Raw genomic sequence first — 144,179 nt, forward strand, 5'->3', positions numbered from 1 at the left:
CCCAGTACACGGACATGTGTGAGCCCATAAAGATCTATGTGGATGGATCTTCCACAGTCTTGGATGGGAAGCGCATAACAGGTTGCGGTATCTATGTTGAGGATGGGCAGGGATGCGCCCTTGAAGAAATATCGTTGAAACTCCCAGGACACTTAGGCGCGCAGGCAGCAGAATTTGCGGCCATCGCATACATAGTGGAACACCCAGATTCCTTCCCCAGCCCAGCAGACATATACTCGGACAGCCTCTATGTCTGCAACAGCCTTACGGAATTCCTACCCCTCTGGAAAGCAAGAGGATTTGTTTCCGCAGACGGAAAACCCCTCCCCTCAGCCCCATTGCTCCGTCACATTTTAGAGAGAGCCCAGAACAGGACTTTTGGGATAATCAAAGTCCGCAGTCACCATCGTTCCTCCCCCCCTGGAAATGTGAAAGCCGACGCACTGGCTAAAGCAGGTTCCAGGCATGGATACCTTTGGACACCCCCCGGAAGCGCACCAGTGAGTGCAGTTCAGGTCTCACAGACAAAGATCGAGGATCTAGTGGAGGCCCAGAAGCAGGACAGCAATCTCAGGGAGATTGTAAAAGGAAAATATCCAGCTCCTTATGAGAGGTTCAAAAATGCACTGACCACACATGACGGTGTGGTGTTAAAAGACACCCTTTATGTGGTTCCTGAACAGGACAGGAATCAACTGATTTGTTTGTTCCATGACGGTCATGGACATCAGGAAATCGATCCCACTACATCCCACCTCATGCAGCTTTGTTGGTGGCCAAATTTAAAGGAAGTTGTAAACCATTACATCGAGAATTGTCTTATCTGTGCCCAGAATAATCCGGACAGATATGCCAAAAAGGCTCAACTCAGCCACACCCGACCCGATAATGGCCCCTGGACTAACCTCCAGATCGATTTTATTGGACCATTGCCCCCTTGCAGGAATGGCTATAAATATGTACTTGTGGTAATTGACACATTTACAAAATGGGTGGAAGCATTCCCAGCCCGCACAAACACTGCAAAAACCACAGCCAAGATTTTGACCCACCACATCTTTACAAGATGGGGACCCCCCTCCCATTTTACGGGACGTGTCATGCAGAACGTCCTCACGATATTTGGCATTACCCAAAGATTCCACATTGCAACCACCCCCAGTCGAGTGGCATCGTGGAGCGCATCAATCGGACCCTAAAATCCACCTTCAGAGAAATGGTCCAGCAGAACAACACCACTTGGGACTCAGTTCTCCCTTTTACGCTGATGTTTTTGCGCAATACAGTTTCAACTTCCACAGGTTACACCCCACACACCCTCATGACCGGATGCCCCATGAAAGGCACAGAATTTTTATTAGGTTTAGACTTGACCAACCCCGAAGTGACGGCCCTCACACACGAGAAAGCAGTGCAGCAATTAGTGGAAAATGTTAAAACAGCTCAGCTAGCAGCTGCAGTAGAATTGGGCACCAGAAAGAAACAGAGCAAGGCTTGTTTCGACAAGACAGTGCATGCGACTGAGTACAGTATAGGACAGCAAGCTATGCTCTCTGTATATAACCCCAGCACATTCCTGTCACCAAAATACTCGGGTCCGTACTCCATTGCGGATAAAGTAAGCCCTTCCGTGTATAAAATAAAGTACCCCAATGGTAAGACTGCGTGGTTCCATATCAACCAGCTGAAGGCATACGGAACACAGTCGAAACAAGCACACCACATCATGCTCGACGCAGCACACCACGCCCCGCCCACAGCCAACGTAACCCTACCATCCCCCAACACGTCCAGCCCAGCCACGGACTCGACCTCGACTCCACCCCCGAAATATACACTCCGCCCCGGAACGCCCACCGACAGCAGCAGAGACAGCGACTGTGACTCGGATGATAGCCACAGCACTCCTCCCTACTATCCCCATGCAACAGGCCCCACACCCAGCGATCCCAACTACGATCCAAGTGATCCCTTCATGATCACTTTCCTAAATAAACCCCACCACCGACCACCGAACTACCCTGACGACCCCGATTCTGTCCCCACACAGCTAGACAACAACTATTGGCACCGAGATAACTCATTCCGACTTGTCCGCAACAACGAGAGCAACCCCACCTCACACCATGCAGCCCTTTCAGTCCTGATACATTCAAGAGTTTGGCACCCAGGAGAAGATGACGACCTTGGGTCTGACTCCCAAACCGAGAACCCCCCCCTTTGCGACCCTGTTCGCAACCGAGAACTGAGGTGTCCAGATGATGTTTTAAAAGGAACCGCTTGGGAGAAGTGGTGTCCTTTCTGATGGAACCTGCAGAATGTTTTATGTTGTTTGTAAGTTTGTTAAATGTTGTATGTCCGACAGGAGAATTTTTTTTCTCACTGCCCCACACCTATTCTGCCGAAACCTCTGAGAACTTGTCTGCAGAGACTGGTTAAGGAACCAGACGCCCGTTCATAACTGCCCTTCTGGTTCGAGGAAAAGAACCACTACGGCAGCCCCACCAAGATGACTACATTTCTTGCCCGTTCTTGTCGGTTGCTCAGGCAGTGGAGAAATGGCTTGGGACCCGCCCGGCCTGGGAACCCTCCCCTCTGGTCAACTGCGCTTGTGTAGGGGAGACACGGCATTGGTAGCTGTCCTACCCGGGGATTCCATCCAACTCTTACCCGTCGCGGCCCATACGCACCTCATTTTGGAAATTTTAGTTCAAAAAGTTTTGTTTTGTTTCAGGTAACCCTTAGGTTGCCAACCACATGCTATTTATATCCTGAAACATTTGGATGGTAAATTGCACAGTCTGCGAGATGGCTCGCACTGGTTCATTATTGGGAAGGGTGTCTTGTCATAAAATTCGGTTTTTGAAAAAAAAAATGAGGGAGTCACACATAGTGACCAATTATAAAGGGAGTAATTGGCACTACAGGACAGACATACTATCATACGAGATATTAAACAAAGATAGTTACAGACACTATGCTTGTTTCCACAGAACTCCAGAAGCTCCAGGACCGGAGAAGAGAAGAAAGAAAAGGAAAGAGAAGAGCCACGAGGACTTCCTTCATATGGATCAGCATCATATTTATGGACATTTGGTTGCGCGCGAACGCGAACCCCATGACTTTGAGCCCCCCAGCCGTTAATGTTTCACTTCCCCGCAGTACCCAGAGCCCAGTCACCAGCGACACCGCACCATCTTGGTGTGCCAGGTTTATAACCTGGTACTCTCTGTCCTATGTAATAGAAACATTACTGGTTTTCGCGATACTCTGCTGCATAGTGCAGACTATGCGTCCACGGAAATGGAGAAGGAGAGCCTACCGCGCTCGAACCCCGGTATATAGGATCAGATCCCCTATTTTCGGATACGACCAGACCACTGACCCCTGCAATCTATAATAAAGTGCATTCACTTGCATTTATTGTAAATAAAGAAATGTACAGAACTGTTCATGACTGCCAAGCCAGGAAGACTGATGTATAAAATGCAATGATTTTGTTTGTAAGGTTAAGGAAGGTAGAATGATGAAATATTTAAGTGAGTGTAGTGTACTAAGAATAGTTAGAGGGTCCCAGTTTATTGTTTTGTAATGCATGTCACTGTTTGGCATAGCGCCCTTAGAATTGTCAGTTAAAAAAATATTTTTGCATAGCTATGGTCAGTGCAGAGGCCATGAGGGAAGTGCCCCCTCCCCCAGGTCAGGGAATGGAAAGCAACATAGTTATGCGATCCTTCACGCTTCGCGTTAGGATCACAAGGAGGGTATGTAGCCAGTTAAAATGGCTAACTCCCGATTTAAAATGGCTAACTCTCGATTTAAAATGGCGAACGGCAAAGGCTGATGGGAAAGTCAGCCAACAGGACACAAACGAGCAGCTGCAGGTTGAGTGTGTATTTACCTCTGGAAAGGCCAGACAAGATCGATAACAGCAACCATCAGCATAACAAAACACCAGCCATCTGCATACTAATGAGCAATCCCCAGGAACAATGAGCAACATTTAGACACATAAAGCAAAACCAGACTCTTCGGCGCCAGCAGAAGCCTACACAAAGGGAGGTGAACGACCACCTCAGGACCGCCCATTGATCAGGGAACCGCTCCAGCATTGGAGAAAATTGAACCAAGTGATTGGGACAAAGTCCAATCACTTGGAACCAGGTACAGGGTCCGCCCCAAAAGGTGGGAAGCCCCTGGGGACTATAAGAATTAAGCCCCAAGTTCAAATCGTTCTTCTTGACCAGGTCACTCAGCAACGCAAACCAACTCTTGACAGTGACCGGTTCAGCCGCCGCCGATATCCAGTAAGTCTTACTTCAACGCTCGCTATGAGATAGGCGCTCCGAGCTACCAATCTGTACCAACTTCGAATCCCGCAGGCTCAGAACCCGAACGAAAGGCCAGTCGTTTCCCTGACCTGGTGGGCCAGTTCCAAGTTAAGTATTGGCCTGTTAGCTGTAGAAGTAGCTTAGACGTAGAATTTATGCATGAGTAGTGATTACTGTGTATAATAAATGTGCTTTGATTTAAATCTTACTAATCGGTGTATTGGATTATTGATCATTACTCGGACTTGAACCACGTGGCGGTATCATAAAGATATCTGGCGACTCAAGAGCAAAGGTGATAAAACAGAGCAATTGTACTAAGGCAAAGTTAGCAACAATAGGGTGAAGGCGTGGGTTTAGGTAGGGTGCTCTTACCAAGGGCCGGTGCAGACTTGATGGGCTGAATGGCCTCCTTCTGCACTGTAGATTCTCTGGTTCTCTGATTCTATTAAATAAATAACCTTCCCTTCGGCCGCCCCTGCAGGCAGCTCAATTTGTTACCTAACTGGTTCTTTAGTTGTTGACTCTTCATAGAAAAATTTCATAGAATTTACAGTGCAGAAGGAGGCCATTCGGCCCATCGAGTCTGCACCAGCTCTTGGAAAGAGCACCCTATCCAAAGTCAACACCTCCACCCTATCCCCATAACCCAGTAACCCCACCCAACACTAAGGGCAAATTTGGACACTAAGGGCAATTTATCACAGCCAATCCACCTAACCTGCACATATTTGGACTGTGGGAGGAAACCGGAGCACCCGGAGGAAACCCACGCACACATGGGGAGGATGTGTCGACTCCACACAGACAGCGACCCAAGCCGGAATCGAACCTGGGACCCTGGAGCTGTGAAGCAATTGTGCTAACCACCATGCTACCATGCTGCCCTAACTTATTCCCACTTTTATACTTGCCTGGTTATAATTTGTGTTCATCAAGGTGAAGAATATTCTTCCTGAGAAATAGAGCACCTCCCATTCTGGGCATTCACTGCCACATTTTGCAATGATTTCAGGTCTATCAAAACATTTCAGCCCAATTTTGGGAAGTTACATTAGTTTATCATAACCTATAGTTGCCTTTTCAGGCAGTAGCCCTACTCCACATTTTCCTATACTCAATTTGTTTTTTTTGGCAATGCTGTAAAGTAACTGGGGAGAATGAACTATTTGGGTTTATTTCGGTGTACTTTTGATAGTCTGCTATGTACATTGTGATGTTTAGTTCTGACACTATTTGATGATATGATGGACTGCTGGGAGGAGGGGGCAGTCTTTGCAACTGATTCCAAATCCATTTTCCCAAAGAACAAGACGGACTATTTGTTTGTCATGGTGCTGGATGTTACAAGGAAGAGCTACATAAAATCTCTTCCAGGGCAAGAGGTATGTATGCATTCCAGACACACAATGTTCTTGCTCCCAAGCCAATCACATACCAGTCATTGGAAGTGAGAGTTGACTTTGCAGTACATGAAAGCAAATTATTCTCGAGAGATCGCCTCTTGCGAACAAAGGGAAGGCTCCTTAAATTCTAATAATGATAATAATAATAATCTTTATTGTCACAAGTAGGCTTATATTAACACTATAATGAAGTTACTGTGAAAAGTCCCTAGTCGCCACATTCTGGCGCCTGTTCGGGTACACAGAAGGAGAATTCAGTATGTCCAAATTACGTAAAAGCACGTCTTTTGGGAGGAAACCGGAGCACCCGGAGAAAACCCACACAAACACGGGGAGAACATGCAGATTCCGCAAGACAGTGACCCAAGCCAGAATTGAACCTGGGACCCTGCCACTGTGAAGCCATAGTGCTAACCACTATGCTACCATGCTGCCCAAGGGTTTGTGCAAACTACAGCCCCGTCTTCTTCCATACCGCTCTCTCCCTCTCTGGTTTTGTTTATTTTGCCATCCGGCCTGATTTCTTTGCAAAGCCTTCACTTCCATTCCCTCTCTCGGTTGTGCCCTCAACAGCTACTGTTACCTAGTCTTTGTCCAGCAGACAGTATGTTTAGTGCACTTTGTAATCAAGATTCAGATGCGCAGCAGTTGGCTTTCCTTAAAGGTCAATGTGTGGGAGTGTGGGTGGATGGGTTCAAGCTGTGCAAATCTATTTTCTGATGTGGCAAGCATTTTAGTATATCAGAATAAGTGTCTGACTGCTGAGACTGAATGCTGCAAGGACAATGACTTCTTTTCAGTTCATGGTTTAGTGGTTTGTGCCCATTACTATTGGTGGTCTTGCATGGGGACATAGCTGTATGGATTCCCAATGGCGGGTATTGGTCTTCCTTGGTCGATACATAGGCAGTCCAGCAATAACAAACCCCAAACCCTCGTCTCCCAAACAGCTCTCTCCTTTTCTTGTTCTGTCTCTTCTCCAACTGGCCTGATTATTTTGGTGAAGCTTTCACTTTAATTTCCTCCCTCATAGGATCATAGAGGTTTACAGCACGGAAACAGGCCCTTCGGCCCAACCTGCCCATGCCGCCCAGTTTTTACCACTAAGCTGGTCCCAATTACCCGCATTTGGCCCAAAACTCTCTAGATCCATCTTACCTGTATAACTGTCTAAGTGCTTTTTAAAAGACAATATTGCACCCACCTCTACTACTGCCTCTGGCAGCTCGTTCCAGACACTCACCACTCTCTGGGTGAAAAAAGTGCCCCGTCTCAACATGTATTGAATCTCTGGCACCACGATGGGCACAAAGCACGTTAAAGTTCATGGCTCAGCACCAGAGAGTGGAAGACACTGCAGATCTGGATATGATCTGCATCCTGGAGTGTTCCCGAACATAGGCTGTATCCCAACAGAAGCTTCAATCAACGGCACTTCAGTGAAATCGCCGACGTTCCTTCTTTATTACCAAACTGCATGATTGAGATGCTGTTTTTTTATGTCCATTTGTATTTAACAGTCATGGGGACAGCGCATGCCTTCTCCAATGCTGGTGCTAAATCTTAACTAAACAATTTGTATTGATATAGCTCCTTTAATGTCATAAAAACATGCTGAGAGGTTGTTTCCCCTTGTGGGAGAGTCTTGGGCCAGAAGGCATAATCTCAGAGTAAGCGGTTGCCCTTTAAAGACAGAGATGAGGAGGAATTTCTTCTTTCAGAGGGTAGTGAATCTGTAGTGATTCTTTACTGCAAGGAGCTGTAGAGGTTGGGTCGTTAAGTCTGTTCAGGATTGAGATAGGCAGGTTTTTAATCAGCAAGGAAATCAAATGTATGGGGATAAGGTGGGAAAGTGGAGTTGAGGATTATCATATCAGGTCAGTCTTAAGATCCCGGACCAGACCCCAGCATTTTTTAGGATATCGGACAAGAACCCCAAACACTATTTTTAAATTTGTAAAACTATGAGGAAAGGATACTTCACCCAGAAGTGATTCCACTGACAAATAGGGATATGTTAGATTAAAACAAACTTTATTATGAACACAGGATTAAACTACATTAACATCATCACCCCCGCTACGCCACCCAAGAGACCACCTCGGGGGAAAGCTCCAAGTAGAACACCATTGAGGCATCACAACTCACCTTCCACATATGCAGAAACACATACGATGATGTGCGACTTTGGTGGACAGGCTTCTGGGGCTCAATCTGGTGAGCACCACACAGTTGCTGATGCACATGAGGTGAAGGCAGGAATGTCCAAAGGAGTCAGAGGTCTGCTGGATTCCAGGCCCTCAGCTGGGTCCCAGTCAGATACCGAGCCTCTGGACAACAAGCAACTGCATGGCCGATTGGAGGAGTCCCAAAGGCTTTGGCCGCAGGAGATGGTGCTGACAATGCGTGGCATTGAGGCCAACATCTCCAGGTTGGCGACTGCAGTGGAAAGCCTACAGCATGAGGCCAGCGTCCTCAGTGGTGGTGTTCAATGTACGCCTCAGTCTGTGACGACCATGGCTGAGGGCCGCAACATCATGTCCCAGTCAACTGAGGGACATGTCCCAATCACAGGTGGACATTGCCGAGGCACTCCAGACCATGGCTCAGTCAGTGAGGACCATCACTGAGGGCGTCAACACCATGGTTAGAAGAGTTGGGGAATTTGACATTGAAATAATGTAAAAGCTTTGTATCTAAATGCAAGCAGCATTCTTAACAAAATTAATGAGCTAACGGCACAAATAGAAACAAATGGTTATGACTTGGTGGGGATTACTGAAACGTGGCTACAGGGAGACCATGGGCAGGATTCTCCACCCCGTCGCGCCAAATCTCCGTTTCACCCCACCGGCGGGATGCTCCGTTACGCCAGCTGGTCACTGGGGTTTCCCATTGTGGGGCAGCCCCACGACGTCGGGAAACCCCAGGCTGCCGACAAAGTGGAGCATCCCGCCGGCGGAGAATCCAGCCCCAGGTTTGGGAATTGAATATCCAAGGGTACGCAGTATTTCGGAAAGATCGGGTGAAAGGAAAAGGAGGTGGCGCAGCCCTGCTGGTGAGGAAAGGATCAGCGCTGTAATGAGAAATGGCATAAGCACTGGAGATCAAGATGTGGAATCAGTCTGGGTAGAAATAAGAAATAACAAAGGCAAGAAGTCCTTGGTAGGAGTAATCTATGGGTCCCCAAACAGTAGTTCAACAGTGGGGCACAGTATTAACCAGGAATTACTGGGAGCTTGCAAGAAAGGTACAGCAATAACAATGGGTGATTTTAGACTGAGGGAATCAAATTGGCAAGGGTATCCTGGAGGCAGAGTTCACTGAATGCATTAGACATTGTTTCCTGGAACAGTATGTTGGGGAACCATCTAGGGAGAAGGCTACTCTCGATTGGGTATTCTGTAATGAGGAGGAATTAATTAATGACCTCATAGTTAAGGATCCTCTGGGGAATAGTGTCTAGAGAATGGTAGAATTCAAGATTCAGTTTGGGGGTGAGAAAGTAGAGTGCCACACTCGTGTTCTGGAATTGAACAAAAGGAACGGGATTCTCCGTCCCCAGATTTCTGGTGCGGCGTGCCCTCGGGATTTTCCGTCTCGCCAGCCGGCCAATGGGTTTTCCCATTGTGTGCAGCCCCACGGCCTTGGGAAATCCCCGCGCTGCCACCACAACGGAGAATCCTCACAGCAGAGAATCCAGCCCCGGAAATTTCATGGGCCTGAGGACAAATTTGGCCTGTACAGACTGGGCAGGAAGGCTGAAAGGAAGGACAGTTGATGAGCAGTGGCAGTTGTTTAAGGAGATACTCAATTCCTCACAACTAACCATATCCCAGTGAGGAAGAAAGATAATAAGAACGGTAAAGAACATCCGTGGTTAAACAAGGAGGTCAAAGACATTATAAAGACAAAAACTAAGTTATATCATATTGCAAAAGCCAGTGGCTGGAAGATTGGGAAACTTTCAAACATAACCAAAGGGATGCTAAATAAGTAATAAAAAGAGCCAAGGTAAATTATGAAAAAAAACTAGCGCAGAATATCATAAAGGATAGCAAAAGTTTCTACAGGTAAATTAAATGGAAGAGAGTTGTGGGATGCACACCGGGGCTGTGCTAGCCCCAAGGAGAATGGAGAATCACCTCGGACTTTCTCGGAAAAAGTCCGGAATGGTTCTAGCCCGTCTTCTGGCGGGCGTGGGGACTTAGTGTCCAAAAGGGAGAATCCCACCCAGTATGTCTGGACTTCCAGAACGTGCCGCATAGAAGGTTAGTTCACAAGGTGAGTTCACATGGGATTAGGGGTAACTTAATAACTTGTATAGAAGACTGGCTGACGGACAGGGGACAGAGAGTCAGGATAAATGTTTTTTTTTCTGAATGGCAAGATGTGACTAGCAGGGTACCACAGGGTTCGGTCCTTGGACCCCAGCTATTTACAATCTATATCAACGACTTGGATACAGGGACAGTAGGTTCTATAGCCAAATTCGCAGATAACACAAAAATAGGTGGGACAGTAAGTTGTAATGAGGAAATAAGAACCTTACAAATGGACAAAGATAGGTTAGGAGAGTGGGCCAAAATGTGGCAGATGGAGTTTAAAGTGGATAAGTGTGAGGCCATGCATTTTGGTTGAAAAAATGGAAAGGCAACTTCATATCTAAATGGGGAGAGACTTTTGGTGCTCCGATGCAGAGGGATCTGGGTGTCCTCGTGCCTGAGTTCAGAAAACGAGCATGCAGCAGATAATAAGGAAAGCAAATGGAATGTTGGCATTTATAGCAAAAGGAATTGAGGATAAAGGTAAGGAAGTGTTGTTGGAACAATACAAGGCATTGGTAAGACTGCACCTGGAGTATTGTGCACAGTTTTGGTTCCCTTATTTGAGGAAACGTAGTGGCATTTGAGACAGTTCAGAGGAGGTTCACTGGATTGATTCCAGAGATGGTGTTTATCGTATAAGGAGAGATTGAACAGTTTAGGCCAATGGGAGGCACGGTAGCACGGTGATTAGCACTGTTGCTTCACAGCGTCAGGGACCTGGATTCAATTCCTGGCTTGGGACTTTGTCTGTACGTTCTCCCCGTGTTTGCGTGGGTTTCCTCTGGGTGCTCCGGTTTCCTCCCACAAGACGTACTGTTAGGTAATTTGGACATTTCGAATTCTCTCTCAGTGTACCCGAAACAGGCGGCGGAGTGTGGCGACTAGGTGATCTTCGCAATAACTTCATTGCAGTGTTAATGTAAGCCTACTTGTGACAGTAATAATGGTTATTATTATTATACTCTCTAGAGTTTAGAAAAATGAGGCGAGATCAAATCGAGGTACGCAAGACGCTTAAAGGTATGGATGAAGTAGACGTGGAGCAGATGCTTCTTCTTGTGGGGCATTCTAAAATGAGAGGTCATAATCTTAGAATAAGAGGTAGCAAATTTAAAACAGAGAAACTACTTCTCCCAAAGGATTGTGAATCTGTGGGATTCAGTACCCCAGAGTGCAGTGGTCATGTGTTCCAGGGAGGGGATGCACTGGCTGATTTTGCGACCCAGCTCTTTCTCTGTAGCATTGTAGGCAACAGATGAGGAACATAGCAACCATGGTGGAGCAGCCTCGTTAGGCCGAATGGCCTAATTCTGCTCCTATATCTTATGATCTTATGGTGCAGACAATGGGGAGCTGCCAGGACTGTCAGAGCCAGATGACTCAGAGACCTCTGGAGCTCAGTCCAGCTGTCCCTCTGTCCCAGGAGTCTCCGAGGGCACTACTGCACAGGGAGGCAGAAGTGCCGAAGGCCAGCCCAAGGCCTGCCACCAAGGAGGCGACAGTGGTCTCCAGTTCTTCCGAATCCCCCCCCCCACCACCTGACACTGACACATCTCAAGGGCAGCGGGCTGTACAGGATGGCAAGTGATGCCTGTGAAACCAGTAAGTTGGTTGCGGCCCTCTGGCTCCAGGCCCCTCCAGAGGACATCCACCAAGGGCATAAAAGCCACACAGTGTGGAAAACAGTAGGCTGCCTCCACCTCTGATGTGCACCACCTCTGACATCTATATCTTCATAGTTGGCTTGCCTGCACCCTAACCCCCTGTTACGCTCTGCTCCACCCCCCCCCCCCCCCCCCCGTCCCCGTTCCCCCCCGCCCTCCGGGCACACTGGTCGAAGATCAAAAGCCCCCGATGCAGACTCCGTCATGAGGATGTGTGTGAGCGCGCTGTCAGCAGCAAGACAGGAGTCAGACTTTTGCAGAAACTGAGGAGCACCAGAGCTTTCCTCACAGCGAGTCATCATCACTCTCCTGCCTTGTATATTGACCCACTGGCAGTGCCGACACAGGCCCATGACCCTGGAGTGATGTTGCACAGACACTGGGAGGAGGAACAGGATGGTTGGGCAGAGGGGCATGATGGCGGGGGGGATTGGGGGGGCGGGGGGGGGAGTGGGGTGGAGGGAAATGGGAGGGGGGAATGGAGGGAAATGGGAGGGGGGAAATGTGGGGGAGGGTAAAGGAGGGAATTGGGGGAGAGGATGAGATAGGGTGGGAAGGATGGAAATGTAGAGTGGGGTGTTGAGCTGCTGGACACAATCTCGACCTATGAGAATCTGTAGGCAATGAGGGCATTCTTGTTCCTCCAGGCATGCCGGAGACTTGCCACTGCCTGCCCTCCATCCTTTGGCTCCTTCTTGGGCTCGTCTTCCAGCCTCTCCTGGTCCGCCTCTTCCTCAGACAAAGCCGCATGCCCCTCCTCCTCCTCCTACTCCGCTGTTGCCCCGCTGCGCCGCCAAGTTGTGGAAGGCACAGCAGACCACCACAAAGTGGGAGACCCTCCGGGGGATGTACTTCGCAGCACCACCAGAACAGCCCAGGCATTGGAAATGCATTTTCAGCAGTCCAATGCACCGCTGAATGACAGCATGGGTGTTATAAATGGGTGTATTGCTCTGAGGCCTCTGCACCAGCATCATTATCTATGACCTCAGCAGGTAATTCTTGCCCCCCAAGAGCCAACCTGTCATCATGGGGCTGTCCTAAAAGACCCCAAAGGGATCCCAGGGATGGTAGCAAATCCTGCAGCCTGGGCACCTTGGTGGACCTGGCCCAGCTCAAAGGTGGTAAAGTCTGATGCCCAGCTGCACTTGTGTGCTATAGTTTGTGAAAGGCGACAGGGGTCCCCACTCAAGCTCCAGGGATGAATCGGTGGCATAAACATTGAGGGCCGCAGTGACCTGCACAGCCACCGGGAGCAGGTGGCCTCCTCCTCCTCCACAGGGTGCCAGGTCTGTGAGGACGTTGCACAGATGCTGCCTGTCTCACTCCTGAGATGGTGTCTTCATGGCACATGCTGTCTGTCAGCTCACTGAATGACCAACGACTCCTGTACACCTTGGGTTGTCGCTGGCCTCCACTTTGTGGTCCCTCCTCAGCCTGATGGTGGCTGCATCTACAGGGTGTGTGACGGCCCTCTAAGCATGTGGTGCAGCCTCCAGCCTGCGTCATCTCTACTGCCATCGCTGGCGTCTGACCGCCTGGGCTTCCACCAAACATGAGTGCAACCACTGTGGGATCAACACCAGGAACCATTTTGGTAAGGAATTGGAGAAGGAGACAGACAATCAGTTAGGGCTTCCATCCCGAGACCCTCAAAACCCCCAAGCCTCCCCCATCTTCTCTCAGAGTATTATCCAGCAGGCCAGTTGTGCTGGAAAGGCTTGCTCTGCACACTCACCCCCGGCCATATCAGGAGCCCCTATACTCCAGACCTCTGGCGGGAACATTAGAGAGGCTATGTTCAGAAGCCTGATGCACTATCAATGACCACTAAAGCAAGGTTGTAGTCCAACTGAAGGCTTTAATAAGCTAGATGTTTCCCCCAGCAGCTCAGGTAGAGAAAGAAGGCTGCTGATGTGGCACGGGCCCTTATACCACGCCTTGCAGGGCGGAGCTACCATACAGCTTGACCAATAGGAAACAAACAATATCTACCAACGGTGTTCCAGCATTACCTGGTACCGTAATACCTCTACACTGACTACCACATTCAACCCCTGTTAAAAAAGAGTCTGGCGGGGGCGGTGGCTTGATATTACAACATGGTAATGAGGTAGAAATTATAGTTATGGAGGTACCGTAATACCTCCGTACAGCGTTTTGTAACTATTTACAGATTCACAGTTAACTATATACACTTTAAAATGAAGCAATCAGTCGACCGGGGGTCCTGGTCGTCCTCTGTGATCGTCAAAGCTTTGGTGGTGACGCCGGTGGAGGTTCACTGAATGACCAACGACTCCTGTACACCTTGGGCTGTCGCTGGCCTCCCCTTTGGGGTCCCTCCTCAGCCTGATGATGGCTGCGTCTGTGACTCCGGGAGCGTGGCCTCGATCTCTGTGGCAGCTTCAAAACCCCTAGATGGCGCTGGTGGGGAAAACGGTTGTCCTGGGAAGGGAGCGTCTGCGGGGTGCGTCGGTGGGTGGGGGGGGCCTAGACGAGGCTGGCGGAAGGACCGATCCTCCTGTAAGGTACACCGGTGGGAGGGAGGGTGGAACTGGTGGCTGGGGTGTCATGGGGATCCGGCGGGCGCCAGGTCTCGTAGGGAGACCATATCTTGTCGGCCGTCGGGGTATGCCACGTAGGCGTACTGGGGGTTAACGTGGAGAAGATGGACCCCCTCGACCAACGGGTCCGACTTGTGCGCCCTCACATGTTTTCGGAGCTAGGATGGGTCCGGGAGCTGCCAGCCAGGTCGGGAGCGAGGTCCCAGAGGAGGACTTCCTGGGGAAGCCAAGGAGACGTTTGTGAGGTGTTTGGTAGGTCGTGGTACAAAGCAGTGACCGGATGGAGTGGAGAGCATCCAGGAGGACTTCCTGCCAGCGGGAGACTGGGAGATTCCAGGACCTTAGGGCCAGTAGGACGGTCTTCTAGACCGTTCCGTTCTCCCTCTCTACCTGTCCATTACCCCGGGGGTTGTAACTGGTCGTCCTGCTCAAGGCGGTGCCCTTGCTGAGCAGGAATTGATGCAGTTCGTCGCTCATAAAGGAGGACCCCCTATCACTAAGTATGTAAGCGGGGAACCCGAACAGTGCAAAGATGCTATGGAGGTCCTTGATGAAGGTGGCTGCGGTCATGTCGGGGCAGGGGATGGTGAATGGGAACCGGGAGTACTCGTCAATCACGTTCAGGAAGTATGTGTTGCGGTCGGTGGAGGGGAGGGGGCCTTTGAAGTCCATGCTGAGGCATTCAAAGAGACGGGAAGCCTTTATCAGGTGCACTTTCTCTGGCCTGTAGAAGTGCGGTTTGCATCCCGCACAGATTTGGCAGTCCCTGGTGGCTGTCCTGACCTCCTCAATGGAGTAGGGCAGGTTGCGGGCCTTGATAAAGTGGAAAAAGCGAGTGACCCCGGGGTGGCAGAGATCCTCGTGGAGGGCTCGGAGGCGGCCCACTTGTGCGTTGGCACATGTGCCGTGGGACAGGGCATCAGGAGGCTCGTTTAGCTTCCCGGGACGATACAAGATCTCGTAATTGTAGGTGGAGAGTTTGATTCTCACCGCAAGATCTTATCGTTTTTTATCTTGCCCCTCTGTGCATTATCGAACATGAAAGCAACCGACCGCTGGCCAGTGAGGAGAGTGAATCTCCTGCCGGCCAGGTAATGCCTCCAATGTTGCACAGCTTCTACTATGGCCTGGGCCTCCTTTTCGACTGAGGAGTGGCGGATTTCGAAGCATGGAGGGTACGTGAGAAGAAAGCCACGGGTCTGCCCGCTTGGTTGAGGGTGGCCGCCAGAGCTACGTCAGATGCGTCGCTCTCGACCTGGAAGGGGAGGGACTCGTCGATGGCATGCATCGTGGCCTTTGCAATGTCTGCTTTGATGCGGCTGAAGGCCTGGAGTGCCTCTATCGACAGGGGGAAAACTGTGGATTGGATCAGGGGACGGGCCTTGTCCGCTTAGTTGGGGACCCACTGGGCATAGTAAGAGAAAAACCCTAGGCAGTGCTTCAGGGCCTTGGAGCAGTGAGGGAGGGGGAACTCCATAATGGGGTGCATGCGTTCAGGTCGGGGCCTATAACTCCATTACGCACTACGTTGCCGAGGATGGCTAGGCGGTCGGTGCTAAACACGCATTTATCCTTGTTGTATGTAAGGTTAAGGATATTTGCGGACTGGAGGAATTTTCGGAGGTTGGTGCCATGGTCCTGCTGGTCGTGGCCGCAGGTGGCGACATTATCGAGATACGGGAATGTTGCCTGTAAACCGTACCGGTCAACCATTCGGTCCATCTCGTGCATGGAAGGTTGAGGCCCCGTTAGTGACACAGAAGTGGTAGAGCCGTCCATCTGCCTCGAAGGCAGTGTATTTACGGTCACTAATGCGGATGGGGAGCTGATGGTAGGCGGACTTAAGACCCACCGTGGAGAAGACCTTGTAATGCGCGATCCTGTTTACCAGGTCGGATATGCGGGGGAGAGGGTACGCGTCCAGCTGTGTAAACTGTTGATGGTCTGACTGTAGTCGATGACCATCCCATGCTTCTCCCCGGTCTTTACCACCACTACTTGAGCTCTCCAGGGACTGTTGCTCTGACCCCTTCCCTCATAAACCTTTGGACCTCTGACCTAACAAAGATCCAATCCTGGGCACTGTACCGTCTGCTCCTGGTGTCGACGGGTTTGCAATCTGGGGTGAGGTTCGCAAACAGGGAAGGCGGATCAACCTTGAGGGTCCCGAGGCCGCAGACAGTGAGGGGGGTATAGGGCCGCCAAATTTGAAAGTTAGACTTTGGAGATTACACTGGAAGTCTAAACCTAGGAGTGTGGCCGCGCAGAGGTGCGGATGGACGTAGAGCCGGTAATTTATAAACTCGCTTCCCTGGACCGTGAGGTTTGCTACACAAAACCCCTTTATCTCTGCTGAGTGGGAACCGGAGGCCAGGGAGATTTTTTGATTAACGGGGTGGACGAGGAAAGAACAGCGTCTTACCGTGTCGGGGTGTATGAAGGTCTCCGTGCTCCCAGAGTCGATTAAGCAGGACGTCTCGTGCCCATTGATTAGTACTGTTGTTGTAGCAGTTGAGAGTGTTCGAGGCCAGGCCTGGTCCAGGTTCACTGAGGATAATCGCAGCATTTGAGTGTTCTCTTCGGGCGGTGTGCGGTCAGCCGAGCTGGGGTCCTGGGAGTCTATCCAAGATGGCGGCTCCCATTGGTCGCACATGGCTGGGGGTGCACAAAATGGCGGCGCCAATCGGTCCGCGGGCCAGGATGGCGCGCCCGGGGGCTGCACGTGGCCCTGGAGGAGAAAACTGGTGGCGCCCGCTGGCCGCTCGGGGACCATGGAGAGGTTTGTGTGTTGGTGGTCCGCATTTACCACCGGAGACCACGGCGACCGCACGGGCCTGGCATACCACCACGAAGTGGCCCTTTTTACCGCATCCCTTGCAGGTGGATGCGCGGGCCGGGCAGCGCTGCCGGGGGTGCTTGGCATGCCCGCAAAAGTAGCAGCAGGGCCCCCCAGGGTTGCCAGGCCGCCTTACAGCACACGTTTGTGGGGGGATGGGAGATGTCTCGGATCGGCTGCAGAGGGGTTCCACGCCGCCCAGTGGGCTGCCGCGCAGTCGAGAACGTAAGCGTGGGCGTTTCGGGAGGCCACATCCAGGGAGCCTGCAAGGGCCCTTGCCTCCTTGAGGCCCAGGGTGTTTTTTTCCAGCAATCGCTGGCGGATTTGGGAGGACAGCATACTTGCCACGAAAGCGTCCCGGATCAAGAGTTCTGTGTGGTCACTCGCCGAAACTTGCGGGCAGCTGCAGTTTCTCCCCCAACACCAGGAGCGCACGGTTGAATTCTTCCAGCGATTCCCCAGGGATTTGTCGCCTCGTTGCTAGCAGATGTCGGGCATAGACCTGGTTTACCGGGCGAATATAATGTCCTTTCAACAGCTCCATTGCTGCATCGAAGTCGTCCGCGTCCTCGATGAGGGTGTAAATTTCCGGGCTCACCCTTGAGTGCAGGACTTGCAATTTCTGTTCTCCCGTGGCTGTGTTTTCGGCCGTTCCGAGATATCCTTTAAAACATGCCAGCCAGTGCTTGAAGGTTGCCGCTGGCTTCGCCGCATGGGGGCTGAGTTGCAGACACTCCGGCTTGATTCGGAGCTGCATTCTTTTAAATCTACCTTATTAAATTGATGCACGATCAATGACCACTTAAGTGAGGTTGTAGTCCAACTGAAGGCTTTAATAAGCTAGATGTTACCCCCAGCAGCTCAGGTACTGAAAGAAGGCTGCTGGGGCGGCACGGGCTCTTATACCCCGCCTTGCAGGGCCGAGCTACCATACAGCTTGACCAATAGGAAACATATAATATCTACCAATGGTGTTCCAGCATTACCAGGTACTGTAATATCTCTACACAGACGACCACAAAGCCTTTACCTGATCCACTCACATATCCTTTGGTCGAGAGAAGATCCACAATGCTGAAGCCCAGCTGTTTAGTGTTTGATTGTTGGCAGCTGTCTCTATGGTGCTGATGCCCCTAGAGTTCAGGCATGAATGTTTATTTGACATGCTCTTCATTAATGATACTCTGAGGCATGGCATGTGAGAGTTGAGAATATTTTGCTTATTAAACGGTCAGCAGTAAAAAAGATTTGAAAATCAAGTACGTAATATTCCACATATCACACTAACCATTAAACAACAAGAAAACATCACCGTTCCATATTGGTACCAATACAAGCTATGTAAGCCCATTTTCAAAAACAAAATAAACACACGGTATGTGTTATCATGTCTCGAATTTGTGGTAGAAATAATCTGTCCAGCAATGTGTGACGTGTTCCATGTATTTGTGCCATTCTCTCTCCAGGAGCCAGAGCTGTGCAGGCCCTCCCACATGGCCCAATCTCACTGGAACCATGTCCTGGCACACACATATTCCATTGGCACTCAAGGTGCAGTTGAACATACTTGACTTCGAGCATGTTTAACCCACAATGATGTGCCAGTTATATGCAGTACTCACCACATCATAATAGCATTAGAAATCTGCGAAAGCACTTCTTCAACGCTGTCATCAGGTGGCCCATATGGACCAACGTTGCACACTAGGTCCCACAGCATCTTCTTGCTTCAAACCGGATTGCCATCTGGACTCATACATCCCCTGAGCCCAGTGTTCCAGGAACCTGAGAAAAATATTGTTCTACTTTCCGGCTACAGAAAAGGAAGGAAACAGCAACAACAGCCTCCAGGCATTTGCAGCCACCAGCAGAAGCAAGCATCAAAAACAACCTGCAACTGTGAACAACTAACAAGGCTCACTAATCTCACGAATGAGATTGAAGTGAATGCAAATGAGGGTTAATGATATTCTTGCCATTTTTGGGTGAGATACAGAACTTGCCATTGGGAGTGGGCAAGGTGAATTGCAAACTGGTTCACAACCAGCGTGATTCTGGCCTTTTTCGCTATTTACCCAGCACGCACAGATCTGCTCTGTAAAGTAAAAGTGGGAAAATATGTCATTTGAAACATGGAAGTCTGGCAATACTTGACCTAAGAGTACATGAGAGAATGTAGGGGAAAAATCCCACGAAGGGTTAACAGCAGCTCCAAAAGAAGGTTTTGAAATGCAGATAGCCTTTATCAAACAGGCGTTAAGAAAACAGCTTGTAACAGCTCAAGCTGTAAAACTGATGCATGTCTTTCAGGTTAAAGCAGATTGAACTTTTAGTTACATGGTGAGAAACAATATTTTGCACCTTCTTTGTAGTTAATTATTTTAGTAAGCAGTTATTAAAGAAGTGCCAGGATCTTCAGTTGAATTGGTGACAAATGTTTAGGTGTGAAATCTTGCTGACACCAGTTGAATATGGGAAGCCGGAGACGACGTGTCCACGAGAGCACAAGTTAACCCCAAATCGGAGTCAGAGTTCTGACAAGCTAAGGGCACTCTTTGGTAATAAAGCAACTTTGGAAGTGACAGGAACCAGAACCCCTCTAGGATCAAAGCACTTTTGAACATTACAAAGGGAAAAATGTAATCAGATTTCGATGAACTAAAGTCATGCTCAACATGAACACATAGTCGCGTTAGAAGTAATTAAGATGAAAGGTACATTGAACAATCAAGAGCAAAACAAAGTTACTTTACGATAATGTTATATAAACTTAATAACTGCTAGAAGGGAAATATAAACCCAAAATAGGTAACAGCCAGCAGAGTCAGCTCTTATAGCTGCCCTCGATCATGGGAAGGATAGAATACAGAAACCGAGCAGAACAGCAAATCCATCAGGAGAAAACCAAAAGATAAAGAAGAGAGATTGTCAAGGTAGACCTGAAGGTCTTTTCAACCAACCAGGAGAATCCAGAAGCAAGATCTTTTTACTTTTCTGTAAGGGCAGTGATTTTATCTTTTAAAAGAAAAAAATAAATAAATAAAATAAATTAAAGTTTTAACCTGAAACAGTGGTTATTGCAAAGTCTACTTTACTTACTTAGCAACGTGGGACCCAGGCTACTAAGTGGTAAGTAGATGAAATCGTCTATGAAGATATGGGTTATACCGGAGGATAACTTGAAAATATAGATTGACCCGAGTAGCACTCACCTCAGTCTGCACAGGTGTCAGGGAGTGAGAATCCCTGTTCACCATTTAGAATGTCTTATTGACCCTTTTTGGTATAGGGGGAATTCTAAGAATAGTGGTGAGTTTTTTACTTCAGCTCCGAGTGCAACGCTGTGAGCATATCGTGCCCAATATCTCAAATTATCTACTCTCCAGGGAATCTCAAACAATCACCATTAGACCATATATATAGAAATATATATATATAAACAGCCATATGGTGGAACTGAATGATGGTCTCACTTTTACAACATCTTAATTGCACCTTTTGCAGACACAGAGTCTGCCTGTATGTCAAACCAGGATTTAAAAAAATATTACTGCAAGAGAAAAATATATATCTTAACCCAGACGTTTAATAACATGATTGCAACAGATATGTATAGTACAATCTGTATAAAAATGTTCAACAGTCATCACATCAGTCATGATCTTATTTAATGGTGGAGAAAACTCAAAACTCAATGGGCTGAATGGCGTACTTCTGTGCCTACATCTTATGTTCTTATGGTCACAGCTGTGTCACAGGCACATTATAAAATAGAGTTTGACACTGAGTTAGTCAAGGAGTCATAAAGGCAAACAACCAAACGTTTGTTAAAATAGGTTGTTTTTAATAAGCATACTGAAAAGGGGAAGAATTATGTCATGGAGGGAATTGAAAACAAAGATGAGAATTTTGAAATCAGTGTTGCTTGACCTGGATTCTTTTAACTAAACTTCAACCCATATGCCCGTTTCCAGTGACTGACATACAGAGCCGGCGGTTAGATTGGGGAAAGAACCACATGGCAACACGGAAATTGCCCTCGAAACACCCACACACCAAAAGGGCTGACCCTAACTACCAGCTCAGCAACCTACTCATCCAAGCAACCATAACACTGCACTAAAATGCTTTACATGACCATGAATAACAGACTTAATACTCATAGCAATTTTTCCATTTGTAAACACATTTCTTTTTTTATCAGCCACTGGTGTATAATAAGACCAAACTTGCCAGAAACAAAAGTGAAGGGGCGGAAAATGGTATATTTTCTTTTGAGACCAGGGAGAGTGCTGAGCAACAGATGTGAAAGGTCAAGGCCCAGATGTGGAGGACACCAATAAACAAGCAGCGAAAAACCTGATAGGTAGACATCACCAATCTTGTGTCGCCAATGCAGGTCAGGTCAGTGAGAAGGAAATAGGTGAACAGGACTTAGAGCGAGTTGAAACACGGGCAGCAGAATTTTTGATGACCTCAAGTTCATGAAGAGTAGAATATGGGAGACCAGCAAGAAGCTCATCGGAATAGCTAAACTTAGAGGTTAAAAAAGGCACGAATGAGGGTAATATTATGGAAATGCAAATAGGCAATTTAAGTGATGGCATGGATTTCTGATTGGAAATTCGCCTCCGGGTCAAATATTCCACCTTGGCTACTCAGGCGGTTGCCAGGGTGAACATAGAACATAGAACATAGAAAATACAGCACAGAACAGGCCCTTCGGCCCACGATGTTGTGCCGAACCTTTGTCCTAGATTAATCATAGATTATCATTGAATTTACAGTGCAGAAGGAGGCCATCCGGTCCCCTGAGTCTGCACCAGCTCCCTGAAAGAGCACCCTACCCAAACCCAACACCTCCACCCAACACCAAGGGCAATTTGGACATTAAGGGCAATTTATCATTGGCCAATTCACCTAACCCGCACATCTTTGGACTGTGGGAGGAAACCGGAGCACCCGGAGGAAACCCACGCAGACACGGGGAGGACGTGCAGACTCCGCACAGACAATGACCCAAGCCGGAATCGAACCTGGGACCATGGATCTGTGAAGCAATTGTGCTATCCACAATGCTACCGTGCTGCCCTTAAGAACAAATAAATCTACACTATATCATTTTCCCGTAATCCATGTACCTATCCAACAGCTGCTTGAAGGTCCCTAATGTTTCCGACTCAACTACTTCCACAGGCAGTGCATTCCATGCCCCCACTACTCTCTGGGTAAAGAACCTACCTCTGATATCCCTCCTATATCTTCCACCTTTCACCTTAAATTTATGTCCCCTTGTAATGGTGTGTTCCACCTGGGGAAAAAGTCTCTGACTGTCTACTCTATCTATTCCCCGATCATCTTATAAACCTCTATCAAGTCGCCCCTCATCCTTCTCCGCTCTAATGAGAAAAGGCCTAGCACCCTCAACCTTTCCTCGTAAGACCTACTCTCCATTCCAGGCAACATCCTGGTAAATCTTCTTTGCACCTTTTCCAGAGCTTCCACATCCTTCCTAAAATGAGGCGACCAGAACTGTACACAGTACTCCAAATGTGGCCTTACCAAAGTTTTGTACAGCTGCATCATCACCTCACGGCTCTTAAATTCAATCCCTCTGTTAATGAACGCGAGCACACCATAGGCCTTCTTCACAGCTCTATCCACTTGAGTGGCAACTTTCAAAGATGTATGAACATAGACCCCAAGGTCTCTCTGCTCCTCCACAATGCCAAGAACTCTACCGTTAACCCTGTATTCCGCATTCATATTTGTCCTTCCAAAATGGACAACCTCACACTTTTCAGGGTTAAACTCCATCTGCCACTTCTCAGCCCAGCTCTGCATCCTATCTATGTCTCTTTGCAGCCGACAACAGCCCTCCTTACTATCCACAACTCCACCAATCTTCGTATCGTCTGCAAATTTACTGACCCACCCTTCAACTCCCTCATCCAAGTCATTAATGAAAATCACAAATAGCAGAGGACCCAGAACTGATCCCTGCGGTACACCACTGGTAACTGGGATCCAGGGTGAATATTTGCCATCCACCACCACTCTCTGACTTCTATCGGTTAGCCAGTTCGTTATCCAACTGGCCAAATTTCCCACTATCCCATGCCTGAAGAATAGAGTCAGTAGCTAGGGAATGGTGTTCAGAGTGGGAAACTGAAGACAATGGCTTCCGTGTTTCAAATTTTAATCAGCGAAGATTTCGGCTCATCCAGCACTGGATGTCAGATAAACAGTATGACAATTTAGCAACAGTGAGTTGAGAGGCATGGCGGTGAAATAGAGCTGGATGTTGTCAATATACATGTGATGAATAACAGTGCTTTTAGATGATGTTGCCAAGTGGCAGCACGAAGATGAGACATAGGAAGGGCAAAGGATAGATCCTTGGAGGATTCCAGAGGTAACGGTATTGGAGTGGGAAGAGAAGCTATTGCAAGTGATACTCTTAAAGACAGATAAGAACAGAACGAGGTGAGAGCAGTCCCACCCAGGTGGACGACAGCGGAGAGGCGATGGAGGAGGATAGTGTGATCAACCAACCGCATCAAAATTTTCAGTCAGGCCGAGGATAACAGAGAGAAAGTTTACCTTTGACACTATCACATAAGATGTCATAGAATCAAAGAATTTACAGTACGGAAGGAGGCCATTCGGCCCATCAAGTCTGCACCGGCCCTTGGAAAGAGCACCCTACCCAAGCCCACACCTCCACTGTATCCCCATAACCCAGTAACCCCACCCAACACTAAGGGCAATTTAGCATGGCCAATCCACCTATCCTGCACATCTTTGGACTGTGGGATTAAACCGTAGCACCCGGAGGAAACCCACGCCGACACGGGGAGAATTCCGCACAGGCAGTGACCCAAGCCGGGAATCGAATTTGGGACCCTGGAGCTGTGAAGCAATTGTGCTAACCACTATGCTACCGTGCTGCCATTTTGTGTCTCTGATTTACTTTTCAGCACTGTGGCAAGGATATTGGAATTATCCAACATTGAGTTCGAGAAAAGATGGAAATGGATTTGGCAGGAGATAACACAATCAAGGACTTTGAAGAGGACAAGGAGGTTGGACATGGGGGAATGCTTTGCAGGGACACTGGGCGTCAAGGGTTGTTGTTTCTTTTAGATGATGACGGCAGATTTAAAAGAGTGGGATGGTGACTGAAGATAGAGAGAACTGTTGCAAATTGGCTGACGTGAAAGCCCGGAGGGGAGGTTGGGTGATCAACATTTTCAAGGGAATAGGATTGAGGGAACCAAAACTGGGTCTCATAGACAAAAGCTGAGCACAAGGAAGGAATGAGGGAAATGGGAGAAAAGCTAGAGAAAGATGTGAGCTCGGTACTTGGCAGAGGGAAACTTTATGAGGAAGTATCTCCTGGTGGGCTGGTGGAAGGGAAAGGAGCAGCTAAACGGATGGGCCCGGCCTTCGTGACAAAGGTGTCAATGAAGTCCCCCATGTTGTTGGGAGTGAGGATGGAGGAGATAGGGATAGGGATTTAAGAACTTGGTTTTCAGTAAAGAAGCCAGGGTTACCTTTGCATCTCAGGATGATAGTGAAGAGTTTAACAGACCAGAAACCAATGTGCTTTATGTGATCCAGTCAGATTTAGCAGTGATTTATTTTTCATTCTTTTCTGGGAGCATGGGTGTCGCTGTCAAGGCCAGCATTTATGGCCCATCCGTGATGCCCTTGAACTAAATGACTTACTAGGTCATTTCCAAAGGTAGTTAAGAGTCAACCACATTGCTGTGATTCTGAAGTCATATGTGTACAAGACAACATGAGGATGGCAGATTTCTTTCCCTAAAGGGAAAAGAATCAGATTTTTTTTATTTACAACCATTGATGATAGATTTGCTGAAAAAAAACTATGGCGACATCTCTACCAATCAGAGTCCACTTACCAACCAATCAGTACTCTCCTCACATACAGTATAAATAAATATGTTGATTTCTCTTATATTGTATTCTTGTGAATACCCTGAATATCAAGGTGAAAAATTCAAATTGCAAAAAATATTACGATTTGCTATTGATAATTTCGTGGTCACCATTACTTTAAAAAAAAAACATTTTTATTGGTATTTTCAATGTATACACAGTAATACTTTATGTTTAATATTTACAGCTCATGTGGTCTTTATATACATATTGTCAGTCTTGGTGTGTCCTCCTCCCCCCCCCTTTCTCTTCTACCTGCCCCTCCCCCCTGGCCCCTCTTCAGTATCCACCTTTTTTGTTCAGGGTGTCCTGTCCCGTGGCTCCTATTCTCCACTTTCCCTCCATCCCTTTATGTTTTCTGTTGCCTGCCTTGTGAGTTTGAGGGGGGGGAGCCTTCTCCTTGTGCTTCTCCCTGTAGTTCCGTTGTCTTTTCCTCCACTCCTCCCCCCAGAGTTGTGTGTTCCTGTCAGTCTTCTCCCTTCTCTCACTCATTCGCTTCATCGCTGTCGGCTTTGAACAAGCCTGGCAACAGGCCGATGAATTGTCCCCATCCTTTGAGGAAGCCTTCTTCCGACCCTCGGATGGTGTATTTGATCCTCTCCAAATGGAGAAATTCCGCCAGGTCTTCCAGCCAGTCTGCAGCTGTGGGTGTTGCTGCTGATCGGCAGCCGAGCAGGACAGCCGAGCGTGTGGTTAGGGAAGCGAAAGATATGGCGTCGGCCCTCTTCCCCATGTGTAACTATGGCTGTTCGGATACCCCGAAGAATGCCACTCTCAGGCGCGGCTCCACCCTCAAGCCCGCAACCTAGGACATTCCTTCGCCCAAAACATGTGGGTATGGTTGGCCGGGCCTCTCTGGCTGAGACTAGCTTTCACTTCCAGATTTTGTAAGTATTTAGTTTCACCAGTTACATATGTCCACAGAGCAATTAACTTGAACCACTAGATAGTCCAGTGATGTCACCATCCACCCATGGAGGACTAGTCTCACCTGGAGGTTAATAATGCACCAATTTAACATTTGGGAGCAAGCTCTTCAGGGATGACATGCCCCCAATTCATGTTGTAAATTAAATATTGTACATCATAACATGTATTTCTGTTATGTAGCAAGAAGCTGGGTTTGTTCTCCTTGGAGCAAACTAGTTTAAGAGGGGATTTAATGTAGTGTTTAGTGTTCTGAGGGGTTTGACGGACGAGACTTGCCAAGACTTGCAACGGCCATGAGTGCCTATGCCCCAATCCTTGATGCCAATGATGAGTCCAAAGAAGGCCTCTACTCCACCCTGGACACCATACTCTCTAATATTCCTAACGAAGACCATACTCCTTGGGGACACCAACACAGGGTTGGAAAGGGCTCATAACTCTGGAAAGGAACCATCGGAAAGGAAGAAGTTGAGAATTGCAACTCCAATGGGGTTCTCCTGCTCACCAAATACGCGGAACACCAGCTTCTCATCACGAACACACTGTTCTGCCAAAAAGACAAGTTCAAGACTTCCTGGAGAAATCCACGATCAAAGCAGTGGCACATGATCAACTTCATCATCACCGATCCTGAGACCAAAAGGGGGCCCTCATCAACAAAGAGATAACCAGTGCAGATGACTGCTGGACAGACCACCAGCTCATCCACTCCTTTATGTCCATCAAACTCGACCAGAAGCAGCGGAAGATGAAAAAGCAGCTCAGAAAAATTATCAATATTGAACAGCTTCAAGAGCCAAGCATGCTATGTTTTCTCCAAAGTGTTCATTCTAATAGAGTGGAGGAAAGCTGAAAGAGGTGAAGGCAGCCATCATTTCAATCTGTGAAGAAACTATCAGCTACAAGACCAGGAAACACCAAGACTGGTTCGACAAGAATGACCACACCATCCAAGACCTCATCAACAAGAACAGGAAAGCTCTCTGTGCCTAGCAAAATTACATAACCAGCAAGGCAAAGAGGAGAACTCATCAATCAGCAAAGGAGGAGGTACAAATAAGAACTAGGGAGATCAAGAACATATGGTGGACTAAGAAAGCTAAGAAGCTGAAACTCCTCACCAACAAACTTGACACCCTGAACTTCTTCAATGCCACCAAGGCAATATTTGGACCCAACACCCTAGATCTCAAACCGGTGCAGAGTAAGGACAGACCCTCTTGAGACACAGAGAAAACATCAGCCTTCAATGGAGAGAACATTCCAAGAACTCCTGAACCATGATACAGTCATAGATGAGGACGTGTTTGAGAAGATCCCCCAACTAACCTCAAAGATAATCTTGGACTCCCACCCAGCAAGGACGAAGTTGAAGCTGCCATTAAATACAAGAATGGAAAAGCTGCAGGAGTGAATGGGATTCCAGTGGAGATTTTCAAACTTGAAGAAGTGATCACCCATCATCTCCATCAGCTGTTGCTGAAAATCTGTGAGAGAGAAGAAATTCCTTCCGACCTCAGGGATGCCGCCATTGCCAAAATCTTCGAGAAAGGAGACAAAGCAGACATCTCCCTACTCTCTATCACCAGGAATACCATTACCCGAATCCTGACTAGCTGCCTTCTCCTAGTCTCTGAAGAAATCCTTCCTGAAAGCCATTGTGGCTTTCAATCAAACCGTGGAACAGCGGACATGATTTTCACTGCTCAACAACTTCAAGTGAAATGCCAGGAGCAACATCAACCACTCTACATGGCCTTCATCGATCAGACCAAGGCTTTTGACTCAATCAGGAAGTGCTATGGAAGACCCTGTCAAAGGACGGCTGTCCAGAGAAATTCATCAACATTCCCCAATTCCTCCACGCCAAGATGTCGACGACAGTCCTCGATGACAGAAATAAGACAGAAACATTTGAAGTCAAGACTGGAGTCAAGCAGGGAATTGTCAACCCTCCCCACACCCTGTTCTCCACCATCACCACCATCCTTCACCTTGTCAAGAACAAACTTCCCAGTTGGGCACTGTCTACTGGATGGACAGAAAACTCTGCAACATCAACCGGTTGAAATCCAAGAAGAAAACGTCAAGGACATCGCTCATGGAACCTCAGTATGCGGATGACAATACTATCTCCACTCTATCAGAAGAGAATCTCCAAATCATACTTGATACCTTCGCGGAAGCATACCGAATAATTTGTCACCGCCTCAATCTCACGTAGACTCTAGTCTTTCACCAACCCACCCCAGGATAAGATCTGACCTCCATCAAAATCAACAGAGAAACCCAACCAAACGTGGATCATTTCCCCTACCTGGGGTGCCATCCCTCATCTAAGACTGATATCGATGCGGAGGTCCAACATTGTATCCAATACGTGAGTGTGTCCTTTGGCCGTCTAAGGACGAGAGTCTTTGTTGACCGTGATATTCATACTGACACCAAGATCTTTGTGCAAAGACAGTCATCCTCCTAATTCTTCTATACGGCTCAGAAACTTGGACTACCATACAGACCCCACCTCAAGGCCCTGGAGAGGTGCAATCATTGCTGTCTGAGATGGATCCTCGGTATCTGCTGGGAAACAGGCGAACCAACATCAGCATCCTTGAGGAAGCAAAGAAGACCAGCATTGAGGCCATGATCATCCAAAATCATATCTGCTGGGCCAGCCATTTGCTTAGGATGGCAGAGTCCCAACTGCCAAAGCAAATCTTCTTCATGCATGTCAAAGAAGGTTCGGGGTTGTTTAGCACAGGGCTAAATTGCTGGCTTTGAAAGCAGACCAAGGCAGGCCAGCAGCACGGTTCAATTCCCATACCAGCCTCCCCGAACAGGTGCCGGAATGTGGCGACTAGGGGCTTTTCACAGTAACTTTGTTTGAAGCCTACTTGTGACAATAAGCGATTTTCATTTCATTTCAAACAAGAGGAAAAAGGAAGCACCTAACAGATACCCTGAAGCCTTACATCAGGAAATGGAACATAGATGTCAACATCTGGGTGACCTTTGCTCAGAAGACACCTACTTGGAGGAGCAACCTGATTGAAGGGATATAATTCTTCGAGGATACCTGACTCAAGTGGAGGCCTGGGAAAAGAGTCCAAGGAACAATGGAAACACCTGACAAGTGTGTGGTCGAATATGCGGCTCTAGAATCTGACTCACCAGCCATGCAAGGACCCACGGAACCCATGGTCAGTCACGCAGAGATTTTCAGGAGGACAATCATACTCGTTAGCGAGTGATTACCGTGGAAGAAGTTAAAATTCAGGAGCAGGATCTTCAGGAATGACACGCCCAAATTCATATTATTAATGAAATATTGTAAATCATAACACGTAGGGCGGTATTCTCCCCCCCCCCCCCCACGCCGGGTGAGAGAATCGCCGGGGTGTCGCGCGAATCATGCCACGCCGCCCCGACACCCGCACGCGATTTTCCCACCCCCCCCCCGAAACCAGCGCCGCGAGAATCGAGCCGGGCCGCTTGGAGAATCGGCGCAAACGGCGAGCGGCGATTCTCTGGCCCGGATGGGCTGAACGGCCGGCAAAAAAAATGGCAGTCCCGCCGGAGCCGTTCACCCCCGGTTGCTGCCAGCGGGAACGGTGAAGGTGGGCGGCCTGTGGGGGGGGGCTCCTTCACCGGGGGGGGGAGGCCTCCGATGGGGTCTGGCCCGCGATCAGGGCCCACCAATCGGCGGGCCGGCCTCTCCCCACCCGGGCCTACTTCCTTGCGCGCTGGCCCTTGAACACCGACCCCATGTTGGGTCGGGGCCGGCGCGCGTAATAAGTTCCCCGCGCATGCGCAGGATGGCGCGGCCCAACTGCGCATGCGCAGGATTGAGCTGCCCCAACTGCGCATGCACGGGTTGCTGCGGCGCCCATTTGGCGCCGCGATAAGGGGAAGTAGATTTAGGACTGAGTTTAGGAGGAACTTCTTCACCCAAAGGGTTGTGAATCTATGGAATTCCTTGCCCAGTGAAGCAGTAGAGGCTTCTTCATTAAGCGTATTTAAGATAAAGATAGATAGTTTTTTGAAGAATAAAGGGATTAAGGGTTATGGTGTTCAGGCCGGAAAGTGGAGCTGAGTCCACAAAAGATCAGCCGTGATCTCATTGAATGGTGGAGCAGGCTCGAGGGACCAGGTTGTGGTGTTGGGTGTTCTAACACACAGAAGAGCCAACACAGTTGCATATGGTACAACACTTGTTTATTTAAACTTGCTATTTACAACTTGGTCTTTGCACTCTGCACGTGGGGGGCTCCCTGCTTGTGGTGTTTCAACAGCTCTTTCATGCTTCCTTCTCCCCAGACCTACTGACCTCCAGGTGTCGTGCTCGTGCTTTTTATGTGGTTGGTGTTCTTGTCTGTGATTGGTTGTGGTGTTGTGTACTCTGATTTGCCTGTTAGTGTGTCCATCATGATGTGTGTGTTTGAATATCATGACATCCCCCCTTTTTACAAAGATATGTGCCTACGTGGTAATAAATATGATCGTGACGTGAGTGCATCTAAGAGTGTGTGTGTGTCGTGTGCAGCATGTGTCTATGACGGAACTATGTACATGGGGCGATGTCGAGTGCGTCACATGAATCCAGTTGTACCATAACATAACAGAAATGCGAACGAGAGAAGAAGAAAAAAAATTTTGAACAGTTGTCCAGTCAGACGACATCTGGAACGATAAACAACAACAGGTTATCATGTAAAATTGTCCAACTTATTAAACATATGAACTGTATTATAAGTCCATTCTAATGGGTTTGCGACGAATTCGGGTTGACCGCCTTAAGGGTGGATCAAGAACCACCGGCTGCTGTGCAGGCATGGCCATGGGTGGCGATGGAAAGGGCGTGATGTGCGGCAGCTCCACAAAGTCATCCTCGGAAGCCTGTTGAGGATCTGGCGTGTTGTGTGGCTGTGAACGTGGAAGTCGGCGAAGGGCGCGCCGATTGCGGCGACGCACGGAACCATCCGGCATGCGAACCAGGAACGAGCGGGGAGCCACTTGTCGGAGGACTTCGGCCGGTGCTGACCAGCCACCATACGGTTGATGGACGCGTACTTTGTCTCCGGAGGACAGGGGGGGCAGGTCCGTCGCTCGTGTGTCGTACCGACCTTTCTGGCGATCACGCTGCAGTTGCATGTCCCGAAGAACCGCCTCATGGTCTGTTGTCGGTGCCAGGACGGAAGGTACCGTCGTCCTGAGGGAGCGACCCATTAGTAGCTGCGCTGGCGAGAGGCCCGTGGATAACGGGGCCGATCGATAGGCCAGCAAGGCAAGGTTAAAGTCCGATCCGGCATCAGCCGCCTTGCACAGGAGCCGCTTTGCGATGTGGACACCCTTTTCAGCCTTCCCGTTCGATTGTGGATGCAGAGGGCTGGATGTCACATGAGTGAAACCATATGCTGCGGCAAAGGACGACCATTCACGGCTGGCAAAACAAGGTCCATTGTCTGACATGACAGTCCTTGGAATGCCATGGCGAGCAAACGTTTCCTTGCAGGCCCCAATGACTGCGGACGACGTCAGATCATGGAGAGGCATGACTTCCGGGTAGTTTGAGAAGTAGTCTATAATAACAATGTAATCTCTGCCGAGCGCGTGAAATAGGTCAACACCCACCTTCGCCCAGGGGGACGTCACCATCTCGTGTGGTAGAAGTGTTTCCGGAGGTTGCGCCGGCTGAAACCTCTGACAGGTTGTGCAGTTGAGCACCATGTTGGCTATGTCTTCATTAATACCCGGCCAATATACCGCCGCCCGGGCCCTTCGTCTGCATTTTTCGACACCCAAGTGGCCTTCGTGTAGTTGACGAAGAATCATCTGGCGCACACTGTGTGGAATGACGATCCTATGCGATTTCATAAGGACCCCGTCTATATTGGTGAGATCATCTCGCACATTGTAAAACTGGGGGCACTGCCCTTTTAGCCACCCTTCCGTCATGTGGCGCATCACTCGCTGCAGCAGAGGGTCAGTCGCCGTCTCTGCGCGTATGTGGGCCAGACAAGGATCATCAGCTGGCATATTTGCTGCTGTCAGAGTCACGTGTGCCTCAATTTGACGCACGAACCCCTCCGCATCTGGTGGTGTGCTCACTGCTCGGGAAAGAGTGTCCGCCACTATGAGTTCCTTCCCCGGAGTGTAGATCAGTTCAAAATCGTACCTCCTGAGTTTGAGTAAGATGCGCTGGAGGCGAGGAGTCATGTCGTTCAGGTCTTTGTTAATGATGTTGACCAGGGGGCGGTGGTCAGTTTCGACCGTGAATCGTGGCAGGCCATACACATAGTCGTGGAACTTGTCCAGTCCAGTTAACAAGCCCAGGCATTCTTTTTCGATTTGCGCGTAGCGCTGTTCGGTAGGGGTCATGGCTCGTGAGGCATACGCAACCGGGGCCCATGATGACGTGCTGTCTTTTTGCAGGAGTACCGCTCCAATACCAGATTGGCTGGCGTCTGTTGAGATCTTTGTAGGGCGAGTCGCGTCAAAGAAGGCCAGCACTGGTGCCGTGACCAGTTTGTGCTTGAGCTCCTCCCATTCCTGCTGATGCGACTGGTGCCAGTTGAATTCCGTCGATTTTTTTACGAGATGGCGCATGTTTGTTGTATGAGAAGCCAGGTTGGGAATGAACTTCCCAAGGAAGTTGACCATGCCCAGGAATCTTAAGACAGCCTTCTTGTCAGCCGGTCGTGGCATGGCTGTGATGGCGCTAACCTTGTCTGCATCGGGACGGACCCCGGACCTTGAGATGTGGTCCCCGAGGAATTTCAGCTCCGTCTGGCCGAAAGCACACTTCGCACGGTTGAGACGCAGGCCATTTTGCCGTATGCGGGTGAAGACACGTCGAAGACGATGCATGTGTTCCTGCGGAGTGGTGGACCAAATGATGATATCGTCCACATATACACGTACCCCTTCGATGCCTTCCATCATCTGCTCCATAATGCGGTGGAATACTTCAGATGCCGAAATGATGCCGAATGGCATCCGGTTGTAGCAGAATCTGCCAAAAGGGGTGTTGAATGTGCATAGTCTTCGGCTGGCCGGGTCCAGTTGGATCTGCCAGAATCCTTTGGACGCATCCAATTTAGTGAATATGTTGGCTCGCGCCATCTCGCTGGTGAGGTCTTCTCGTTTTGGGATGGGATAGTGTTCCCGCATGATGTTGTTGTTCAGATCTTTTGGATCTATACATATACGGAGCTCGCCAGAGGGCTTCTTTACACAGACCATGGAGCTGACCCATGGCGTGGGCTCCGTGACCTTGGATAGGACCCCTTGGTCCTGAAGAATCTGCAGTTGTGCCTTGAGGCGGTCTTTGAGAGGCGCAGGAACCCTGCGAGGTGCGTGAACGACAGGGATGGCGTCCGGTCTGAGTCGAATCTTGTACGTGTGTGGCAATGTCCCCATGCCTTCAAAAACCTCCTGGTTGTGAGCGAGGAGGGAATGGAGATTCGCGTGGAACTCAGCATCCGGGAAGTCGGATATCTCATCTGGAGAGAGAGACATGATGCGCTGTACCAGGTGAAGGACCTTACACGCTTGTGCGCCCAGTAACGAGTCCTTTGATGAGCCCACAACTTCGAAGGGGAGTGTGGCCGTGTACCTCTTGTGAGTCACCTGTAGCTGGCAAGATCCTACGGACGGGATAACGTTCCCGTTATAGTCAACCATCTTAAGCCGGGATGGTGTGATGAGTGGTTTGACCTTCATGGCCTGGACTGCAGAGTAAGCAATCAGGTTGGCGGATGCGCCGGTGTCCAGACGGAAGGCGACGCGCGATCGGTTGACCGTCAGGGTGGCACACCACTCATCGTCTGGATTGATGGCATTGACCTTATTGACATCAATGACGGCAACTCTGAAGTCATCCTGGTCATCTGCATCACTTAACTGGAAGTCTTGATGCGTGGGCTGGACGGTCCTGACTCGTGTGCGAGGTTGTCGAGGATGCGCCGGATCCATGGGTTGAGCCGCACGACAGCGGGCTGCGTAGTGGCCTATCATGGCACATCTGTTGCACTGTTGGTATTTTGCAGGACATTGCCCTTTTAAGTGTAGACCTCCACACTTGCTGCACGTCATGACGTCACGGCGTTCGTTGCGCCACTGCGCATGCGCAGTGCGATCTTGCGGTGGGCGCGCCTGCGCAGTGCGTCCCTCGTTGTGGCCGTTATTCTTGGCGCGCACCTGCGCGGGAGACCGCGAAAAGCGCGGGAAGCGGCCGCTGTCGTCCGGGCCGTGGGGCGGGAAGAAATCGACGGCCTGGATGCGTTCAACGTCGTGGGCGGCCTGGCTTGCCGATTCGACGGCTGGGGACCCCCTCCGTGCCAACTCGGACGCCTGAAATCGGGCAAAACGGCAGGTCGCATTTTCATGGAGGACACAGGCTTCCACAGCAGACGCTAAGGTGAGGCTCTTTATTTTAAGAAGCTGCTGGCGTAGGCCACTGGAGGCAACGCCAAAAACAATCTGGTCCCTGATCATGGACTCTGTGGTGGTGCCGTAACCGCAGGACTGCGCTAGAATCCGGAGGTGCGTCAAAAAGGGTTGAAAAAGCTCCTCCTTACCTTGCAGGCGTTGCTGAAAGATGTATCTTTCGAAAGTTTCGTTTACTTCAGTTTGAAAGTGCTGGTCCATTTTGAGGATGACCGTGTCATATTTGGCCTGGTTTTCGCCTTCCTCGAACACCAGTGAATTAAAGACATCATTTGGGTGGGGGCCTGCGTAGAAGAGGAGCATTGCAATCTTCGAATCATCCGAGACATTCTGTTTTTCGGTGGCACGGATGTACAGGTCAAATCGCTGCCTGTAGAGCTTCCAGTTGGTGCCTAGGTTCCCCGTGACTTGCATCGGCTGCGGTTTGCCGGTGTGGTCCATGTCCAGAATGGCAGGTTGGTAGGCAGGTATCGATCCACTCCTGTACCATGTGGTGTTGGGTGTTCTAACACACAGAAGAGCCAACACAGTTGCATATGGTACAACACTTGTTTATTTAAACTTGCTATTTACAACTTGGTCTTTGCACTCTGCACGTGGGGGGCTCCCTGCTTGTGGTGTTTCAACAGCTCTTTCATGCTTCCTTCTCCCCAGACCTACTGACCTCCAGGTGTCGTGCTCGTGCTTTTTATGTGGTTGGTGTTCTTGTCTGTGATTGGTTGTGGTGTTGTGTACTCTGATTTGCCTGTTAGTGTGTCCATCATGATGTGTGTGTTTGAATATCATGACACAGGTGGCCTACTCCTGCTTCTAGTTCTTATGTAAGGAGGCTGGAGCAGTGTGAACCGCTCCAGCACCGTGCTGGGCTCCTGTGGGGGCCAGAATAGGTCGTGCCCGGGCACTGTTCGCGCCGTTGTGAAACGTTGTGATGCCGCGAACACTTGGCCTCAATATCAGAGAATCTCGCCCGTTATTGTGTTATGTGGAGAGAAGCTGGGATTATTTTCCTTGGAGAAAGCTAGTTTAAGCGGAAATTTAATTTAGTGTTTACTGTTCTGAGGAGTCTGGATAGAAGAGTTGGTGTCAAAAGGCATAGATTTAATTGGCACAAAGGAGAAATACAAAGAATTTATTTGACTCACCCTTTTTCAAAAGGAAATTGGACAAATATTTATAAAGGAAAAAAATGCTGTGCTATGGGGAAAAAGCAATGGAGTGGGACTTCAGCATTTCGGTAATTCTTTCAAAAGGCTGGTATAAACAAGATGGGCCAAATGGCATCCTTATGTTCTGTAAGATTCTACATTTTCAGGCTTGATGCCATCCTGAATCTTCCAAACAGGTATCTACTTCAGCAATGTTCTATAATAAGGAGCCAGGTAATGGTGATGCATTACCAAATATTGAATCCTGTTCAAGGTGCATCATTGCTGGAGAAAGCAGAGAACAGAAACAAAACAAAAAACTTTTGAATTGGTGCTCATTCTATTCTGCGTTAACTTTTTCAACTGAAATGAAATCGTATGTTCATAATCTTCACGAAAAATCTGACATTTTAGAAAAACTGTAAAATAACCAAAGACTAAACCAAATTTTTATTTCCTCGTAATGTATCACATAAATGTTGAAGTGTTTAATGTTTCTGCTATTTTGCTGGAGACGTTTAAATAAACAGGCACCACTGTTAAAATTGTGTGAAGGGGAAGTTTGGACTAACTGTTCAAATTTCAGATGATAATATGACTCATATGAATTTCTGGTTCTTTATTTTAGCAGCCTGTGTAAAATAAATCAACTGAAGAGACGTTTGTGCACATTGAATAGAATCAGCATTTATTATTGCAGACAGCATTCAGAAAGCACCGATACAGACAGACTTGCCCACTGAACAGTTACATGTCAACGACTATTTGTGCCAGTCTACAGAATTAGCTTTAAAACTATTAGCTTATTTAAAAGTCTGTGCACTGTGCAACTGCATCTCTACATCAGTATTTTATAAAAACTTGTCACAGCTAGAATGAAAATGAATGTCGCCATTGAGAAAGAGAGCTGACTGATGGTGATTTAACCTGAGAATCACCACACCTCAGGTGAGGGACAAGGTTGAGAAGATGGGGCCTTCATGGAAACCATGGTTGAGTATCTACAGCAAGAATATCACACTGCCACGTTTTGTAGTTGTTGTTGGCTGTGGCTCTGATCTCTGAGTCGGAAGGTTGTAAATTTAATCCACACTCCAGAAACTGGAGAACAAAATCTAAATTAATATTTCCATCAGGGGTGCAGTCTTTTGGATTTGATGTTAAACCGAGGCCTCGTTTGTCCCTCTAGGTAGGCGTTAAAAGATCCCATTGAGGAAGACCAAGGGGTTTCTCCTGGTGTCTTGACCAATGTATAGTCCTCAACCAATACCACTAAATAAAATTATCTGGTCGGCACTATGTTGTTTTTGTGGGCAAATTTGATAGCAGGAGAAGCACTCAATATCAGGGTCCTCTCTCAGGCCAACATCCCCAGTATTGAGGCACTGGTTATGGCTAATCAGCTCTATTGGGTGATCCACATCATCCACATGCCTGACATAAGAGTCCCAAAACAAGCTCTCTTCTTTGAGTTTCATCATGGCAGTTACCAGGAGGGCAGAGGAAACTTTTCAGAAATGTCCCCAAAGCCTTCTCTAAAAAAATCCAACACCCCACCGATCTGTGGGAATCTCTTTCTTGAGACCGCCCAAATTAGAGAAGAAGCATCCGCGAAGGTGCCAACCATTTTGAACGTCTCTGACAGGCCCATGTGGAGGCCACGTGCAAATGACAGAAGGAGCTTAACAAAATCTGAGCAACCCACCTCATCAAACACTACCTGCCCTACCTCTGACAGAGTGCGTGGATCCAGCATTGGAAGTTTCAGTCAAGTCAGGACACACATGGCCAGAGTGGAAGAAACTCATCCTCGGTCCTGAGGGTCTGTCTAAGGGGAAGAAGAGGCTATTTGTTCGAGTTTTGTGTGAGAAAATTGGCTGCTGTGTTTCCTGTTACACTGCAGGAGTATTTCATTGGCTGAAAATTGCATTGGGATGTCCTGAGCTCATAAAACGTGCTGTCTAAATGCACTCTGGATACACATTTCCAGGGACATTTGATTAGGTTACCAGGAGGTACAGATTTAAGGTCATTGTTGAAAGATCCAGAGTGCAGAGGAATGGAAATTCTGTTATACAGCATGTTGTTATGATCTGCAATGCTTGAAAGAGTGGCACAAGTAACTTCAACAAAGCTTTCAAAAGGAAATTAGGTATGTACCTGGAAAGGAAACATACAGAGGTATGGGGGGAGTGGGACAGCTCTTTCAAAGAGTTGGCACAAGCACAATGGTCTTTTCTGCGTTGTCCAATTCTATGAAAGAAAGAAAAACCTATTTGTGTATAGCACTGTTCAGGGCCTCACAATGCTCCAAAGTGTTTTGCAGACAATTATGGTATTTTTGAAATGTAGTCACTATTGCAGCAACCAGTTTGCACATAGCAAGTCAGATTCAACAATGTGACAATGACCACATAATCTGCTTTCGCAATGTTGTGTGAGGAACAGGTAGGATACGGACGATAACTCCCACGCTCTGCTTTGAAGAATATGGGCAGTGCCACTTGCCCAATTTTCCCATAAAACGAACGATGGTCCCCTTTTCGGCCATTTTAAAATCTGGATTCGCTGCAGTGGTGCGTTTGGCCCTCAACATACGACTGCAATGGTGCCCTCAGCCCACAAGTTGTTATAAAGGACAGCTGAACCTGTTGGCTTGTATCCAAACCTTACTTGGTCATCTACAGATGTATTTCTTCACACAATATTTATTTACAGAACTTATGCCATGCAAAAAATTAGAAAAACACAAGCTGTAAGAAAATGCTTATATGGATTTTCTGCTTGATTCCCACTAGCAGTAGTTCGCAAAATTTGCATGTTGACTTTTTTCCAAGACTGGAATATTGCTCCCCATTGTTAAAACTCAATGCTGCTGTACAGATGAATATCAAAGCATTTCTTATTTTTCTGCAGCTCCTACCACTTCCTCCACCAGTAATCCAGGCATTTAAAGACCAACCAGGGGTTGAGCCTGAAATCTAATGCCGGTTTTGCATTCTCCGTGGTGCCAACCCACTTCTCCGCCAGCCGGCGAGGCGCAAACCATCCCGGTGCCGGCCTAGCCCCTGAAGGTGTGGAGGATTCCGCACCTTTGGGGTGGCCTGACGCCGGAGTGGTTCACGCCACTCCTCGGCGCCGGAGTTGCCCGCCCCGGCGATTCCCGCAGAATCCCGCCCATGATAAATGAGTTTGCTTATGATACAAAAATTGGCGGTGTGGTAAATAGTGAGGCCTTAGATTACAGGACGATATAGCCGGGCTGGTTAGATGGGTAGAAGTGTCAAATGGAATTCAATCATGAAAAGTGTGAGATAATGCATTTTGGAAGGACTAACAAGGCAAAGGAATATACAATGAATGGTTGGACTCTAGGAAGTACAGAGGATCAAAGGGAATTTGGTGTACATTCACAGATCTCTGAAGACAGCAGGACAGGTATATAAGGTGGTTCTGAGCTTATGGGATTCTTGCCTTTATTAACCGAGGTATTGAATATTAGAGCAGGGAGGTTAAGTTGGAGCTGTATAAAACACTGGTTAGGTCCCTGCTGGAGTACTGTGCGCAGTTCTGGTCACCACACTGTTGGAAGTGATTGCACTAGAGAGGGTGCAGAGCAGATTCACCAGGATGTTGCCTGGGCTGGAGTATTTCAGCTGTCGAGAGAGACTGAATAGGCTGGGTTTATTTTCCCCGGAGCAGAGGAGACTAAGGGAGGACCTGATTGAGGTGTATAAAATTATGAGGGACATAGATAGGGTGGATAGGAAGGAATGCTTAGAGGAGGAGTCAATAACCAGGGGCATAGGTTTAAGATAATTTAGAGGAGGTTTAGAGAAGATGTGAGGAAAAACCTTTTCATCCAGAGCATGGTGGGAATCTGGAATTCACTACCAGAAAGGGTGGTGGAGGCGGGAACTCTCACAACGTTTAAGAAGTATTTAGATGAGCGCTTGAAAGTACACAAGGCTATGGGCCAAGTGTTGGAAAATGGGATCGGAATAGTTAGGTGCTTGATGGCCGACGCAGACGCGAGTCTTTCCGTGCTGTAAAACTCTATGACTCTAAATGCATCAACTTCAAATGGTAAAAAAAAAATATTTCCACTTTGGAGGCAGAGGGAGTGCACAGCTCCCACAGTCAATGTCGTGTGCAATCAGCATGCACCACACTTCATGTGCATATCACTTCAATTATACCGGCAGGAAAAAATACGTGGATGGAAATCAGAGGAATGTGGCAACCCTACCTATGGGAAACGGTCAACAAAATGTCTTGTGGGTGGTATGTGCCCCACCCTGGGACGCAGGTTGCCCACCACTGATGTAACATATTACTATGGTTGTTTTGTGGCTATGTTGACAAGTATACCTGTAAGATCACAGGATCCAGAGGTCAATCAGAAGATAATTTCTCTTGGAGAGGTTTCTCTGGAGATTGGCAGCTTCCCAAGGTTATGGTAAGCCAGCAGGAAATAAGTATTTTGAAGGTTGCATTGAAATTTGGCAGTGTGACACCTGAAAGCTGATGACCAATGGGAGGATGCAGACAAAATGTTGAACATTTTAAAGGTAAATAACTCTTAAAAGAAACATAGGGCGGGATTCTCCCCTACCCGGCGGGACGGGGGGGGTCCAGGCGGGATGGAGTGGAGTGGACCATTCCGGCGTTGGGCCGCCCCAAAGGTGCAGATTTCTCCACACCTTTAGGGGCCAAGCCCTCACCGTGAGGGGCTAGGCGCGCGCCGGAGTGGTTGGCGCGCCGTCGACCGGCAGGAAAGGCCTTTGGCGCCACTCCAGCCGGGGCCGAAAGGACTTAGCCGGGCGGCGGAAGTCCACGCATGCGCAGGAGCGTCAGCGGCTGCTGACGTCATCCCTGCGCATACGCAGGGGGGGGTGCCTCTTCCGCGTCGGCCATGTTGAAGACTGTGGCTGAGGCGGAGGGAAAAGAGTGCCCCCACGGCACAGGCCCACCCTGTGGGCCCCGATCGCGGCCAGGCCACCGTGGGGGCACCCCCCGGGGGCAGATCGCCCCGCACGCCTTAGTATCCAACGGTTAGGTGTGGTTGTGAGTGAGTGGAGTAGGGTAGGGTGCTCTTTCAGAGGGTCGGTGCAAACTTGATGGGCTGAATGGCCGCTTTCTGCACTGTAGGGATTCTATGAACTCATATTTATTATACAGGATTTCTTTTTGCCAAATGGAGAATCTGGTTCCTTTCACAGATCGAAGTGAAAGACAGGGATTACCTGCTCTTCTCAGGAGCCATGCCTCTGGAAAAGGGCACTCTCAATAAGAAATGTCACTATTGAAAACATAACCGCCAAAATCAGTGTGCTGAGGAAATTTGGCGAGGATCAGTTCCTGGATCCGGCCGCTCCACTGTCCATAATGATATTATATTGGTCCTAGGAAGGGTGTTTAGTTCCTAATCAGTCCTTTAATATTTTTGGGCCATTTTTAAATTTAAATAATGGAACCAAAAATTGCTCTAAATGTGGTGTAGACATTCCTTCTGGAACGTTTTTAAGCAGTTGAATGGCTATACCTTTCGGTTTGCTTCAACACTTTACAGTTACACAAATATTTCCATTTCCTCAACTACGTGCCCTCAAATTGGAGGGAAAGTTTTTATGACTGTAGAGACACATTTAACCCCAAATACACATGAAGAAAGCGTGGAGCTCCAGTGAAAGAGCGAAGCGCTCAAAATGTCTCAAATTTCAGATTTTCCGATCAGCATCCACAATTTCTTTTGCTTTTGGAGTAAAACGCTTGGCACGGCTTCAAACATCGCAAAACTGACCTCCTGTCCCTGCTGAGAGTGCCACCAGCATTGAATCAGTTCAGCGCTCTTATCAATTGAAGCAGCAAACCTGCAGCCTACACATTGCACTTCAATATCTGGCTAAAATCACTGATCCATTTGTTTCCCTTTAGGAACGATGACTATTACTTGCTATTCCTCTCCGTTTCCAACCAGAGTGAATGACTCCCTGCTTACAGGCCTTTGTATGGGAATGTGGGCAGTAATATGTTGTTGAGAAAAGCTTTGGTAATCCCCCTATCATGCATGTGGAAAATTGAGCACAATCATTGTCCAGAGGTGTTTGAATTAAAGCTTCAATGCAAACGTTTGTGCTTGTGGGTAAGTGTGGCAGAAAACGCAGACCGAGCATGTGCTCGGCAGGCAGGGAGTACATAAAACACACAATTGAAGGCAAGTTTAAGAAATCGTTCAAACACGACTAGCGCCTTATTCCAGTCCCTGCATTTGCTCTTGCTGCCATTTATGGTAGCTTGGAAGGAATGGATCAACATTTGCTGGAAGTCAAATGATCACTGGCCATAAGGTGCACCATTATGATGACGTCTGGAACACCCACTGGTGAACAGTTGCAAGAGAGACCAGGGGACAGGACAAATCCCAAACCGTTTGTCTGAACCTTGTGGAGATTATCGGCTCGTGGTGCTTTCTCTGCTCAAGTGCCTGCTCCTTACGAGGAAGCTGCTTGTCCGTGAAAGCTGCTCTTTGAACTCAGAGGTGACAAAATAGTAGATGAAAGGGTCCAAGCAGGCGTTCATGCTGGCTAAGCATAATGTTATTGAATGCAGGATATGGATATTCCTCCGTGTGGCGCAGTCCGTAATGATGTCTAACCATGTCAGCTGGTTCAACAGGAAGAATATGTGGTAGGGAGCGAAGCAAACCAGGAACACAATCGCACACATTAGGACCAGCTTTAAGGCTCTCTTTGCACCTAGGTTGTTGGACACTGTTCTATTCTCATTTAATGACTGCGCAGTCTTCCAGGTACAAGTAATAATGATGATGATGGGCCCCACAAAGCCGAGGAGCTCTGCTGCCATGAGCATAACAATGGAAGATCCCAGATTGACTTTCTTCACAGGAAGAGACGCAAAACAAAGTGTGCTGTTGAATGAGTCCGTGTTCCGCATGATTGGGAATGGCAGACATATGAGGATAACAACCAGCCATCCAATAATGCACAGGCCCACGTCGTACCTGCGCCTCCAAGTACTGTATCTGAAGGGGTGGATAAGGAATACACAGCGCTGGATGCTGATGCAAACTAAAAATAATATGCTGGCGTACATGTTGAGAAACTTAAGGTAGAAACAGAACAAGCACATAAATTTTCCAAATGGCCAGGTACTGGATATGTAATAAAAGATCCTCAGGGGCAAGGACAACATATGGGCCAGGTCAGCGATGGCTAGGTTTGTCATGAATATCACGGCCTTCTTCTCCTTTTTGATGTTTCCAAATAAAACCCACAAGGCCACACTGTTGCCCAACAAGCCAGGAATAACGATTATTCCGTAGACAACAGCGTACAGGGATGTCTCGTTCTCCCAGTGTTTCGCTGGACACTGACTTGATTCATTAACAGACATCATTCCCTGGCGTTGGGTTACTGTTCATTGAGTGGAAGGTCTTACGAACTGCAGGAGCTGCTGAGAGAAAAAAGAGAAAGTCTGTAAAGTACCCAGTTTTTTTTTCCTTCAGATAAATAATATTTATGCATGACATCTGTAATATTCCTGTCTACCAGCTCAGTACCAGCAATGTGAATAAAAAGTAAATCAATTCGCTGTTGTCGATTCTTAACCAACCATGCCACTTCAGACACATTAATCATTTTCATGATAAGTCACTCAGGATGCTGTCTGGCTTGGGCTTGCTTTGTCTTTCTGAGCTTCCTGTTCCTCTTCCCTCTCTGTGGCAAGGCAATGAAAAATGTTTCCTGTCTTGAGACATGGCCAAACCATTGTACCTTCATTGACATGGAATAATAGAGTGGTTACAATATAGAAAACGGCCTTTCAGACCGTTATATCCATGTTGGCTCTCTGCAAACACAACTCACCTAGCCCCACGCCTCTTCCCTGTGGCCCTGTAATTTGTTTCTCATCAGATAAAATCCGATTCTCTCTCCAAAGCCTCAATTTGATCTGCTTGCACGCAATCTCAAACATTGCATCCCAGGTTCTAACCACTGACTCACACACCAAAATGTTCAAAATGGCCAATCTTCAGGGAGACGGTGAGCACATTCTTTGCTTTCAGCTTCCTGTGGAGTATCCCACCAGAGTCAGCTTGATTAATTTATTCTCTAACATCTCCCCGGTTGTAATGAAAAGTCCCTGACACGAGGTATTAACGCTTCCTTTCTTCCTCCACATCGGGTATTCACTGCATTTTCAGTTTGGTCTCCCAACATCTGCTGACCTTTGATTCTAGTTAGTTAGAAATAGTTGCCTATGTCACCGATGACACGTCTGCGACACAGCTTGGGACATTTCACCATGTTAAAGGTGCTGCATTAATGCAATCTGTTTTTACAGTAATGCAAAGAGTCACAGCAATGGTGGACAAGACTTGGCCTGGAGAACGAAAACTTAACTTACAAGAATAGAGCTGGGGACTGGAACTGACAGCTCTGCCGAGAGCGGGCAGGGACACATTAGGCCGAATGGCCTCCTTCTGTATTGTAATGACTGTGACGCTATTAGGCAGGAAATCAGAGAGAGGTTTGCTCAGGGAGGAAGAAGTAGGTTTTTGAAGGTGAGTGAGAGGAGGGTAGCTAGGCGAAAAGATTTAGGAAGAGAATTCCAAATGACAGAGGATGAAGGCTGACCGAGGATGGAGTTAACAGGGGATGGAAGCCATGTCATGGATAAACAACAGCAACATACATTTGCATAATACCTTTAATCCAATAAACATCCCGATGAACTTCACAGCAGCAAAATCAAACAAGAGTTGACATCAAGGTGGAGATTTTAGGATTGACGACCAAAACAACATCTTAAAGAAAGAGAGTAAGAGCAAGGCAGAGAGGTTTAAGGAGAGGAGCCAGCCAAAAGACGGTGAGAGGTGGGATAGTAGGTGTGATGAATGGGTAATGTGCCTTTAGGATCATGCATATAATGTCACTTTAAGACCGGGTTTGGAACCCTGGGGGACTCCGCCTCCGGCTCCACCCCCCAGGGGCCGGATATGAGGTGATGTCCTGTGGGCGGTGCTCAATGAGCACTCATCTCTCCGGCTGGCGAAGTTCTCTGTTTATTAAAGCCTTCATTTTACGAGTACACTCTCTCGTGTCATAATTGAGGGTATATCAGTCGGCAAGAAACATTTTCGAGGGAACACATTTACGGAGGGGTTGTGATGATAACAGCAGGGATTTCAAAATGGGATCTTGTCAGGGTGGGTTTCTATGAAGCCAGAGGGCACTAGGTTTCCCGCTCTCTTGGGACCCAGCCACTGAGACAGTCAGAGTCCACGAGCTCGCAAGTGCAAACACTATGCGGTAGCTAGTAGGTCTGGTCAGGCTACTACAAGGTCTCCATAGTGTCGACCCACAGCTGAATATGTATATCAGTTCTACCGTTGAATAAAACAGTGTTGGATCTTCTCCAGTGTTAGACGTCTGTTTCCAGCTTCCCTGCATCGAGTGCAGTCCACATCGAACCTACCTGCCTAACACATCATGGTACCAGAGTGATACTGATCTTGACAGACCTACCTCGAGTGAATCAGCATTGACCAGCAAGCAGCCATCCGGTGAAATAGAAAACATGCAGCCTCCTCCGCAGCTCCGCATCTCCGGCAACCTCTGCGCCAATTGGAAAACCTTCAAGCAAAAGTTCCTCTTGTACATCGAGGCCTCCGACCTTGAAGCAGCATCGGATGCCAGGAAGATCGTGCTATTTCTCTCCACTGTGGGGGACCACGCCATCCACATCTATAACTCCCTTGCGTTCGCTGACGGTGAAGACAAAACAAAATTCAAACCAGTCCTGCTGAAGTTTGACAGCCACTGCGACATTGAGGTGAATGAGAGCTTTGAACGGTATGGTGTCCAGCAGAGGCTTCAGGGTAAGGATAAACCTTTTCAGTCCTTCGTGACCCATCTCCGCATCCTAGCGCAGTCATGTAACTATGACTCGACGGTTGATTCCATGATCCGGGATCAGATCGTTTTCGGGGTCCACTCCGACTCCCTGCGGCAGCAGCCCCTGAAAGTCAAACAGTTGGCCCTCTCTGTTGCTACCGAGACGTGCGTCCATGAGCATGCTAAGAATCAGGGCGGCAGAAACTGCAAAGCTGGCCTCCCACGAGGCGGAACGGGTGCAGGCCATTGCACAAATGCAGGGCCTGAGCATCGAGGAGAGTGGCCTTTTCGCGCGCTTTTCCCTGGTCCCTGCGCATGCGCGCCATGACCGAGTGGACGGCGAGCCCGACAACCCAACTGCGCAGGTGCGTATGTTGACCGACCGCACTGCGCATGCACGATGGTGCACAGAACGCGCTGACGTCGGTGTCATGACGTGTCCAAATTGTGGCTCCGCCCATTTAAAGCGGCAATGTCCGGCAAAAGGACCCCGGTATCTACAGTGTGGCAAGCTTGGCCACTACGCAGCCCTTTGCAGATCTGCTCCACCGCTCAGGAGCCAGCGATCCCAGCTGCGGCGCTGAAGTGTCCGCTCAATACAACAAGGCATGCCAGATTCCGATCCCGACAGCCCAACAGACCCTGATGCTGAGTGCCTCAGGTCCCCATATCGGGTGGGCACCATAACTACACATGCACTGCCTTCCACCACAACGGTGAAACGCTTCTCGATCCTCAGTGTGGAACCCGACGAGTGGTGTGCTGTCCTCACAGTTAACAAGACTCGCATCAGATTTAAACTGGACACCGGCGCGTCTGCGAACCTCATCTCAAAATCCGACCTTGGCACCATCCGCGCCAGACCAAGCATTCTTCTATCGGCCTGCCAGCTCCTTGACTACAATGGAAATGCCATAGCTGCCAGTGGCTCCTGTCAACTAGGGGTATCCAACAAGGCGATCAAGGTAACACTGCGGTTTGAAATCGTCGGACCTCACAGACGACGGCCTTGCCTGATGGAAACTTGCAAGCTGACATAAATGACATTATCACGCAGTACAACAGCGTATTCGACAGAATGGGCACGCTCCCGTACTAATATAAAATCCTGCTCAAGCCGAACGCCACCCCTGTAATTCATGCACCACGCCGAGTGCCGGCACCCCTCAAGGATCGTCTGAAGAAGCAATTACAGGACCTCCAAGACCAGGGCATCATTGATGCATGATCAATGACCACTAAAGCGAGGTTGTAGTCCAACTGAAGGGTTTAATAAGCTAGATGTTTCTCCCAGCAGCTCAGGTACAAAAAGAAGGCTGCTGGGGTGGCACGGGCTCTTATACCACGCCTTTTAGGGCGGAGCTACCATACAGCTTGACCAATAGGAAACATACAATATCTACCAATGGTGTTCCAGCATTACCAGGTACCATAATACCTCTACGGCGGGCGCCAGGTCTCGTAGGGAGACCGTATCTTGCCGGCCGTCGGGGTACTCCACGTAGGCGTACTGGGGGTTAGCGTGGAGAAGATGGACCCTCTCGACCAACGGGTCAGACTTGTGCGCCCCCACGTGTTTTCGGAGCAGGCTGGGTCCGGGAGTTGCCAGCCAGGTTGGGAGCGAGGTCCCAGAGGAGGACTTCCTGGGGAAGACAAGAAGACGTTTGTGAGGTGTTTGGTTGGTCGTGGTACAAAGCAGTGACCGGATGAAGTGGAGGGACTCCGGGAGGATTGGCCGTAGGGCCAGTAGGACGGTCTTCCAGACCGTTCCGTTCTCCCTCTCTACCTGTCCGTTACCCCGGGGGTTGTAACTGGTCGTCCTCCTCGAGGCGATGCCCTTGCTGAGCAGGAAATGACGTAGTTCGTCGCTCATAAAGGAGGACCCCCTATCACTATGTATGTAAGCGGGGAACCCGAACAGTGCAAAGATGCTATGGAGGGCCTTGATGACGGTGGTTGCGGTCATGTCGGGGCAGGGGATGGCGAATGGGAACCGGGAGTACTCGTCAATCACGTTCAGGAAGTACGTGTTGCGGTCGGTGGAGGGGAGAGGGCCTTTGAAGTCCATGCTGAGGCGTTCAAAGGGACGGGAAGCCTTTATCAGGTGCGCTTTCTCTGGCCGGTAGAAGTGCGGTTTGCACTCCGCGCAGATTTGGCAGTCCCTGGTGGCTGTCCTGACCTCCTCGATGGAGTCGGGCAGGTTGCGGGTCTTGATAAAGTGGAAGAAGCGAGTGACCCCTGGGTGGCAGAGGTCCTCGTGGAGGCCTCAGAGGCGGTCCACTTGTGCGGTGGCACATGTGCCGTGGGACAGGGCATCAGGAGGATCGTTTAGCTTCCCGGGACGATACAAGATCTCATAGATGTAGGTGGAGAGTTCAATCCTCCACCGCAAGATCCTATCGTTTTTTATCTTGCCCCGCTGTGCATTATCGAACATGAAAGCAACCGACCATTGGTCAGTGAGGAGAGTGAATCTCCTACCGGCCAGGTAATGCCTCCAATGTCGCACAGCTTCTACTATGGCCTGGGCCTCATTTTCGACTGAGGAGTGGCGGATTTCGGAACCATGGAGAATACGTGGGAAGAAGGCCACGGATCTGCCCGCTTGGTTGAGAGTGGCCGCCAGAGCTACGTCAGATGCGTCGCTCTCGACCTGGAAGGGGAGGGACTCGTCGATGGCGTGCATCGTGGCCTTTGCAATGTCTGCTTTGATGCGGCTGAAGGCCTGCCGGGTCTCTGTCGACAGGGGAAAACTGTGGATTGGATCAGGGGACGGGCCTTGTCCATATAGTTGGGGACCCACTGGGCATAGTAAGAAAAAAACCCTCGGCAGCGCTTCAGGGCCTTGGAGCAGTGAGAGAGGGGGAACTCCTTAAGGGGCGCATGCGTTCAGGGTCGGGGCCCATAACTCCATTTCGCACTACGTAGCCAAGGATGGTTAGGCGGTCGGTGCTAAACACGCATTTATCCTTGTGTACGTAAGGTTAAGGATCTTTGCGGTCTGGAGAAATTTTCGGAGGTTGGTGTCGTGGTCCTACTGGTCGTGGCCGCAGCTGGTGACATTATCGAGATACGGGCATATTGCCCGTAAACCGTGCCGGTCAATCATTCGGTCCATCTCACGCTGAAAGACCGAGACCCTGTTATTGACACCGAAGGGAACCCTTAAGAAGTGATAGAGCCGTCCATCTGCCTCGAAGGCAGTGTATTTGCGGTCACTAGTGCGGATGGGGAGCTGGTGGTAGGCGGACTTAAGATCCACCGTGGAGAAGACCTTGTAATGCGCGATCCTGTTTACCAGGTCGGACATGCGGGGGAGAGGGTACGCGTCCAGCTGTGTAAACTGTTGATGGTCTGACTGTAGTCGATGGCCATCCTATGCTTCTCCCCGGTCTTTACCACCACTACTTGAGCTCTCCCGGGACTATTGCTAGCTTCAATGACTCCTTCCCTCAGTAGCCTTTGGACCTGTGACCTAATAAAGATCCGATCCTGGGCACAGCACCGTCTGCTCCTGGTGGCGACAGGTTTGCAATCCGGGATGAGGTTTACAAACAGGGAAGGCAGATCGACCTTGAGGGTCGTGAGGCTGCAGACAGTGAGGGAGGGGTATAGGGCCGCCGAATTTGAAAGTTAGACTTTGGAGATTACACTGGAAGTCTAAACCTAGGAGTGTGGCCACGCAGAGGTGGGGAAGGACGTAGAGCCGGTAATTTTTAAACTCCCTTCCCTGGACCGTGAGGTTTGCTACACAAAACCCCTTTATCTCTACTGAGTGGGAACCGGAGGCCAGGGAGATTTTTTGATTAACGGGGTGGACGAGGAGAGAACAGCGCCTTACCATGTCGGAGTGTATGAAGCTCTCCGTGCTCCCAGAGTCAATTATGCAGGACGTCTCGTGCCCATTGATTAGTACTGTTGTTGTAGCAGTTGAGAGTGTTCGAGGCCGGGACTGGTCCAGGGTCACCGAGGCTAATCTCAGCAGTTGAGTGTTCTCTTCGGGCGGTGTGCAGTCAGCCGAGCTGGGGTCCTGGGAGTCCATCCAAGACGGCGGCTCCCATTGGTTGCACATGGCCTTGGAGGAGGAAGATGGCAGCACCCGCTGGCCGCACGGGAACCGTGGAGAGGTTTGTGGTGGCGGTCCGCAGTCGTCACCGGAGACCGCGGTAACCGCACGGGCCTGGCATGACACCACAAAGTGGCCCTTTTTACCGCATCCCTTGCAGGTGGATGCGCGGGCCGGGCAGCGCTGCTGGGGGTGCTTGACCTGCCCGCACAAGTAGCAGTGGGGCCCCCCGGGGTTCCCAGGCCGCCTTGCAGCACAAGCTTGTGGGGGGATGGGAGATGTCTCGGAATCTACCTTATTAAATTGATGCACGATCAATGACCACTAAAGCGAGGTTGTAGTCCAATAGAAGGCTTTAATAAGCTAGATGCTTCCCCCAGCAGCTCAGGTACAGAAAGAAAGCTTCTGGGGCGACACGGGCTCTTATACCCCGCCTTTCAGGGCGGAGCTACCATACAGCTTGACCAATAGGAAAAACACAATATCTACCAATGGTGTTCAAGCATTACCAGGTACCATAATACCTCTACACAGACTATCACAATCATATCGAAGGTCACAGGGCCAACAGATTGGGTCAGCTCCATGGTCTGCGTTAAGAAGCCATCAGAGGAACTTCGCATTTGCATTGACCCTAAGGATCTAAACCGCAACATCATGCGGGAGCATTACCCGAAACCAAAACGTGAAGAGTTGACCAGTGAGATGGCTCATGCCAGATTCTTTACTAAGCTGGACGCCTCCGAGGGTTTTTGGCAAATGCAGCTGGACGCGTCCAGTCGCAAGCTGTGCACGTTCAACACCCCTTTTGGTCGCGACTGCTACAACCGGATGCCTTTTGGGATCATATCTGCCTCCGAAGTATTTCACCGCATCATGGAGCAGATGATGGAGTGCATCGAGGGGTGCAAATATACGTTGACGACGTAATTATCTGGTCCACAACGCCCCAGGAACACATCGCTCGCCTCAAGAAGGTATTCCAGAGAATTCATGAACATGGTCTCCAGCTCAACTGGGCCAAGTGCTCATTTGGTCAATCTGATATTAAGTTTCTAGGCGACCACATCTCGCGGCAGGGTGTGCGGCCAGACGCCGACAAGGTCTTGGCAATCAACGCCATGAAGACCCCGGAGGACAAGAAGGCGGTCCTCCGCTTCCTCGGGATGGTCAACTTCCTCGGGAAATTCATTCCCAATATGGCATCCCACACCACGGCCCTCAAGAAGTCGACGGAATTCCAGTGGCTGCCCACGCATGAAGAGGAATGGCGTGAGCTGAAAGCAAAGCTCACTACAGCCCCGGTTCTAGCATTCTTTGACCCAACTAAGGAAACCAAGATATCGACTGATGCAAGCCAGGACGGCATTGGGGTGGTGCTCCTTCAGCGAGATGACTCCTCGTCCTGGGCTCCAGTGACGTATGCCTCCAGGGCCATGACACCCACTGAGCAACGGTATGCTCAGATTGAAAAGGAGTGTCTGGGCCTCCTGACAGGGATAGTCAAGTTTCACGACTACGTTTACGGCCTGCCAAAATTCAAGGTAGAAACGGACCACAGGCCTCTGGTCCATATAATCCAGAAGGATTTAAATGACATGACACCTCAGTTACAGTGAATTCTTCTTAAGCTACGCCGCTACGACTTTGAACTTGTCTACATGCCAGGCAAAGAGCTGATCGTTGCAGATGCCCTTACCACACCGTGTGAACAAAGTGACTTCATCTGCCACATAGAAGCGCAAGTGCAGTTGTGTGTCACCAACCTTCAGGCCTCTGATGAACGGGTGGTCCAAATTCGTGAGGAGACGGCCAAGGATCCTCTGCTGCAGCGTGTGATGCAGCACCTTACCAATGGCTGGCAGAAGGGACAATGTCCCCAGTTCTATAATGTAAAAGACGACCTGACGGTGGTGGAGGGAATCCTTCTGAAACTCGACAGGATTGTAATTCCTCAGAGTATGCGGGCTATGGTGCTGGGCCAACTCCATGAGGGTCACCTTGGGGTCTAAAAATGCCGACGCAGAGCTCGGGAGGCAGTCTAATGGCCGGCATCAGCCAAGACATTGTCGACACAGTCTTCAACTGCCCTACCTGTCAGAAGTTTCAACCAGCTAAACCCAAGGAAACGCTGCAACAGCACGAGATCGTGACTTCTCCGTGGTCCAAAGTAGGTGTAGACCTTTTCCACGCCAAGGGGCGTGACTACGTACTCCTGGTCGACTACTTCTCCAGTTACCCAGAAGTGGTGAAACTGTCCGACCTCACGTCGAAGGCGGTAATCAAAGCCTGCAAAGAAATGTTCGCCAGGCATGGGATTCTGCTCACGCTAATGAGCGACACGGTCCTTGCTTTTAGAGCCAGGAATAGTCTGATTTTGCACAGTCCTCCAACTTCCGTCACGTAACCTCCAGTCCCCACTACCTGCAGTCAAAAGGGAAGGCCGAGAAAGGGGTCCGTATTGTAAAGCCGTTGCTGTGCAAAGCTGCAGACTCAGGCTTCGGCTTCAACGTGGCGATGCTGGCATACAGGGCAATCCCACTGTCCACTGGGTTGTCTCCAGCGCAGATGCTCATGAATTGCAGTCTGAGGACCACAGTTCCAGCCATCCATGTTCCAGACTTTGACCAGTCACGGGCCCAACAGAAGGCCACTAACGATGCTCATGTCACGGATCTACCAGGGCTGACCCCAACAGATCATGTTCGTGTCCAATTGCCTGAGGGCGGCTGGTCAGCCACAGCTGTTGTGATCAAACAAGTGGCCCCAAGATCGTTCCTTGTCCGCATGGCTGATGGCTCCCTGCTATGGTGCAACAGACGGGCACTGCGAAGAGTTCCACGCCCGCTACCTGACCGAAGTGCCCCTCCGCCTACGATGCTTCCTCCGGACGTACCCTGCCACGAGGCCACCGATCTACCAGCAATCCTGCCGGCCCATGCGATTTCCGCGATGGCAGCGATCCCGCTTATCGACGTGCAGGAGGCTCCTGATCCACCTCTGCGGCGATCGACAAGAATTTGTCGCCCACCACAAAGACTGAATCTGTGGACTGAACTTTTGTACATTTTGTGACTTCATCGATTTAACCTCTGTAAATATTGTTTCGTTTGCCATGCACCTGCACCATCGACTCCTTCCTATTTATATACGCTCATTTAGACACCTTTTATACATAGTCAGGCATATATATATGTATACGCACGCACACCTCAGTATTTATCCAAACGAAAAGGGGGAGATGTCATAATATCCACTCATGTATATAATGAGATGCAGACAGGCAGTGATTGACACACAGGATGACCAGTAAGCACACAGCACAGTGCAGCCAATCACCAGACAGGACACTACCACTATAAAGCCAGAGGGCACTAGGTTTCCCGCTCTCTCGGGACCCAGCCACTGAGACAGTCAGAGTCCACGAGCTAGCAAGTGCAAACACCATGCGGTAGCTAGTAAGTCTGGTCAGGCTACTACAAGGTCTCCGGTCAGTTCAGTATAGTGTCGACCCACAGCTGAATATGTATATCAGTTCTATCGTTGAATAAAACCATGTTGGACGTCTGTTTCTAGCTTCCCTGCATCGAGTGCAGTCCACATCGAACCTACCTGCCTAACACATCACTTGCCCCTCACACCTTAAACCTATGTCCCTAGTAATTGACCTTTTCACCATGGGAAAAAGCTTCTGACTGTCCATTCTGTCCATGCCTCTCATAATTTTGTAAACTTCTATCAGGTTTGCTCCTCAACCTCCAACGTTCCAGTGATAACATTCCGAGTTTTTCCAATCTCTCCTCACAGCTAATAGCCTCCAGACCAGGCAACATCCTGGTAAACCTCTTCTGTACCCTCGCCAAAGCCTCCCCATCCTTATGGTAATGTGCCGACCAGAATTGTACGCAATATTCCAACTGTGGCCTAACTAAGGTTCTGTGTAGCTGCAGCATGGCTTGTCAATTTTTATGCTCAATCCCCCCACCGATGAAGGCCAGCATGGCATTTGCCTTCTTGACGACCTTATCCACCTGCATTGCCACTTTCAGGGATTTGTGGACCTGTACGCCAGATCTCTCTGCCTGTCAATAATCCCCAAGGGTTCTGCCATTTACTGTATACTTCCTCCCCTCTGTTGGACCTTCGTCATCACTGTCCGCAACTACATCAACCTTTGTGGCGTCCGTAAGCTTACTAATCAGACCAGTCACGTTTTTCTCCAAATCATTTATATATACTACAAACACCAAAGGTCCCAGCATTGAAACCTGCGGAACACCACAGGTCGGACAGTCCCCCAGGGGGGGGGGGGGGGGCGGCGGTGTGAATCCCGCCACACCGCGCCGACGCGGGCTGCCGTATTCTCCGGCGCCGGTTTTCGGGCGGGGATCATGCCACGCAGGTTTGGGGCTGTTGGCAGCGGCTCCCCCGGCAACTCTCCGGGCCCTGATGGGCCGAGCGGCCGTCGGTTTTTGGGCAGTCCCACCGGCATGAAATGGACATGGTCCCACATGGCGGGATCTGGCTGGTAGGCCGGCTGGTGCGGTCCTCGGGGAGGCACGGGGGGGCCCCCACGGTGGCCGGGCCCGCGTGCGGGGCCCACGATCTGCGGGGGGGGGGGGGGCCTGTGCCGTGGGGGCACTTCTTCCTTCCGCGCTGGCCTCTGTTGGGCTCCGCCATGGCCGGCCTGGGGAAGGCACCCCCTGTGCATGCGCAAGAATACGCCGGCCGATCTGCGCATGCGCGGAACCATGCAACTTCCGGTTGGCCCGATGCCGGAGTGGTTCGCGCTGTTCTTGGCGTCGGGCCAATTCGCCGATTGCGAGAGAATCCCGCCCACTAGTCACAGCCCTCAATTCAGAAAAGCACGCTTCCACTGCTATCCTCTGTCTTATATGCCCGGGCCATTTCTGTATCCATCTTGCCAGCTCACCTCTGATCCCCTCTGACTTCACCTTTTGTACGAGTAAATCTTGTCCTGAAGAATCCTCTCCAATAATTTCCCCATCACTGTCGTAAGACTCAATGGCCTGTAATTTCCTGTATATCCTTGCTACCCTTTTAAACAAAGGAACAACATTGGCAATTCTCCAGTTCTTTGGGAGCTTACTTGTAGCGAATGAGGATATAAAGATTTCTGTCAAGGCCTCAGCAATTTCCTCCCTTGCCTCCCTCAGTATCTGGGGTAGATTCCATCAGGCCCTGGGGGCTTATCTACCTTAATGTTTATCAAAACACCCAACACCTCCTCCTTTTTGATATCGACATGACCCAGACTATCTACACACCCTTCTCTAGACTTATCATCCATCAAGTCCTTCCCTTTGGTGAATACTGATGCAAAGTACTCATTTAATATCTCACCCATATCCTCTGGCTCCATACCTAAATTTCCTCCTCTGTCCTTGAGTGGGCCAACCCTTTTCCTGGCTACGCTCTTGCCCTTTATATACATATAAGAATCTTTGGAATTCTCCTTAATCCTGTTTGCCAATGACTTTTCATGATCTACACCGGGCAGCTCAACCCCACCCTTCCTCCACCCCCTCCTATCTGTCTGTGCACTTCCAACAAAGCAGTACAAAGCAGTAGATGGAAATCATTAGCCTCATTTTTGTCAATTAGAATCCTGAGTTTGTAGGCAAACTCATAGATTGGAGAAAAAAGCAACAGTATATGCCATTTCTCCTTTTTTTCTACAGGAAAGCTCCTCTTTTTCTAATATAGAAACATCAAAGTTGAAGTTGTGGTAAGAAGCTTGGCTACTTTTGATGTTGATGGTTTATTTGTGCAAAAGGGTACAAGGGTCTGAATGCTTTGCCTCCCAATTGGTTGAATTTTAACCAAGACAGAATTTGTGAAGTGGAATTCCAAGTAAAGTAGAATAACAAAGATGATAAAAATCAAGTGACTGACCACACGTGCTGAGTAATTAATCACAAGGAACATACGAGCAGAAGAATATTAACAGGGGATCTTGGCCTTGAGATTACACTGCCAGGTTGAGCACAGAACTGCTTAATCTGATCACGCCAGCAAGAAATTGTGGGAACAGCCCAATTACAAAATACAGCGGAAAACAGTACACCCTGCTATTGTGAAAATTCCGCCCTCGTTGTCTGTTTGTCAGTTTCCTGTCTTATCTTTCAAGTTACTCTCTGTATTCTCTTTGGTCCTATTTTTCTGTGTTACTCTCAATTCTCTGGCCACTCACGTTGGCAGGATCTCCTGGTCTCGGAGACACATTGAGCCCCTGCCGTGGGTTTCCTGGCAGCAAGGGATATATTCAGGGCAGCATGGTAGCACAAGTGGATCGCACTGTGGCTTCACAGCACCAGGGTCCCAGGTTCGATTCCCTGCTGGGTCACTGTCTGCACGTTCCCCCGTGTCTGCTTGTAGTGCAGAACAATGCCAGCAGCACGGGTTCAATTCCCGTAACGGCCTACTCGAACAGGCGCCGGAATGTGGCGACTAGGGGCTTTTCACAGTAACTTCATTGAAGCCGACTTGTGAAAATAAGCAATTATTATTATTATATTATTTTGCAATCAGAAGTAGTGCGAGCCTCCATTATTCGTCCGGACCCTAGCCTTTGGATCCTGCTGTAACAACTTAACCCACGATAACAACTTTGGCCCTATCCCGAATTGCTCCAGCACCGCAAACAGATACTTTCACTCCACCCTATCAAAGGCCTTCTCTGCATCCAGCGCCACAATCACTTCCCGCTGATCCACCTCTGACTGAGATACCACATTCAACAGGCACCGCACATTGGAAGACAATCGCCTACCCTTCACAAATCCCATCTATTGTCGGAAATTACAATCACAGAATACTCCCTCTTCCTTACTCCCGGCAGCATAGCCCTCCACATTATAAAAATGTTGATCCGCGAGTAGACCTGATGCACCGGTAAGAAGGAAAATGTCCTCCTCGCCGGATGTAAGAATCACCATGGGTCTGCCGCCCCCACCCCATCTCTGTCATAAACTCCGGCAATACCTTTGCTCCCCCCCCCCCCCTCCTCCCTGCAAAAGGGTAAGCGACTTTGGCCTGGAGCGGTCCTCTTTCGGGTTCAAGACTGTATTCAGATCCCCCCTCAAAATCAACTGTGTATGTCCATGCCCAGGATCGCACCATCATCCAAAGCCTATATCATCCTAATTTGGTGCATAAACACTCACGAAAACCACTGATTTACCCTCCAGCACTCCCATCACCATCACGTACCTCCCCCCCACCGATCTTCCACCACCTTCTCCATTTGGAACCGGATTCTTTTGTTTATCAGAACTGCTACTCCTCACGGCCTACTATCAAAGCCCGAATGAAACATCTGACTTACCCACCCTTTACGGAGCCTTATCTGGTCCTTCACTCGCAAGTGGGTCTCCCCACTCTACCTATCCCCCTACTATTCACACCATCTAGGCTTACCGAAACCTGCCTGAACAGGTTCGGGAGGCCGCCCTCCCTCCCCCAACTCCACTCCCATTCGCATGCTAAAAAACGCTTTAGAAAAACATTGTTTGATTAAAGATAGTCAGCATGACTTTGTGAGGGGCAGGTCATGCCTCACAAGCCTCATTGAAGCTTTTGAGGATGTGACGAGGCACATTGATGAAGGTCGGGCAGTGGATGTAGTGTGTATGGATTTCAGTAAGGCATGTTATAAGGTTCCCCATGGTAGGCTCATTGAGAAAGTCAGGGGACATGGGATACAGGGAAATTTGGCTGTCTCAATACAGAATTGGCTGGTCCAAAGAAGACAGCGAGTGGTAGTGGATGGAAAGTATTCCGCCTGGAGGTCGGTGACCAGTAGTGTCCCGCAGGGATCTGATCTGGGACATCTGCTCTTTGTGGGTTTTATAAATGACTTGGATAAGGAAGTGGAAGGATGGATTAGTAAGTTTGCTGATGATACGAAAATTGGTGGAGTTGCAGATAGTGTTGAGAGCTATTGCAGGTTACAACAGAACATTGACAGGATGCAGAGCTGCCCTGAGAAGTGGCAGATGGAGTTGAACCTTGATAAATGTGAAGTGATTCATTTTGGAAGGTCGAATTTGAATACTGAATACAGGATTAAAGGCAGGATTCTTGGAATTGTGGAGGAACAGAGGGATCTAGGAGTCCGCGTACATAGATCCCTCAAAGTTACCACGCAGATTGATAGGGTTGTTAAGAAGGCGTATGGTGTGTTGGCTTTCATTAACAGGGAGATTGAATTTAAGAGCCCTGAGGTTTTGCTTTATAAAACCCTAGTTAAATCACATTTGGAATATTGTGTCCAGTTCTGGTCGCCTCATTATAGGAAGGATGGATGGTTTGGAGAGGGTGCAGAGGAGATTTACCAGGATGCTGCCTGGACTGGAGGGCATGTCTTATGAAGAAATATTGAGTGAGCTAGGCTTTTCTCACTGGAGCGAAGAAGGAAGAGAGGTGACTTGATAGAGGTGTACAAGGTGATGAGAGGCATGGATAGAGTGGATAGCCAGAGACTTTTCCCCAGGGAGGAAATGGCTGTCACGAAGGGACATAAGTTTAAGGTGATTGGAGGAAGGAATAGTGGAGATATCAGAGGTTGTTTTTTTACACAAGGAGTGATGGGTGTGTGGAATGCACGCCAGCAGAGGTGGTGGAGTCTGAGTCATTAGGGACATTTAAGCGACTCTTGGACAGGCACATGGACAGCAGTAAATTGAATAGAATAGTATATGTAGTCATGGGCCGAAAGGCCTGTACTGTGCTGTACTGTTCTATGCTCTATGTTCAAACTGATTCCTGGGATGGCGAGACTGATGCAGGAGGAGAGATTGAGTCGATTAGAATTCTATTCGCTGGAGTTGGGAAGAATGAGGGGAAATTTCATAGAAACCTATAAAATTCTAACAGGACTAGACAGGGTAGATGCAGGAAGGATGTTGTCGATGGTGGGTAAGTCCAGAACCAGGGGTCACAGTCTAAAGATATGGGGTAAACCATTTAGGACTGATATGAGGAGAAATTTCTTCACTTAAGAGTTATGAGCCTGTGGAATTCTCCACCACGGAAAGCGGTTGAGGCCAAAACATTGTATGTTTTCAAGAAGGAGCTAGATATAGCTCTTGGGGTTAAGGGATCAAAGGACATGGGGAAAGCAGGAACATGTTATTGAGTTGGATGATCAGCCATGATCATAATGAATGGTACACAGGTCTGAAGGGTCAAATAGCCTACTCCTGCTCCTATTTTCTATGTTTCTATCTAGGTCATAAATATATAACAGGAAAAGCAAGGGTCCCAATACTGATCCTTGGGGAATACCACTACAAAGTTTCCTTCAGCCTGAAAAATATTCATTAAGCATTACTCTCTGCTTCCTATTATTCAACCAATTTTGTCTCCATGTCCCCTTTATTTCATGAGCTAAAACTGTTCTCACAGGTTTGATCGGTTGCACTGTATTGAATGCCTTTTGAAAGTCTGTGCACACCACATCAACAGCATTACCCTCATCGACACTTTCTGATACCTCTTAAAAAAATTCCAGCTAGTTTGTTGAACACAACTTACCCTTTAGAAATCCATGCTAGCTCTTCTAATTGACCCACATTTTCCCATGCGACGACTAATTTTGCCCCAAATATTATTTTCAAGAAACCTGCCTACCACTGATGTTGAACTGACTGGCCTGTAATTGCTGTGCTTATCCTTACACTGTTTTTTGAACAAGGGTGTAACATTTGCAATTCTCCAGTCCTCTGATGCCTCCCCCTGAATCTAGAGAAGACAGAAAGATTATGGCCAGTGCCCCTGTAATTACCATTCTCACTTCCTTCAATATCCCTGGATGCATCTCACCCGGTCCAGGTACCTTGTCAACTTTAAGTACCGACAGTCTATTCAACACTTCTTCCTTATCAATTTTGAACCCACCTAAGGGCAGAGTTTCCTCATCTAGTATGGCCTGTGTAGCATCTACCTTGTTGGTAAAGACAAATGCAAAGTATTCATTTCATACCTCAGGCGTGCTCCTGCCTCCATGTATAAATTCCCTTTATCGGCCCTAATCAGCACTATTCCTTTTGCCTCCCTTTTACTATTTATATGCTTATAGACGACTTTAGGGTTCCCCTTTTATGTTGACTGCCAGTTTTTTTCGCATAATCCCTCTTCACTTCTCTAATGTGCTGTTCACCTCCCCTCTGAAGCTTCCTTATTTCTCTTGGCTCTGAACTAAATTTTGTATCTGATATCTGTCGTAAGCACATTTTTCTTCCTTTTCTTAATTTCAATTTCCTTTTTCATCCAGGGAGCTCTGGATTTGTTTGTCCTACCTTTTCCTTAAAGGGAATATATCTTGACTGTGCCCAGACCATTTCTGGTCTGAAGGTAGCTGAGGCACGATCAATTGGTCAAAGACGATAGTTGAATCCAACTGAGGCTTTATTGCTATCAGATGTGTGGCCTCCCACAGCACATGGCAAAATGGTTGCTGGCTGGAGGACACGCATATTTATACCCCGCCTCCTGGGCGGAGCCAGCAGGCAGGGACTACCGGCGAACCTGTAGTACAGGTCCTACCGCACATCACCTAACACAGGTATAACAGTGGTTTACCATATTCACCCCCTGTTAAAAATTGAGTCCGCGGGGGTGGCGGATAACTATATACAACAATGAGTTAATATTTACAAGATTTGAGCAAACAAATGTCATTTGATGTCCGGTGGTCCGGTCAGAGGTTTAGCCAGTCCGGGGCCTTGATGTTCCTCTGGGAGCGGCGCAGTGGTGTCGGCGATGTTGGTGCTGATCTGGTCGATGGTGACTCCGGGAGCGTGCCGAAATCCTCTTCATCGTCGGGCGTGGGCAGGGGGAGGATGAATGGTTCTGGGGGAGGTGTTGTTGGGAGCGACGGTGGAGGGGAGGGTGGTGCGGGGGGCATAGGGGTGGAACCTGTTGGTGCCAGGTCCCTGAGGGAGACAGTATCCTGGCGGCCGTCGGGGAATGCTACATAGGCGTATTGGGGGTTTGCGTGGAGCAAGTGCTCCCTCTCCAACAACGGGTCCGTCTTGTGTAGTCGGACATGCTTATGGAGAAGCACGATTCCCAGAGCTGCGAGCCAAGTCGGGAGCGACACCCCGGATGTGGACTTCCTGGGGAAGGCAAAAAACGTTCATGGGGTGTATTGTTAGTGGCCGTGCACCGTAATGAGCGAATGGAGTGGAGTGCATCAGGGAGGACCTCCTGCCAGCGGGAGGCCGGGAGGTTCCTGGGCCGTAGGGCCAGCTGGACGGCCCTCCATACCGTCCTATTCTCCCTTTCTACCTGTCCGTTTCCCCGGGGGTTATAGCTTGTTGTTCTGCTGGCGGTGATACCCCTGCTGAGCAGGAACTGACGCAGCTCATCACTCATGAATGAGGATCCCCTGTCACTGTGGATGTAGGCGGGGAAACCGAACAGAGTGAAGATCGTGTTGAGGGCTTTAATGACGGTGGCAGACGTCATGTCGGGGCATGGGATGGCAAAGGGGAATCTGGAGTATTCGTCGACCACACTGAGAAAATACGAGTGATGGTCGGTAGAGGGGAGGGGGTCTTTGAAGTTCACGCTGAGGCGTTCAAAGGGGCGGTGGCCTTCACCAGGCCCGCGCGGTCCGGCCAGTAGAAGTGCGGCTTGCACTCCGCACAGAACTGGCAGTCCCTGGTGATTGTCCTTACTTCCTCGGCGGAATAGCGCAGATTTTGTGCCTTAATGAAGTGGTACAACCGTTTGACTCCTGGGTGACAAAGGCTGTAGTGCAGGGCCCGGAGTCGGTCTACCTGTGCGCTGGCACATGTACCTCATGATATGGCCTCTAGAGGCTCATTGAGTTTGCCGGGGCGATACATAATCTCGTAATTGTAGGTGGAGAGCTCGATCCTCCACCTCAAGACTTTATCGTTCTTGATCTTGCCCTGCTGTGTGTTGTTGAATATGAAGGCTACCGACCGTTGGTTAGTGAGGAGCGTGAATCTCCTGCCGGCCAGGTAATGCCTCCAATGCCACACAGCTTCAACGATAGCTTGGGCCTCCTTTTCGACAGATGAGTGCCGAATTTCTGAGGCATGAAGGGTGCGGGAAAAGAATGCCAAGGGCCTGCCTGCCTGATTGAGGGTAGTGGCAAAGGCGATGTCTGATGCGTCACTTTCTACTTGGAAGGGCAGTGTCTCATCTACAGCGTGCATTGTGGCTTTGGCAATATCAGCTCTGATCCGGGCGAAGGTCTGTTGGGCCTCTGCTGGCAGGGGAAACTGGGTGGACTGTATGAGTGGGCGGGCCTTGTCCGCATAGTTTGGGACCCACTGAGTGTAGTACGAAAAGAACCCCAGGCAGCGTTTGAGGGCCTTGGGGCAGTGATGGAGGGGGAGCTCCATAAGGGGGCGCATGCGGTCGGGATCGGCCCCAGAACTCCGTTCTGGACCACATAGCCAAGGATGGCTTAGCGGTTTGTGCGGAACACGCACTTCTCCTTGCTGTAAGTGAGGTTTAGGAGAGTAGCGGTGTGGAGAAATTTAGCAAGGTTGGCGTCGTGGTCCTGCTGATCATGGCTGCAGATGGTGACGTTGTCTAGGTACGGAAAGGTGACCCGCAACCCGTACTGGTCGACCATTGAGTCCATCACCCTTTGGAAGACCGAGACCCGTTTGTGACGCCAAAGGGGACCCTAAGGAAGTGGTATAGGCGGCCGTCTGCCTCGAAGGCGGTGTATGGACGGTCCGATTTACTGATGGGGAACTGGTGGTCGGCGGATTTCAGGTCTACCGTTGAGAAGACCCGGTACTGTGCAATCTGGTTAACCATGTCAGATATGCGTGGGAGGGGGTACGCGTCGAGCTGCGTGTACCGGTTGATGGTCTGGCTGTATTTCATGACCATTCGGTGTTTCTCCCCAGTTTTAACTACTACCACTTGAGCTCTCCAGGGGCTGTTGCTGGCCTCGATGACTCCCTCCCGAAGCAGCCGCTGGACTTCAGACCTGATGAAGGTCTTGTCCTGGGTGCTGTACCGTCTGCTCCTGGTGGCGACGGGTTTGCAATCTGGAGTTAGACTGGCAAAGGGGGAAGGTGGTTTGACCTTTAGGGTCGCGAGGCCGCACACAGTAAGGGGTGGTAAGGGCCAGCCGAATTTCAGAGTTAGGCTCTGGAGGTTGCACTGGAAGTCCAGGCTGAGGATTAGTGCAGCGCAGAGGTTAGGGAGGACGTAGAGGTGGAAGCCGCTGAATTCTACGCTCTGGACCGTGAGCGTGACCGTACAGTACCCCTGGATCGCTACGCAATGGGATCCGGAGGCCAGGGAGATTTTTTGGTTGGCGGGGTGTATCGTGAGGGAGCAGCGCCTTACCGTATCTGGGTGTATGAAGCTTTCGGTGCTCCCGGAGTCCAGCAGGCAGGAGGTTACGTGTCCGTCAACTTTCACGCTGGTGGATGCGTTTGTCAGGTTATGCGGACGAGACTGGTCGATTGACATGGAGGCGAGTCTTGGTTGGTCATCGCTGGTGTCGGATAACGGGGCGGCTGGTGAGACCGGGTCCTGGAACGCTGGTGGTGCCCATGTGCTGAGGGGTAGACAAGATGGCGGCGCCCGAAGAGCTTGAGGGTTACAAAATGGCGGCGCCCATGGAACGCACGTTGTTGGGGTGGAACAAGTTGGCGTTGCCCATGGAATGCACGTGTTGCGCGGTGGGGAAGCTGGCGGTGCCCTCTGGTCGCACGTTGTCTGAGGGGGTGGGATGGCGGCGGCCATTGCCCGCGACCGAGGGGGATGGGGGCGATAGCGGCTACTGGGCGGGCCTGGCACACCGCGGCGAAGTGGCCCTTCTTCCCGCAGGCTTTACAAACGGCAGATCGGGCCGGGCAGCGTTGGCAGGGGTGCTTCTGTTGGCGCAAAAATAGCATCGGGGGCCTCCGAGGTTCACTAGCTGGCGTGCAGAGCAGACATATTGGGTGGGCAGTGCCCCCACTGGGACGGCTGTCTGTGGGGTCCACGAAGCGTAGGAGGGGTGCGCCGCGCGGCTGGGGGTGTAGGACTGGACGTTGCGCAGGGCGACCGTCATGGAAAGTGCTAGCGTTTTAGTCTCTGCGCATGGTCCCCTCTAGGAGTCGCTGGCGTATGAGATCTGACCCAATTCCAGTCACAAAATCGTCCCGCATAAGGAGGTCTGAGTGTTTCTTGGCCGTAACGGCCTGGCAGTCACAGTCCCGGACTAGTGGGATTAGGGCCCGCCAGGAGTCTTCTATGGACTCACCAGGGAGTTGAGAGCAAGTGGTGAGTGCGTGCCTGGCGAAAAGCGTGTTCGTCTTCTGTGCGTAGTTGCCCTTGAGTAGAGTCATGGCTTCGACGTAGTTCGGCACGTTCTGGATTAGCGGAAAGACTTTGGAGCTCAGCCTGGAATATAAAATCTGAATCTTCTGAGCCTCCGGAACAGGGGTTGGTGCCGCGTTGATATACGCCTCGAAGCAAGCTAGCCAGTGCTGGAAGTCCTTTCTGGCATCGCTTGAGTGCAGATCCAGCTGTAGGCGATCCGGTTTGATACGGAGGTCCATCCTTAGAAACTGATAGCAATAAATTGAGGCATGATCAATTGGACAAAGACGATAATTGAATCCAACTGAGGCTTTATTGCTGTCAGCAGCTGGCGAAATGGCTGCTGGCTGGAGGACATGCATATTTATACCCCGCCTCCTGGGCGGAGCCAGCAGGCAGGAACTACCGGCGAACCTGCAGTACAGGTCCTACCGTACATCACCTAATACAGGTGTAACAGTGGTTTACCACTGTAGCCCACTGTTCAGCTAGATTTCTTGCCAATCTTTCATCCCAGTCTAACCGGTCCATAAGTGGGCGGGGGGTGGAACCCAGGGCATGAGCGAGGGAGTGGTGTTAGTTGGATTACCCTTCAAAAGAGCTAGCATGGAGTTGATGAGGGCACAATGACTTCTTTTTTGAATTGTACTATTCTGTGACTCTAATATGGCTGTGTTCGTGTGGGAATGAAGAGGGAGGTATTCTGACCCCATGGGGGTCAAATCTAAGGTTTGTTGTGGAGGTGAGAGCGGGGAAGGGGGCGGGTGTTCGTTCCCCTTAATCTGTAGGTTATTGCGGGAAGGGCTCCATTCCATGAGCATGTTGGGGCTTGGGAGACTTCCTGGGCGTCATTCTCCGCTGGCGGGAGTCTCCGTTCTGCCGGCACCGGGGGTTTTCCCGACGGCGTGGGGCTGCCCCACAATGGGAAACCCCATTGACCGGCCGGTGTTACGGAGACTCCCGCCGGCCGGTCGACGCAGAAATGTGGCGGGGCGGGTAGGAGAATTTCGCCCCCTATCTCCCATCCTGGAGGTCACGAATGACACAACATAATGCAAGTTATTTATTTCTTTTGCACAAGAAAAGCTCAGAGTGGGTTGGCAGAAGGAAACATTGAAGATTTCTCTCGGCAACCAGATGATGAAAAAGAACCTCAACCCACCCTCTCGCATCTATGCTTTCATGATGGGTTTATTTGGAGCTGCGGTGAAACCTGGAGGAATCCATTTGCTCAGAAGCATTTGAAATGAGCCAACCCGAGTACTTTCTGGAATGTACCAGAGCCACAGTATGCTTACTGCTGGGATGCACAAAATCAGGCAGCAAGAGTCGCCTGATAGTAGATCGATCATCAGACTCTGTTATATTATCTTCAAGTAATGAAAACCCCAAAACACAGCAAGCTGTTGACTTGAAAAGACTCTGAACCTGTGACCATAGTGGTTCAGATTAAAGATGAAACAGAATCGACCACAAACAGGGGCAGCAGCACGCAATGCATAGTTAGCAGGAACTGGAACCTCCAAAAAACATTAGGAAGCAGTCTAATGTTATAAATAGTTTGCTACGTTTCCCGCCTTCCCCCTCGTCACAGCACAACTCTGGACAGTGAAAGTATAATTTGTTCTTTTCCGCCCAATCTGCTCCAGCCAAATTTATTAGAATAGAATAGAATAGAATTTACAGTGCAGAAGGACGCCATTCGTCCCATCGAGTCTGCACCGGCTCTTGGAAAGAGCACCCTACCCAAGACCACACCCCCACCCTATCGCCATAACCCAGTAACCACACCCAACACGAAGGGCAATTTTGGACACTAAGGGCAATTTATCATGGCCAATCCACCTAACCTGCACATCTTTGGACTGTGGGAGGAAACCGGAGCACCCGGAGGAAACCCATGCAGATACGGGGAGAACGTGCAGACTCCACACAGACAGTGACCCAAGCCGGGAATCAAACCTGGAACCCTGGAGCTGTGAAGCAATTGTGCTAACCACCATGCTAACGTGCTGCCCAGGTATGGTGTGGGGCGGAGGAGGCGCATGGGTGGGGAGATCGGCTGTAATCCCAGCATAGAGGGACGACAGCACTTTGTGGTGGTGGGCGGGGAGACCTGTGACTGTGGCAGGGGAACAGAGAGGCCAGTCACTGGCTGAAGGTTTCCTTGAGGGGCCAAGGTGGTTGAACGTCTGTTCTTTTTGGCCCATTTGTGGGAGGGTTACAGGGGTGGGGTTTGGGGGCAGTTGTGTGGGATTTAACACCAAGGCCATTAACCCCGAGTAATACCCTGTGGTGTTGTTAACAGTGCAGTTTTGGGCAGAGTGGGAGACTTTCCAGCCTTCGGCATGCAGCTCAGTGACAGTCAGGGTACACACAAACCGAAGGTCAAAGAGGGACCAAAAATAATCATCATAACCTTTATTATTGTCACAAGTAGGCTTACATTTAACACTGCAATGAAGTTACTGTGAAGATTCCCTAGTCCGCACACTCCGGCACCTGTTTGGGTACACTGAGGGAGAATTCAGAATGTCCAATTCACCTAACAGCACGTCTATCGGGACTTGTGGGAGCAACAGTGTTAATCACGGTAACAGTGGTTAGCATAGTTGCTTCTCAGCTCCAGGGTCCTAAGTTTGATTCCTGGCTTGGGTCAATGTCTGTGCGGAGCCTGCACGTTCTCCCCATGTCTGCGTGCGTTTCCTCCGGGTGCTCCGGTTTCCTCCCAAGGTCCAAAGATATGCAGGTTACTTGGATTGGCCATGCTAAATTGACCTTTGTGTCCAAAAAGGTTGGTGGGTGAGGTGTTGGGTGCTCTGAGGTACAGACGAACCAACACGGTTGCGATTGGTACAACGCAGTTTTATTCCATCTAACTATTTATACATCAGACTTGGTACTCAGCACGTTGTGACTGTGTGAGTGTCTTGCTATATAGGTCCTGGCCCTGTGCTGTCTCCAGATGGACTGCCCAGGAAGTGTTGTGTTTCTTGTCTTATACTGTGTCTGCTCTTGTCTGTGATTGGCTGTCATGTTATGTGTGCTAATTGGTCCGTTGGTCTGTCTATCATTGTGTATGTGTTATGATGTATGTTTGAATATCATGACATTACCCCTTTTTTACAAGATTATGTGCCTACGTGGTTGTAAATATAAATGTGACCTGAGTGCAGCTAAAGGTGTGCGTGTGTGCGTAATATTTACATCATGTACATGGGGCTTAACTATATACAAGGGGCGATGTCAGGTGTGACATGCTAACGAGGTTGTACCATAACAAAAGAAGAACAATGTGGAAATTTGGAAAGATCAAACGAGGCCTGTAACAATAAAACAGTGACATGTTATAAAACAGTGGTTGCAAAAGTTTGACGTGTGAACAGTCTCATAAGTCCAGTCTAGTAGGTGGGCGACGAATTCGGGTTGACCGCCTCAAGGGTGGGTCGAGAACCACCGGCTGAGGTGCGAGCCTGGCCACGGGCAGCGACAGAAGGGGCATGGTATATGGCATCTCCACGAAGTCGCTATCAGGAACCAGTGGAGGACACGGCATCTGTGTAGGGTCCCGTTGCGAGCGTGGAAGTAAGCGAAGGGCTCGGCGATTGCGCCTACGCATGGATCCATCCGGCATGCGCACCAGGAACGAGAGGGAAGCCACGCGTCGGAGAACTTCGGCAGGTGCTGACCAGCCACCGTCTGGTAGGTGGATGTGGACGTTGTCTCCAGGGGCCAGGGAGGGAAGATCAGTTGCCCGTATGTCGTACGATCTCTTCTGGCGATCGCGCTGCAGTTGCATCCTATGCAGTACCGGAGCATGGTCTTTTGTTGGTGCCAGGATGGAAGGCACAGTGGTTCTGAGGGCGCGACCCATCAGCAGCTGTGCTGGTGAGAGACCAGTGGCTAGTGGGGCCGAGCGATAGGCCAGCAGGGCGAGGTAGAAGTCCGACCCGGCAGCAGCAACCTTGCAGAGGAGCCGCTTGGCAATGTGAATGCCCTTCTCCGCCTTTCCATTGGACTGGGGATGCAGAGGACTGGACGTCACGTGTGTGAAGCCATACGAAGCAGCAAAGGACGACCATTCATGGCTGGCAAAACAGGGCCCATTGTACGACATGACAGTCATCGGAATGCCGTGGCGAGCAAAGGTGTCTTTGCAGGCCCTGATGACAGCAGACGACGTCAAATCGTGCAGGCGTATGACTTCTGGGTAGTTTGAGAAGTAGTCAACTATGATGATATAGCACTGTCAATATGACGCGAGGCAGGTTGAGGTAATGTCAATTGAAGGCTTTATTAAGCAGAACTTTATCCCCAGCAGCGTGGTTACAGAATGCAGCTGCTGAGGGAAATGGAGGGAAAAGCTGGGTTCTTATACCGGCATTTCTGGGTGGAGTCCAGTAGGTGGCAGATCCTATCAGGACCTGGCATCCCTCCACCAATAGCCTGTTGACACGTGGTGTACCGTATTACCCCTAATACACACCACCACATTCACCCCTTGTTGAAAAAGAACCCGGCGGGATGGTGGTTCGCATGGCGGTAGGGGTTTACAGAGTCGATACTGTGCCGTAACTTTGAACAAAACACAAAATTATCGCTTCAAATGGGCCAGCGGGCCAAACAGGGTCGGCATAATGCCATAACTATAACCAAGACACAATAACTGAAAACTGGGCCAATGGGCCAAACAGGGTCGGCATGATGCCATAACTATAACAAGACACAATAACTGAAAACGTTGAGAGTTAAAGTAATTCGATGAGCCGGATGGGCGCCCTGGTCGTCCTTTCTGATCGTCTCGGGCGTGGTGGTGATGGCGCTGGCTCGAGTCCCGTCGACTCTGGGAGCGTAGCGCTGACCCCTGTGTCCTTACTCCTGGGCGGGTCTGGGAGGAGAACCGAACCCCCCGGGAAGGGGGTGGCTGTGGGATGAACCGGCGGGAGTGAGGAGGTGGTGATTGGCGTTGGGGGGGTCTGGGTAGCTCCGGCAGGCGCCAGATCTCGAAGGGAGACCGTGTCCTGTCGGCCATCGGGGTACTCCACATAGGCGTATTGCAGGTTGGCGTGAAGGAGATGCACCCGTTCCACCAACGGATCTGACTTGTGCGCCCGCACATGTTTCCGGAGCAGAATGGGTCCCGGAGCTGCTAGCCAGGTCGGAAGTGGCGTTCCAGAGGAGGACTTCCTAGGAAAGAGGAGGAGGCGCTCGTGAGGCGTTTGATTCGTGGTGGTGCACAGCAGGGACCGGATAGAGTGAAGGGCATCCGGGAGGACTTCCTGCCAGCGGGAAATTGGGAGACCCCTAGACCGGAAGGCCAGCAGGACGGCCTTCCAGACCGTTCCATTCTCCCTTTCTACCTGCCTGTTCCCCCGGGGGTTGTAACTGGTCGTCCTGCTCGAGGCTATGCCCCTGCTGAGCAGGAATTGACGCAGTTCGTCACTCATAAAGGAGGACTCCCTGTCGCTATGGATATAGTCGGGGAAACAGAACAGTGTAAAAATGGTACCCAGGGCTTTAATGACTGTGGACGCGGTCATGTCGGGGCAGGGAATGGCGAAAGGGAAACGGGAGTATTCGTCAACGATGTTCAGGAAGTACGCGTTGCGATCGGTGGAGGGGAGGGGGCCTTTGAAATCCAAACTGAGGCGTTCAAAGGGTCGAGAGGCCTTAACCAGGTGCGCTCTATCTGGCCTGAAAAAGTGCGGTTTGCACTCAGCGCAGATCTGGCAGTTTCTGGTGAATGTTCGGACGTCCTCGACGGAGTAAGGGAGGTTGCAGGCCTTAAGGAAGTGGGAGAAACGAGTGACCCCCGGGTGGCAGAGGTCCTCGTGGAGGGCTTGTAGACGGTCCACTTGTACATTGGCACATGTGCCGCGAGATAGGGCATCAGATGGCTCTTTCAGCTTTCCGGGACGGTACAAGATCTCATAATTGAAGGTGGAGAGTTCGATCCTCCACCGCAAGATCTTGTCGTTCTTGATCTTGCCCCGCTGTGCATTATCGAAGATGAAGGGAACCGACCGTTGGTCAGTGAGGAGAGTGAATCTCCTACCGGCCAGGTAATGCCTCCAGTGTCGCACAGCTTCCACTATTGCTTGTGCCTCCTTTTCCACTGAGGAGTGGCGGATTTCTGAAGCGTGGAGGGTTCGGAAGAAGAAGGCCACGGGTCTGCCTGCTTGGTTGAGGGTGGCCGCCAGAGCTACATCCGATGCGTCGCTCTCGACCTGGAAGGGGAGGGACTCGTCGATGGTGCGCATCGTGGCCTTTGCGATATCTGCTTTGATGCGGCTAAAGGCCTGGCATGCCTCTGTCGACAGGGGAAAAGTAGTGGACTGGATTAACGCACGGGCCTTGTCGGCGTATTGTGGAACCCACTGGGCGTAATAAGAAAAGAAGCCCAGGCAACGTTTCAGGGCTTTGGCACAGTGGGGGAGAGGGAACTCCATGAGGGGGCGCATGCGTTCAGGGTGGGGGCCTATCACTTCATTACGCACTACGTAGCCCAGGAGGAATTTTTGGAGATTGGCGTCATGGTCCTGCTGGTCGTGGCCGCAGATGGTGACATTGTCGAGATACGGGAACGTGGCCCATAAACCGTGCTGGTCAACCATTCGGTCCATCTCTCGTTGGAAGACCAAGACTCCGTTCGTGACGCCGAATGGAACCCTTAAAAAGTGGTATAACCGCCCGTCTGCTTCGAAGGCAGTATAGTTGCGGTCACCGGGACGGATGGGGAGCTGGTGGTAGGCGGACTTGATGTCCACGGTGGAAAAGACCTTGTACTGTGCAATCCGATTGACCATGTCGGATATGCGGGGAAGAGGGTACGCATCTAGCTGAGTGTACCTGGTGATGGTGTGACTATAGTCGATGACCATCCTCTGTTTCTCCCCAGTCTTAACGACTACCACCTGGGCTCTCCAGGGACTGTTGCTAGCCTGGATGATGCCTTCCTTCAGCAGCCTCTGGACTTCGGACTGGATAAATGCTCGGTCTTGGGCGCTGTACCGTCTGCTCCTTGTGGCGACGGGTTTGCAATCCAGGGTGAGGTTCGCAAACAAGGAAGGCGGTTCAACCTTGAGGGTCGCGAGGCCGCAGACAGTCAGTGGGGGTATAGGGCCGCCAAATTTAAATGTTAAACTCTGGAGGTTGCATTGGAAGTCCAACCCTAGGAGTGTGGATGCACAGAGATGGGGGAGGACATACAGCCGGTAATTTCGGAACTCCCTCCCCTGCACCGTTAGGTTAGCGATGCAGAACCCCATGATCTGAACGGAGTGGGATCCTGCCGCCAAGAAAATTTTCTGGGTGCTTGGCCGAATTACGAGGGAACAGCACCTTACAGTGTCCGGATGAATGGAGCTCTCCGTGCTCCCAGAGTCGATAAGACACGGCGTCTCGTAGCCATTCACTGGGACTGTAGTGGTTGCAGTCTGGAGCGTCCAGGGTCGCGACTGGTCGAGGGTCGTCAAAGCCAGGCGTGGTTGTTGAAGTTGAGCATCGTAATCAGGCAGTATGTGGCCGTTTGTGTCGGGGTCCTTCAGCCAAGATGGCGGCGTCCACGGATCGAGCGCGGTCGGGGGTGGACAAAATGGCGGCGCCCATCTCTCCCTCGTGGCGTCCGGGGTCCAAAATGGCGGCGACCGTTGGGCGCACGTGGATCGCTGGGGGGGGCTGGGTCTGTGGTCCCGTTTCTTCCCCAGAGATAGTGGCGACCCCGCAGGACTTGCACACCGTCGCGTAGTGGCCCTTCTTCCCGCAGCTTTTGCAGGTAGCCGCGCGGGCCGGGCAGTGCTGCCGAGGGTGTTTCGGCTGGCCGCAAAATAGCAGTGGGGCCCCCCCGGTTGGTCTGGTGTTTTGGCCGCGTAGGTTTGCGGGGGTGGGGGGGGTGTCGGAGAGTCGACCACAGCGGGGGTCCACGGAGCCCAAGGGGCTATAGTGCGGTCGGGGGGTGTAGGCGCGGGCGTTACGCGAGACCACATCGAGGGATGCCGCCAGGGCCCGAGCTTCTGTAAGTCCCAGAGATTCTTTCTCCAGAAGCCTCTGGCGGATCTGGGAAGAGGCCAAACCTGCCACATACGCATCGCGGACCAGGAGCTCTGTGTGTTCATTCGCTGTTACCGCCGGGCAGTTGCAGTTTCGACCCAGGATCTGCAGGGCATTATTAAACCCGTCCAGCGATTCCCCCGGAAATTGCCATCATGTGGCGAGCTGGTAGCGAGCAAAAACCTGGTTGGCGGGCCGGATGTAGATATCCTTCGGCGCGGCGGTGGCACCGGTGAAACCGTCCTCGTCCTCGATAAGGGAGTAGACGTCAGGACTCACCCTGGAATAGAGGACCTGCATCTTTTGTTCGTCTGTCAGTGTGCCGGGGGCCGTTCGGAGGTACCCTCAAAGCATGCCAGCCAGTGCTTGAAAATAGATGTCGGGTTAGTTGCTTGGGGTGCGATGCACAGGCACTCCGGGGTGATTCGGAGCTCCATGTTCACACGTCGTTTTCTTCAATTTAAATTCTGCTTAATAAATTGTAGCACCGTCAATATGACGTGAGGCAGGTTGAGGTAATGTCAATTGAAGGCTTTATTAAGCAGAACTTTATCCCCAGCAGCGTGGTTACAGAATGCAGCTGCTGAGGTAAATGGAGGGAAAAGCTGGGTTCTTATACCGGCATTTCTGGGTGGAGTCCAGTAGGTAGCAGATCCTATCAGGACCTGGCATCCCTCCACCAATAGCCTGTCGACACGTGGTGTACCGTATTACCCGTAATACATACCACCACAGATGACATAGTCCATGCCGAGCGCGTGAAATAGGTCGACACCCACCTTCGCCCAGGGGGACGTCACCAGCTCATGGGGCAGAAGCGTCTCAGGAGGTTGCGCCGGCTGAAATCTTTGGCAGGTTGTACAGTTGAGCACCATGTTGGCAATATCGTCACTGATGCCCGGCCAGTATACCGCCTCTCGGGCCCTCCGTCTGCACTTCTCGACCCCCAAGTGGCCTTCATGTAGTTGGTCGAGAACCAGCTGGCGCATGCTATGCGGAATCACAATCCGGTCCAGCTTCAGAAGGACACATCAATGATGGCTAGGTCGTCTCGTACATTGTAGAATTGTGGGCACTGCCCCTTGAGCCACCCTTCCGTCATGTGGCGCATCACACGTTTGTAGAAGGGGGTCAGCCGCAGTCTCACGGTGAATGTGGGCCAGAAGTGCATCAGTAGCTGGCAGATTGGCCGATGTGAAAGCCACCTGTGCCTCGACCTGACATACGAACCCCTCTGCATCTGGCGGCGTGCTCACTGCTCCGGATAGGGCATCCGCCACGATGAGGTCCTTCCCTGGAGTGTAGACCAGTTGGAAGTCGTACCTCCTGAGTTTAAGTAGGATGCGCTGGAGGCGAGGGGTCATCTCGTTCAGGTCCTTGTTTATTATGCTGACCAGGGGGCGGTGGTCAGTTTCGACCGTGAACCGTGGAAGACCATAGACGTAATCATGGAACTTGTTGAAACTGGTTAGCAAGCCCAGGCATTCTTTTTCGATTTGCGCGTAGCGCTGCTCTGTGGGGGTCATGGCCCGCGATGCATAGGCCACTGGGGCCCATGATGCCGTGTCATCCCTCTGCAGGAGCACTGCTCCAATGCCGGATTGGCTGGCATCAGTTGAGATTTTGGTGGCACGAGACGTGTCAAAAAACGCCAACACTGGTGCCGTAGTGAGTTTGCGTTTGAGCTCCTCCCATTCCAGCTGGTGCGTGTGTTGCCACTGGAACTCTGTGAATTTTCTGACGAGGTGGCGCAGAGTCGTCGTGTGGGAGGCAAGGTTGGGGGTGAACTTTTTCCCGTATGCGGGCAAAAACGCATTGGGAGACGATATATGTGCTCCTGCGGTGTGGTGGACCAGATGATGACATCGTCCACATATACGCACACCCCTTCGATGCCTTCCATCATCTGCTCCATGATTCTATGGAAGACCTCGGATGCCGAGATGATGCCAAATGGCATCCGGTTGTAGCAGAACCTGCCGAAAGGGGTGTTGAAGGTACATAGCTTTCGGCTGGACGGGTCCAGTTGGATCTGCCAAAATTCTTTAGAAGCATCCAGTTTCGTGAATATCTTCGCCTGGGCCATTTCACTGGTGATCTCCTCCCGTTTGGGTATGGGATAATGTTCCCTCATAATATTATTATTGAGGTCTTTGGGATCAATACAGATGCAGAGCTCGCCAGAGATCTTCTTGACGCACACCATGGAGCTGACCCATGGCGTGGGCTCCGTGACCCTGGATAGGACCCCTTGGTCCTGGAGATCCTGCAGCTGCTGCTTGAGGCGGTCTTTAAGTGGCGCAGGAACCCTGCAAGGTGCATGAACGACCGGGATGGCGTCCGGTTTGAGGCGAATTCGGTAGGTGTATGGCAGTGTTCCCATGCCTTCGAATGCCTCCTGGTTGTGGACGAGGAGCGATTGGAGCTGTGCGTTGAACTCTGCATCCGGGAAGTCAGACGTGCCATCTGGAGAGAGAGAGGATTTGTTGCACAAGGTGGAGAGCCTTGCATGCCTGTGCGCCCAGCAGGGAATCCTTCGATGAGCCAACTATCTCAAACAAGAGTGTGGCCGTGTGTGTTTTGTGTGTCACCTGGAGCTGGCAGGATCCCATGGCCGGGATAACGTTCCCGTTGTAGTCGACCATCTTGCAACGGGATGGCTGGATTGGTGGTCTGACCTTTATGGCGTAGAAGGCTGACCATGCTATGAGGTTGGCGGAGGCGCCAGTGTCCAGGCGGAAAGTGATCGGCGGTCGGTTGACCGTCAGGGTGGCACTCCATTCATCGCCCGGATTGATGGTGTTGACCCGGTTTGCATCAATGACCGCAACCCGGAAGGCGTCTTGGTCATCTGTGTCGTCGGTTTGGATGTCGTGATGTGGAGGCTGAATGGTCCGCACGTTCCTGCGAGGTTGTCGGAGATGTGGAAGATCAACAGGTTGAGCCGCTCGACAGTATGCAGCGTAGTGGCCCATCTTGCCACAGCGTAGGCATTGTCGGGTTTTTGCAGGACATTGCCCTTTTAAATATGCAGCTCCACAGTTGCCGCACGTCATGGCGTTCGTTACGCCACTGCGCATGCGCAGTTTGGTCTTGCGTCGGGCGTGCCTGCGCAGCACGTCCCTCAGTGTTGCCGTAGGTTTTGGCGCGCACAAACGCGGGAGGCCTTGAAAAGCGCGCGAAACGGCCGCCCTCGTCCGGGCCGCGGGCCGGGAGAAACTCGATTGCCTGGACACGTTCGGCCTCGTGGGCGGCCTGGCTTGCCGATTCAAACGCGTGGGACCCCCTCCGTGCCGATTCGGTCGCCTGAAATTGGGCATATCGGCTAGTCGCATTCTCATGCAGGACACAGGCTTCAACTGCAGATGCTAAGGTCAGGCCTTTAATTTTTAGAAGCTGCTGGCGTAGGCCACTGGTGGCAATGCCAAAACGATCTGGTCCCGGATCATGGACTCTGAGGTGGTGTCGTAACCGCAGGACTGCGCGAGTATGCGGAGGTGCGTCAGGAAGGACTGAAAGAGCTCATCCTTACCTTGCAGGCGCTGCTGAAAGACAGACCTCTCAAAGCTTTTGTTGACCTCAACGTTGAATTGCTTGTCGAGCTTGAGGAGGACTGTGTCATACTTAGCTTTGTTCTCGCCTTCCGCGAACACCAAGGAGTTGTATACAACGATGGCGTGCTGACCTGCGATAGTGAGGAGCATGGCAATATTTGTTTCGTCCGAGGCGCCCTGTTTTTCATTGGCTTGCATGAAGAGTTCGAAGCGCTGCTTGAAGAGCTTCCAATTTGTGCCCAGGTTCCCAGCAACTTGCAACGGCTGCGGTTTGTTGCGGGTGTCCATGGCTCAGGATGGCAGATTTACCGGTAGGTATCGATTCACTCCTGGTACCATGAAGTGTTGGGTACTCTGAGGTACAGACGAACCAACATGGTTGCGATTGGTACAACGCAGTTTTATTCCATCTAACTATTTATACATCAGACTTGGTACTCAGCACGTTGTGACGGTGTGAGTGTCTTGCTATATAGGTCTTGGCCCTGTGCTGTCTCCAGATGGACTGCCCAGGAAGTGTTGTGTTTCTTGTCTTATACTGTGTCTGCTCTTGTCTGTGATTGGCTGTCGTGTTATGTGTGCTAATTGGTCCGTTGGTCTGTCTATCATTGTGTCTGTGTTATGATGTATGTTTGAACATCATGACAGTGGGGTTACTGGGTTACGGGGATAGGGTGGAGGCATGGGCTTAAGTGGAGTGCTCTTTGCAAGGGCCGGTGCAGACGCGATGGGCCAAATGGCCTCCTTCTGCACTGTAACTTCTATGATTCTATGAAACCGGGGCACATGGAGCAAACCTACGCAGACACAGGGAGAACGTGCAGCCTCTGCACAGACAGTGACCCAAGCAGGAAATGAACCTGGGACCCTGGAGCTGTGAAGCAACGTTGCTAACCACTGTGCTACCAAAGGATAAAACAGAACCATGGGCGGGATTCTCCAATAATGGGGCTATGTCACCACACCCGTGAAAAAACGCGCACAAATCACTGTGGACTTACCTGAAGTCCAGAGTGATTCTCCCACCTGGAGGGGGCTAGCAGGGCACCAGAGTGCTCCTCGCAGTTCATGCTGCCGATACGGGGCCTTGCACTTCCGATCGGGGGTCCGCGCATGCGCACGGTGGCGGCCTGTGGCGGCCGCCCCACGCGACATGGCCGACCCACACCGCAGACCAGCATCAAAAAGATAGGCCCCCCCAGATCGTGCACCCACGGATCGGTGGCCCCTGATCAACAGAGCCTGGCGCGGAGGCTCAGAGAATCCTACCCCATATACATAAGCAGATAATAAAAGCAGCATATGGTCCCTCAGTTTCAGACAGCAGGGAAGCCTAGGGAAAAGAAAAAGAGCTCTGGGAGAAAATCATACAAAAGCTCCCAGCCTGACACTATGCTTCATGGTACAGTCAGTACAGACTCAATGTTGTGCATCAATGTGAACATTTCGACCAAAGTTTCCAAGTAAATATTAGCTGAGAACAGTAGCTCTCCACTAATTGAACCAGCATTTTGGGTGGAACTAATTTTGATCTCCTCCTGTGCTGACAGTGTGAAGGTAATTGAATGTTGTTGGTGGTGAAGAAAATGATCCTCTCTCCTCATGAATGGGTCCTTCACCTCGTCCAGGGTTACGCCTGCTGGCAATGACCAGCTGGCACTCAGAACTATCTTAGTGCAAGGTAAAAAGCAGCTTAACTTACTGACCAAGATTGCGAGTTTATTAAAGCTGAACCTATTGGCTACTGAAATTTGAACGTACTAGATTACTGAAAATTGATCTCCAATTTAGTTTGCTTCCTTTTCAATATTGGGAATTTTGAGTTAAATCATTTTAATGGGATTGCTGTCTGCAATATGATTGGCTAATGTAGGTTGGTCCCTTCTTCAAATTTATTCCCTATTATTAATACAAATTTTTTGGAACAAAAATTACCTATTGAAATATTGGAAGAAAATAAAGGCATCAGTGGCACTACTCGGGACGGTTGTACATAAACTCTGAAAGTCCACTTGAGGAGAGAGATCTTTGTCATACCAAGTGCGTAAAGGAAGTTAGTTTGCAGATTCTGAGCTGATAGCCTGTAGCAACTTGCGTGTGGGACATATGGGGCTGGGTTTTCCGTCCCGTCGCACCCGTTTTCTGGTGCGGCGCGTCCCGGCTGCCAGCGGGTTCCTCCGTCCCGCCAGCCGGCCAATGGGGTTTTGCATTGTGGGTACACCACAAGGCTGTCAAGGGGGGTGAGTGCGCTGCCAGCGAAATGGAGGATCCCGCCGACGGAGAACCCAGCCCATGGGGTTTCAGTTCATCTTAGAGTTCAAAACAGACACAACAGTTTCTGTTCTGTCTTCCCACAAAATGGATGGGTGTGGGTCAGGTGGAAGATTAAAGTGTTAAAAGTGTTAAAAATCTGAAACAGGAAGGCAACCTGTTTCGAACTTGCTGACTTTCAGTCCGAAAGGAGGTGGGGAGAGCAGCGGGTGTCCAAACTACTCTCTATAGGAGGTGATCAGTCTTTGAAGCCTTACGAAGGCTGTGTGCCTCTACTTTAAGTGATTCTGGTATTAACCCATGTTGGCCTTGCTTCATAGAACTCAGGATATCCAACAAGATCCAGCTGATCTAACAAGCTAACCTGCAAATCCCCTGCCACAACTTTGCACCTCCACATCCACTCCCCCCCCCCCCCCCCCCCCCGACACCCCCCCCCCCCCCCCCCCCCCCGCCCCACCCCTGGCCCCCCACATCATCCGAATCCCACCAACTCCAAACCCCTGCCATCTCTCTCTGACTGACTCAACCTGATTACCAGCTCCACAATGTTCAGGGAGATCCAAATTTCCCCCGAATGTGGCTCTTCCCTGCCACTCTGAAATCCTGGCCCATTGAATATCAGAACCAACCTCCCAATTATGTCTGCGTGTGGTCCTTCTATCTGGAACTGATTCTCAGAAGATGTGAAAGAGGAATTTAGGGGTGATGCACCTATTTAGTTGCATTTTTGTCTTGTGCTAACTGCATGATACCTCCTGCTGATGACTCAGTGATCAGGAACTCTTCGCATGTAATGTGACGTGCTTTAACTTTGCCCCAGATGTTGTGAACACAGCCTTCTGTGGCAAGGTTAGTGAGGGAGACTTGCCTACATTGCTGTAAATCCAAGTATCTACAAATCTCACAGAGATAGGGTTGGACAGGTTCTCCTGTCACATCCATGTTGCCACCAATGATTGTCTGACATGTCTATCCTTGTGGGACACCAATTGGAATTTGAACAGCCCCTTTGGCCTGAGGTTTATCCTGGGATCTGTTGCCTGAAGCGAGATTCTATCGAGGACGTGGAGGAAGGGGTTTCCCGTATGTCCTGCAGGTTTTTAAACTTGCTGACTGTTTATATTCTTTTTGGTCACTTTCACATCCACAGCTAAGCTGATTGACAGGCAGGAGGCCTATTGGGTGGGGGAACAGCCTCCCCGAACAGGCGCCGGAATGTGGCGACTCGGGGCTTTTCACAGGGGCTTTTTCCCGTAACAGCCTCCCCGAACAGGCGCCGGAATGTGGCGACTAGGGGCTTTTCACAGTAACTTCATTTGAAGCCTACTTGTGACAATAAGCGATTTTCATTTCATTTCATTTTTCATTCAACCGATAGTCTGTCTATGACCTAGCTAAACAGGGAGCAGGCTGGAGTCATGGGGGGCAGAGGTGGTCGGTCACCATCTCAGGAGAGATCCCACTGGAGGGGATTTAGGGGAGGGTGGGGTGAGGAAGGGGGAACAGAGGGCCCTGATGACAGGTGGAACTATCCTAATCACAGGCTGCTTTCAATTGCAGTGGATGCGGTTGTTAACATGAGGAGCACGGGGGAGTTCAATCAGCAGGTGGGCTCGCAATCTTGGAGTCTCTGGTCACTGGCTTAGACCACCCCAGTCATGAGAGAGCAGGGCTTCTAATTGTGAGGCGTTCTGATTGTGATGTGGCTCAGGATGTATTCATGGGGGAAGATGTTGACTGGGGGAAGGAGCTTCAAAGGTTATCAACCAAGTCTGACAATGGCCAGAGTTTGGGAAGGGGGGGGGGTGCAGGCAGGTGAAGATGATCCAATGGTGGTGTGGGGAGCATGCAGATTGATTTAGGGCCTGGGGCGGTTGACCGGGTAGCTTGCAGCGCTGAAAGAAGCACCCGTGCTCCTCCAGGCACACAAGCAGTGCTGTAAAAGTTGTTTGGACCTTCCCACCTCATTTCACCTCTTGGGTTTTCCCGAGGCTTGGGACATCCAGTTACCAGCTAAAAATGGAATGCCTTTTTAAAGTAAATCCATGTAGCCTCATTATAATAGATGTCCAATCCCACCTCCTCCAAGTAGATTGGTCACTACCTCTTCATCCCATCTCCATTAAAACCAAAAGTTCCATGTCGGCTCGGTTCCCTGTTCCAATACTTTGAATTTTAACCGCTGACTTTATCCAGACCCATGTGTTCAGATTCAGACCATTGCTATTGGATGAGAAGATTCTTGACAATTTCTGTCCTAACAAATATTTTTTAGAATTAATATTCAAAAGTGTTCAAAAGAAAATGGAAAGCCAGGTCGATTTCAACGCCCCCTAAGATGGTTCTCCTGGGCTACTCATAGCTGTACTCTGGAAATTAATATTTCATTCTTGGAACGTCCTGGATCATCTTGGTGGGATGGCAAATCTACGGACAAGATAGTGACAGTTTGAAAGCAGGCAAGAGAAAGGAAAGACGCGAGAGAAATATTGCAAGACGGGATGAGAGCGTAAGCCGGCTGTGACTCAATGCGATTGCTCAGTTTTAGCACTTTTTCTCTAACCTTGCTTTGCTGCCAGATAAACCTCAGTTACATAATTCATGACTGAAAGTATCACACGCCCAGGCTTTTTCCAATGTTGGCAGCTGCTATCTGGGGGTGGTGCATCAAAATAATTTCACCAATTTGCATCAAGGGCGTGCAGTTCTTAAGAAAGTGCCTTCAATGATCCTTCAATGCTTTCCTCAGAAATCTCTTGCATTGAAATCATTTCCTGGAAGATTCGCACTACCTGAGAATAGTGCTTGTCAGAGAAAGTGCCTGTCTGTGCGGGTCTAATAAAGACTGGGCATGAGGTGTTGGTTGCTCAACTCCTGGTGCACTCAACCCGGTGCAGGCTGCAAGGGGTTTTGTTGTTTTCTTTGGGCTGAAAAGTATCAGCTCGAAAGTAGTGCAATGGTAATGCTATTGAATTAGTACTCCAGAGGCCTGGATACTCAAATCTCACCATGGCAGCAGGGGAATGTGGATTAAATTATGTAAATTTGGAATAAAATGTTAGCCTCAGAATGATGACTACTCATAAAGACCTATTTGGTTCGTTAGTGCCCTAGAGGGAAGGAAATCAATAGAATCCCTAAAGTGCTGAAGGTGGCCATTTGGCGCATTGAGTATGCACCAACCCTCCGAAAGAGCACTCTACCTCGGCCCACTCCACTGCCCTATCCCTGTAACTCCGCACATTGATCAAAGCCAATCCACTTAAGCTGTGCATTTTTGGACTGGGAGAAAATCGGAGCACCCGGATGAACCCACAAAGACACAGGGAGAACATGCAAATTCCACATGGACAGTTACCCCAGGAATTGTACCCGGGTCCTTGGCGCTGTGATGCAACGACGCTAGCCACTGTGCCACCATGCTGTTCTGACTGTGACTCCAGATCCACACCAATGTGGTTGACTCTTAACCATCCAACCCAAAATGACCTAGTAAGCCTCGGAGTTGTATCCAACCGCTACGGAAAAGTTGAAAAGGAGTAAAACCAGGTGGACAAGCCAACATCGAACTAGGCATTCGAAAATCACCATGACATACCCTGCCCAGCCAACTCAGCACAGTCCGACCCCACCGTGGTGGGACCCAATGCAGGACATGCAGCGGTGGCCCAGCCAAAAGTCTGTTGACTTTCAACGGTAACGACCCTGGTGCCAGGCAGGACCAGGCAATTCCGCCAGTTGATTCCGGACCCCATGAAATCAAATGGAATCAAGTAAAACATGAGCAATTAATAGATTAATAATTTGGATCAGTTGGCTGGACAGTTGGTTGGTGATGCAGAGCAAGGCTAACAGCTCGGGTTCAATTCCTGTACCGGCTGAGGTTATTCATGAAGGCCTGCCTTCTCAACCTCGCTCCTCGCCTGAGGTGTGATGATCCTCTCTCTTGTCAAAGGGGAAACTCTCTCTTGCAAAAGGGGAAAGTAGCCTATGGTCATCTGGGACTATGGCCACTTTACTTATTTTACTTACACCCTGACTTGAAACTGCATCACTGTTCCTTCACTGTCATTGGGTCATAATCCTAGTATAATCCCTCACAATCCAGGTGTATCTATACGATATGCAGCGTTTCAAGACAGTAGCTCAGTGATGCACGATCAATGACCACTAAAGCGAGGTTGTAGTCCAACTGAAGGCTTTAATAAGCTAGATGTTTCCCCCAGCAGCTCAGGTACAGAATGAGGGCTGCTGGGGCGGCATGGGTTCTTATACCCCACCTATCAGGGCGGAGCTATCATACACTCTAACCAATAGAGAGCATATAGTTTCCACCAATGGTGCTTTAGCCTATCAGGTACCGTAATACCTATCATACCACATTCACCCCCTGTTAAAAAAAAGAGTCCGGCGGGGGTGGTGGCCAGAAATTACAAAACATAGCAACATGGTATAATTAGTTATGGAGGTACCGCAATACCTCCGTACAGTGTTTAGTAACTATTTACAAGTCTGGAAGCTATATACATTTGATGGTTTATAATTACAGATTAGAGTTAAAATGAAGCAATCAGTCGATCGGGGGCTCTGGTCGTCCTCTGTGATCGTCGGAGCTTCGGTGGTGACTCCGGTGGAGGCTCGGGCGTCTGTGACTCCGGGAGCATGGCTTCGATCTCCATGGCAGCTTCGTCACCCCTAGATGGCGCTGGTGGGAAAAACAGCTGACCTGGGAAGGGAGCGCCTGCGGGGAGCGTCGGTGGGTGGGGGGGCCTAGACCGGGGTGGCAGAAGGACCGATCCTCCTGTAAGGTGCTGAGGTGGAGGGGAGGGTGGGACTGGTGGCTGGAATGTGCGTGGGGTTCCGGCGGGTGCTAGGTCCCGTAGGGAGACCGTATCTTGTTGGCCGTCGGGGTGCGCCACGTAGGCATAACGGGGGCTAGCATGGAGCAGATGGACCCTCTCGACCAACGGGTCCGACTTGTGCGCCCGCACGTGTTTACGGAGCAGGATGGGTCCTGGTGCTGCCAGCCAGGTCGGTAGCGAGGTCCCTGAGGAGGACTTCCTAGGGAAGACAAGGAGACGTTCGTGAGGTGTCTGATCGGTGGTCGTACAAAGCAGTGACCGGATGGAGTGGAGGGCATCCGGGAGGACTTCTTGCCAGCAGGATACTAGGAGGTTCCTGGACCGTACGGCCAGTAGGACGGTCTTCCAGACCGTTCCGTTCTCCCTCTCTTCCTGTCCGTTACCCCAGGGGTTGTAACTGGTCGTCCTGCTCGAGGCGATGCCCTTGCTGAGCAGGAATTGACGCAGTTCGTCGCTCATAAAAGAGGACCCCCTATCACTGTGTATGTAAGCGGGGAACCCGAACAGTGCAAAGATGTTATGGAGGGCCTTGATGACGGTGGCTGCGGTCATGTCGGGGCAGGGGATGGCGAATGGGAACGGGGAGTACTCATCAATCATTTTCAGGAAGTACGTGTTGCAGTTGGTGGAGGGGAGGGGGCCTTTGAAGTCCATGCTGAGACGTTCAAAGGGACGGGAAGCCTTTATCAGGTGCGCTTTCTCTGGCCGGTAGAAGTGCGGTTTGCACTCCGCGCAGATTTGGCAGTCCCTGGTGGCTGTCCTGACCTTCTCGATGGAGTAGGGCAGGTTACGAGTCTTGAGGAAGTGGAAAAATCGAGTGACCCCCGGTTGGCAGAGGTCCTCATGGGGGGGCTCGGAGCCGGTCCACTTGTGCGGTGGCAAATGTGCCGCGGGACAGGGCGTCAGGAGGCTCGTTTAGCTTCCTGGGACGATACAAGATCTCGTAGTTGTAAGTGCAGAGTTCGATCCTCCACCGCAAGTTCTTGTCATTTTTTATCTTGCCCCGCTGTGCATTATCAAACATGAAAGCCACCGACCGTTGGTCAGTGAGGAGAGTGAATCTCCTGCCGGCCAGATAATGTTTACAATGTTGCACAGCTTCTACTATGGCCTGGGCCTCCTTTTCGACTGAGGAATGGCGGATTTCGGAAGCATGGAGATACGGGAGAAGAAGGCCACGGGTCTGCCCGCTTGGTTGAGGGGTATAGTTGAGGGGTATACGAGGTTGTAGTCCAACTGAAGGCTTTAATAAGCTAGATGTTTCCCCCAGCAGCTCAGGTACAGAATGAGGGCTGCTGGGCGGCACGGGTTCTTATACCCCGCATATCAGGGCGGAGCTATTATACATTCTAACCAATAGAAAGCATACAGTTTCCATCAATGGTGCTTTAGCCTATCAGGTACCGTAATACCTATAATACCACACTCAGCACCTCCTTCTCAAGGGCAATTAAGGATGGCAACAAATGTTGACCCAGGCAGCGAAGCCCACAAACCATGAGTGAACAAACGGAAAGTAAGGGTGAATGAAATGAAATTAAATGAAATGAAAATCGCTTATTGTCACAAGTAGGCTTCAAATGAAGTTACTGTGAAAAGCCCCTAGTCGCCACATTCCGGCGCCTATTCGGGGAGGCTGTTATGGGAATCGAACCGTGCTGCTGGCCTGCATCCAAAGCCAGCGATTTAGCCCTGTGCTAAACAGCCCCTTGAGCCCCTTGGTGGATAACAATTAAAGCTCCAGCCATGAGTTACACAATAAAAGTTTGTTTGTTTAGACTGCATACGTAAGCCCGGCTTACACTGCCTGGCGCGCCACAAAGAAAATGCATGAATGAGCAAGTTTTAAGATGTTTGTACGCCTTTTGATATTTAATTGGGCCAACAAGCTGCAGGGGATGCAGCTTTAGTTCTTGTTCATATCTGTTCAATGCATAAGTATGCACTCTCTGCTGTGGTTTCGTCAACCAGACCTCTGCGTCATCAACAGCTACCTGGTATAGCAACCGCTTTGCATGCTACGCACATAATTCTTTAGTTGATGACAGTGTGGTGGCATCCGGATACTTGTGAACACTGAGGGTAAGAACATAAGAACATAAGAACTAGGAGCAGGAGTATGCCATCTGGCCCCTCGAGCGTGCTCCACCATTCAATGAGATCATGGCTGATCTTTTGCGGACTCAGCTCCACTTTCCGGCCCGAACACCATAACCCTTAATCCCTTTATTCTTCAAAAAACTATCTATCTTTATCTTAAAAAGATAAGGTAAGGAGATCAAATTCTGGGGAAACTGCCAGTTTCTTCAGCTACCAAGGCCCTAAGCTTCAGTATTTCTGACCTCGGCCTCGCTGCTTTTTTCCTTCACTTTCCAACTATGAGACGCCCCTTAAAACCTACCACTTAATCTGTCCAACTAACATTTAACATAACTCTTATGTTTTGACGCACTAATTTTATTGAAATAATCTTTATTATTGTCACAAATAGGCTGACATTAACACGGCAATGAAGTTACTGTGAAAATCCCCTAGCCGCCTCATTCTGGCGCCTGTTTGGGTACACAGAGGGAGAATTCAGAATGTCCAATTCACCTAACAGCATGTCTTTCAGGACTTGTGGGAGGAAATCGGAGCGCCCGGAGGAAACCCACGCAGACACAGGGAGAACGAGAGGACTCCCCACAGACAGTGACCCAAGCAGGGAATCGAACCGGGGTACCTGCCGCTGTGGAGCAACAGTGCTAACCACTGTGCTACCGTGCTGCCCATTAAAGCATCTAGGGATCTTTTGCTGTATTAAAGGTATTACACAAATAGGCTGGATTTACTTTTTCCACCGACAGTGCACCCAGCCCGTTGGTTTTCCAGTAGCGTCGGTGGGCTATAATAGGAATTCCGATTACCAAGCGGCGGGAATGCTGGAAATGAAGGAGCTATTTCTAGAGGGCCGTTTGCGAGTTTGGAGGAGTTGGGGCAGAATTTTGGGATCCCGCGGGGGGTGGGGGGGGGGGGGGGGGGGGGGGGGGGGGTCCAGGTATATGCAGGTGCAGTGCAAGATTTTCCGGAAAAGGTTTTTCTGACTTTTCCGGTGGCACCACCCTCCTCGTTGTTAGAGGTGGTGCTATCGGGGCTGAAGGGGGCGGGAGGTCGTCTCAGCGATCTATGAGACGATTTTGGAGGAGGATATGGTGTCACTGGAGGGGGTTAAGGCCAAGTGGGAGGAGGAGCTGGGAATGCCGCTGGAGGAGGGGATGTGATGTGAGGTACTGCGGAGGTCGAATGCCTCGACCTCATGTGAAAGGCTGGGGCTGATACAGCTACAGGTATTACATAGAGCTCACCTGATGAAGTCGAGGATGAGCCGGTTGTTTGAAGGCATGGAGGATATTAGTGAGCGGTGAGGGAGGGGCGAGATCAATCACGGACACATGTTCTGGTCCTGCACTAAGCTGGTGAAATTTTGGAGATCGTACTTCAGCACTATGTCAACGGTCCTGCACGTGGATTTGGAGCCCATTCTCCTGGGGGCCATATTTGAGGTGTCGCACTTGCCAGAGCTGCAGATGGGAGCGGGGGCAGATGTTTTAGCCTTCGCCTCACTGATCGCTGGCAGGCGGGTCCTCTTGCGGTGGATGTCAGTTGCACCACGCTGCGCCTTGATCTGGCTGGGGACCTAATTGAGATTTTGTACCTGGAAAAGGTAAAATTTGCTTTGAGGGGGACGACGACGAGTGAGTGGTTCCACAAGAGCTGGGATTAATTTTCACATTTCAAGGAGCTGGTTACCGTCAGCTGCTAAGGAGGAGGGGGAGGGCAAAGTGGAGTATTTGGTTGAGGTTACTGGGCGGGGGGGGGGTTGGGGTCTGTGTGTGTTTAAAATGTTAAAATATCAACATTTTAATTAAAATATATATTTTTTTAAACAAGTGGCGGGAAGACAGAAACCCGCCGCCAGAAACGGCACGCCACCCGGTAACATGAGGCTTGGGAACTGGAGAATCCCGCCCATGAAAGTTGTTGTTGTTCTGCTACTGCTTTATGTCTGCTGTCATCGCCTCAAAAGAATTTTTTTTAAACAAAATGCCTGGCAATGACCTACAGAAGTTCGGGCAATTGCTATTCTCAGAGGAAATCCAGGAACAGGGCTAATATTTACAAGTGAGAGGATGAGGATCTCTGACAATAATCAAGCATTCGCGATGGCTTCCTGGGGCTTTCAAGATATTTTCAGGGGCTTCGTGAGATCGCGCTGACATGTGTCTGGGGGTCCATGGAAAATTGCAGGGCTAAACACTGGACTGCACCATGATTTGGCACACACCGGCCAGCTTTCGTGACCTGCCGGTGCCAGCCCTGGCGAAGGTAAGCAGCATGTAAATTTCATGTTGCTTCCCCATTTATATGATTGTGGCATACAGCCGTGCATGACTCATAACCATGCAAGACTAGCACATGGTTGGCAAAAGGCTAGTCTCCTGCTCTTAAAGGGAAGCTCCAATGGTAAACTGCAGGCTGCACACCACTGAAATTGCAACAGTCAAAGTGAGAGAAAATGGAACATGGGGCAGGCAGATGCTCAGATCCCACAAGTGAGACAGTAGTGTCAGAGGTACGCAAGGAAAAAGGCAATTTGTCTGGGAGGAACACACACAAACGAACATACGGATTAGAAGCAGGAGAAGGCCACCCTACAGACTGCTCCGCCATTCAATAAGACCATGGTTGATCTAATTTTAACCTCAATTTCAGATTTCTGCCTACCCCCAATAACTTTTCACCACCGTGCTTATCAAGAATCTTTCCAGCTCTGCCTTAAAGATATTCAAAGACTCTGCCTTTTGAGGAAAAGAGTTCTACAGTCTCTGAAACCTCTGTGAAAAATTTACATTTTCTGATGTCTGTCTCAAATGAGACCCCCCTCCCACTTAGTTTTAAACAGTGGCCTTAGTTCTATATTCTCTCACAAGAGGGAACATCCTCTCCACATCCACTCTGTCAAGACATCTATGTTTCAATCAAGTTGCTTCTTACTTTTCTAAATTCCAGCAGATGCAAGCCGAGAATGTCCAGCCTATAAGACAACCCACCCATTCCAGGTATCAATTGAGTAAACTTTCTCTGAACTGCTTCTGATGTATTTACCTCTTTCCTTAAATAAGGGGACCAATTCTGTACACAGTACTCCAGATGAGGTCTCACCTTTGTTCTGTATAAATGAAGCATAGCCTCCCTACACTTTTATTCATTAATGTTGTGCAGCTTTGCTGCACTTGCATAGAACTCTTTTATAATTCATGCACCAAGACCCCCCAGGTCCTTCTGCACCTCAGAGCTCTGCAATCTCACCATTTATATATGCTTCTTTTTTATTTGTCTTGTGAAAACAGACAGCCTCACATTTTCCCATACATAATCCGTTTGCCAGATCTTTGCCCAGTCACCTATCTGTATCCTTTTGCAGCCTCCTTACGTCCTCTTCACAACTTGCTTTCCTACCTATCTTTGTGTCATCAGCGAATTTAGCAACCATATAAAAAGTAAAGGCTGACACCCCAGTACTGATCCCTGTGGCACACCACTAGTCACACTTTACCAAACAGAAAATGACCCATTTATGCCTATTCTGTTTCCTGTTAGCCAGTTAATGTTCTCTCCATGCCAATGTGTTACCCTCTACGCCATGAACTTTTATTTTCCATAATAATCTTTGATGAGGCTTCTTACCAAATGCATTCTCAAATCTAAGTGCAATACATCCACAGCATCATGTGCAGCTTCTTCAAAGGACTCCAATAAATTGATTAAACAAGACTTCCCTTTCACAAAACCATGTTGCTCTGCCTAATTACCTTCAATTTATCAAAATGCCCTATTAAAATATCTTTAATAATAGCTGCTAAGCTAACAGGCTTTTAGTTTGTTGATTGTTATAAAAATCCATCTGGTTCACTAATGTCCTTTAGGGAAGGAAATCATAGATCATAGAATTTATAGTACAAAAGGAGGCCTTTCGGCCCATCGAGTTTGCACCGGCCCCTGGGAAGAACATCCTACCCAAGCCCACATCATCACTCTATCCCTGTATCCTTGTAACCCCACTCAACCTTTTTGGATACTAAGGCCAATTTAGCATAGCTAATCCACCTAACCTGCACATCTTTGGACTGTGGGAGGAAACCGGAGCACCCAGAGGAAACCCACGCAGACACAGAGAGAACGTGCAGACTCCGCACAGACAGTGACCCAAACTGGGAACCAAGCCCAGGCCCCTGGCACTGTGAAGCAACAGTGTGAACCACTATGCTACCATGCTGCCCACAGTATCCATGGAAATCTGTCATCCTTACTTGGTCTGGCCTACATGTGACTCCAGATTCACAGCCACTCTTAAATCCCTCCGAAGGGCAATGATTCAGTGAATTAAAAAAATTGCCATCTCCTTATTTTCCATTGTTAACTCCCCAGACTCACTTTCTATTGGACCACGCTCACTTTGTTAACTCTATTATTTTAAAAATATCTCTTGAAACTAGCTATCTGTCTTTATATTTCTAGCTAGCTTTCTCTCATACTCTAATTTTTGCTTCCTTATTAATCTTTGACTCATTCTTTGCTGTTTGTTATATTCTGTACAATCTTCTGACCTGCCGTCCACCTTGGCACAATCAAATGCTTTTTCTTTAATAATAAATCTTCATTAGTGTCACAAGTAGGCTTACATTATCATTCCTTAGTCTCCATACTGTGGCGCCTGTTCGGGTACACTGAAGGAGAATTGAATGTCCAATTCATCTAACAAACATGGCTTTCGAGACCTGTGGGAGGAAACCGGAGCACCAGGAGGAAACCCATGCAGACACGGGGAGAACGTGCAGACTCTGCACAGACAGCGACTCAAGCCGGGAATCGAACCGGGGTTCCTGGCACTGTGACGTAACAGTGCTAACCACTGTGCTACCGTGCCGCCTTAAGCTTGCTACTATCTTTAACTTTTCTTGTTGATAACGGATGGTGGATCCTCCCCTTAGAATTCTGTACATTCTGAAATACCCCTTTAAATGTTTGCTACTGCATCTCTATTGACCTATTCCTTAACCTAAATTACCAGGTCATTTTTGCTAGCCCTATTTAAAATATTAGTCTTAGACCAACGTTTCTCTCCCTTAAAGTGAATATGATATTCAATCATATTATAATTTCTGCTACCTGGGGGTCACTATGAGGTCATTACTTAATCCTATCTCATTGCAAAATATCAGGTTGAGTATAGCCTGCTCCCTCGCTGGCTCCAGAATGTGCTGATCTAATAAATTATTGCAAAAACATTATGACATTGTCATCTACACTATCTTTGGAATACATTTCAAGCCCTCACAATGGAGCGGAAGCAAGATACAAGGGAGGCAAATGCTTGGAGTCTGGCCCTGAGGAGTAGGCAGCAGTGCTGAAAGAAATTGAACGACCACACACACTTCATCAAGGTCAGTGAATGTTTCTTCACATCACCTCATGCATCCATCAAACCACCAGCTTCACATGCTACTCCAGGCACCACATCCTCATCACTCACACAGCAGCACTGATTGGCATGCACATTCACACACTCCACCTCACAGTCACCTACCAAGGCTGTCAGCTTCACATATACCTCTTTACTACCTTCATTGGCCTTCAACAATCTATCATCACCAGCTCAAAGAAGCAGCAGTGGAACCCACGCAAAGAAGCCAATTGGGAGAAATACCGTGAGGCACTGAAACGAAGTCTGGTAATTATACCATCCTGCCAAATCCCCATAGAGCAGACATTACAGCCGTCCACAAAGCGGCCATCAAATCCATCCACGGGGATATTGTACAGTGTATACCCCGCCTCGAAGAGGAATGTGCTTCTCTCCTTCAGCACTAAGAGAAAACTGGTGACCCAGATGTAGCTGATCACTTGATGGTGACCTTGGTCTCTGCCCACCGAGCTAAATGGGAAGAGACCACCAGAATCTTGAACTTCACCCATTCCAGTCAGAAATGCTGGAGGCTCCTATGCCACCTTGAGCAGCCCAGCAACCACTAACACCAAGATGACCACCTGTAAACATCAACAAATGTCAGTGACCCATCTCCTTCATATGGGAAAGGTGCCGCGGAGAACAAAGTGAAAAAATAAATAAAGACCGAGTGAAGAGTATTAAAAGTCATTGCAATTTCAGAATCATTGCAGAGGTGTTGGACAACGTGCCACAAAATATCAAGCCTGGCATTGCTGCCAGCTATGACAACATTCTTGATGAGTTTCTCAAACACCTTGGCCCAAGTGCCCATGGTTGGTTGGCATATGGGGTTTCTGCCAAGGAAAATTGCCTAAACCCTGGTGTATGTCCAAAGTCATCGGCCTCCCAAAACAATGCAAAGATCCAAACTTATCTTCAAGCTACCGACCAACATCTCTGCGATCTGTGTGATGCTAGGTCTTACAACATCTCATTTCACAGCGGATAGGGTCAGAGGGGGACAATCTTGAAAGCTGAACAAGCTTGCTTTCGGCAAGGGTCAACCACAGGCAACCGATTTCTTGCCCTACCACTTTAGGTAAAAATGGCTTTGAAAATGAGCTCAAAACCAGCGCTGTCTTTCTCGATCTCAATGCAGCATACAACACGGTCTGCGACCCTGGTCTCCTTGTCAAAATCTCAAGTGTCCTCCCTCCATGGATTACTGACGCTATTGAATTATTACTCTGAGATAGACAGTCCAGGGTGCACATGGTTGATGAGACAAGGGCGCAGAGGAAACAGTCCAACGGGCTTCCCCAGGGTTCTAGCCCCAACCCTTTCCAATCTCTGTATCAACGATCTGTCTCCGAAGTTCATCTATGCTGTGCCTCTCAGGCTCGGACATTTTCTAAATTGGAGGCAACGCTAAACAACAATGTTGCTAAGCTGGTCAATTACTGTAAAACATGGCGCCTTAAGCCCAGCGGCAGTAAAACAGCCTCAAGTATATCCCACCTCCACAATACCAGTGCCAAGAGGGAACTCAACATCTTGAATAACAAGAGACTGAATCACAAACAATATCCCATTTATTTTAGCGCTAACTTTGACTGAGCACTGACATTTAAAAAAATCAGAGCACGACAGCTACATAGATAAAAACACAAAACAACTGCCTCAACAAACCTGCTGGCTCTTCATGGGGTGCGGTTGCTCAAACCTTAAGGACCTTGGCTCTTGCCATTGTCTATTTGACTGCAGACTACTGTTCATCAGTCTGATACTATCCATCCCACACCAGTCTTGTAGATACCGAGCTCAACACAACAATGCGTATTATCCCAGGTACCCTCCGATCAACTCAACTCCCCTGGCTCCCAACCAGGGGATGATTGCAATGAGAGAGCTCATGGAGAAGAGTTACTTCAACCCAAGCCTTTCGCTAGACAAGTACCTGACCAATCCCCCTGCTGCTCGCCTCCCGTCATGCCAGCCTGTATGGCTAAGACCACTGTGCCAAGGAATAACAGCAGAGGCCCTACAGCAACAGGAATAGAACCAACACCACCATTAAAAATCGCTTCCTCATCACAGATCCCACAGCCCACCCACCTGGCTTCAACCTGCCACGCCAACATTGGACGCTCCTCAACCGTTTCCTCAGTGGCCAAGGTCTTTGTGCAGCAAATTGGCACAAGTGGAGCCTTGCAGGGAACTCAGACTGCAGCTGTGATGCACCCCCATGATCACTGAAGACTGCCCCCTGAGACAATTCAAAGGAGGGCTCAGAGAGCTCCACTTAGCCACTGCAAAAGCTGTTGCCTGGCTTGGTGATTACTGCACAAGCTAAAGAAAGAAAATACGCGTTGATTCATCAGGCACCTGTGGCTCCATGGTTCTTGTCAGCCCGTTGTGCTTGGGTGATGGGGTGGTGGCGGCATCAGTATAGGCATCATTATCCACATCTGAAGGGGATAGTCTTTGTCTCTGAGCATCCAGCTACTGATTTTTCAAGGAGGGTTGAAGACAGTGGGCAGGGCTGACTGACACAGGTGAATACATTGTGCCTGTTTCTCGAATAGCAGGTATTCACCGAAATGATCTTGGCAGTGATGCATATTCATGTAATGGGAGATCCTCGCAGCTCCTAATCCTTGCCCTGTTGACATGGTGGGCCGGTAGAAGCATGTGCCTGCAGTTGATGGTGCCCTATGCCATTGGGAATCTCACTATCCTTGCAAAGCCATTCTCTTTCTGCCGGCTCCTCTCTCCTCAGTGAAAAGATAATGAGCTTCGCTTATCTGGAGTGGATGACCTCTGTGACCTCCCAGATGCTGCTATGGATAGTATACTGGGCAATGTTGTCAATGTCCCTCACTCCTGTCTGAAGCTGTGAAGGTGACCTTTACAGCCACTGGCAGGACCTTCCTCGTCCTGTTGTGAGGCTCCAGGTCAAGTTGAAGGAGGTGGCACAATTCAGTGATCACCCTCCTTGTTAAAACCTGAGCTGCATTGCTCCAGAACCATGTTTAAGCATGAGAAGTGCTCTCTAGAAACCTTGGTGGATAGGGCTTTCTGCATAAAGCCCACCTCCCCTCCTTCCTCCTTGCAAAGCTTCCCCTCTCTGCAACCTTTGCTCCATGGCTTGGCCACGTTGTAGACCGAAACACTTTGCCACCACATGCCCCCACATGGGGGTCTTGTATTCTACTCTCCTCCCCTGACTGGAAACACCAAACTTAAAAAAAAAACAATTCCAAAAATACAACACAGCAGTTCCACTAGCTCAGCCTCAGTGTAAGTCACTGGCAAGTCGCTGACTGGTCCTTTAAATAACAGTGGTAAAAGGCTTATCTTGAGGCTGAGCGCTTCATTTTCTGTGAGAAATGCACAAATTTGTTGAATTGACCTCTGTTGTCCAAATTTGGAAAATAGCCATCACATCAGCGGGAAGGGCTGTGCGACATCATGATCTGACCAGATCCGTTTCTTCTGGAGCTTAGGAACATGCCCACATGAGTGCTCTTCTGAAGGTAGTATGACATGTGGAGTGGCTGGCACGGTGGTGTTCAGAGACTCCAGATGCACGACAGATGTGAATTTCGCACCTGCAATATTTAGATGGACGTCTCTGGGTGTGTGCCAACATTTGCAAGGAGGCCAAGGGAGTTTCCAATATTTACATGGGGGTCTCTGGGGTATGGCAATATTAACAGGGGATCCCTGGTGTTAACCAACACTTATAGGGGATCTCCAGAACTTGCTAATATTTATTCTGGACTTCTGCGGCTGTGCCAACTTTTGCAAGTGTCGTACCTGCATAGAGCATTTTAAAATGATTCATTGATGTGGGGGTTCCATGAAGCTGAAACTGTTGAGCTAAGATGTTTGGTAGCTTATAAAAAACACATTTCTAGCTTCCTTTGGTAACTGTTGAGAATTGATCACGTGTAGTGGTTAACTGGGTGAACCTTGTCTGTATTTGAGACTAACCATGAATCGCAGCATGTAGTATGAGATATAAAGGACAGTGATGTGAATGAATGAGGCAATTTCGTCAGTGCCCCATAGATTTCACACTTCGCCGTGTATCAAATCTATCAGAAGGCACCCAGTTAACAAGAATTTTGAATTTGTTCATACTTCCATTGTCCTCACAAAAAGCACAACAGTGCAAACTGAAATAAAAAGAGAAAATGTTGGGATAAACTCAGCAGATCTGGCAGCAGCTTGGTGTTAACGGATCTGCATGGCTCTTCTTCAATAATAATCATCTTTATTAGTATCATAAGCAGACTTACATTAACACTGCAATGAAGTTACTGTGAAAATCCTCCAGTCGCCACACTCTGGCGACTGTTCGGGTACACTGAGGGAGAATTCAGAATGTACAATACACCTAACAAGCACGTCTTTCGGGACTTCTGGGAGGAAACTGGAGCCCCCGGAGGAAACCCACGTAGACATGGGGAGGACGTGCAGACACCGCACTGACAGTGACCCAAGTCGGGTATCGAACGGGGGTCCCTGGCGCGTGAAGCAATAGTGCTAACAACTGTGCTATGAAGAGAGGTAGCAATGCGATGGATTATATAGTTGGAGAGGTGGGGAGGAGAAGGTGGTGCAGAATAGATGGCAGAGATAGATCAGAACTAAGGAGAGCTTGACAATGATGTCATGGACACAGGAGAAAGGATGCGTTAATGGTAACATTAAGGACTGAAGAAGGTGCTGATAGTGGCATTAAAGGTAAGATAGCAGAATGTGTTAATATGAAATGAAATGAAAATCGCTTATTGTCACAAGTAGGCTTCAAATGAAGTTACTGTGAAAAGCCCCTAGTCGCCACATTCCGGCACCTGTTCGGGGAGGCTGTTACGGGAATTGAACCGTGCTGCTGGCCTGCCTTGGTCTGCTTTCAAAGCCAACGATTTAGCCCTGTGCTAAACAGCCCCTAATAGGGAAACAAAGGCCAGTGCTCAGTGAAAGCAAATGTAAAAATCAATTGACATATGGCCCTGTGGGGTGCAGGGGGAAGTTTGTGCTGCAACAAACAAACAAAGAAAACAAAAAAGGGGTCATTATGGAGGAGAAAGAAGCCTTACTGGTCATGTCAGAGTACAGGAGGTTAAGGGGAGATTGAATTGATATGTTCAAAATGATGCAGGGTTTTGACTGAGTAGATAAGGAGAAGTTGTTTTCATTAGCAGGATAGTCAGTAAAGATAAAGAACAGATTTGAGATAGTTGGAAAAAAAAACTAGAGGTAAGATGAGGAGATTTTGTTTCTATGCAGATCCGTTCCAATCTGGAATACACTGTCTGAAATGGTGGTGGTCAAGATTGAAAAGTTATATTCAATAACATTGGATAATTTCTGAAGGTGAAAAAAATTACGGAGCAATGGGAAAGAGCAGGGCAGTGGGACTAATTTGAAAGCCCTTTCCAAAAGCCGGGGGCACGATGAACCTCATGGTATTCTGCTGTGCTGTAAGGTTCTAAAATTCGCCGCTGTACGTTACTTTGTTATTTGCAATTATACTTAGCAAGAGCGATGGAGGTGGCCTGAAGCCTGGGACCCATTTCACTCCACTCAGTATGTTAATATTAGCTACAGCACAATTTCCCTTTACTCTGGCCAAGCAATGTGTCAGCCTCCTCCATACTGATCTAATGTGGTGTTCCCCCACCCCCCCACGCCAACACCAACCATCCATGAAGCCCGAACAAGCTTGCCGATTAATTGCAAATTAGCAGTCTTGTGCTATAGGTTGACACCCACACAGTTTTGGATTGACAGTGCCTAACTGCGCGGGTCACTAAGATCCGTAGGCAGAAAAAATTGAATGTAGGTTGATTGTGAATTTAACGGTCAGTTTCTAATTCACTCCCCTCTGCTGTTCCCATGGAAATATTCACCCATTCATTTGAAAGGGGATATCAATCTGCTACAAAAATCGAGGAATTCTGTAAATGCAGGTTGACCATTTGTATAATAGCAACTCTGGCAATAATTTCTCCCCTGTGTTTCTGATATGTTTCATCTGCCAGCTCAAAAACTTGAGTAGTCATGGTTACATATGTCATTCTCTTTGCTAATGGTTTAGAATTTACAGACTTAATAATTATGGCCACTTTTTTTTCTAATCCCAATTAAATCAGGAAAATATCCTCTCAATAAGTTTAATTTCATTTTGGCAGTGACCGTTTAATGTTTCTTCCATTGATATAAATGAAGAGCGATGGTGGGCTCAATATTTATCCTACAGCTAAGGTAAAAAATAGAGACTGTCTGGTCATTAAAATGTCTCTGCTTTTGTAACTTTGCCGTTTGCAAAGTGACTGTAATGTTCCTACGAAAACAACAGTGGTTGCACTTCAAGTATCTAATTCGATGTAAACTCTTTAAGGCATTGTGAGGTCATGCAAGATAAATTCAAGTCTGTTTTTAACTGATCGTTCACGCACAAGGGCCGGGATTCTCCCGTAAACAGCGGAGCGGGCTGTACCGGCGGCGAGGACTGGCGTGAACCACTCCGGCGTCGGCCCGCACGGAAGGTGCAGAATCCTCCGTACATTCAGGGGCTAGGCCGGCGCCGGTGGGGTTGGCGCCGTGCCAACCGGCGCCGAAGGGCCTCTGCCGGCTGGCGCGAGTTGGCGCATGTGTGGGAGCGCCAGATATGCTGCCGTGATCCCAGCGCATGCGTAGGGGGGTTCTTCTCCACGCCGGCCATGGCGGACGTTTATAACGGCCAGCGCGGATGGAAAGAGTGCCTCCACGGCACAGGCCCGCCCACGGATTGGTGGGCCCCGATCACAGGCCAGACCACCGTGGGGGCACCCCCCCAGGGCCAGATTCCCCCCACACGCTCCCGAGACCTCCGCAGTCTGCCCGCAGAGCCAGGTCCTGCCGGTAAGAACCTGGTCTAATCCACGCCGACAAAATTGGCCGAAAACGGGCGGCCACTCGGCCCATCACGGAGCGGAGGATCGCCGGGGTGGCCACTGCCAATGGCCCCCGACCGGCGCAACACGATTCCCGCCCCCGCCGAAAAACCGGCGCCGGAGAATCCGGCAGCTGGTGTCGGGGTGGGATTCACGCCAACCCCCGGCGATTCTCCGGCCTGGCGGGGGTCGGTGAATCCCGCCCCTTATCTACCAGGAAACTGCCATTTAAATCGTTCAGATCACCTATATTTCCGAGATCGTGTGTGAAATGCAATCCATTTTTCCAGCAGGTCTTTTGAATTTGTTTCCAAATAATGATCAAGGGTTGAGTGCATGGGAAGAAAGAAGAGTGATATATTGCTTCAACGTTTTCTTGACTTCCATCTCTATTATGACCCGTGTCAAGTGTTTTGTTAAATAGAAGAAAGTGTGCATGTGATACAGTAATGGGGATGGTCAATCTGCAAATCATGTGGGTGGATGTAGCTAGAACATACTCCAACAAATCATTTCTGCAGGTTAACCTCAAACATCTCGATTCTGAAGTATTTGTCTTCTAGAGTAACACCACACACACAAACACCATGCAGACACACCATGTGCATACACAAACACACAATGGTTGTTATTTTGAACTGTGACATATGCCCACACGTACAAAGAATAAATGTCAGTAACTCAACCCCAATTTGCACGTTGCACACACACAAACAGACACAATAACAAACAATGAGTGTCAGTAACACTATACCAGTTTAAAATGTGACACATGCGACACACAGACACAGACATGCACACAATTGTCAGTGGCGGTGACCAGTTCAAACTGTGACACACACAAAGGTGAGTAGTAACACAACAGAACTTCGAACTGTGACAAACATGCACAGGGGCACCATGCACAATGGTTGTTAGTAATACTGCACCAGTTCAAACTGTCGCGCAACAACAAACACAACACGCACACTGGGTGTTAGTAAAACTACATCAATTTAAATTGTGACAGATTTCGGAATCATAGAAACATAAAAAATACAGCGCAGGAGGCCATTTGGCTCTTTGATCCTGCGACATCTCTCTGCAAGAGCAATTTAGTTAGTTCCACACCCCGCTCAACATGCTCCATTGAAAAATATAACTTTAGAAATAGAATATTAAACCAAAATGTAACTTTCCCAATGGATTCGCTGTCACCCTTCCACGGCACAAAACCACTCTAAAGTGTCACCTGTAGAACATAGGACAGTACTTGCCGCTTGACAAGACATTACAATCAACTCTAACCATAGAATGTGCTGTTGAATAGTAGCAATAACTAACTTGTTAGCTTTGATAACTCCTGAACTGGAAATTGAAATAGCCTAGCATTATTCAGTGGTCCTCTGGAAGATATACCTGTTATTGGATGAGAACAATGAGAACAGTGAACAGCAAGCCTTGACTCTCTCAGGCTCCCTGGGCATGGGCTGCCCAGACTGTCTGGATTTGCACACAGAGGCAGCTGTGGCTGGTGCTATATTCTGGATGGCTGCTGGTACTCGTGAAAGTGACTGACACTTCAGGAGGGAGGAATTGAACATGGAGACAGCCAGCAGAAAGATGTCACCACCCGTCTTCCTCTCTCTTTAACCTGGGCAAAAATAAGCTGCCTTCTCTGACGCTTGAGCATTCCTGCAGGCTTTTGGCAGACGCAGCAGTGATCAATTTCAGACTGCTGCGTTTCTTTATCATCTAATTTGTTGTTGATCACTCAATGGACAACAATTCGCTGTACCAGCATTCTCAGCAAAGCTGAAAGTTTGAAACAACAATCACTCCTAAACATGTAAAAACATGTGCTTTTGTCAGTGTCACCCACAAACAGCACCTTTACAAAGCAGATAGATACAATTTGCATAAAACATCAAAGAGGTTTTCCACAGTCAGAACAAGAACTTACAGCGATCAACTTGCTATCCACCGATTCTAAAAGATGCTTCAAACTCCCTACTTGCGTGTTTAGCCATTTAAAAAATTACCACTTTCTTTTAGCCTAGATTTATCTAATTAGCATTCTGCACAGTGCATATCTCTCTGTGATCCCCACAGTATTTGAACATTGCATAATATTTAACCACTGCTGGTGGTTAAAAGCTATATTCCCCACAGTATTAAGAATCATCAAACCTTTAAGAACAAGTTTGAGCCAAATAGGTGAAATGGAGGTTGTTTCAGTTTAATTTATTTGCAAAGAAGTTTCAGGAGCTGAATGAATTGTGTGTGTGTGTGTGTGTGTGTGTGGGGTCAATCCTTTTTTTTAGATAATCATTTATATAGGCTGTGGGTGTCGCTGGCTAGGCCGTCATTTATTGCCCATCCCCAAGTGCCCTAGAAAAGGTGGTGGTGAGCTGCCTTCTTGAGCCGCTGAAGTCCTTGTCTACACTGCATTTACAACAACTTGCATTTATGTTGTGTCGTAATGTACTAAAAAAAAACAATTTGCTTCTCGGGCAAGTTAACAGATGCAAAATCAGCAGAGTCTGGAAGTTGACATTAGGGTTGAAGTGACCCAATGTTTAGTCAAAGCGGTCAGTGGCAGGATGAAGAAAGGTGTGTGTGTGTGGGGGGGGGGGGGGGGGGGGGGGGGGGGGGGGGGGGGAGGCTAGAACGGGAGGAACTCAGAGATCCCTGAGGTATGTAACATTAATATATGCGCTATTAAACGGACCGGTTAACCTCGCTGGGTTTAAGAAGGCTGAGGAAAGGGGAAACTACCATTTCCAGGAGTGTGCCATAGAATTCTGTCACACTCAGTTTAGTTAGATATCAAAATGGCTAGTTCCCAACACATGTACAGAGCCAGAGGCAATTCCCAACCTAGATCCTCTTAAGGCCAGAGGGCAGGGCGACCCAATTTCAGCAGTCCTCCAAACTGTTGGCTTTTGCAAGCCAGGCAAGTGGCTTGAGGCTGTGACCATCCAGAACTTTGGCAATTTCTTTAAATGAAGGCGTTCGAGTTAAGATTGAAAGCCAAATAAATAGCTGAAAACCAACGGGTGACTTTAAGTAACTGAAACATGTGATGCTTCGGCATGTGACCAGCTTGAAACACATTTCATTGAGACGCAAGTCAGGCGGGTGTGAGGCAGAGATTTATCCCTTCCAATAATGCAGGGTCTGGAACACAAAGTTACCACAGATCCCCGTTAGTAATTGTGGTCTGAATTTTATCAGCTGAGCGGGGATTCCTATATTGGGGTGAAAAGCTGGTCCGAAATCCAGCCTTGCTGGTAGCAGGGCCCACATAGCGGTTTTAGCACAAGCGGCCTCCTAATTGGCTGCCTGTGGGTCAGTTGTCCAATTAGGAGAGCGTGCAGGTTCCTGATGCTGCCAATCACAGGGTTGCCAGACCTCCTTGGGCACCCCAGGGTTTTACTGCAGAAGCTGCCTCCCAGCCTGCCTCCTGGGAGCCGGTAAAATTCAGCCCTACATTTTCTGTGGTTTCCTCACGTAAACATTCTGAAGAATTGGTAAAGAAAGGTCAGTTTTGAAATGTAGGAATTTTCTGGGCAAACATGAGGAAATGCAGTGATCCATCACATTGAGGGAATGTAATGGGATCAGACTCATATTTTGTTCCAGCACAATTTTTTAAAAAATCTAGAGTACCCAATTCATTTTTTCCAATTCAGGGGCAATTTAGCGTGTTCAATCCATCTACCTTGCACATATTTGTGTTGTGGGGGCAAGACCCACGCAAACACGGGGAGAATGTGCAAACTCCACACGGACAGTAACCCAGAGCCGGGATCGAACCTGGGCCTCGGCACCGTGAGACTGCAGTGCTAACCACTGAGCCAATCACAGCACAATTACTACTAGCTACATATACGTCTGGGCAGCACGGTAGCATTGTGGATAGCACAATTGCTTTACAGCTCCAGGGTCCCAGGTTCGATTCCCGGCTTGGGTCACTGTCTGTGCGGAGTCTGCACATTCTCCCCGTGTGTGCGTGGGCTTCCTCCGGGTGCTCCGGTTTCCTCCCACAGTCCAAAGGTGTGCGGGTTAGATGGATTGGCCATGCTAAATTGCCCATAGTGTCCAAAATTGCCCTTAGTGTTGGGTGGGGTTACTGGGTTATGGGGATAGGGTGGAGGTGTGTAACTTGGGTGGGGTGCTCTTTCTAAGAGCCGGTGCAGACTCGATGGGCCATATGGTCTCCTTCTGCACTGTAAATTCTATGAGTCTATGAGTCTGAATTGTGGTGACGTCTCTCTACTTACATTCTAACACTCTGATCCCAATGTAAGATGAGATGTCTGCGACTGCCATTGCATCATTCAAGGTTGCTGACACAGATTCCAATTAGATACCATTTTGGCACCTGATTGCAAATCTTAATTTGAAATCCAAAGAGCAAAGCTTAGCAAAACCTTCCAGCAAGGGTCAGACCTTAATGCTCGTAGATTGCAATCTGGCCTTTCTACATCCACCCCCAACTTGCTAAGATTCTTTCTTATGGAACTACCACACAATTATTTTTATTTATTTATCTGATTATGAAGTGAATCATAATTTCTGCTTGACGAATCCCTACCACAAACTAGTCCAGCGCCTTCATATTAAAATTGAATTCTTGTGAAATTAATATTGCAAAGTTTTGAGGAAAAGGACACCTTTTCACCTTGATTCATACAGGACTAGATGCTTAATCTCCTGTCACTCAGCACTATATATATTAGCCCCTTGTTCAACACTATCATTAAGAATCATAAAATCTCTACAGTGCAGAAGGAGGCTATTCGGCCCATCGAGTCTACACCAACCCTCTGAAAGAGCACCCCACTCCCTGCCCCATTCCCGCAACCTCAGCTAACCTACACATCTTTGTGATCTAAGGGGCAATCCACCTAACCTTTTTTTTAATATAAATTTAGAGTACCCAATTATTTATTTATTTCCAATTCAGGGGCAATTTAGTGTGGCCAATCCAACTAACCTGCACATCTTTGGGTTGTGGGGGTGAAACCCATGTAGACATGAGGAGAATGTGCAAACTCCACACGGACACTGACCCAGGGCCGGGATTCGAATCCGGGTCCCCATCGCCGCAGTCCCAGTGCTATCCACTGCGCCACATGCCGCACTGCAATCCACCTAACCTGTACACCATTGGACTGTGGGAGTAAACCGGAGCACCCGGAGGAAACCCACGCAAACACGGGGAGAAAGTGCAAACTCCACACAGTCACCTGGTGCCAGAATTGAACATGGGTCCCTGGTGCTGTGAGGCAGCAGTGCTGACCACTGTGCCGCTGATATTCCTGGTACGATTCAGATGCTATTTCAGTCATATTTCTGGTGCTATTTATGATGCTATCTCTGATGACACTTTTGATGTCTTTTTTGAGATTGTTCTCCATTTTCCCATCATAAATCTATTTTTTCCCTGATATTTCTAATTCTAACTACTTCTGCATTCTACGCTTCTGGGACTGGTTTAGCACAGGGCTAAAGAGCTGGCTTTTAAAGCAGACCAAGGCAGACCAGCAGCACGGTTCAATTCCCGTACCAGCCTCCCCGAACAGGCGCTGGAATGTGGCGACTCGGGGCTTTTCACAGTAACTTCATTTGAAGCCTACTTGTGACAATAAGCGATTTTCATTTCATTTCATTTTTAATTTAGGGAACTGCACAACCACCTTACAAATAGCATGAGCAATGAGAGAACATAGGAACAGGAGTAGGCCATTCAGCCCCTCCAGCCTGTCCCACCATTTAATGAGATCATGGCTGATCTGTGACCTAACTCCATTTACCTGCCTTAGGCCCATATCCCTTTAATAACTATGCTTGACAAAAACCTATCTATCTCAGATTTAAAATTAACAACTGATCTAGTTTCAACTGCTGCTTGTGGGAGAGAGTTCCAAACCTCTCCCACCCTTTGAGCGAAGAAGTGCTTCCTAACATCTCTCCTGAATGGTCTAGCCCTAATATATAGACTATGTTCCCTAGTTTTAGAATCTCCAACCAGTGGAAATTGTTTATCTTTACCTACCCGTCATTTCCCTGTTAATATTTTGAGTACTTCGATCATATCAATGCTTAACCTTCTAAATTCGAGTAAAAACTGGTCTAATTTGAGTATTCTCTCCTCGTAACTCCACCCATGTTTGTAAACCTATGTAGCACTCCCTCCAAGGCCAAAATATCCTTCCTATGGTGTGGTGCCCAGAACTATTTGCAGTATAACCAGGGTTTTGTATAACTGCAACATAACCGCTGTGTCTTTATATTCTAGATATGAAGGCTAACATTCCATTAGCTTTTTTGATTATTTCCTGCACTTATTCGTGGCATTTTAAGGATTTATTCACCACACCTAACCTCTTTCCATTTGGAAAGTACTCTGCTCCATCCTTTTTTGGTCCAAATTGGATAACCTCACACTTGTTACATTGAATTCCATCTGCCACAATTTGCCCATTCAACCAGTATCACAGATTTCCTACAGTGCAAAAGGAGGCAAATCACCGCACTGAGCCTGCACGACCCTCCAAAAGAGCATCCCACCTAGGCCCACTCCCCCGCCCCATCCCCACAACCCCACCCAACCTTTTGGACACCAAGGGGCAATTTAACATGGCCAATCCACCTAACCTGCTCATCTTTGGCCAGTGGGAGGAAACCAGAGCAAGTGGAGGAAACTCACGCAGGCACGGGGGGAAAGTGCAAACTCCACACAGACAGTCACCTGAGGCCAGAATTGAACCTGGGTCCCTGGCACTGAGTCAGCATGTGCAATGTCACTATCTCCTTACAATTTTATACTAACATCTAGTCTGTCTATAATGCCACCTAACTTTGTATCATCAGCAAATTTGGATATTCGGGGCGGGATTCTCCGACCCCCAGCCAGTTGCCAAATTCTCCAGCGCCGGGGTTTTGGCGGGGGCGGGAATCATGCCACGCCAGTCGGGGGCCGTTGGTAGTGGCTCCCCCAGCGATTCTCCGGCCCGCAAAGGGCCGAGTGGCCGCCCGATTTCGGCGGATCCCGCCGGCATAAATCACAACAGGTCCTTACCGGCGGGACCTGGCTCCACGGGCGGCCTGCAGAGTCCTCAGGGGGAACTGGCCCAGGGGGGTGCCCCCACAGTGGCCTGGCCCGCGATCGGGGCCCACCGATCCACGGGTGCCATGGGGGCACTCTTTCCCTCCACACCGGCCGCTGTCAACCTCGGCCATGGCCGGTGCGGAGAAGAACCCCCCTGCGCATGCGCTGGGATGACGCCTTCGGGGCGGCCCACCCTGCCGGTTCGCAGAGAATCCCACCCATGATTTTCTATGCCTTCATCCAAGTCATTAATGAATAATGTGCATAATTGAGGCCCCATCACAGATCCCTGTGGTACACCACTAGTCACCTCTCGCCAATTAGAGTAATTAACCATTATCCCAACTCTCTGGTGCCTGCCACTCAACCGGTTTCCTAACCATGTCAATAATTTGCCCTCAACTGCATGAGCTTCTGTCTTAGGTACAGTTCCTTACTTGGGACTTTATCAAATGCCTCTTGGAAATCCATATGAATAAAATCCACAGACATTCCCCTGTCCACTACCTTAGTCACCTTTTCTAAAAATTCAATAAGATTAGTCAGGCATAACCTTCCCTTCACGAATCCATGCTGGCCCTCCCTGATCAACCAAATTTTTCAAGGTGTTCAGTTACCCCATCCCTGATATAGACTCCAGCAATTTCCCCACTACAGACGTTAGGCTAACTGGTCTGTAATTCCCTGATTTCCCCCTTTCATCCATCTGAAAAAGTGGAGTGACATGTGCAATTTTCCAATCCAGAGTGATTACTCCTGAATCTAGGGAACTCTGAAAGATCATAGTGCGGGCATCTACTTCCTTTAATACCCTTGCATGGAAGCCATTAGGTCCTAGTGATTTGTCACTCCTTACTTCCACTAATTTCCTAGTTACTGATGCTGTACTTACATTAATTGTATTAAGTCCCTGTACTCTTATCGACTATAAATTTTTTCAAGACTTCAGGCAAGTTATCCTCCTTTTCAACTGTAAACGCTGAGCCAAAGTAAATATTCAACATGTCTGCCATTTCCTCATTATCACTGACAATGGGCGGGATTCTTCCCTACCCGGCGGGGCGGGCCATACCAGCGCCGAGGAGTGGCGTGAACCACTCCGGCGTTGGGCTGCCCGGAAGGTGTGGATCCGCCGCACCTTCAGGGGCTAGGCGGCGCCGGCGGGGTTGGCGCCATGCCAACCGGCGCCGAAGGGCCTCCGCCGGCCGGCGTGAGTTGGCGCATGCGCGGGAGCGCCAGGGTGTGGTGGCGTCATCCCAGCACATGCGGAGGGGGGTTCTTCTCCACGCCGGCCAAGGTGGACTGTCGGACTGTTACACCGGCTGGTGCAGAGGGAAAGAGTGCCCCTATGTCACAGGCCCCCCCGCGGATCAGTGGGCCCCGATTGCGGGCCAGGCCACCATGGGGGCCCCGCCCCGGGGCCAGATCCCCCCGCGCCCCCCCCGAGGACTCCGCAGGCCACCCGCAGAGCCAGGTCCCGCCGGTACAGACCTGGTGTATTTTACGCCGGCAGGACCCGCCGAACACGGACGGCCACTTGGCCCATCGCGGGCCGGAGAATCGCCGGGGGGTCGCTGCCAATGGCCCCCGACCGGCACGGCATGATTCATGCCCCCGCAGACAAACCGGCGCCGGAGAATCGGGCAGCCGGCGTCCCCCGCCCCCCCCCCCCAACCCCGGCAATTCTCCGGCCCGGCGGGGAGTCGGAGAATCCTGCCCAATGTCTGCATTTTCAGCTTTTAGTGGGCCTACGTTGCTCTTCACCACCCACTTTCCCTTTATATAATTATAAAAGTTCTTGTTATTAATTTTGATGTCCCTTGCAAGTATCCTTCCACAATCCCTTTTAGTAGCTCTGAAGAGCTGCTTTGTAACCCTTTGCTGGTCTTTATATCTGTCCCATTCGTCCGGATCTGTGCTATGTTTTGCATTTTTGTCAGCCTTTTTTTAGTTTTTTGCTGTCCCTAATTTCTTTAGTTGTCCATGGGTTTTTTTTTGTGAAATGGAGCCTGTGTTCTTTAACCTTGAAAGGCACTAAGTGAGGTGGAATCTTGTCGAAATGTGTGCAGTGTGAACCAGCACGCTGAAGCACTACTTTAATGTGAACCACAACATCAGAATGAGGCATCATGGTGTGCGAAAGACAGGTTTAGGACACGATGGGCGATAAATGACAACAGCCATTAATCCGACATTGCCCTCACTGAGTTCAGAGTAGAGTTCACAAGTCATTATGTTGTGGAATACAGCCTGAGACAGTGTGGCAAAATCAGATTCAATTGAGGTTTTCAAAAGAGAATTGGAACAAAGCAGGTGAAAGGGGTAAAAGTGCCAGGTTACAAGGGCAGGAGGGTGGCACAAGCTGCATTGTTCTAGTAGAAAGAATGCCTCCTCCTGTGCTGTAACTTAGTTCCTATTCTATCATTCTATTATAATAGTTTTGTTGTTAGATTACATCCTAATAGTATCCAAAAGCGAACCCATGTTCTTCATAAAGGTCTTATAAATCCCAGTGTTGACTGGGGTATCAAGTGAAAGTCTTTGAACTTGAGAGGATCCAGCCAGCCGCTGAAGGCCATGTGCCCTGTCCAGTTGATGCCTCTTCTCCACAAGACGTGTATTAATGGCTGCATTGTCCTTTACAGACAAAGCAGTTATCACTTTCCTGAAGCAAACCCGTGCAGTGACTTGGATGGATCCAACAATGTGGAAGCTAGCATGGGAGGCATCAACTGTTTTTTCATGCAGTGTTCTGCTTGGAACAACAGGGCTAGCTTTTCAATTCCGTTATGCCTCTTTGCAGAACACAGCTCTCATGGCGAAATGCATCGGACGTTGCATTTCTCGTGGGATTAGGGGTGGCTGCAGGAAAATGCCCATGGAAACAATTCGACTGATGCATGCTTGATGCGTCAATGTGTCTTCTATCTTTTTGTGGCTGTTGCACCACGAGATGGCAATCTCCAGGAAGTTTACACAACCAAGATGCAGGAAATTAAGAGGATGTTTGCTTGATAATTGTTGTGATAAAGCTGTACAACATGAGGATGGGCTGGTCAGGAGACCAAAGCCAAACATGTGGCCGTAAGGTGACTGAAAGCGGGATGCCATGAAATGAAATCTTGAGGAAAGTGCCCAGTCAGTGTTGGCAGTCTGAAATCATGGCCGTATATAATGGGAATCCAGAGTCAGGAGGGGGTCAGCTGAGGAGAAAGTTTCAAAGGCAAAGTAAAAAAACTAAATTACTGTTTTAAGGCCATTCCACTCCTACAAGGTTTTCTTTTCTTTTTCTACCAATTACAATTTCAGGAACCTTGTTCAAATTGCTCTGTGACCTCTTTTTCCCAATGGTGGCCCTTCTGCCACCAGCATCTCAGTATTTTGCAGGGAGGAGTCGATGGGCAATAGTCCTGCTTTTGGTGTTGTATGAGAATCAGGCAGGGTCTGGCTGCATCAGAAGCCCCTGTACCCCATGCCATAAGTGCACCAAAGTCCTTGGGCGGAATTCTCCGTCCCGCCATGCCAGATTTCTGGTGAGATGCGCCGCCGGGATTCTCTGTCTCGCCAGCCAGCAAATGGGGTTTCCCAATGTGGGCAGCTCCACGCCGTCGAGAAATTCCCGGGCTGCCGGAGGAACGGAGAATCCCGACAGTGGAGAATCCAGCCCCTTATCTGCAACCAGTGGTGTAATATCGCAAGTCAACAGAGGATTAGCACACACAGAGGTTTCTACTGCCAAAAGAAACTGGGACAGTGAATTCAATAGCGCAACGACAACGCTGATTCGGCCTAAAGAAAAAGATGTCATGCCTGTAGTGGCATTCCATGAAAGAAGACATGGCAGGGCGATCAACAGCCAGCATAGCCCAACCGGCTGCCAAGGTGCCAGCAATCAAATTTCCCAACATTAGCACACTTTCCTTGTAACAACAATTTCTGATTCTCTCACAGAATGGCAATATTGCTGACATGGCCAACATTTGTTGTCCATCACTAACTGTTCTTAAGAAGGTGGTGGTGAACCACATTCTTGAATACAATATAAGCCTGCCAGCTCAGTTCAGAGGTAACTACATTCCTGTGGATTTGGAGTCACATTCAGTCAAGACTGGGTTGGGAAATACTTCCTTCCTTAAAGACATGAGTGAAATATGACCAGACAGTAGTTTCACGGATACCATTCCGGATGCTGGCTATTCATTCAATCTGAATTCTCCCCCCGGCCGAGGTGGAATTTGAGCTCACATCGCAATGCCTCTGGGTTACTAGTCCAGTAACATACCCACTGTTCTACTGACATAACACCCTGGGGTAGTACCCAGTCAATTCCAGCCCCACTTGACCCGGAGTGGCAAAACAGGTGAACTTAGATTTTATTCAAAATACACATCGTTGGTTGAGCCCAATAAACTACACTCACCACATTTGTAAGTTTAACACGAGTAACCTTTTATTATATACAGTATTATAATTAAACACAGAAAAATGTAACTGACTATCTATTGCATCATTCCCAATCCCCCCTTCCTATCTCGCCCCACTCTCTACACATGCACACAACTCAGAGGGGAAAGGGTGGTGGAAAGGGAAAAAAAAATATGAATAAAAACAGACGGATAAGGATCTTTGATGCACTTCACTGGAATGACTTCCAAACAATGTCTATCTGAAGTTCAGGCTTTTGTTTGGTACTCCTTCCTTCTAGCCTTGAGATGGTTTTCTCTGGCAAAGTTTTCTCCATTCTCTGCAGGCTCAGCATCATTTCAGGTTCACAGCAAAGGATGTGCCGGGAACTCACTGCTTTCAGACCAATAGAGCGTTTTTTTCACTTCAGAAAAGAGAGAGAGAGAGAAAGTGTTCCTTTCACTTCCAAGGCCTAAACATTTCTGCCAGGTTCTCTCTGAAAACATCACGCGGAAACCAATCACTGACTGTTGTCAGGCAGAACAGTTTGCCTGGCCAAGCTACTGGTTGCCAGTTAACTAATCGATCTGACTCCCTCCAAACCTGGTTCCCAAGATCCACTCGGCGCTGAGGAGTCTGGCCTCTCCCCTCCCAAAATAAAACCTGGGAACCACAGTGTCCTGACAAGCAGGCTGCTTCAACCCTGAGTCCTCCGCTTAAAGGCACATCCTGATTATGGGTTCAGGGACCAAAATAATAAAATAAAAGAAATGGGAACAAAAATAAACAGAAAGGACTTTTACACTACCATATCAAACTGAGGGGAATTGACTTCACAAGATTCAGGTGAGAGTCGGAGGTTGAAGTAAACTTGTGCCCACAGATGTAAGGACACATTGATTACTAGGCATTTCAGACTGGTACATTGAGTGATTATAATGGTCAGTTCAGACTTGTGGCAAGTGGCACATAATGTCCATGTCACAGAAGTGCCAAGAAATGATCATCACCAACAAGAGAAAATCCCACCTTCCCCTCCTGACATTCAATGGCATTACCATCGCTGAATCTCCCACTATCACCATCCTGAGGGGTATCATTAACCCTGAATCAGAAACTGAACTGGAGCAGACATATAAATACTGTGGCTACAAGAGCAGATCAGAGGCTGGGAATTCTGCTGACAGTAACTCACCCTCTGACTCCCCAAAGTCTCGTCACCATCCACAAGACACAAGTCAAGGGTGTGATGGAATGCCCCCCACTTGCCTGACAGCTGCAACCACACTCAAGAAGCTCAACACCATCCAGGACAAAGCAGCCTGCGTGATTGGCACCAATGCACCACCTTCAACATCCACTCCCTCAACCACCGATGAACAGTGGTAGCAGTGTGCACCATCTTCAAGATGCATTGCACGAACTCACCAAGGTTCCTTAGACAACACCTTCCAAACCTGTGGCTCCTACCATTTACAAGTACAGGACAGTAGGTGCATGGGAACACCGTCAAGTTCTCCTCGAAACCACTCACCATCCTGACTTGGAAATATATCGTCGTTCCTTCACTGCAGCTCGGTAAAACTCCTGGAACTCCCTCCCTAACATCATTGTGGGTGTACCTATACTACAGGGACTGCAGCGATCCAAGAAACGTGCTCACCACCACCTTCTCAAGGGCAATTAGGGATGGGCAATAAATGCTGGCGATGCCTATATCATGTGAAACATTAAAAACAAGGCTATCAGTTCCCTTCCAGATAGGATGGAGTACTGATCTGACGGATCGTACCATGGAGTGTCAAATAGCGCCACTCTCCTTCTAACCGAATCATACAGCATGGTGTCCACTTCAGCAGATGCAAAGTAAAAGGTCAGCAAGTCATCTCACTCATCAGTTGTCAATTCCTTTCACTTTTGTCTGTGACCTCTTAGTTCTTCTGACCTTCAGCCTTAGGAAAGACCACCAGTGAGTTGAAATCTTCAATCTTTTGAAAGCTTGTCAAAATCTGTGTTTCCGTATTCTACAATTTCTCTTCAATTGTCATGAGCCTTTAAATTCCACCACCATGTAAAACTATAGCCCCACCACCACTGTACTACCTGTACCCAAAATAATCTGTCCCCAAACTGACTGATTATTCAAAGAGTCTGAAAGTTGAGAGTTAACGACACCTTACTTTTCTGGTATATTTGTACCAACTTTTAACCATATAGAACTGATTTTACAATAACATATAAATATCAGTCTCAAGTGTTAATTTTCTTTGTTCCTGACATTAGTATTATTTGAGGTGGGATGAGGGGGGGGTGTCACAGCTATACTTCAGACTATTGAAGAATTAGTTGCAAGCGTTGCAACTAATGTGGTGTGTTGCATCCACATGACCATTTATGCCAACTTTTTGTAGAATCAGACAGAAACAGGCTCCAAATACCAGAATTTTATGCTCCGTCACACCCCTCGCAGATTCCCCAGGCTTTCCCTATCCTCCCCACTCTGGAACTCCTAACGCTTACCTGGGCCTCCAGTTCCTGGGACCTCGGGGCTCTGGCAGTTCCATGTAGTGCCTTTTCCAGCCACTGCAGCACTGTTGCTGGAGAGCTGCCGGCCAATTGGACAGCTCGGCAGCTCTCCAAGGTGAGACACCCTCCCAACTGATGGGCGGACATCCCGCCTTATGCCAATCAAAGCTCGTTAAGAGTATAAAATGGCTGCAGGGCTCTGGGAGTCGACGGGGAAATTATCCTACATTCCTTGTGATTTTGGAACAGGAGTGGATCATTTAATCGTTCAAGCTTGTTCTGCAAATCAATTAGATCTGGGATGATCTCGATCTCTATTCCATCCACCTGCATTTGTTCCATATCCTTTAATATGACAAACAAATTGGATCAAGCTCAATTCTGAAATTTTCAATTAAGCTAGCCTCAACAACCTTTTGTAGAAGATACCAGATCTCCACTACCTTTCGTGTGAAGATAGTTTTTTGACATCACCCCGGTTACAGCCCAAATCTAAGTGCACCTTCGGACCTAGATTCTCCCAAAACAAAGTTTGCCTTCATCCATCATAAACGCTTCAATCAGCTCGCTTCTTAACCTTCCATTCTCAAGGGAACACGAGGCAAGTCTGAGCAATGTGTCCTCATAATTCTATCATGCTGCCCTGGTGTCATCCCAGTGAATTTTAACTACACCTCCTTCAGGGTTTAAATTTTAGGTGTGAGGTTAATCCAGCACTTGATACAATCTGAACATTGGTGTGATGAGAAAGAAAAAGAATGGAAAAACTGGGAATTTGTATCTTACCTACAAGGATGGTTAGGCACTTTCCATACACAGGAAGCACTGACTGATGATAAGCAAACCTGCACCTTGGCTTTGGCTGAAGGGACTTTGCAGCAGTAATGTGTGTGATGAGGGCTGGCACGGCGCTGAAAGAGCAAAGAATGCATATGAATAACCAAAAAAAAGTTAACTAACTTACTCATTACCATCACATTCTGGATTTGACCACAAATGTGGAGGATCTATATAATTTACAATGATGACTTTCATTTTCCTGAGTAAGTTGTCACAGCCTCACACACATGTAGTACAGGTCAATACATCAACTTCCAACAAGCCAACATAAGACACCATAATCTTTTTTCATCTTTTTCCCCACTCCATTGCTAACTTATGCCAGAGACTGATTCCAAAGACAGTTGTCCAATATCTCAGGTTAAACATCACCTGACAGCCTTGCCAGTGAATACAAACTTGTTATTCAGCCTCAACGCATGGAGGAGAGTGAATTTATGATATATATCAGGAATGGTTAAATAGCAATCAGGAGATGGGAATCAGGAGTACTGAGGCTATGTACGGAGACACCATATTGAGATAACTCAGTGTGGCCGAACGGCCACCTAAGATGGCATCCTTCAAAGGATGCTGGGAGAATTGGCCAAGTATAAGGTCAAGCAGGCTGCAGTTTAAATAAACATTGATGAGCAAGTTGCAGCCTAGACATCGCAATACACAGGAAAAAGGCCATCTCTAGGCCATCCCAGGAACAAGATAACTATCCAGTCAATCACGCGTGTTTACCAGACACAGCGGCATCTATACTCCTTATTTGGAAAGCCTATATCCCTATTACCTGCAGACATGGCCAGTGAGTGCACACCCCAAAATTGATGTGGCAAACCCTGATTGGGCTTGATAGATCAGGGTGATCGAATCCTGATCAATTGATTGTAATGACCCAGGGACCGCCCAAAAGGGCCTGAAATCCCGGAAGGTTAAACGGTGCCACACCACCTTAGAATCTCTCTCTGCAGCAGCCAGCCACAGCAATGGAACAACGGTGAACTTCACCAGCCACCACAAGGAGGACCATCGCGCCACCAACAGAAGGAAGGCCAGAGCCAGAGCATCAGACCAGACCGAGGATCGAACATCGAGGACTACTGGAGACAGCGCACAGATAAAGGCCAATATCTGTCTGGATGCTTGCTAGTCACTCAAAGTTAAGTTAAGGTCCAGTATGAACTTTTGGTACTCTGAGCATAACTTGGTGTTGATGGAGTGATTGATTAACTGTAACACTGTCTGAGTGTGAATAAACACTATCTGATTTAACAAAGCCGACTCGCAGTCATTTGTCCACCGCATACGGGTTAAAGACACACCGTGGTAGCACCTTCTGCATAAAGCAAGGGTCAAAACGGGAAGTACCAGTTCCAGTGATGCATTGCCTGTCATTCCCCAAGGGAAACAACTTTGGTGTAAATGTGACTGGTAAAACAAGAAGGGCAAACCCACCAGCAGCTACTGACTAACTGAAAGGTTCTCTCATTGTTATCTGTGGAACGGTACTGCTTCAGAACAGCTGCTGCATTTGCTAACATAGCAGTCGCTGCACTCTGAAAATAGCTCGCTGTAACAGCTTTGATGAGGTACAGCATTATAACATATGCTACTGTACATGACAGCTTGGTTTGTCTGTGAGTCAGAAGACTGCTTGTCAGGTCTCACAATCGAGGCTGACGCAGAGCGAAGCGTCAAAGACAGTGTTTAGTTTTTGGAGGTGCCATCTTTCAGTTGAGATATTAAACTAAGGCACGAATGTGAACGATCACATCAAACTATTCAAAGGAGAGCAGGCCAATCCTCCCAGTATTGGCTTGCACTCATCTCTCAAACAACACGATTGGAAATGGATAAACTGGTGGTTCATCTCATTTACAGAAGCAAAGTATGGCAGCTGCTGGAAATTTGAAACAAAATGCTGGAAATACTCAGTAGAGCTGGCAGCATCAGTGGAACATGAAATAGCGTTGATGTTTCACATCTATCACCCTTTGTCAGAAGTAGTGGCCACCTGGAGCACGGGGGCAATGGGGTCTGTCAGCCATGCCTTGGCAGGTCAGTTCACTGAGGGGAAGCAGCGCCTATACCAAGGGGGTAGCTATTGCCAGCAAGGCTCCTCCGTGGGTCAAAAATATCAGCAGAGGAGGGCCTCTAATTGGTGACTTCACTGGCTCAACTAGGCCCCAGGTGGCCAAGCCTCCTGCCATCTTCCCCACCACTGGCAAGATGGTATAGCGGTGGGAAGACGACAGGCATACCACTCAACGACTTCCCATGCTATTTTGTCAGCTTTCCCACCTCCAAGCCTGACCCCAAAGGAGCTGTAAAGGTTCGGCCATTAACTCTTGCTCTCTCCGTAGACGCTGGCCAATCTGCTGACTCCATCCAGGATTTTCTGCTTATCTCATTTATTGGCTGCCGCCCCTCACTATGCAAGTGTCTACAAAACAATGATACTTCAAAAGTATTTAATTAGTTGTAAAGCACTTTGGGACATAATGTGGCTATGAAAGCCGATTACATCAGCAGTCGTTCTTCTCAACATGAAAGACAATCACATCAGCGGTCGTTCTTCTCAACATGAACGACAATCACATCAGCGGTCGTTCTTCTCAACATGAAAGACAATTACATCAGCGGTCGTTCTTCTCAACATGAAAGACAATTACATCAGCGGTCGTTCTTCTCAACATGAAAGACAATTACATCAGTGGTCGTTCTTCTCAACATGAAAGACAATTATATCAGTGGTCGTTCTTCTCAACGTGAAAGACAATTACATCAGTGGTTGTTCTTCCCAACTTGTATATCAGTTAAATGTTGGGACACAAAGTATTCAAATATCAAAGTAATATGTCACATTTCTCACCGTCACATGTTGACCGTTAGCCATTTTGTTAAAGAAAAGCCGAGAATTATATCAAGTCATCAGTCTAAAACTGTGGTTTTCTAATTTTTCTAACTGGTGGTTACAATGCAAACACGAATGCGAATTGCCAGGACTATATCTGAACATGCTCAGGTCCCTCGGCAGAATTTCCAAAAGATTGTGTGAACATATTTCTTATTTCATTTATTAACATATGCAACGACACAAATAATCTGATAGTATGGCAACAAAAATCTGGTATCAGATGGAAGACAGCCTGCTGGCCTTATAGAACTGCTGCAGTTGACAACTAATATGAAACCCATCGGCCTAAAGCAGTTGTGAGAGTTTTATTTCAATCTACGGTTAAGTCCAACATGTGTTTGTTACTCTGTTTCATATCTAAAAATAGCATATATTATTCACTGTTTCAAAGAGCAACACTGGCAGAGTATATAAAGTGTCCTTCGCTTGTTTTATGTCTTGTTTTATCATCTCATGATTATTAACTCTTAGTATTTATTGTTGAAGGCAGTCGGTGGGCTCGTCCAAATGCTGTGCATTAGTTTCTTACTGACGACAAAGGCGGAGCAATATATACAACTCTATTCAAACTCCAACCTATGTTTATTTCTATATACTCTTACTGAATGTGGGTCTCGTTGGCTAGCCCAGCATTTGCCCTTGAGAAGGTGACAATGAGCCACACTCTTGAACCGCTGCAATCCATGTGATGTAGGTACACCCACAGTGCTGTTAGGGAGGGTGTTCCAGGATTTTGACCCAGTGACAGTGAAGATCACTATTGTCTATGGCACTCACTGTAACGTCATTTTGTCTTTGCAATCTCACTTACTCCCTGCAAGTTTTGGAAACATATATAATCATTTATACAAGCTCATGATGGCTGGAGACTCCACACCACCACCACCCCACTCCTGTTGTTGAAACATTAAAGAGAAGAATCCAGGCCCAACGAGGGGAATCAAAAATCTGGAGAATTCCTCTCCAGCTCCCTCACCATTTCCCAGGGCATTCATGGGCCATGCGTTTGGTGTGTGTTAACCCACTGCCTTTCGACTTGATGTGATCTCTGCCCCAGCTACGAGGCTTGTGCTTATCTGAAATCCTTCTCCCCATTCTGAGCAGAGACATAAATCTACTTAAAATAAAATAATTGCTGCCTGTTAAAATAGAAAGGAGAAGAATCCAGACAGACATTAAACCAGGACAGAATTTCAGGGCTATAGCTTGTTCTACCTCCTCATACATCCCAATAAGAGCTGCGGCTAGCGACAAAATAGTGTCCCTCTCAATCCCATACAGAAAATAGACACATGTATCTACACATTGGAAATAAGTAGTGGAATTCAGATTATTCGGACACAATGACGAGAATGCTATGCATGATCAATCCCTTTTACATATCTATTATTTAAGAATTTATTTTCCAGACATTTCTTTTCCACCATAATAACATTTATTAGTGTCACAAGTAGGCTTACATTAACACTCCAATGAAGTTACTGTGAAAATGCCCCAGCCGCCACACTACAATGCCCGTTCGGATACATTGAGGGAGAGTTCAGAATGTCCAATTCACCGAACAGCACCTCAGGACTTACAGGCTTGTGTGCATGTGGAACCATACAGGCATGTGTCAGTCACAAGAAATACTTTAAAAGATTTGGTCTCCAAGCAGTGCATAACTCTTGCACGAAGTACAAGTTAGAGAAAGGGGCTGAATATTTTGATGGGGAATAATCAACTCAAACATAAATCAAAGAGAATAGCTTTCTATTCAAATTATTGGGCAGCACGGTAGCATAGTGGATAGCACAATTGCTTCACAGCTCCAGGGTCCCAGATTCAATTCCCGGCTTGGGTCACTGTCTGTGTGGAGTCTGCACGTTCTCCCCGTGTCTGTGTGGGTTTCCTCCGGGTGCTCCGGTTTCCTCCCACAGTCCAAAGATGTGAAGGTTAGGTGGATTGGCCATGATAAATTGCCCTTATTGTCCAAAATTGCCCTTAGTGTTGAGTGGGGTTCCTGGGTTATGGGGATGGGGTGGAGTTGTGTACTTCGGTAGGGTGCTCTTTCCAAGAGCTGGTGCAGACTCGATGGGCCGAATGGCCTCCTTCTGCACTGTAAATTCTACGATTGATCTGTGATTTCTGAAAATCTATTGGCTGAACTATGGATCTGGGTTGAAAAAGTGAATGATTTATATTTAAATATGATTTGAGGGGAATTTTTTTCTCTCAGAGATCGTGAGTCTCTGGAACTCTCTTCCTCAAAAAGCAGGGGAAGCAGAGTATTTGAATATTTTTAAGGCTGAGCAAGATATGATTCTTGGTCAACAAAGTGGTGAAAAGTTTTTGGGGGTAGGCATGAATGTGGAGTTGAGTTACGATCATATCAGCCATGATCTTATTGCATGGCAGAGCAGATTTGACCGGCCAAGTGGCCTACTCCTGCTCCAGATTCATATTCATATTCTATCTTTTAAACAAGGGCCCATTAGTGAGAAGTCCATTGAAAAACAAATTGATTTTTACATAACAAAGTGGGTGACAGCTCATCTGGCCTGACTCTGCAAATAATAACAATCATCTTTATTATTGTCACAAGTAGGCTTACATTAACACTGCAATAAAGTTACTGTGAAAAATTCCCCAGCCGATACACTCCGGCACCTGTTCAGATACACTGAGAGAATTCAGAATGTCCAATTCACCTAACAAGTGCTTCTTTCGGGACTTGCGTGAGGAAACTGGAGCACCCGGAGGAAACCCACCCAGACACGGGGAGAAAGTGCAGACTCCAAACAGACCCAAGCTGGGAATCGAACCTGGGACCCTGGCGCTGTGCAGCAACAGTGCTAACCACTGGGTTACCATGTCTTCCCTGTATGAGAAATACAGTTAAGATGCTAAATTATATGGTTATGTGTGCTCTGCCTGAAGACAGGTTCTTGGCTAATTGTCTGCTGATGCGTCATCCAGAGTTGCTTTCTTGGCAGTTGTTCTCAGTGGTGGTTTGACACCGCCGTCCACCCTCAGGGGCAGGGCAAGGAGGCAGGTCCCAAGTCTGAGCAGGGATTGAACTCGCTCTATTGGCGTTACTTTGAACCACACAAACACAAGGAGCCTCAGCTAAACGGTCCCTGGTCAATTGTATCGAGAAAGAAAAAACAACCAAACACTGAAGAGCTGAGTCGAAAAGAGAAAATGCTGGACAGGCACCACAGATCAGTCAGCATCTGTGAAGACAGGTCAACATCTGCGTCCAACTTCTCAGCGCTGCTGAAGACTCCCTCAGGAAACGTTAACATGTTTTTGTTTCATTTGTCTTTCGGACTGAACCATGATGTATTCGCAGCATTTTCTACCTCACGTGGGCATTGCCTTCGGCCACCCTCACTTGGCTGGCAATAGGAAACACTGATATTTGGCATGTGAGTGTTTTGGCGATTAAAAGTTACAACATTCACCCTCAAATTAGATCAATCCCTTCTGCAAGCCAATCTGCACGGATCGTATGCGCCTGGTGCCAGCAAATTTGAACGGAATAAATCGCCAACGTACAGAATGTGGGAAATAAATTCATATAGATGTACGGGAAACATACAGAACGTGGAAAATAAATTCTATATAGGAAAAACACAGATGTGAAAAATAAATTCCGTGTGGGAAAAACATAGATGTGTAAAATAAATTCATATAGAATGTAGAAAATAAATTAATGTATGTGGGAAATCAAATTCATACAGAATGTGGAAAATAAATTCAGCTATAGCTGGAAGAAAGGATGAGCCATTATACCAGCTTCTAGTGGAGCTATTCAGCAGGTAACTCAGTTCCTGTTGTTCAATATGTGAATGTTGCGCCCACCTAACTTCAACCCCACGTTAGAAGATATTCATTTTGGAGTGGGGGGTATAACCATGATCACAAATCTACAGACTTCCTTTTTTAAAAGCATAAATATGCATACAACTGCGAAACGCGCCAATTTTCTGCAATGTCAATGTTATTCCCTCTCATGTGTATTCCGTTCCCCTCAATGCACGCTCCACTTGGCAGTCCACTACACACTGACGTTCGGGTATTAAAATCGGACGTGATTCGCGTTCAAAGCTGGACCCAGTTCTGCTTCTTTAAAAACAAATAGACCCGATCCACTTTGCAATTGAATTTTTCACACACACAGACACACAGAGGAAACGTTCATGAAGCGAATATTGACGGTTGAAAGTTCTGCTTTTCTGCAGATTGTTTACTCACTCACAGACGTCCGATGGAGGAGGAGGTTATCCAGGAGGCGGACACAACGAGTCAAATTGGACACTTGCTCTTCTCCTGCGAGGCCACACAAGTGACTAGCGCCACGACTGAACGCCCACCTCAGGGGATGCCACTCCCAATTCAGATGGGGGAAGTTGGCAAACCGAGCCAATCGCAGACAAAATGGGCTCTGTCAGCGCTGAACTCGAAGTGACACCTCTGCAGCATCTTCTCATTCCTCGCTCGCGCGTATCTTGCGCTCTGTTGCTCACGTGTGAGTCGGTGCAAGGCGTCGCCCCCGCCACTCAGAAGAAAAGCGCCTGTGGTAAATCCGTTGATGGGCTTGCACACCCCCTTGTTCTCGGAAAGGAACCCGTTTCTCCTTTTTATCAGATGTTGTACCGGCTTGGAACGATCACTCGGGTTTGTCGATGGAAGCGCCCAGATTATCGTTCAGCAAAATACATTTTTTTAAAAAAAACTTCTGATCAGAAATGAGGAAGTCTAAGGCGTGCCAAAGATGCATTTCCACAAATCAAAAAGAGAGCGAGTTCCTTCCATATTTTGTTTCACCAACGTTTTCAATTGCATCGACAGAATACTTTTGTTGGAATTTTCTTATAAATTAGGTCGAATTATTTTTGAACACAAAAATCGTCACTTTCACTCAGTCCGCAAGCATGGCCTCAACCTTCCTGCCGCTTGCCATTTTAATTCAGCACCTTGCTCTCATGCCCACAGGTTCCAGTCCTCTGCCTGCTGCAATGTTCCAGTGAAGCCCAACACGAGCTGGAGAAACAGAAGCTCGTCTTCCGATTCAGCACTTTACAGCCTTTTAACATTGAATTCAACAAAGTCAGACCATAGGGCGGTACAGTGGTTAGCTTTGCTGCCTCACAGCACCAGGGACCAGGGTTCAATTAGAGCCTTGGTGACTGTGTGGAGTTTGCACGTGCTTCCCGTGTCTGCGTGTGCTCGAGTTTCCTCACACAGTCTAAAGATGTGCATGTTACGTGGATTGGCCATAATAAATTGTCCCTTAGTGTCCAAGGTTAGATGGGGCTATGGGGATAGGGCAGGGGCATGGGCCTAGGTAGAGTACTTTTTCAGAGGGTTGGTACAGACTTGAGGGGCCAGCTGGCCTCTTTCTGCACTGCAGGGATTCTATGTATGAACTCTTTCCTCCATCTTGACCCCCTTTTGTAACCCTTTTTTTCTGCCAACCACCCCCACCCCACCCCCTCCCTCACAGGGCCATCTGTCAATTATTCTTAAGTTTTGCTTTCACAGAGTGCCATTAATACATTCTGCTATCTTACCAGTATAACGCTAACAGCACCTTCTATAGTTTTTAACACTACCATTAACACTTCCTATGTCTTGTGCCCATCTTTGTCAAATCTTTCCTCATCTCTTGCCTGACCTGGCACAGGGCAATGGCACTGGTTGGATTTTTCACCTTAGTTGCATGTCTTCACCCAGATCATGGGTATGGTACATCACGGCTGATGTACCATAGGGGTTCAATGGAGGCTTGGGTATGGAGTGTTTTCTGGGTCTGGCAGCCATGACATCCCAGCAAATTCCAAAGTGTGCTAGATGTGCACAGGAGGCAGCCATTAAATATGGTGCACGGATCATTGGAGCTCTGAGGTGATAGCAAGTCGGACAAATCAGAGATTGCCAGTCAGCGATACAACGTGGAACCCGTGCCTGCAAGTCTCTTCACCAAGTGCCAGACAATATGGCGGTAAAAGCTGTCATTGACAGGCTAAACACTGCTTTCCCTGCCCAAAATCGGACACTGCTGCTTTCTGAGATGATTCCGCCCATTGTGTTTTTACTTTTCCCACTAAAGTCAATAACCTCACATTTCACCAGTTAGCATCTGCTTAATTTCATTCCCATTCACTTAACTTGTCTATAGCCCTCTGCAGGCTGTGCCCTTTTCTCATCTCACTCTCCCTTGTAACTTTGAATCATCCACAAGCCGAGATACAATTCATTTGGTCCCTTCAGCTATGCCATTAGCGCAGATGAGGCCCCAGCATTGATCCTTGCGGTACTCCACTGGTTATAGTTTGCTAACCTAAAAAATAACCGGTTTATTCCTAATCTCCGCCTTCTTTGCCCTTAAACCAATTTCTAGCTTTGCCAATATTACCCCCAATCCATGATATCTTACCTTGCGTAACAATCTTTAATGTGACACCTTAACCAATACCTTTAGAAAACCCAAATATACCACAAGCATTGATTCCCTGGTATCTATAGCCTTAGAAAAACTCAAATAACTTTGGTTTTCATAAAACCAGGTCGACCCTGTTTAATCATGTTATGCTTTTCCAGCAAATACCCTGTTGCCATCTCTTTAATAATGATGAGGGGCTAACAGGCCTGCGGTTCCCTGTATTCTCTTGCCCGTTTTTGAACACCTGGCTACATGTTTTAACTTGTAATTCATTGGGACCATTCCAGGATCTCAGCGGGGGCGAAAGTCAAGAACATCCATTTCTGCAGCTGTATCTCTTTTAGGATGTCAACCATCAGATCCAGGGAATTTGTCAGCTTTTAGTTCCATTTATCTCTCTTTCTCTTGTTGCTAACATGAATTACGTTAAGTTCCTCATTCACATTAGACCCTTTCAGCCGAATTTTGTGTCTGCAATTCCACCAATGCAGAGCTCAGTACTGCACCAAAATGCCAGCCCAAAATGATGTTAACTCCTGAAGTAGGGCTTGAAACAACAATCTTCAGATTCAGAAGCGAGAGTGCTTTTGTTGAACAAAGAATGCCCAGTCCATTTCAGCAGCATCAGTGAACAGTCTTATCAACAAAAGGTTCATCACTGTTATGGGCCAGGGCTTAGAAATTCCAAAGTGTATTAGGAAGCTCACCTGACCGATAACTTTGATGTTGAATTTGGCTAGGATGAGAACAAGAACCTTCACTTCAGGTGTGATTCATCAGACTTCCTAGGTGCTTTTATCAAAACAAGGTTTATTAGAAGAATGTAGGTAACATATGTAAAACAGATAGCAAGAAGTCAATTACAAACATAAGAAAACACACAACAGCTACAGTAATCTATGTAGACAACTCTTAATGAATCCCCCTTAGTAGCTGTTCCAATTCAATACAAAATCAAATAAACCAAAACCCCTTTCAAGGGCGTGGCCCAGCACACTGTAATCTCACTTGAATGGGGCTGGTCCTTTCCCTGAGATTCTGGTCCAGCCTCCAACCAGCAGATTCAAAACTCCTTCCAGAAAGCAACTCTATCTTTAAAGTTACCACGGCAGATTGCCACACCCAATGTGCTTTCAGTTCCCTGGAACAGCTTTAAAATACAAACAGGGGAACACTGATTCGCTTCTGCAGTCCAAACCAAAAAACTGAAAAGGAAACCAAAACACTAAACCCCCTCTCACCTGACAGCCACAGCCCAGCTCCACCCACAAATGACATCACTGAAGCCCTGCTCCAAGCCGTGTGGTCAGACCAAACCTTTCTTAAAGGGACACTCACATGACAATCACTAATATGTTTAATTGTTCAACTGGAATTCACATTGACGCAGCAAGATCAAAGATAATGCCCCATTATGACTGCCAGAAGACAGTCACCTGGCTAGGGGATGAACTAAAATAGGAAACACAATGGCCAGAATGTTATGCTCCCTTCTCCTAGCGAGTTATGAGAGTGTGTGTGAGATTGCCTGGAAGAATTTCCTGTGGGATCCCGCCCGCCCCAACCCGGTAACTATTTAACAGTTGGGCAGGCAGGTACTCGTGAGGTGAAGAAAGCCTGCCCTTGAACCAATTGAGGCCCTTAAATGGTAACTTAACTGCCATTTAAGGGCTTTTCCCCCACCCAGCCTCAATTTTTAGGTTTGCAGGCAGATGACAGCTCATTCGGAAGACACATGAATGAACATATCTCACAGCTGTATATTGGGTTGGGGGGAATGAGCCTCCATCGGGTGCCCCCTTCTGCCAGGGGGAGCCCTCTCCTTAATGCCTGGTGACCTCCAGACCTCCCTCCTACCCCAACGTATTCCCAAGAGCCCCCAGGCATACACTATCCTCCCCACCCTGGGACCGCTGCCTCCTACCTGTCCTGGGATTTAGTGCCGGGAAGCGCCCTGTAGTGTTTCTTTTGGCGACTGCAATACTGTGCCTGGAGGCGGACGCCAAGCCCTCATTATCCTCAAAATTCAGATTCTTTATTTTCTGATTGTAAACTCCTCCATAATTGCAATAAAAAAGTTGAGCCATTCCATAAACCAGAAATGTCTGTGTTGAGATAGCAGTCGGATATTAAAAAGGTCTTAGCATCTTCCGGTTTGAACAAGGAAATCAACAGAGCTCTCATTCCTCATTTCTATCCAGTAACGCTGTTGGAAATGTGGTTGTTGGGTGAGCAGGAATGGTCTCAACAGTGATGACTTCATGGTGAAGCTCCTTAACCCCAATGCTGGTGTGAGAAAAATCTATTTATTTTGTCTTGCGTTTAATATGTTTCAAAATAGCCATGGTAAATACATATTTTAATCATTAATTTGGTGGCTGTGGGCATCACTGCCAAGGAAAGAATTTACTGCCCAGCCCTAGTTGCCTTAGAGAAGGTGGTGCTGATCCACATTATTGAGCTACTGCTATCCCTCTGGTGTAAGTACGTCCACAGTGCTGTTCGGAAATTAGTTCGGTTCGAGGATTTTGACCCAGCAACAGTGAAGGAACGATGATATTGTCTCAAGTGTGTGGCTTGGAGGGTTCTTGCATATGTAAGTGCTCCCATGCACGTGCTGTCCTTATTTTTCTAGGTGGCAGAGGTTGCGGGTTTGGGAATTGCTGTTTGAAGAAACAAATAGTGCAAATGGCACCAACCAGCTGTCGTATATCGACATAGGATGCAAGCCACCTGGAACAGATGACTTATTATCCATTATCAGGAGGATGAGTGTCTGGAGACGGCAGTATGGATGTGCAGGAATGCTTGGAAGTTGCCCAGGAAGTTTAAACTTTTGATAGGCTAATTAGAACCTTAGTTAGGCCACACTTGGAGTATTGTGTTCAATTCTGGTCGCCACACTACCAGAAAGATGTGGAGGCTTTAGAGAGGGTGCAGAAGAGATTTACCAGGATGTTGTCTGGTATGGAGGGCATTAGCTATGAGGAGCGGTTGAATAAACTCGGTTTGTTCTCACTGGAACGACAGAGGTTGAGGGGGGAACCTGATAGAGGTCTACAAAATTATGAGGGGCATAGACAGAGTGGATAGTCAGAGGCTTTTCTCCAGGGTAGAGGGGTCAATTACTAGGGGGCATAGGTTTAAGATGCGAGGGGCAAGGTTTAGAGTAGATGTACGAGTCAAGTTTTTTACACAGAGGGTAGTGGGTGCCTGGAACTCGCTGCCGGAGGAGGTGCTGGAAGCAGGGACGATAGTGACATTTAAGGGGCATCTTGACAAAAACTTGAATAGGATGGGAATAGAGGGATACAGACCCAGGAAGTGTAGAAGATTGTAGTTTAGTCGGGCAGCATGGTCGGCACAGACTTGGAGGGCCGAAGGGCCTGTTCCTGTGCTGTACTTTTCTTTGTTCTTTGTTCCTGAAACCCAGTGCCCTCTCTAAATATCTCCGAATCTGAGTTTATGGCATAGACTTCAGCCAGGTAGGCCCTGGAAATGTTAGACCTTGTCCAATAGCCGAACAACTCCACAACCAAACCCTCCCCATTCACCCCACCTGACCATTCGACTCCCATCCTGATATGACATGACTAAACTCCCCAACTAAGAGGAAGCAGTGGTGTAGAGGGAAAGTTACTGCATTAGAACTACAGGGGCTAGGATCTGGGAACATGGGTTCAAATCCCATCACAACATTTGGTGAAATTTAATTTCAGTTAATAAACATGAAATTAAATGGGACCTGGGTTCAATTTTGACCTCAAGTGACTGTATTGCACATTCTCCCTGCGTCTGGGTGGACTTCCTCCTGGTGCTCCAATTTCCTCCCACAATCCAAAGATATACAGGTTAGGTGGATAAGTGTCCAAAAGTTAGGTGGGGTTACGGGGATTGGGCCGGGGGATTGGGCTTTGGTAAGGTGGGGCGGGATTCTCCGACCCCCCCCACCGGGTCGGAGAATCGCCGTGGGGCGGCGTGAGTCCCGCCCCCGCTGGCTGCCGAATTCTCTGGCGCCTGGGTTTTGGTGGGGACGGGAATTGCGGCGCGCCGTCGGCGGCTGCTGGCAGCGGACCCCCCCACCGATTCTCCGGCCACGATGGGCCGAGTGGCCGCCCGTTTTCGGCGGGTCCCACCGGCGTAAATCACAACAGGTCCTTACCGGCGGGACCTGACTCCATGGGCGGCCTGCAGAGTCCTCGGAGGTGCGCGAGGATCTGGCCCCGGGGGGGTGCCGCCACGGTGGCCTGGCCCGCGATCAGGGCCCACCGTTCCGTGGGCGGGTCTGTGCCATGGGGGCTGTCAACCTCCGCCATGGCTGGTGCGGAGAAGAACCCCCCTACGCATGCGCTGGGATGACGCCACCACACGCTGGTGCTCCTGCTCATGCGGCAACGCGCGCCGACCGGCGGAGGCCCTTCGGCGCCGGTTTGCGTGGTGCCAAGCCGTTCCGCGCCGGCTGGCGCGGCACCAAACACTCTGGCGTCGGCCTAGCCCCTGAAGGGCACCTTCGGGGCAGCCCAATGCCAGAGTGGTTCATGCCACTCCTCGGCGCCGGAGTGGCCTGGCCCGCCGGTTCGCGGAGAATCCCTTTCAGAGGGTCGGTGTAGACTTGATGGGTCAAATGGCTGGACTGTAGGGATTCTATGATTCTATGAGTTTAAGCAGAGGCAGCCTTTCCAGTACATTCCGTCTTATCGATTTCACCCCATCCATTTACTTTACCATTTCCACTTCTACCAATAACTTTTCAACATACACTTCCTGAGTAAACACCAATACAAAGTGCTGATTAAGTATTCTATCCTTGCCCTGTGCATCTAAGCATATATCACCTTCTTTGTCCCTGATAGGCCCAAATCCATTATTCTATTACCGTTAAAGAACATATTGTTAAATTATCCTCCTAATGTTGTGGCCCTTGCTTCACCCAGCATTGCTTGGCTTTTGGGGCCGTTCCCACGAGCTGGCACTATGGTAAAGCTCGCAATGTGGCAACAAAAGGCACCTCACAGTGGTTTGATAAATCTAGCCTTTTTAATCACAAGTCAGCACAGATAATACAGGGTGGCAGGAACCTGGGCAATGGTGAGGCGGATTCTTCAAGCTCACTCCCACCACGAGTGTGCATCAATCCGTTTTCCCATTCGCTCCACACAGTGACTTTCTATCCACCGTGCCTGCCACTTCTCAGTGGTAACTGGCTGACAAATAAAGGGTTAATTTACATTAGAAGTTGAACCTTTCTGAGAATTGACATCATTCCCAAATATGGCTCAACGTTTTGTAACACAGGAAGATTTTGGACACAGGCTTAGCAAAAACTTGCAAAAACGTTGTACCACAATCTGATAAGGCCTTGTGAACCTATTAGAACGCAGCATTAATTCATTTTGTCACAGACAGCCTGAGGGGTAAAAGAGGAAAGGGTTGATTTTCACACAGTTGGCAGCAGGTGCAGATGCAGCTTAAGTCAGTTAGCAGCGAGATTTTTTTTTAACCCTTTGAGCGGGGTACTGAATTAGCTCTGATGTTTCCAAAGGCAGAATTCTATTGTGGCTATTTTGGTGGGTAAAGTAACATTTAACACCATTGTTTTACCTTGTTTGGAGATGTAGGGCTTGTTTTAATGGTAAAATTTCTAAGTATCATTTTGAACTCAATTAACGAGATGTTCCACGACGGCCGCGTTGCCGAAAATGAGCCCCCATGAGCTTCTCGCCATTACTGGCTGTCTGGCCGAATGACTCGCCAGACTTGCGCTTCAGCGTCTCGCCACTAATAAGAGGGAGGTGCTTTTAAACGCTCCATCACCATTCATTCCCAGTCAACATACAAGCATAGCAGCGGACAGGCCTGCTCCTCGCTTTATGGATGCCAACTTGACCAGGCTTCTCGATGCCGTTGATGCGAGGTGGGGCACTCTGTTCCCCCGAGGGGGTCAGAGGACCAGCAGTAGGGTCAGCAATGCTGCTGAGGAGGCAGTGTCAGCGGCTGTCAGTTCAGGCAACATGATAAGGAGGACCTCCGTCCAATGTCGGAAGAAGACCAACGACCTCCACCGAGCTGCAAGGGTAAGTTACCACCTCTCTCCTGCCATCAGTAATGCCTGCCACTCCGAAAACTCCCAAACCCCAGCCTCTCCCTCCCACAAATCACTGGTTGACACCTCGCACCCTCCCCACATCTGATCCTCATGCTTGTTCCTCAGAACCCACTGGCACACACCAGCCCAACCCCTTCATTACCAAGTGCGGTGCCCACCCATGCCCCCTGACCCATCAAGTGTGCAGCTCACAATGCGCTGACTTTGTCTCCGCTGGAGAAGATAGTTCATAATAAGCGGGAAAGAGCCACGACGTGGTGGCCCACCCTCTATGAGGAACGGGTTCTGGAGATCGCAGGGTTGACCGTAAAGAGAGCAGTCACTGACAGCTAGGTTGGCCTGCGCCGTAGAGGTGAGGTCAGTGCCCCTTCATCCTGTTTCAAGTCAGTAGTTCATTTCGGCCAAAATGATCCTTGCCTCTCACTGACCACAAGTCGTTGTCTCACAGAATCTCCATCTGATGAGGCAGGCCATCCGGAATTGTCACCCCCCCACCACACAGGAGAACACCTCGGAGGAGAGCTCCGAGGAGAAACACCATCAAAGCGTCAGAGTTGTAGAGCTGTAAGTCCCAGCTTCTACCAGCGCAGAGGCAAGCACCTCAGTCAGCAAAATTAGTAGTCAGGCTTCTGGTGCACAATCGGGTGAGCATCACACAGTTGCTGATGCACGTTAGGCGGAGCCAGGAACCTCAGGTGAGACAGCAGTCGGAGGTCTGCTGGATCCCAGGACACAGCTGGGTCCCTGTCAGATGCCGACCTCTGGACATGGTTCTCCCAGAGATGATGCAGATGCTAGCTTACGGCCATGAGATTCAGGAGCGAATGTCAGTGACATTGCAGCGAGTGCATAGCCAATTGGTGGGGTTCCACAAGCTACGGGTGCCGAATATGATGCCGACAATATGTGGTACCGAGGCCACCACTGGTGACGGACATAGCCTCATCCTTTGAGAATCTGGTGAGGATGAGGGCTCCCTAGTCCTCCCGGTGTGTCAGACCCTTGCCGCCACCTGTCCTCCATCCTCTGGCTCCTCCACCAGCTCGTCCTCCATCTCCTCCTGGTCTGCCTTCTCCTCTTCCTCAGATGAGGCTGCATGTCCCTCCTCCTCCTCCTCCAGAACGTCAATCCGCTGCTGTGCCAGATTGTGGAAGGCACAGCAGACCACCAGAAAGCAGGAGACCCTTTGGGGGTGTACTGCAGGGCACCTCCAGAGCGGTCCAGGTACCAGAACCGTATTTTGAGCAGTCCGATACACTGTTCTATGTCAGCACGGGTGGCAACATGGGCCTCAATATATCAGGTCTCTGCCTCAGTCTCCAGCCTCTGTACTGGTATAATCAGCCAGGGCCTCAGTGTGTACCTCTTACCCCCAAGAGCCAACACGTCATCCTGGGTGGTCCTCGAAGACACCAAGAATCTCCAAGTGTCCTGGTATTTAGCTGTCGTTCACACTCCCTGGGAAGCTTGCACACAAGTGCATGATCCAGAAGTGGAGGTCGCAGACGAGTTGAATATTCTGGGAGTGGAACCTATTCTTGTTAATGAAGGGCACTCCCTGATGCCCCGGTACACGCAAGGCAACATCATGAGTGCCATCAATTACCCACTGGATCTGGGCATCTCAGCGATGGCGGAGAATCTTGCAGTATCTTGTTGGGCTTGGTCCAGCTCAAAGTTGATAAAGTCTGCTGCAAGGTATACAGGACATGTATGATCTGACGACTATACTTGCGGGCGGTAACATGTGAAATGCCTCCCAAGTTTCCGTTCAAGCCCTGGAATGAACTGATGTCATAGAAGTTCAGGGCTGCAGTGTTCTTCACGGTCACGTCCTCCTCCTCCACGGGGTGCCAAGGATGTGGCACAGGTGTCGCACTATCTCTTGTTGAGACGGAATTTTCTGCGGCACAAGCTGGCCATCATCTCCTTGAAGGACCAGCGATGCCTGTACACATTGGACCATCGCTGGCACCCCCCTCTGGGTTCCTCCTCAGCCTGATGGGTCTACAGGGTGTGTGCCAGCCCCTGCACATGGGGCGCCGCCTCCAGCCTGCATCGACACTACTGCGTTCTCCGGTGTTTGATTGCCTGGACTGCCACCAGCACCGCGAGGGCAACCTCTGCAGGACTGATACCACCATCCATTTTGGTATCTGTAAAGAATTGGAGAATAATAATAATCTTTATTAGTGTCACAAGTAGGCTTACATTAACACTGCAATGAAGTTACTGTGAAAAGCCCCTAGTCACCACATTCCGGTGCCTGTTCAGGTACACAGAGGGAGAATAGTGGGGACTTGTGGGAGGAAACTGGAGCACCCGGAGGAAACCCACGCAGACACGGGGAGAACGTGCAGATTCCGCACAGACAGTGACCCAAGCCGGGAATCGAATCTCGGACACTGGCAATAACAGGGCAAGAACATCCTTCCTCAGAGAAGGAGACCAAATCTGCACACAATACTCCAAGTGTGGCCTCACCACAAGCAACACATCCCTGCTTCTATACTTGAAACCTCTTGCAATGAAGGCCAACATACTATTAGCCTTCTTTACCGCCTGTTGCACCTGCATGCTTACCTTCACGAATGGTGCACAAGTACACCCAGGTCCCGCTGCACAATCCCCTCTCCCAATTTACAACCATTCAGGTAGTAATCTGCCTTCCTGTTTTTGCTTCCAAAATGAATAACCTCACACTTATCCAAATTATACTGCATCTGCCATTGGTTTGCCCACTCGCCCAACCTGTCCAGATCTTGCTGTAGGATCCCTGCATCCTCGTCACAATTCACCCTCCCACCTAATTTGGTATCATCTGCAAACTTTGAGATGTTACATTTTGTTCCCTCATCCAAATCATTAATATATATTTTGAATAGCTGGGGTCCCAGCACTCTCCTCTCTGCCAACCAGTTTTCTATCCACCTCAATACATTTCCCCCAATCCCATGCGCTTTAATTTTGCACAATAATCTCTTATGCGGGACTTTGTCAAACGCCTTCTGGAAGTCCAAATATACCACATCGACTGGCTCCCCCTTGTCAACTGTACTGGTTACATCTTCAAAGAATTCCAACAGATTTGTCAAGCATAATTTTCCCTTCAAAAATCCATGCTGACTCTGACTGATCCTGCCACTGCTTTCTAAATGTTCCGCTACAAAGTCCTTGATAACGGAGTCAAGCATTTTCCCCACTACCAATGTTAGGCTTACTGGTCTATAATTCCCTGCTTTCTCGCTACCTCCCTTTTTGAATATCGAAGTGGCGTGAGCTACCCTCCAATCTGCAGGGACAGCCTTGAACTCCCTCTGACCGTGAGCAGCCTCTGACTATTGCTAATAGGAAATTGGCATTGTTCGTAATATGAGCACTTCACAGCTTTTGAATGGAATCCCACAGGTACATGTGCCATGTCCCAGATTTATTTTATTGCCTGGCATCCCAATCAAACTGTGAGGCCTGGACACTTTTGTCTGAACCCTGGAGGCATCAACACCGTCGAGACAGCAGCCAACAATCAAACACCCTCGAGCTGGGCCTCAGCACTGGGGATATCCCTGCGACCAGAGGCAGAGTGTGTGGATCAGGGAGAGAACCTGAGCCCGGTCCAAGTAATGTTCCCGGCAGGGGTCTAGGGTCCAGGGTCTGCGCCCAGTGTCTGGGGCCCCTGTCATTGCTGGGGATGCAAGTGCAGGACGGGGTCATTGGATGCCTCATTGGATGGCACCCTGAGAGGAGACAGGGAATGTAAGGGTGGAGGAGGCTTAGGGGACTCTCAGTTCCCAGGTGGAAGTATTAATTGATTGTTGGTCTCCCACCCTCTCCAATTCCTTACAGACATCACATTATGGATGGTATTGTCGACCCCATAGCAGCTGCCCTCGCTTTGCAGCCCAGGTGGCTGGACGGCAGAGAAGGCACCGGTCGCAGCGTCAACGTGGCTCAATGTGGCAGTCCATGTACAAGAGCCCGCCCCACACATTGATGGCCCGGCCGCCCATCAGGCCAGCCCAGAGGGGGAGGCCAGCGGGGCAGCCCAAGATGCACAGGTGGCGCTGGTCATTTGAGGAGATGTCAGACTGCATGTGCCGCAGGCGATGGTGCGGCACCTGGACTTGGCACTACGTGGAGGAGTAGGATACTTACTTCTGGTGGATGTCCAGGTCACCTCAGCCCTGAACGTCTGTGCTTTGGGTTCATTCCAGGGCTTAAGTGGGGACTTGTGTGGCATTTCTCGACCTACAGCCCACAAGTATATCAGTGAAGTCACGGATGCCCTGTATGCCCGGGCATCAAACTATATAAACTTTGAGCTGGACCAAGCCCATCAGGCTAACTGGACAGCAGGATTCTCCAATATCGCTGGGATGCTCCAGGTCCAGGAGGTAATTCATGGCATACATGTCGCCTTTCGCTCACTGGGGCATCAGGGCATGCCCTTCCGTAACAGGAAGGGGTTCCACTCCCTGAAAGATTAACTTGTGTGCGACCACTACCTCCGGATCATGCACGTGTGTGCATGCTTCCCAGGGAGTGTGTACGACAGCTGCACCCTGGGACACTTGGAGATCCCGGCATCTTCAAGGCCCACCCCAGGTATGATGAGTTGATCCTTGGGGAATCGCTGAGGTCCTGGCTGTTGACGCCAGTACAGAAGCCGGAGACCGATGTGGATACCCGGTATAACGAGGTCCAAGTTGCCACCCTGGGGCCTTCCCCGACTGCATTTCCCTGATACTATCTATCACCTCCCCCAGCCCCAGCGACTCCTCCATTGTCTGCTTCTTCCCTTCCTCCAACTCTGGGAACACCAACCGATCCTGGAATCATCCCATATCCCCCGCTTCTCCACTCGGCTTGGCCTTATACAACTTCTCATAATTTCCCCTGAACACCTCATTTATCATTTCCAGCTCTGACACCACCTCCCCATTCTCCGCCCGCACCCTTTGAATTTCCCTAGACACCGCCTGCTGCGGCAATTGACAGGCCAGCATACACCTCCCATTTCTCTCCTCACTCATACTGCACCTCCCTCGCCCTCTGCAGCTGTCCCACCGCTTTGCCCATCGTCAACCTGTCAAACCGCCGTGCAGCCTCTTCCTCTCCACCAACACCTCCTTCATGGGGTCTGCCGACTATCTCCTATCCACCTCGACTACCTCGCCCAGCAGCTGCCTGTGTTCCTTCCTCCTCCTCCTACCCTGTGAGCCTTAAACAAAATAATCTCACCTTGAACCACCGCCTTCAAAGCTTCCCAAAATGTGGCCACTGACACTTCCCCGTTCTGATTGAGCTCCACATAATTCCCAATCGCCAGTCTCACCTTTTCACAAAACGCCTTATCCTCCAAAGTCCCGAATCCAACCTCCATCCCGGCCTCTGCACCTGCTCCAAACTGAGCCTAACTTCCAGCCAATGCAGTGCGTGGTCCAAAATCACAATTCCCGTCTACTCCGCTCCCACCTCCCCCATCAGCACCGCCTGGCTCACCACCCAAAAATTGATCCTAGAATACACCTTATACATGTGTGAGAAGAAGTACTCCCTCCCTCCCGGGTTCCTGAACCACCACGGATCCACCATCCCCATACGCTCCATAAACCCTCCCAGCTCCTTCACCATCTTCGACCTGCACATCGACTTGGGGCTCGACCTGTCCACCTTCGGCTTCATCCCACAGTTGAAATCTCTGCCTATAATTAGCTGGTGAGTATCCAAGTCCGGAATCGCACCTTGTAACCCTTTTACAAACCCCAGGTCATGACTCTTACCGGAGGCTTATGTCTCTCTACTGCCCTCTATTGTCCGCCATCGGTTCTCCCTCACTTAATCGCACTTTGAACTGGGCCCATCCAAGATAGACCCCCTCACCGCCCATGGCCAAGCACAACCTCCAAACCTGCCAATTCACATTCCCCCCTCCCCTACCCCACTCTCCCCCTCACTTGACCACCCCTCGCAACCTCCTCCCACACCTCACCTTCGTTCACAACTCCCGCCCGAAGGCACCTTTTGCACGCCCACCCACCCCTCCCCCTACTAGTCCCTCCTCAGCCTGCGCAACCAGAATAATGACAAAATCATCAAGGCCACCCATATGGCCCCATCAAGCACAATCCTCACATTAAAAAAAACCACCCAAATTCACAAATAACATCCTCTCAAAAACAAAAGAAAAGGTGGGGGTGGGGGAAGCCCCTCCCCGTTACAAACTTACAACTTCTAGAAATTCCACCCCTTCAGCAACACAAAACAGCCATAATGCACAACTTATGCTGAGTTAACTTCTCCATCCCACACCTTCCATCAGTTCTCCCCCAACTTATGGTCCCTTATAAAGTTATTCGCCTCCTCCGGCAACTCAAAAGTTACCCAAAGTCTGGCCGGTACAACACCCTGAAACATTTATTTTGTATGCACAACACTAGTTGTCTTGGCCTCATTGAATCCTGCATGCCTCTTTGCCAGCTCCGTGCCAATGTCCTGGTAAATTCGGACTTGATTACCTTCCCATTCACAGACTCTCTTTGCCCTGGCCCACCTCAGGATCTTCTCCTTGTCCGTTAACTTGTGCAACCGTACAATCACTGCCCGTGGCAGCTCCCCTGCTCTCGGCTTCTGCCTCAAGGACCTGTGGACCCGATTCACCTCCGGGGTCTTATCCAGCACCTTCTCCTCCACCAACCCAGCCAGCATCCTCAAAACGTATTTCATGGCACCCATTCCCTTCACACCCTCTGGCAGACCCATAATTCATAAATTCTGTCATCTGGACCTGTTCTCCTGCCCCTCCACCTTCACCCGCAGTGACTTGCATAGATTCTCCCAGGATCCCCACCTCCACCTCCAAAGATACAATACGATCGCTCTGGTCGGACGCCACATTTTCCACCTCACCGATCGTCACCCATTGTGGCTTGATGCACTTCTCCACCCAATCCATCGGCCCTTGTAGAGGTGCCGCTGCTCCTTCAATTGCTCTTGACCAATTACTGTGCATCTCCTTCCTCTGCTGCCGAAATTCCTCCTTTATGAAGCTCATCAATTGCTCCACCAGATGCTTTCTCATAGATGAGGGCCCTTCCCCCTCCTCTAATCCCAGAGGTCTCCTTAGCCACGTCCTTAACTGTCTTCAGCTAGGTCTGATAGACTGTAGACATGCCAATCCTGGAGAGAACGTCTTCTCCTACACCTTCTGCTCAACTTTCCTGCCAAAACTACCCCACTAATGGGTAAAAAGTGCCAAAACCCAACACTGGAGGTGCCCTGAGTGCGATCGCTGATCCATGGCCGCCAAGGGAACATCATCCGCAAACTTACTGATCAACCCTCCTTCTTTCATATTTAAATCATTTCTCTAAACTACAAACAGCAAGGGCCCCAACACTGATCCCTGCGGGGCCCCACTGGACACAGACTTCCAGTCATAAAAACACCCCTCAACCATACCCTCTGCTTCCTGCCACTCAGCCAATTCTGGATCTAATTTGTCAAATTTCCTTGGATCCCATGGGCTCTTACCTTTGTTAACAATCTCCCATGTGGGACCTTATCAAAAGCCTTGCTGAAGTCCAAGTAGATTACATCAAATGCGTTTCCCGCATCTGCACACCTGGCTGCCTCTTTGAAAAAGTCAATCAAGTTGGTCAGATATGGCCTCCTCTTAACAAAACCATGCTGACTGTTCTTGATTAATCTCTGCCTCTCCAAATGCAGATTCATTCTGACTCTCAGAATTGCTTCCAATAGTTTCTCCACCACTGAGGTTAGACTGACTGGCCTGTGGTTTCCTGGTTTATCCCTTCCTTCCTTCTTGAATAATGATACCACATTGGCTATTCTCCAGTCCTCCCAGATCTGCGGCTCCTGTGGCCAGAGAGGAATTGAAAATTATTGCCAATGCCCTGCTATTTCCTCCCTTGCCTCACACAACAGCCTGGATACGTTTCATCTGGCCCTGGAGATTTGTCTACTTTTAAGCCCGTCAGAACACTCAAAACCTCTTTAACTACGTTAATCTTTTAAATGTTATTACGGTCCTTCTCCCTGAATTCTATACCCACACTGTCCCTGTCATGAATGAACACTGACACAAAGTATTCATTCTACATCCTGCACACACAAATTACCACTGTGGCCCTTAATGGGCTCTACTCTTACCCCAGTTATCCTTTCACACTAACATACTTAAAAATTAACTTAGGATTTTCCTTTATTTTACCTGCCAGTACCCTTTCATGCCCCTTTTTGTTCTCCTAATTTCCTTTTTAAGTTCCCTCTTACACATTCTATACGTTTTAGTGCTTCTGCTGTTGTGAGCCCTCGAAATCTGCCATGAGCCTCCCTTTTTATTTTTATTCAATGCTGTATACCTTTCGCTATCTGAATTAAGTGGTCCCACCCTTTTTCTTGATTGGAACATGTTGACCATGTACTGTCCCTATTTCCTTCTTGAATACATCCCACTATTCTGTCACAGATTTACCTAAAAGTGTCTACTCCAAGTCCACTCTGGCCAAATTATATCTGATCTTATTAAAATTGGTCTTCCCCCAGTTTAGAACTTTGATCTCAGGCCCAGTCTTGTCCTTTTCCATAACAATCTTGAACCTAACAAAGTTATGATCACTGCCTGCAAAATGCTCCCCCATTGATACTTCAACCACTTGCCCAGCTTTGCTACCGAAGATTAAGTCCAGGACCACTCCATCTCTTGCAGGTCCTTCTTCGCCCTGCCTCAAAATGTTCTTCTGGTTGCATTTTTTAAAATATCAATTTAAATTATCCAATGCATTTTTTTTCCAATTAAAGGGCAATTTAGAGTGGCCAATCCACCTACCCTGCACATCTTTGGGTTGTGGGGATGAAACCCACGCAGACACGGGGAGAATGTGCAAACTGTACACGGCCAGTGACCGGGGGCCAGGATCGAACCGGGTCCTCGGCGCCGTGAGGCAGTAGTGCTAATCACTGTGCCACCGTGCCGCCCCTCCTGGATGCATTTTAAGAATTCCGCTCCCTCTAAACCTTTCACACTATGGCTATCCCAGTTAATATTGGGGAAGTTGAAATCCCCCTCTATCACTATATTACTTTTACACTTCTCCGAAATTTGCCTATAAGTCTACTGTTCTATTTCTCTTGAACTGTTAGGTGGCCTCTAGAACACTCCCACCAATGTAATTGCTCCTTTTTGGTTTTTAAGTTCTCCCCTGTTTTATCATGGAGGGCTGGCTAAAATAAAAAAGGGAAATAGACATTGAAGAGAGGGTGAAAATGACAGGAATGATCGTAAAGCAGTTGAACCTTTTGAGCCCTGGGATAAAAAGGATTATGCAATAACAGTACTAATTCCATTACACGTCAATCTGCTTTACCACAGATTTTGCTTAACAGCAGACAAAGTTTTAAAAATGCTATTTGTTGTGTTTTCAGACCAACTACCTCTGAAACCTTCCTCCTTTAGAAAATCTTTTTTAAAGTTCTTTACTTAGTTGCATTCAGAGCTTAATATCTTCTTTTTATTAATCATTCTTAGGATGTGGCTGTTGCTGTCGAGCGTGGCATTAATTGCCCATTTCTAGTTGGCTTGACTCAATACTGAGGGGCTTGTCAGGTCACTGCAGAGGGCAGTTAAGAGTCAACTATGCTGACATGGGACTGGAGTTAAATCCAGAGAACGGAGAATTTGACATTCAGTTGAAACTCCGTTCGTTGCAGCGGGACTGCAGAATCCCACTGGCATCAACGGACGGAGAATTCCGGCCTCCAACTCCCGGGTCCACACTGCCCGGACTTCTGTTCCCAAGACCCCACGCTTTTTCACCATTGGTCGGGGTTCGCGCACTCATATACATTTGGCCTTGTGTCGGTGGCATGTGATTTGTTATGTTGTAGGTGTAACATAAGCGGCTTCCTTGTGGTGCTCTTGACAAAGGAAGGTTCAGACGTGGAGATAACTTCAACATGTTTATTAAACTATTTACACTTCTATTACTCGGGTTCGACACTACTGCTAATCCTACTATAGCTACCCAGACTGACTAACCAGCTGCTGCAATCCACGTGGTGGGTGTAATACTGAATCAACCCTGTGTCTCTTCTCACTGACTGTCTCCACTGGAAAGAGGCAGATCATGTGTGTGGTGTCCTTTATATATGGGTTGGTGTAATGCCCCCCTGTGGTCGTGTCACCTCCTTGTGTATCGTGAATGTCCATTGGTCGCGTCCTATCTAACTTATCTATTGGTTGAGTGTGTGTGTATGATGTTTCTGGTGCTCCCTCTAGTGTCTAGCTGGCCTACATGCATTTACATTGATGCACATCACCACAGCATGGACCACGAGGGATCGCCCCTTAAAGGGCCTGCGCTGCCACAGGGTCCATGCAGTTCCTGTGTTACCCCATTCTCCTCCCCTCCCCGCAATTCTCAACACTTGACCATCCACAGACAAGAACCGGGTGAGTACCGTTGGCAAATCAGACCATTAGCTGCTCAATCTGACGGAACATATTGCATTCCAACATAATGGGCGACACCAATGTCCATAGACTCCAACTACAAACTTGACATCAAGAGGAACACCAACTTGTGTGTCCCTCCATTCTTATTATGGTACAAATAATTCCAAACTGTAAACTTCTGATTCCTTCCATGCTCTTGCGAGGGAGTGCTGCACTGGTGGAGCTAACAGGTACCCTCAAGAGCTCATGTGCACTCTCAGGTGAACCGAAAATATCCCTGGGCACCAGTCAAAGAAAAATCAATCAGATCTTCCCAGGGTTCCGGACGATATTTATCCCTCAACCGACACCACTAAACAGATTGCATATTATCTAGTCATGATCTCATCGCTGTTCATAGGATCTTGCTGGGCTTACAAGCACTTGTGACATTTGCAGCGAGGTGAGAAAACAGTGAACCTGTCTGTGGTTATAACTGCCCCCATTCCCTCAAGCTGAATGGGGTGATGTCTAAATCATCGCCCTTCTCCTGATCAATTACTTCACTCAATTGCTGAGACCCGTCTTCCTTTAAGTAGACAAGAAACCTAATTTTAAGTTGCAAAACAAATATGTATCTTAAATGAAATGTGAATTTGGTCACTTCCTGTGTGGCCATGCTTGTGATTATAATTTCACCTTTCTGGCCATTCATAGCAATTACAGCACGGAGAATTTCATTGGGAAAATACCAAAATTAGTATTGTAGTTGGACATTGACTGCCCATGCAAGGGGAATCCGCCAGCCACTCTACAAAATACCCAAATTTAATACAAGTTGAACAACCCCAGTTGGAAAGGGGAAATGGGAATCTAGTAAGCGCAGCACTGCAGGGATCGCCTACCTGATCGGTCAGTTCATAGAAAAAAATGCTCATGACTGGGATGTGAAAAGCAATACTGAAGTGTTTCCTGGGTTCTGCAAGGCCTCTGATCCTGAAAGTTGTGGGTGCAAAAAGCCACGTGAACGCCTTCAATTTACAATCTAGGTAAGGTCGAAGTGTGATTCTGAAGAACTGCTATGTTGTTAACAATGCTGCCTTTCAGATTGGGCTCTGCGTGACCATCTTGGTGAACCTAAAATCTCATGTTGCTGTTTAGAGTAATTTTCCCCAATCAGGACCACCAACAACTGATTAGCTGGTCATTTATTTTTGTGGGACTTTCATGAAGGTGGATGTTATTCCTTTAATATTTCTGGGAATGTGAAGGTACTCAGTAAAGAAGGTTGTGTTTCTGCATGTGTACCTGATTTAATTAAGCTGGATGAAGGTTAATGAAGGTTAATGCAGACAGCTTGCCTCGAAGTGTTGAGAGATAAAAGGGTAGAGGTGCTGAGTGTTTGCATTTGCAATGAGAGGTTATGCTGAAGTTGGATTTACATGTAAATAAGTTAGGTTTTAAATATTTGCATGGGAGATAGCAGTTACATTTCAAAGGGAGTTTAGGGGACTTTTACCACGTACAAAGGCTTCATAAGTAAACAAGATGTGGAGGTGCCGGCGTTGGACTGGGGTAAGCACAGTAAGAAGTCTGACAACACCAGGTTAAAGTCCAACAGGTTAAAGTCCAACAGATATCGAAACAAACCTGTTGGACTTTAACCTGGTGTTGCAAGACTTCTTACTATAAGTTAACAAGTGAAGGGAATTAACTTTTATTTGACCTGAAAGTGAAAACAATATTAAAAGGTGAAAGATTTTTAAATGTTGGAATAGAAGTAATAATATTCTTTATTATTGTCTCAAGTGGGCTTACATTAAGTTACTGTGAAAATTCCTTGGTCGCCACACCCCAGCGCCTGTTCGGGTACACTGAGAGAGAATTCAGAATGTCCAATTCACCTAACAAGCATGTCTTTTGGGACTTGTGGGAGGAAACCGGAGCACCTGGAAGAAACCCACGCAGACAGGGAGGGGAACGTGCAGGCTCCGCACAGACAGTGAGCCAAGCCGGGAATCGAACCTGGGACCCATGGTGCTGTGAAGCAACAGTGCTACCCACTGTGCTACCATGCTGCCCTAGTTCAAAGAGGTGCTGAGGATAATGAAATTGGAGATGACAGGGAAAAAGGATATTTAAGGAAAGGAATTGAGCTAAATTGTGGTGGCTGTGTGGGGAAGATGTTCTGAGACCAGCTTTGAGCTGAAACCAGGTGTAAATTTTGAAACTGCTGTCTAGTGAGGCCAGAAAAGGCTTTGGCCCGAATTTGATGACCAAAGTTAAGGCACTACAGGACCCAGAAGCACGCAAGATCACATGAGATGATGTTGGGTGTGTCATGATATTCAGATAAACTTCATGGTGCAAACACATATACACACTGATGGACAGATCAATGGACCAATCAACACACACGCAACATCACAGCCAATCACAAGCAAGAGCACACGCACTATAAAACGGGGAACACTACAGTTCCCGCTGATTCCAGCAGGAGACAGCTCCGGGCACAGAGCTCACAGCAAGCCACTCAGACATACACCATGTGCTGAGTGCCTCTCCAAGATAGTGTAAGGGCTGGGTCCACAGGTTAAAGGGTAAAGAACGAACCACAGTCATAAGTTTACAGATGTTGTCATTGATAGTAGTAAAACAGAGTTGTACCATCTGCAACCGTGTTGGTTCGTCTGTATAGCGGAACACCCAACACGACATAGTACCAGGATTGGAACCTAGCAACTGTGAGACCTACCTACACATCTTCAGGAATCCGCCATCCTGCGCCACGGACACCATCAGCCCGGCGCAGCCGCCCCAAATCGCTGGAAACCACGGCGTCAACTGGAAGCTGTTTAAACAGATCTTCCAGTTCTTCCCAGAAGCCACAGAAAGGGAGAATGCTTCGTACACCAGAAAACTCGGGCACCTCCTCTCCACAGCAGGGCAACACGCCATCCACATCTACAACTCCCTGGTGTTCGCTGACGGTGAAGACAAGAAGAAGTACAAGACAGTCCTTCTTAAACTCGAGCAGCACTTCAGCGTCGAGGTAAATGAGAGCTTCGAGAGGTACCTCTTCCAGCAGCGCCTGCAGGGTAAGGATGAGCCTTTTCAATCTTTCCTGACACACCTCTGTATCCTCGCGCAGTCCTGCAGTTATGAGGCCGATTCCATGATTCGGGACCAGATAGGTTTTGGGGTCACCTCCAGCAACCTATGCCAGCAGCTCCTCAAAATTAAGAGCCTCACCCTAGCCACCGCCATCGAAGTCTGCGTCCTCCATGAAAATGCGACCAGCCGGTACTCCCAATTCCAGGCGGCCGAATCGGCATGGCAGGGGTCCTACGAGGCCGATTGGGTTCGATTGAGTTCCTCCCGGCCCGCGACCCGGACGAGGGCGGCCATTTTGCACGCTTTCCGCAGCCTCCTGCGCTTGTACGCGCCAAAAGAGACGTTGATGCAGAGGGATGTGGTGCACAGGTGCGCTCTACGCAGGACCAAACTGCGATTGCGCGGTGGCGCAACGAACGCCATGTCGTTACGACATGCGGCAACTGTGGATCAGCACATTTAAAGCGGCAATGTCCAGCAAAGAATCGACAATGCCTCCGCTGTGGCAAGATGGGCCACTACGCTGCCTGCTGTCGAGCAGCTCAACCTGCCAATGCTCCCCAATTCCGCCAGCCTCGCAAGGACGTGCAGACCATTGAGACTCCATACACCGAGTCATACCCTGACGATGTACAGACCGGTGATACAGATGACTGGGAAGTCTTCCGCGTCGCGGTCGTTAACAGGAACCGGATGTCCCCAAGCAGGACCCACCAGCCGATGCCAGTGAACAGCGTTAATCCGGGTGATGAATGGTGTGCCACCCTAACGGTCAACCAATCACCAATCACATTCCGTTTAGACACTGGTGCCTCCGCCAACTTTATAGCATGGTCAGCCCTCTACACCTTGAAGGTCAGACCACCGATTCGGCCATCCCACTGTCAGATGGTCGATTACAGCGGAAATGTTATCCCAGCCATGGGATCTTGACAGCTCGAGGTCACACACAATGCATACACAGCCACACAGTCCTTTGAGATAGTTGGATCATCGAAGGACTCCCTGCTACCCCATACTCAAACGGGAAGAGATCACGAGCGAAATGGCCCGGGCTAAAATCTTGACAAAGCTGGATGCCTCGAAGGGTTTTTGGCAGATCCAACTGGATCAGTCCAGCCGAAAGCTGTGCACCTTCGACACCCCTTTCGGCAGGTTCTGCTATAACAGAATGCCATTTGGCATCATCTCGGCATCCGAGGTCTTTCACAGGATCATGGAGCAGATGATGGAGGGCATCGAAGGGGTGCGTGTCTACGTGGACGACATCATCATCTGGTCCACCACACCACAGGAGCACATCAATCGTCTCCAGCGCGTCTTTGCGCACATACGGGAAAACGACCTGCGCCTCATCGCTGGCTTTGAAAGCAGACCAAGGCAGGCCAGGAGCACGGTTCAATTCCTGTAACAGCCTCCCCGAACAGGCCCCGGAATGTGGCGACTAGGGGCTTTTTCACAGTAACTTCATTGAAGCCTACTTGTGACAATAAGCGATTTTCATTTTTCAACCGAGCCAAGTGTTCTTTCGGCCAAACTGAGCTGAAGTTCCTGGGGGACCACATTTCCCGGTCAGGGGTCCGTCCGGATGCAGACAAGGTGAGCGCCATTACAGCCATGCCGCAGCCGGCAGACAAGGAAGCAGTGCTAGGCTTCCTATGCATGGTCAACTTCCTGGGGAAGTTCATTCCCAACCTTGCCTCCCACACGATGGCTCTGTACCACCTCGTCAAGAAGTCCACGGAGTTCCAGTGGCTGCCCACACACCAGAAGGAATGGGAGGAGCTCAAAATTAAGCTCACCACAGCCCCGGTATTGGCGTTTTTCGACACATCTCGTGACACTAAAACTTTGACTGATGCCAGCCAGTCCGGCATTGGGGCGGTACTCCTACAGCGGGATGACACTGCGTCATGGGCCCCGGTCGCCTATGCCTCGCGGGCCATGACCCCCACAGAACAGCGCTATGCGCAGATTGAAAAGGAGTGCCTGGGTTTGCTGACCGGAATAGACAAGTTCCATGACTACGTGTATGGTCTCCCCCAGTTTACCGTTGAGACTGACCATCGCCCGCTGGTCAGCATCATAAATAAGGACCTGAACGAGATGACCCCTCGCCTCCAGCGCATCCTACTTAAACTCAAGAGGTATGACTTCCAACTGGTCTACACCCCGGGGAAGGACCTTATCATTGCGGACGCCCTATCTAGAGCAGTGAGCACACCGCCCGATTCGGAGGGGTTCGTCTGTCAGGTCAAAGCGCAGGTGGCCTTCACATCGGCAAATCTGCCAGCTGACGACTCCAGTCTGGCCCATATTCGCCGGGAGACTGCGGCTGACCCCCTTCTACAACGGGTGATGCCCAACATGATGGGAGGGTGGCTCAAAGGATAGTGCCCGCAGTTCTACAATGTCCGAGATGACTTGGCCGTCATTGATGGTGTCCTCCTAAAGCTGGACTGGATTGTAATTCCGCACAGCATGCACAAACTGGTCCTCGACCAACTACACGAAGACCATCTGGGGGTCGAGAAGTGCAGGCGGAGGGCCCGAGAGGCGGTATACTGGCCGGGCATCAGTGATGACATTGCCAATATGGTGCTCAACTGCCCCACCTGCCAAAGGTTTCAACCGGCGCAACCTCCTGAGACGCTTCAGCCCCATGAGCTGGTGACGTCCCCCTGGGCGAAGGTGGGTGTGGACCTTTTTCACGTGCTTGGCAGGGATTATGTCATCGTCATTGATTACTTTTCAAACTATCCAGAGGTCATACGCCTGCACGATTTGACATCGTCCACTGTCATAAGGGCCTGCAATTGCAATGGGACCCTGTGTGAGAACTTCTCTGGCTACATCAAGGGCATCTTGAAACCCATCGTACAAGGTACGCCCAGCTTCTGTCGCGACACGACGGACTTCTTACAGAAACTCAGCAACCATGGACCAGTTGAACCAGGAACATTCCTCGTCACAATGGACGTCTCGGCACTCTACACCAGCATCCCCCATGACGACGGCATTGCTGCAACAGCCTCAGTACTCAACACCGACAACTGCCAATCTCCAGACGCAATTCTGCAACTCATCCGCTTCATTCTGGATCACAACGTCTTCACCTTCGACAACAAGTTCTTCATCCAGATGCATGGAACAGCCATGGGGACCAGATTCGCACCCCAATACG

General features: G+C 49.0%; 1 protein-coding gene across 3 annotated transcripts; it reads right to left on the reverse strand.

Annotated features, from left to right (window-relative positions):
• Window positions 1-36,281: 36,281 nt before the first annotated feature.
• LOC140420956 (probable G-protein coupled receptor 174) lies at window positions 36,282-119,604 on the reverse strand. Of its 3 annotated transcripts, none has more exons than XM_072505152.1 (3): window positions 119,133-119,604; window positions 111,928-112,052; window positions 36,282-43,096 (listed from the first exon to the last, which is right to left on the reverse strand). In XM_072505152.1, exon 3 carries the CDS (start codon window positions 43,037-43,039, stop codon window positions 42,074-42,076), a length of 966 nt encoding a protein of 321 aa, XP_072361253.1. In that variant the 5' UTR covers window positions 43,040-43,096; window positions 111,928-112,052; window positions 119,133-119,604; the 3' UTR covers window positions 36,282-42,073. The 3 variants fall into 3 exon arrangements, with proteins under 3 accessions (XP_072361253.1, XP_072361254.1, XP_072361252.1); XM_072505153.1 differs by having other exon boundaries at window positions 36,282-43,093; window positions 119,129-119,604; XM_072505151.1 differs by having other exon boundaries at window positions 119,129-119,604.
• Window positions 119,605-144,179: the final 24,575 nt, after the last annotated feature.

The sequence above is a fragment of the Scyliorhinus torazame genome, chromosome 5, assembly GCF_047496885.1.
Source record: "Scyliorhinus torazame isolate Kashiwa2021f chromosome 5, sScyTor2.1, whole genome shotgun sequence".
Lineage (NCBI taxonomy): Eukaryota > Metazoa > Chordata > Chondrichthyes > Carcharhiniformes > Scyliorhinidae > Scyliorhinus > Scyliorhinus torazame.

What these genes read in the sequence shown, in the direction of transcription:
- LOC140420956 (XM_072505152.1), bottom strand. Translation starts at nt 43,039, where the DNA reads ATGATGTCTGTTAATGAATCAAGTCAGTGTCCAGCGAAACACTGGGAG.